Genomic DNA, 144,179 nt, shown 5'->3' on the forward strand with positions numbered 1-144,179 from the left:
CTTCGGTGCTGCGGGGGGGTTTTCCCTCCTCGCTGACAAGAAAAACTATACGACCGTAGCATGCGCAGGTTGCGGCCACATTACCTTCTTTTCTTACAAGATTCTTTGGCAATTTCTTTTACGTCGTCGTAGTTTCTCGGCTTCTTTCGGGTTTTCTTTTTTGAGCATGGGGGGTTTCGAAAGTAGGCCGCAACTTGGGCCCGTCTTATCCGCAAAAGATGTTCTAAAACTGCGACTCCGCCCACAAGACCCCACGCCCCTTCGCGAAAAAACCTAACCGCACGTCACCCCTACGTCGTCTTTACAGGGCAGAAAGAAGCGAAGAAAATCGCGCGACAAGCGTGGTTTTTTCCCCCGTTTTTCTCCCGCCGATTTCTTCTCGTCCTCGTCTATACGTCTTCGCTGCCTTCTTTCTTTTTGTTCGTCGCTCTGCATCTTGTAGATATACTACAGTCAGTTTTTCTCGAGCTTTTGGACCGCGGGCGCGAGGTAGACGTAGAGTAGCAAAATTTTCCGGCGTCGGCGTTACGTTTTTCCTTCTTTTTTTTCTTCTTCTGCGTTTTTTTCTTCTTTTTTTTACCAACAGTAGCAGATTCTCGTACACGGTACACTTGTCTTCTGCAGAGAGCCAGCCAGCCAGCTAGCGAGCGAAAGAGCGTGCGGCTATACGCATCGAGCACCGAAATACCACGTGTTGATAGGTCGTTTCGGGCACGGGCGCGGTGCGGTGGCGGTGGCGGTGACGGAATTTCTCGCGGGGAGAGCTTGCGGTACCCTGTGCGGTACCCCTTCATTTCGACGATCTTTCTAATAGCGGCGTTGGTTTTTCACCGTTTCTTTTCCCCTCCGCTGGTCGCCACTAATTGCTATTGTGACGGCGTACCACAATTTCCCCTAGAAATTTTTCCATCTCCCCACTCTCGCGTTTTGGCGCCTTTTTCCGCGGCTCAATATTTTTCCACGCCGCGATCCTCTCTCTTTTTTCCTCTTCGTTTTATTTCTTGTTGTTTTTTTTTTTCTTGCCTGCCTTTCTTTTTCCCAACATATACTTCGTCTTCTTCTTCTTCTTCGGCACCGCATACGCCAAAAATCATGACCGTGAGCTGTGAAATCGCGGTCGAACCGACGTCTGTAAGAGTTCACCATTGCATATGTTTTAATTCAACGTCGCGTACACTCGACCTGCTATCATATTGTGGCGACTTCGCGAAATCCTGCTGCAGTCATCGACGTCATCATCGGCATCATCAGCATCATCATCAACATCACCACAATAACCACAACAACCGTCATCTTCATCAAATCCATCACACTACTCGACTCGAATCCTACGTTTACTCGACGTCATCATCGCCATCGTGAACTATGTGACTTCTATTTTTTTTTCGCAATTTTTTTCCTGTCCTTTTCGAGTTCGCGTTATTTCATATTTTCTTCGATGTACTCGTATTTTGATCAACTTCTTTCGAATGCGGTGGTGATTTATTATTACCTATTCTTAGAATAAGTACACGAGATCGATTGTTTTGATATGTTAATGGGTTCGGATGCGATGAACAATTGCGACAATATGCTGCTAACGGCCGATATATTGGCCGAACGAACACTCGAAAGTTTACTAGCCGAGCATCCTGGCGAACTCGTTAGAACCGGGTGTCCGCATCTGGTCTGTACAATGTTACCATCTCATTGGAGATCGAATAAAACTTTACCGGTTGCTTTCAAAGTGGTCGCTTTGGGAGATGTGATGGATGGCACCGTGGTCACCATTAGGGCCGGAAATGATGAAAATTATTGCGCCGAGTTACGAAACAGTACCGCTATCATGAAGAATCAGGTGGCCAAATTCAACGATTTGAGATTCGTTGGAAGAAGCGGAAGAGGTAAATATTTGCCAGTAGTCGTATTTTTTAATCATTTTCAGTGGTTCGTGGAAATCCAAGTGGTTGGAATTTGATCACTTTTATAGAATTTTTTAGGTTTCAACTGGGTATAAAAAAATTTCACATAAATTAAGCACGATCCTGTCGAATTTATTTGGTTACATACCTCATCAAAAAATTTATAATGACATAGACATTTATTTATAAAGTGCTTACAACACAATAATATGACTGGATTTTTTTATTTGCGTTTCTCAACAGTATGTACTTTGAGATTTGATTTTTCCAAAACCTTTGACGAATTTTGATAAAAATATTGGAGGAACGGAAGAGGAAAGTTGGAGGATCCCATGAGGAGAATTTTTTAAAAATCAGATAGACGGTTTAAATTCTACTGTTGATCAAAAAATATCAAAAGCTTGAAAACTGATATCACCGAACTTTGGCAACAAATTTCGTGAAAACGAAGCTCTTCCCTCCCCTCCCCCCCAAAAATTCAATTCCTCATTCTTCGAGAATAGAATTCAACTCTCTGAAATTTCTTTTTCTGAGTTCGCACAGAAAACCTACTTTTATGAGAAAAAAACTGGAATGACAATTTTTCTTTTTTTATTTTGCTAGAGCCCATAATATTTCTCGAAGTAAGTTTTTCTTCACAACCAATGGAATTTCTTTTTGAAATTTCTAAATTTTGACTGAGCAACTGTAAAATTGACCCAACTGTTTTTCGTACAGAACTTCTTTCTGCTATATAAAAAGTAACCGGAGAAACGTTTTCCATTTTTTTCTCCCATCCTATTCTTTTTCAGTAAAAGTCTGAAGAATAAGATTATAATTTATTCGAAAAAATGATCCTAAGTCAATTGAAATGAAACTTTAGTCATCCCTTGTAAATGAAGAAATGACTTTCCTCTTCACAATTTGATTTTTCTGAAATTTGCCCAGTTGGTACCGCGAGCTGAAGATCGAAGCAATGGTCCCAAACCATTCCAAAAATTAAAATTTCTGAAATAAATTCAGATGTAACCTTTGAAATAAAATTTTTTCAATAAAATATCCCATCTTTAAAATTATTACAAGTGGGCCACGAATTCCAAAAACTGATATCGCTTGTATTTTTCAAATTCGAGAAATAAGTCAGTGCTCTGTTCGTTTTCAAAAGTAAAACTGGCGTGGAACCAATATTAAGGTAATACAAAAAAAAAAAAAAAAAAGTCAAAACTAATGCAGGGTGTCTAATAAAATTTCAAAATGAAAAAAAGGACTTAAAAAGGACTTTCAGCAGGTCATTTTTCGATCACTTGTGGAACTTTTTGAGGAGGGGGGGGGGTCAAAATTTTTTTCCAGGTAGGAGGTTCAAAATTTTCATTCAAGTTTTTAGCCAAGGGAATTTTAGCAGGACTTTTAACAGGGCAGTTTTTGAAAACTTAGGATTTTTTAAGAGGGGGAGGAGATATAAAAAATTATGTTATCTTGTGTGATGAGTTACTTAGTGGTTCGTAGATAGATATATTATTTTGCTTCAATATTTTGAAATTCAATTCAAATGATTTTTTTTTTGAAAAATTGAAAATGAAAAAAGAAAAGCTAACGGGCCCGAGTGAAGCGAGGGCAAAAGCTTTAGCAATCCAGTATTTTGAGAGGTATGAAAATGATGTTTTTTGTGTAATAAATTACCTATGTTTTGCTACGAAATCTCAAAATTTAAATGATGATTCAACACCCCAATTCAAAAAAAAAAAAGAAAAGAAAAAATTCAAACTTGAAAAAGAAAAGCAAACAAACCCGAGTGAAGCAAGGCAAAAAGTGTTCAAAATTTCATGTTTTGCTGAGAAGTAAAAAAAAATTGCAAGGAAGGAGGAGTTTATTTTTCTGATTCAAGCTTGGAACATTTCTTGAATTTGAACAATAAGTCACTTATGTGGAAAAGGAAGAGCAAATATCCCGAGCGAAGCGAGGGCAGAAGCTCACAAAAATGTGTGATTCAAGAGTACTAAAAAAGTCGACAAATGAGCCCTTTTCTACAAGTTCAAAATTCCGGAAAAAAGGGGGAAAATTGAAAATTTGAAAAAGTCATTTAGAAAAAAAAGGACTTTTGGATAAAATTGTTGAAAAAAAGGACACTAAAAGGACAAAAAGGTGTCATAGGCAAAAAAAAAGGATTTTGTAGGATAAATAGAATAAATAGGAGTGTTAGACACCCTGTAATGGACGAAATTTTTTTAAATTTTACATGGACGTTTGGATCATCGTCTAGGTAGATCAATGTTGTGACATTACTTTTTTGATAATTGATTTGATAAAGTTGTAGTCAGAGGTTGAAATGTTATCCTTAAGAGGACTTGAATAAAAATTTCCATGATAATTCAATATTCATCTATATTCAAGGGTACTTAGACTTATGTACAATAACTCGAAATATTTTGTTGACGAATTCTTGGCATTACTCGTATGTTAAACTTGTATGGACTTTTAAAAATAGAAGAACAGTTTATGAAATCTTTGCATCATGCCTGAATTTTAAGAACTGGACAAATTTTACGCTGATCTGTGAGACATTGATTGACATTTGAAAATGTAAAAACATCTGCAGATTTCCAGGTGCTTGGAGAAAATCTCCATCAATTCTTAACATTGTGCCAGTTTTTAAAAACTGAAAAAGTGTTCAAAAGTCAGATAAACATTACACATTGATTGAAGAGACAAAATATCAATTCATCAACATGTCACAAAGTAAACAATTTTTAAAACATCTTTTCAAGCTTGACTTTCACAAAAAGCACGTATTTATAAATACATAAAAATAAAAATTTGTTAGAAAAATTTCAAGAATATACTTCAGTTCCATGTTTTTATCACAGGCGTATAAAAAAACTGTTCATACCTTAGCCTACATAATTATTTTGCCTGACTTTTAAGAGCTTGGAGAAAATCACGATGAATTCTTGACACTATGTCAGATTTTAAAAACTGAAACAATCATCAATTTTTGACATTTATTTATAATTTTTCTTGACTTACAAACATCAAAAAAATTCCGTGAGATATATCGGCATTAGGTATGTTAGACTTGGAAAATTTGAAAAAATATCTGACTTTCAAGGTACTACAAAAAGGTTTAACACGTGCCTGGTTAATTTAATGTAGGTACAAAATTCACTAATTTTACAGGAAAAAATTGCAAAATTCCTCATCATTTCCTCAATTTTTCTAGATTTTTTCAAATCGAAGCTATTTACGACGAACCGAGTATGCAAATTATTCAACACCCAAGACACGTCCCTGCTGATTGACTGGAAAAAAGGGGTTTTTTGCTGGAATCCAACTAAAGTTTCCAATTTATCGAACGAGTACGTAGCTTGGGCAGTTGATGGACCATTATAGGAAAGCTAAAATTTCATTTTTGTCGAGATCATGAGTTCTCAAAATTGGAGTTTTTTCCTTCAAAATATGATAAGTAGATAATAATAAGTAACCGTGGTCATCAAGAGATCACCTGATCCAAAAAAAACTGAAAGCAAAGGAATTTCTAAATTTCCAAATTTTGAGTTTTCTCCAATGAGAATGATTGAACATGAAAATTAAAAAAAAATTGAAACATTGAAAATTTGGGAAATTTTCAAAATTTGAGCTCTAGTGTGAGGGGAGGTAAACACTGGCTCACAAATTTAATTTTTCAACGGTACTTCTCAATTTTAATACGTCTTCTCTTGAACAGTTGAGAGTAGAAAACAGGTGTTGAATGAATTGCATACTCGGTTCGCCGTAAATACATATACCTACGTACAAGCGTATTATTTACGGCGAACTGAGTATGCAATTCATTTAACACCGTCTGACTGTCTTCAAAATCTCCCGATTCGGCTCATATTTTCTTTCAAATTCCCTTCGATGGTCTCATTCACGAATTTTCGAACACTTTTGCCTTCGCTTCACTCGGCCAAATTTCTACTTTTTTCCTAAATTAAAATAATTTCACTTGTGAAACTTCCATAAATTCAAAAAGGAAAATAACAAGCTTTATTGTGAGTATTTGTATATCAATATCAATTGGTAAAATTGTTAGATAAGTATTTCATTTCCTATTTCATTTTAGAAACTCGTCATTTTATTCGGAAAAACTGATTAATTTTTTTCTCATGCCGATCGGCAAATTTTCAGTCACCCTCCCCCCCTTCTTTGGAAAACCTCTAGTTTTGTTTCCGTCAGTTAGACTTATTTTTTGCGAAATTGAATAAAAAAGCAAAAACAAAAATCAAATTGCACAACTACAAGTACTTAGCATTCAAGTATCCAAACCTGAGAAAAAACAGGAGGATGGATTCTGAAGAGGAGGGGATGAAATTTTGAGGTCCTATTCGGTGCATCTGCCAGTGGCCTAAAAAATGTAGCCCAGTCAATTGAAAAAATTATTTTTTTGTACGAAATCAGCACCTTTTAGAAATTTGAAATCGTTCGACATTTTTTTAAAATTTGCAATCGGAATTTTTCTCATCAACTTTCACTCTAAGAAAAAAAAATTGTTCAAACCATCTCTAATTATAGTTTTTCTTGCACCATTTCTGAATTTTTGATGTTTTGACAACTTTTAATGGCACCCTGTGGAGCTGGGGGAGTTTAATACGTTACCTACTTACGTACTTATGTACATCAAATCATTAGTTTAAGTATTGGGATATATGTACTTCACCTGCACGGTTACTTCTCAATACTTTTTCAACCCCATTTGTCTTGAGAGCCACAAGAAAACTCCCACTTTCAATTCCATTACACTCGAGGTAATACTCGTACTATGTGCACCTACTCGTGCATGAGGATGCACCCTATGCATTTGTCGGTTTCATTCATTAACCCTTTCTTCGCCCTTATTTTCGCAATAAATCGTTTCATTTTTCGAGAAATATCAAAGAAGGGTAAGCAAAGTAAACTTTCTCAAAACTCCAAACCTATACATTCTGCATAGACAGACAATTACAAAGAAGTAGGTAATTTTCTTGAAAATCTTGACCCTCTGAAAAAGTATCAATGGGCAAATCACCTATTGTTCGTCAGCTTCTCTTTTCTTCGGAGCTGAATTATGTAAAATGGGTTTCTCAATGCTGGCATTACTCGAGATGTGATTTGGAGTCACTTAAACTTTCGAAATATATTTTTAAATGAGACGTCATCGTCAACTACATCTCAAAATTTTTTTTTGAAAAATAATTTAGCAACTTTTTTCTGCGCTTTCAGTACTATCAAAAGAAGCAAAATTAAGCAGAAAAAAAACAACTTTCTGTTGTTTTTGGCAGTATGGGCTTTAAAGTATACAGTCCAACAGTAAAGTTTTGAAACCAGATTCTCTTAAGCAAATCGTATATCATCAGCATACAATAATCAACTTCATTATTACCTGTACTAATTTTAGGCCAAAGTTGCAAAAAGTCGAATGCCCTAAGTACCTGATACCCACTCGCTCAGTTTAGACCACTTTTTTGAAAAACACCAATACAAATAAAACATTCTCTTGAATTACTCTCTTTCCTCGATCAAAAGTTTACATTTTTTTTACTTTTCTTCCGCATCAAAGCATCCAGAAACTAGTTCCAAAAGATCAAAACCAAGACCAAAGAAGTTTTCTAAACCTAATATGAATATAAGAACGAAGCATTCTAAAGGTTGGTCCTCCTTCCCTAAAATTAACCCTTTGAAATTTTAAAAGATGCAAGGTAGGTACTTCTATTAGTCAAGATGAAATACAAATGAGATAGAAAAAAAACATTCTGTAAGAGTTGAAAGTATGTATAGCCCGGATAAACTTTTATCGAATCATTCTTGCAATCATTTTAACGTTTTTGGGCATTTTGATCATGTTCAATAAGGACACTGGCGAGGAAAGGGTATGAGGGTCATATCAAAAAAATAAGTCTATAACAAAGAAAATGAAAATGATCTTTGACTGTAATTCTTCAAAATTAGATGTTATTAAATGACAGATTCGAACATTTAGTCTTTTTCTCAAAAAGCTGAGCTTTTCACTCTGTAGGTAAAATTTGAGCTTTTCAAAATTTAATTACTGAATTTAAAACACTCATTAGTCATTATTCTTTTCAGAACAATTGAAAAGAATAATCTGCTCCAAGTTAACCAGTCTCGACTTAGGAGTTTTCAAAGTTTGGAAGCTCAGCAAGGAATCGCAAAAGCGTGCAAACAGCTTGGCTCATCACTTCCCTACCATTTGGAGATTTAAAACGTAAATTTATTTCAAGAGGCGAAAAACAACGTGTTAAAAAAAATTTCCATTTTTTTGGCTCCAAAATTTTAGAATTTGAATATCGAGTTTTTTTTTTAAATTTCAGTTTTGAAAATGAATAGCAAACAGACCTGAGCAAAACGAGAGCTAAAGCAGTGAAAAGTGTATTTTGTTTGGTTTAAACATTTTTTAAAATTTGAATGATAGATTTTTTTTTAAGTTCAATATGAAAAAAAACAACACAGAGGCCCAAGCCAAGCTAGAACAAAATTTTTTAAAAATTCGTATTTCGAGAAGTTAAAATAATGGTTTTTCGAGACCATGTACTTGTATTTTTCTGACTCCACAATTTTAGAATTTGAATACTTAAAATCTTCAATTTATAAAATAAAAGGCAAGCAAAAAAGCTAGCGAAAATGAGTTTATAGTTTTCCACTCATTTTCAAAGTGCAGGAGCTAGATTCGGTTCCACATTTATCAAGATTCAGACGAAGGTTCTGCACTCCTGAAATACCCACGATAGGCAACTCATTCGACACAATCCTACATATTTTCCCAATGAGGGAACGTTCATCGTATAAAAATCACGCTGTTTTTATTTACCGAGTAGACCGAAGAGTAATTTTTATAATCAAACGAAGCATCCAATAAGCACCTAATGTGCAATCACCGAACTCATACGAATCGAATTTCGAATCAAGCTGGCTTTTTGATAAATTACCTATATGCCTTGTGTACCTACTCGTAGTCGCATACGAAGCTAATGTATATACCTACAGGAAGAGGTAGAATTAGCGTGAAAGTTGATTAACAGAACATTATTTAGTGCGGTTTGATCTCGAATATAATGAAAAGGAGGGTTATATTCGCTGCATATGTCATTTTGTTAACGTGTCATCTCGTTTTATATGAACTTGTCGAACCTGTGCATGGGATTAGTTAATCAACTCGAATTAAAATACTCATAATCATCGTAGTACTACCTACAAACAGTACCTACCTATACGAATATTTTATAATATTGTTTCGTTGATTAAAAACCACAAGCTATTCAAATCGTGTACTAAAATGTTGTTCGTTATTTTATACCAAGAATTTATTTTATACTTTAAAATAACACCAAACCAGTACCTACCCTACGTCATTCGGGAGCTAGTTAATTAATAAAAATTGTAATCACTTTAATGGTAGAATTTTCAGTCGATTCGCATCGATTGTCATTTATTTGAAAAGTTTTCGCTAGGTAGGTATACAAAAAAGGCGTAAATTTTAATTATCCAACATTTAGCGATAAAAAATTCCAAAGAGGGTGCTACGTACTGCGTAAAGGTTCGCCACGCTTGTACTATACTATAAAATGATAAATTGCGAAGGGTGAAACAGTACCAACTACCAAGTTATCGACGAGGTCGAGTGCAAAGTTAAGTAATTTTGTCGATAGCTGATTATCAAATTTTTAAGACCCTTTTTATTAAAAGATACCAGCTCGGATTTTTTTCCTTCTCTCTTTCTCTTTGCCTTTTTGCCGTTTTGTATACACCGTTGTAATCTGATTTCATCCCTTGTTTCTTGTTTTAATCTTACCAGTCTCTTTCCCGCTCTTTACTTTTTTTTTCACCGCGTGTCGATGAATTCGTGTTTAAAAAAAAAAGAAAAAAAGTTGGGTAAATTAGAAAAAGATGAACGTTAAATGTTAGCGACTGTTTCTGGTATAGTCGACATCGTGTCGGTGGTGTTCTGTTCTAGAGTTATAATGAACTCGGATAAGATTGCTTGCAACGTGATTGAACATCGCTGCAGTGCTTGTTTGTATTCGTAAACGAGCTCGAGCTCGTCAATTGCTTATTGGTTGAGTAAATATGCATATCTCATGGTACCTCAAATATTTGATTTGAATTTGTTACAATAAATTTCGCGCCGTTGTCGGTTATATGAAAATTTTGCTAGAGTAGCTCTCTCGCTTCTGACTTTTGCCCTTTTTGATACCCCATATGTTGCAAATCTGCTGGCCGGGTACTTATATGTAGGTACCATACTTGTGTAGTTTACCTAGTCAATTTTCGCATTGTTATCGTATAATGTAATCTGTTATGGTGCGATTGACTCGATACATTTTCCTCGCCATTAACTCGCATACTATATTCGAATAAGTCGAGGCAATTTGAGAAATTTATTTTCCATGTGTGATTTAGTCGGTAGGTCGTAGGTGTAGCAGACCTGTACAGAATGTGTTTAGACGGGTAGGTACTTGTTACATACCTATTCGAAATGAGTAGGTTTTAGGCGAATGCTTGGAAAATGTTTGGGTAAATATTGAATTTAAAAAAAAAAAAAATTAATTGGGTGTTTTACCAAAATATTGAAGGATATCATTTGATATTTTGGCGTAATTCACGCATAATTTTCGAGAGGAAAAAAATATAATTTTCAAAATACGAATTTATCCAGAAGTAAGCGATTTGAAAATTTTCGAACACTTAGAATAACCCTAAAAATGGTCTTGGATTTTGACAGCAATAACTTTTAGGTCGACGTAAGATCTTGAATTATCATCTTTTGAAACTGAGCGATTTTTTTTCCAAAACAGGTTAGGCAGGGGTGAGAGTGAAAAAACAACAACTTTTTAGAAAACGACTTCTCTTTGACAGTCCATATCTTATATCTCCCCTTCAGGAACATCTTCGGAGTTCAATTTTTCTTTGAATAATTTTCAACCAAAAATGAACATCTTCGCCGAATTTGGGTTAAAATTTTTCGATATTTTTTTCGCGATCCCTCCTATGGCACATGGAGTTGAAAAATGGGCAGAAAATTGACGTACAACGAAGGTACCTATTTGGAAAAATTTTCGTATTTTTTTTCACAACCCATTTTAAACAAAAGCAAAATTTTTCAAATTTTTGGTAAAGAAATGTACCTATTGTGCTTCTGTTTTTTACCCCACATTCTCCTACTTTTTCAACGCAATTTCTGACTGAAATTTGAGGGTTTTTTTTGGTCTAAACAGTTGAAAATTTATTTTTAAAAAACTAGAATTGTATTTAGGTACAATGTTTTTTTTTTTTCATCTAAATGAGATTTTTTTTTAATTTCGATTCTTGAAAATAGTAACCTTTTGAAGTAGCATTCTCTGATTCGAACTTCGAACGAAACCAAACTAGATCGAAAGAGCATGTCTTAAAACCTTCGAAACCAAAATTTCAGGTACTAAAAGTTATTTTTAGATTTTTGGCGAATTTATGAAAAAAATTTTAAAAAATACAGTTTTAAGGACGATTTTTTTCAACTTTTTCATGAAATATAATTCCTTTTAAGCATACTAAACTAAATGTGATCTTGGTTTTTTAATTCAAATCCCACGCATCAATAACTATCAATCAATTTTGAGCCAATCTGGAGCCTCCAGAAAATTTTTCAATTTTTTCCAGACACTTCATAAGTTCAAATCAACATGGAAAGGCCATAAAAATTAACTTTGGCACCTGTAACTAAGATCGGTGTACCTACCAATTCAGAAGTAAATTTTTGACCAATTTGTAAATTACAAAAAAAAAAGTGAAAAAAATGAAATTTTCCAAAAAGATACGAGTATGCAGCAAATGGGATCTTCGGAAAGATATCGTCAAGTGTATCTGCACGATCACACAATTAAAAAAAAACGCAATTTAAACTTTTTTGGAGCCTCCAGCGAGTTTTCTAATTTCTTCAGAAATTCTAAATCGCTCTGGAAGTGATTATTTCGATCCATTTTTGATTCTTCAGCAGATTTTTAGAGTCTGGTTTCCAAAAATAAAAAAAAAAAACATAATAATGGAGTCAGTACAAAAATTTTATTCAGATATCTACATAATTTCAAAGCCGGGCAATTTTATTTTATGATGCACTTTTCAGAAAATTTTCCTTCTCTTTCATAAATAATCACAGGAGGAAATTCTGATCTTGGAATATGAACATGAAAACAAATAAACTTCGGAAATTGCTGGATTAATATTTTGGATTTAAATTAGGGCCAACGAATTTTGAAAATACGAGCATAAATCGATCAGAAGGGAACAAAGATGATAAATCCGTATTCATATACCTATTACCTACACTCTGGATTCAATTTTGAACCTATTATGGTATTTTTTGAAAACTGGAGAACCTAAACATCCGCAGGAGGCTCCACAACAACTGAAAATCATCATCAATTGACTCAGAAAAATTTGATCAAATTTTGATATATGTACCTATACGTGCACCTTGAAAATTTGAAAAAAATATTCTCATTTTCAGTGTGAGAATATTCTGAGAAATTCCCTAATATGCGGGAAAATTTTCACTTGAGGATATTCTCATTTCCAAAGCAATTTGAATTTCTGGAGAAAATTGGAAAATCACTGGCTGCTCCAGAATAGTCCAAAACTACTCGTAGTTGCAGGTACCTACATACCTAGTTGATGTACGTGGGAACTGAATTGAAAAAATTATTCACTTTGGTTCCTTTTTCTCAAAAAATTCTTTATTTCATAAAAAAAGTTCTAAAATCACGCATGAAATGGTTTTTTAAATTTTTTAAATTTTCAAAAATTCGGCAAAAATCCAAAAATGAACTTACTTGAAATTTTGGTTATGGGAGTTTTAGGTCATGCTCTTTCAATCTGGCTTGGTTTCATTCAAATTGGTGAATGTGATTTCGAAACGAAAAAAAAAGTAGAGAAAATCAAAACAAATGGGTAATTCTCAAAAAAAAGGTCAATTTTGATGTGCATAATTTTGAAAAACAAAAATCATTTTTTTGGAAAATTTCAAGTGGGAATCATTTGTATAGGTGTCCCAGATCCCTTTTCTAGAGTTGGCCTCAATTCAATCAGCCCCCTGTGGGCCCTGACCCCCCTAAAACGGCGATAATTAGGATTCGACCCTCATCGATGTGTAATATATCGATTGATATGTTTTCGAGGTCGTAGAATTCGAATCTGGAGTTATTTTTTATGTAGAGGTGGAGGGTGAGGCGTGGGGAGGGGGAAATGTCAAATTTTGCCTATATTATCGTGTAATATGTCGATTTATCTTTTTCTGGTCGTGGAGTTCGAATCTGGACTTATTTTTTTGATAGGGGTAGAGGTGAGGCGTGGGGAGGGAGAAAATGTCAAATTTTGCTTGTATCATCGTGTAATATGTCGACTAGCGCGATAAAAGTACAGCTGTCTGAAATTTGGCCAAGTCGAAGGACAAATGAGCGCTGGACAAGCCGAAGGACAATCTCAACGTTTTTTCGTTTCTAGCCTTACTTACTGGACATTATTCGATTTTTAACACGTAATAAATATGTACTTATCATGTAGAATAACTTCCCTTTCTCAATTATCGTTTTTGGCGGATTCATCAGGGTAAATAAAAAGGCAAGCCGAAGGACACAGATTTTGCGAAATATCAAAACTTCACAGATAAGTACGATCAGAACGATCTGTAATGTAGTTTTTTAAAAAAACTGTGCGGGGTAACATTTCTATGAGAACAGTCAACCAGTGCAGCCACTCACCAGAAAAAAATGTTGGATTGGGAAGCTAGCAAAAATAATTGAAAATTGCTTTAAAATTTGCGCAAAAAGTGTGTGACAGTTTTCAAATGTGAAATGTGAGCTTCCTATAGACTTATTGCAATTGCGATTTTCACAATAATGGACCTTCATGTTCTATGATAATGAGAATGTGTCAATTTTTCCCCAAAAAAATGAAGTTCATGAATGAAAGGAGGGGCTAAAAATCTCAATACCATATGTGAAATGTCTAGGGGATGATCCTTGAATGGACCAAAAAAAAAAAATTCATGCTAAAACCGTTGAGAAATTTGCCATGTACACGATTTTTACCTTTTTTTGAGAATTACCCAAATACGAATATACCTAACATACAAGTTTAGTAACATAATATACCTATGTATTGGGCTGGATCTCCAAAAAAAAGTCAAATTCAGGAAAAACTTCAATTTTAAATTGAAAGTTGACCACAAAAAATTTCAGCTCAGGAGATGCCCCGGGGGGGGGGGGTGAGATTTGAGCCCCGAAAGAGAGAGAATTTTTGAAAAAATCGTGGTTTTTTCCTCTCTTTGAGCTTCTGCTAATTTTTTGATCATTTTTTGCCAACTTCAAAACATCGAAAAAAATTCATAATTTTTTGGCCATTTTCAACTTTTTTCTGAGTTGGAAAAAATGATCAAAAAATTGGCACCACTAGTGCGCTCCAAAATATTTCGTCAGTTCTAGAAATTATATTTTTAAATATTTTCATTTTTGACATGAATAATGCGAAGTATCGTATTTGCCAAGAAATAATTTTCAAAACACGAACTTATGCAAAAATTAGCGATTTGTAAATTTTAATTCGCTCAATAGAACCATAAAAGTGGTCTTGGATTTTGACGGCAATAGTATAGATTGACGAAGAATCTCAAATACTTTACTTCGAGATCAGACCATTTTTCCCAAAACAGGTTGTGCATTTTTTCGAAAATGTCCCCTGTTTGGGGCCCAAATTTCCACTCGAGCCTCGAGGGGCACCTCCCGAGCTGAAATATTTTGTAAATAAAACTTTCAACTCGAAACGAAGATCTCTGCCGAATTTAGTCAAAATCTGCCAACTTTTTTTTTTAGCAATCCACCTCAATAATAGGTACATCAATTACACACCAAGACGTTAATTTTCGAATTTTTTTTCAATTTACAGGGAAAAGCTTCACGCTATCGATAATCGTGAACTCATGCCCTCCTCAAATCGCAACCTACAATAAAGCTATCAAAGTTACCGTCGACGGACCAAGAGAACCTAGATCAAAAACAAGTACGTATCAAACCGTTTCGGTACTCATCAGACATCACCTTGATTCTCATCGAAACTCACACATAATCGGACTAAAGCTTTGGAAAATTTTGCAGGGCATCATGGCATGCATCCGTTCCACTTTGGTCCACGACTATTCCCATTCGCCAATCCGCTGGATCTACATACCCAAAGGATGACCGAATCATTATCGTTTAAATTATCAGGTAAGAACGACCAAATTTTTCACCTAAAATATCTTGCACCCTCGTACAACGTACATAAGCCACATACGATAGACATATCTACCTATAGACTTACAGCTTCAGATACCAGATAGCCAGTTACTTCGTATAAAGTGATCTTTTTTCCCTGCTGCACACTTTGCGGTATTGGTTACGCGTTGCGGCGCCGATCTCGGTCTCGGTGTATGCGGTATTATGTATGGGAATTGTATCAGATAGTGTACTAACTTGATTAAATCCTTGTCACGTGAAATTCCTCACCCCTTTTTGATTCTGCATTAAGCTAACTTTCGCTTTAATTGAATGAAGTGAACTATTACTCGAGCGAAAGGCGGCAGTAACGCGAGAGGGTTTATGTTTGACGTGTCACACGGTATAGCACCTCTTGTACCCCCACCCCCTCCTCCACCACCCACTCGTGCTCATCCCCCGTTCGGCGTTCGGCGTTCACTTACTCTCAAATACCATTAAATGCTTTAATTCGGCTGCCATAGTTAATTTACAGAACGTTGATAATGAGATCAGTACACATAGAATCTGTTGCCGCGCTTATCCTTCGTTAACTAATTTAAATAATCAACCCTTTGACGAAAATTTTCTCCTGTGCTTTTGCTCGGCGTACCTACGCTGATGATTCTCATTGGTGTGGTGTCGTGTCGGTCTTCTAGCTGTCGTCGTTCAAAGTGAGCGCAATTTGTTAATATTTAGAGAGAGGTAGGTACTCGTACTACCTTCTGTACCGATTTATTGGTAAAAATATCGAAAATTTCATCTTACACTCGATACCTTATTAATTTCCTGTACCTTTGAAAGGTGTTTTGTGTGACGGAACGTCGATAAAATGCTACATTATCGAGAGAATCTTATCAAAAAAATGATTGAAAAGTACTCTAATATGTCATAATAGCAGATAGAGAACAGAATTTGGATGGGAGTTCCTCAAAATTTTTTTTCTTCCCCTTCTTCTCAAGCGAAAAAATCGTACGAGGGTATACGTATTATGTAATTTCTAACTCGTTGTATGCAATATGTGATTTTCAAGAGAGGAGAATCGACTCATTCTCTCTAGATAGCGTTACTAGATTCGTTAACCTAGTTTTACGAATTGGCTCTTCGGAGGTCAGTCAGCAATGAGAGTATTTTTTACATCAGTTAAAGAAATAAAATCTCATGGTACAAAATCCATCTGAGTATTTTAGTTTCTCTCATAAGAGGTGAAGTGTTTCATGTTCACCCACATTGAACCAATTATACACAATATTTTTTTTTTTAAAATATTGGGATGAGAAAATGCTCATCATATTTTAGATCAAGCTTGCATCAATTTGCTCGTATTAAGATACTTCGGTATGAAAATTTTTAAACAGTTCCTGGAACAAGTTTTCGATTAAGTAACCATAATAATATCAAAATGAGAAAATCCCTTTCATTATTCATTTGAGGGATTGTTATGAAAAGAGAAAGCTAACTACTTTTTTTCATGGAACTATCTGAAAGAAAGTTTTACTCGCGAAAAAAAGCCAGATCGTTTCTAGGAAAAAAAGGATACTGTCAATTTTTTTGTAGCTAAAACAATGATCCTGTAAATTTTTCAGCTGTGAAATTTTCGTTTTCCAGAAAAATTTTATTCAAAAATATTTTTAGCCAATACTCGACATAATTATTGTAGAAAAAAATGAATCATTTTTCAAAATTTTGAAGGTTTTAAAAAAACTCTTATTTGGTTCTTTTTTTCAAATTTGGTTTTTCTGAAGACATTTTTTTTTTAAATTGGGGGTGTTTATAATTACAAGATTAAGTATTACACCCGTGAAATGGGAGGTTTTTAGATTTGGTTTGTGAGGTTGGTGTCCTTTTTTTTTTTATTAGGGAGATGAATTTTTGTATTACTGAATTTTTGTATTAAGTACGAGGGATGATGGGGGGGGGGGGTCTTTTATCTGTATTGAAAGTCTGTTCTGTTTTAGTTGAGGACAGTCGAGTAGTGCATGTTGGATGGATGTGAATACATGTTTTTGAATCTACCTAATTCAATCCCAAAATCGCCCAAATCAACAGTTCTTTTTTTAGTAAAAAATCAAATTCTGATTTCAAAAATTAAATCCTATGAAAATTTGTCGAAATTTTTTTTTATTGTTTTTATCGTGTTAAATGCTTATCTAATTCTGAAAAAAAAATGTTAAAAATTTTAACTTGTAGGGAATATTTGAAAACTGAAAAATCAACCCCCCTCCCATTTCTTAAACTTAATAGGGGTCGAAAAAATTGAAGAGACATGACGTAAAGAGATATCCTCCATCTACAAATTGCATTTGAACCACTCAGCTTCCATACCTACATTTTATTGCACTTCAAATGCACTTTTTGTACAATTTTAACCATTTTTTTTGCCTTATTACGCCATAAATTTGCTATCAGAAGCCAGCAAGACCAAAAAACCATCAACTTAGATAGAGTGGTTCTCATTTTGAAGTTTCGTGGTTTCGTGCTCCCCCCCCTCCTTCAAGGTTCTTGGATTCTATGCGAAAATAATTTCATTTCGTACTTTTTTTCATTTTCTTCAAGGTCAAAAAAAAATAGAACATCTCTTCAATGTTTAAAAAAAAATTACAAGTACCTATTTAAACATTTCAATTGAAAATTCTCAATTTTTGCCTCAGAATTCTTTCAAATAGGTAGGTATGTCAGTTATCTTTTCAAAAAAAAAATCTCTTCAAGTAGTCCTGGTCCCACTATCAAAGCTGGTCTCCCTGTTTAGTGCTTCGATGTTTAAAAAGAAGAAAAAACAGAATATAGAAAAAGTGGATGGAGACTTTTCAAAAATTTTCTGTAGTAAAACAAAACGACTCACCATTTTTAAATAAAGTTCGTTTTTGGAAGAAGAAGTGTTATCCTGGGGAAGATTATCCCCCCTCCAAAAAGTGAATTTTGCCGAATTCTGACTCAGAATTTCAATTTTTTTCATGTTTCTTTACCTTTGACTTTGTTCATAAATCGTCAGGGAGGAAGGGAGAGCTCAGTTATGGGAAAACCAACATTATTAATTGGGGGGGGGGAGGGCTACAGAAGGTTATTTTTTCTGAAAATGGGGCCATTTAGAGGGATTCTGATGCAGAAACTGAAACATTAAAAGATTTCTATTATTTCGTCAACTTTTGATGTTAGTAGGTATTTTCTTTGCATTTTCTTCATTTTTAAAAAATGGGAAGGAGGAGTAAGGGATTTGTAAAGGGGAACCAAAATTGTTTGGAGAACAGGGAATGCTTTTTCCTTGAAGAATGGGTTAACTTATCAGAAAAATTTTGAAGCAATAAAATTTAGAATTTTCAATATATTTTGCCACTTTTCTACTTTAGAATGCTCTTAGAAGGACATAACTTTCAGTTGGGGTACTTGAAAATGTTGGCGATTTTTTTTCCATAAGAACCAATAAATAATTTAAGAGATTGCAAAAAAAAATCTCAAACAAAATTTTTACATGTACTCGTAGATATAAATGAGAGCCACCTTAATAAGTTACAGATCCAATAAACCCAGAAGTCTCATGGGCAACAAAAAATGATACTTCTATACTTTAAACGATCAATCAAAATTCAAAATGGGTTAAAAAAATTGAACTTGAAAGAAATTACAATGATTTCCCCTTCGGTTCCAAAATTGAAATTCTCACAATCAGCTTAAAAATAGGAAAACTTATGGAAAATGTCGTAATCTGCATATTATGAACAAAAAGTAGGCCTCAACCCATCGAACTCAACGTAAAATTTTACGTCGAACTCAAAAATAAATATCAAATTTTCATTTTTGCCAATTTCTCACAATCAGCTAGAGTATGTACCTAGAAATTTTTCGAAGAAATTCCTTCGATTCTAAAAAAATGCCAAGTAAAATTTGCTCATTTTTTCAGCAGATTAGCCAAAAACTGATAACAAAAATCTCTCTTATCTTCTCGCATTACACACAAATCGTTCTTTTCGAAGAAATTCTGTTCACATAATATAACAAATTTGAAAAAAAAAACAACAAAGTTGAAACTCAATTTTACTCACCATCATCCATAAGTTCACTGCTACCTTCAATCAGCCTTCTTCGGGAAATTCCAAGAATTGAAAATGGTATCTGAAAATCAATACAGCGGAAGATTAGATAAATAAATAAATCTAACCTTCGAACAAAGTAGATAGGTACCTATCTAAATGAAAATTAGCATAAATATGTATATGTAGGTATACAGGAATACAAAGTACATATCGTAATATTTCATACATTTTTTTCATCTATTTGAAAAGAATAAACCCTTCTTCCTTTCTCCAAATAATTTCGTAAGTCTGAAAAAAAAATTTCAGTCAACTCGAATTCACCCCTTGAAGATAAAAATTCAAAAAGCGACCTGATAACAACTAAGTTGAAAAAAATAGGTAAATTCATAACTTCCCTTCCAGATAAGTGCCTATTCTCACGTACACATTAAAAATTCAATACGAATAAACGCCGAAAAAATTCCTCTCAAATATAAGCCCAAGTATTCGTATCGAATTTCAAATTTTTATAAAAAAAATTCATCCTATCTCTTCCGAATAGAAAAAAAATTTTCAAAAAGCCTAAAACACGTAGGTATAAACTCTTCTCTGAGAAAAAAAATGAATATACGAGAACAAAAAAAAAAGAATTCAGACGAAGACAAAAAATAGGTGACGTGAGACTATAGGTACGGAAAATTATTAAAAAATTTCGAAATCGAAATATTTTGCCATATCGACTGACGACAAGACATCCCATCCGAATGAGCAGGGTAGATAAAAAAAAAACGAGAACACGTTTGCACAGATATTTATAAAACATTCACGTTTAAGAAATGCGAACATGTTAGCGAAAAGACTAGTTTGTGATACATTTGTCACATTTGATGTTCCGTGTGCGGAATTACGTTGCTATGTTGACATTTTGTCTGCTCCTTAGGGGGATAGAATCGTCTTCGTCGTTGTCTTACTAACACAATTATCTCGTTCCCCCAATATCTCCGTACGCAATCTTCCGACACCTTTTATTTTTTCTATACGCTTGTATCGTTTCATTGGGTAAATATCTGCGTTTTCTAACGCCATAAAAGATACGCTGATTGTTCGAGACAGAAAACAAAACCGATCGGAAGGAAATGAATTTTGATTAAATCAAAATAACCATCTATCTGCTTCTGCCCTTTTTACTGGCAAGCAAGCGTATCGTGGAAATTTTCGCGATGACGACGGGTAGGTACTATCGTCGTTATTGAAAAGGATTTCGCGTCCAATTTCAAAGAAATATTATTTTTCCGCCAAATTAATATCAAACTGGAACTTTCCACAACTACGGTAAACCATCGCATCGCCCAACAGTTTAAATTTTCTCATTTTGTACGAAATCTTTGCTCAGGTTGTTCTAGAAGATGAAATCGGAAAATTTCCCTTTGAAGCAAGTCGTAGTCTCGAGGTACAATAACGACGAGTGAAATTTTTTATGAAAACCTCGCCATTCATCGGTTCATATTGAGGTGTATTTTTGAAATGTTCAGCGTTTTCGTTCTTTTTAATGCTCATTTCGAAAATATAAACCTACACAATTATAATCTAGTTTCTAGTAAACTGAAAAAAAAAACTCAATCTCAAAGTCAAAAAGCAGAACAAAAATGCGAAAAAATCAAAATACCAAATTGACCTAGAAAAATGAGTATAATACTTAGGGTACTTCATTTTTTACCTTCCAAATCGTCAAATCGATTAGAAACGAATTCAAAATACATATTATTTTGAACTCTTCTGCAGCCTCCAGCATATTTTGTGAAAAATTTCACCAAATGAAGTTCAAAAAGTTTAACTTTACTCGGTTTTTTAGCTGCGTAAATTAATTTCTCACACTCTTTCGATCTGGCTTCCTCCAGTTCAAAAAATTTCGTACGAGTCCCATGTTGGGAAGTAAAATTTTCAATTTCGGCTGGTCGCCATTTTGACAGTGTGGCCAATTCAATGGCACTGGAAAAGTGAAAAATTTATGTATAGAATTTTAACACTTCTCTTCCCAAGTGTTTGCTGAATGCTTCGCTCATGAAAAATTGAAATTGTACATTCGAAAAACAAAAAATTGAGACAGTAAAAATATTGTCATCTCTCTTCTCCCACCCCCTCCTCCCTCACCATGAAATAATATTGGAAAACATAATCACACTATCAAATGAAAAGTTTAGATATTTTTTCTCTTAAAAGTGTTTGCAGAATGCTTCGATCTTGAAAAATTGAAATTGTAAAAGAGTTTTTGACACCCACTTCCGCCGAAAAAATCTTATCACGTTCGAATGACATTAAAAAAGCGAAAAATTGACCCCTCTTCAATTGAGAAGTTGTGAAGTGTTTGAAAAATTTCCTGCCAAAAATCCTTCTCGAGCCCAAGTCCTGCTTTTTCATTTTGAAAGGGTACTCGTATTTCCAGGTAAAATGAGTGAAATGGCCCTGTTCCCAGATTCGAAAAATTATGATGGATTATTGTTAGGTACCTCCAAAAAAAAAAATCGAGCGGGAATTCCGCCCCTCAACCCACCTCCCTTGGACAGTTTAGCCGAAAAACACGTTTTTAGCGGGAAAAATCCATATCCATGAGTAGTTGGGGCGGCGGGAGGGGATTCTGGTACCACGCAAAATGTTGTACAGAAGTTCCTTTTTTTTTAAAATTATAAAAAAATTCCAACTTTTGTCAACATTGCCAAATAAGTCTTGTTTGTTGCCAAAATCCTCAAAAAATACATTTTTTTGACGTTATCAAAAATTTTTCCTCTCACTGTCAAGCCAAATTTGGATTAAGTCACAAGACATTGACTTGGATTTTTCTATAATCGCGTAAATTACCTCTTGATTTTAGGACAATAACCTGATTTTGAACCAATCCATGATCTAGAACGAATTTAAGATGACTTTTTAGTACAATTTGGCGATTTTTTTCCAAGTATTTAAATTTTGGTAAGATATGTTGAACACGTGTGTACCTATGGCACTTTTTGGGGTTGGAAAAGATTTTGTTGAAATTTTTAAAAATTGAAATTGAAATAGATATTTGTATTTTCTGTAATTATTACTGATTTTCAGTTAGACTTCTGAACAATTTTTGGTGGAATTTGCCCATTCTTGGTAACTTTCTGTAAGATTGGCTTGCGATATCGAATATTTTCATTTTGAAGGATTTTTTTTCACCCAGCATTGTGGAAACGGGTTTAAATTGAAAAGAATGTGAGAATTGTAACTGAATTGCTCTGACCTTAATTTGAATTTTTTTGATATTTCTTTTATTCACAAAGCTCATGATTACAATCCTTGCTAACTTCAGTAGATGCGCATTTTGACAACCTTTTGAACACGTTTCTTTCCAGGGTAAAATTTGACGCTTATATATACAGTTTTCGCATATGTATATCACTTAATTTTGCAAAAAAAAACCAAATAATGTATTGTTCAAATTTTTTTGTTGCGAATATGAGCCTTTTGCAGACAAAATTTTGATTTTATGGATTTGTAGGAAGAAAGTACTTATAAAAAGATACATTTTAGCGAAAACAGTTTTTGTGCCCAACTCTAAGAGTTGTGGCGGTTCAAAGCAGGGTTGTGCTGTAGAATACACCATGTAAGTAGAATACATGGACATTCTACGCGTAGAATAGCCTGAAATCCAGGTAAAATGTGTAGAATGTGTAGAATAAGTGAGCAGGTGATATTTTTTTTGAAACAGTTTAATTTTTTGTCTCCATCATTTTATGTTGGAAAATTTGAAAAAGCGTTAAAAACTTGAATAATCAGGTGAAAAAAATATAAAAACTTGAACCACAAATAATTTATCGGATCTGATCAGTGACAGAAAACTGAAACATGAAATTGAAAAAAGCAAAACTGAAACTAAAAACTGAAAACTGAAACTGAAAAAAAAAATGATTTCTGGAAGTCAATTTTTTCCAATAAATTCCCAAAATATTACAAATTTGATGAGGAAAAAAGTGAAACTACGTAGAACTGAAACTGAAATTAAACATGTGAAAACTGAAACACAAAAGTTTTGCCATCACTGGATTTGATGACTATAATCATTTCAAAAAATGAAACAATGAGTAAAAAAGAGAAAAACAATGGAAAATAATCACTCGAAGCATCGTGATCCTTAATTTTTATTAGAGTATAACAAAAAAGGAATGGAGTAGTAGTTATTGTAGCATTCTACACATTTTATTGCCTATTTTATTCATTCTATGCTTTCTACTCATTTTATGTATTCTACCAAGGGCTTGAAAACCGGATAGATATCACTCCTGGTTTTGGTTTTGGTTTTGGTTTTATGTTTTTTGAAAAAGTAAAGGTTTTGGTTTTGGTTTTTTAAAATATTATCTCTCTCATTCCGGTTTTAATTAAAGGGTTTGATTTCAAAGGAATTGGTTTCGATTTCGGTTTTGGTTTTAGTTTTTTCCTTTTTCTCCATCTTTTAGAGGGAAGAAAGCCAAGAAAGTGATCACTTTTTCAAATATTTTGTGTATGTGACTAGAAATCGGCACTTTGGCAGTGCCAAATTTGTCAACTTTTTTAGTTTTCAGGCTTTTTCACCTTTAGCATCAGTTTTTAGTTAATTTTTACCAAAAATGCAGTATTAATTGGGCTAATTACCTGAAAAATTCCAAAACCAAAACCAATTCAGTTTTCAATCGGTTACGCTTTCGGTTTTGGTTTTGAATTTGAGAAAATAACGCTCCCGGTTTTGGTTTTGGTTTTGATTTTAGTTGTGGGAAAATAACGCTCCTGGTTTCGGTTTTGAGCAATTTTAATCGGTTTTTGGGGGTTTCGGTTTTGGTTTTGGTTTGAAAGCCCTGTATTCTACATCAAATTTTACATATTCTACACCAAAATGAATGTTGATATTCAAGAAGGTCCTATCGACTGATAGGCCCTTTTTGAGGAGTTCATGAAATTCAAATCTCTGACGTTTGCTAGGCACGATGGCGCAAACCTCAGCGCGCCATGTGGTGTTTTTCACAAACAGCAGCCATATGAAGGTGGTGAGGCTGGCCCATCCCATAGTGACTTGGATGGCAAAAAAAACGCGTGCATGCGGGGTTTTACAACAAAACTATGACCATATCAAGAGTTGGAAGTAGTGATTTTGTAGTAATTTTCAACGAGGAATTCGAATCTGATGTCCTTTCTTTTGCCCGACCCCTTGAGGGAGGGGGAGTGGGGTGCGACGGAAATCAAATTTTGTAAAATGAAAAAAATTGAGTGATATGTCAAAATATTGGTTTTTTGGGTCGAGAAACACGAATCTGAGGTCCGTTTTTCCCACATACCTCTTGGAGGCCCCTGGAGAGGTGCTGCCAGAATCAATAATTTTGTAAAATTTTAAAAAATCGAGTGATATGTCAAAATATAGGTTTTTCGGGTCAATTAAGAAACACGAATCCGAAGTCATTTTTTTACTCAGCCCCTAAGGTAGGTGCTACCGAAATCAAATTTTGAAAAAAATCACAAAAATTCGAGTAGTGTATCAAAATCCAGGTTTTTTTTGGTTGGGGGGTTTTATTTGTTTAAAATTCAGAAGGGTCACTTCTGAATTTAATTTTTCCTCAAGAGTTGGTGTTTTAAACTTGTAAATTACGTACTTAACAAGTTGTCTGAACTATTTCATGTTTTTAGTGGGCTTGAGAAGGAATGAAATCAATTTTTAGGTGAAATAACCGCAAGAAGGTCCTGTCATTTTAAGAAGGTCCTATCATGGTCTCTTTTGTAAAGCGCTCCTACGGAAATGTCGGTGGTCGAAAAAAAAATGACTGCGCGAGAAATAAATAGTGGAAAGATGCTTCTGTTCAATAAAACAAACCGGAGCTCGCGATATCATTGTAAACCAAAGTAGTGCAACACTGAAATATAAAAATGTGTTTTTCTCAAAACCGGTTTTTTGGCAATGGGTTCTTCTTGAATATCACCATTCAAATTTAGAATAGGCTATTTTACTCGTAGATGCCCAACCAGGGTTCAAAGTATTCTCCTGTCAATTTTACCCCTACCTTTATGATGAATTTTTTTGAAAAAAATCGTGTTGAATGGTCCAGGCTTCCCCTACACATTCCGTGTGGTATCAGAATTTTCTCCCCAGTACTCATGGATACAGAATTTTGCTCGCAAAAAACATGTTTTTTGGCTATGCTGTCCAAGGGGGTAAAGCGAGGGGCGGGCGGAAATTTAGTTCGAAAATTTTTTTTGGAGATACCCAATAATAATCCATCATAATTTTCCAAATCTGGGAATAGAACCATTTCGCCTATTTTATCTGGGAATACCCTTTTGTCAGACATCTTGGAGTAAATTAAAGCTCAGCTCAAAATTAATTTTTGGAGTACGAATGTTATACTAAAAGTCAAAGAATTATTGGTTAATTTTTAGAAATAATTATGCCGGAATATCTCCCCCCTCCCTCCTCATCATATTTTTCATCCCAAATAGTTCCACAAAACGTTTATAACATTTATAAAATCGCCGGAATAATGAAAAAACTCTGAAACGTTACAATAAAACGACTGAAACAGTTCCATCGCCGAGAAAATACGTCTAAAAAAGCGAACAACGAACACTGTACCAAGAAGTAAAAAGAAAAATGTAAGGTAACCTCTCGGCCTCGGCTCTCGACTGCATAGTTAGTAATCACTTCATCGCCACACGTGTCCCGGACAAGAACTAATGAGGTGCTTTTCTTCAGGCTAATAAATTGCCAGAACCTTTGTTGCGACCGCTACCGCCTACCTCGATGCTTAATGCGATTTCGTTTTAAAATTGTCGGCCTGGCTTGGTATTTTGCGCGCGTAGGGTTGAAGATTTGTTTAGGTTTTGAAAAATTTGCTCTGGATGGTGTACGAGCGCAGAGTGAGCACGAGAAGCACGATTTCAAAGGGATGACTTTCGGGCTGTGTAAACACGTTGCCAAGATTTTTTACTTAAGGGTGTCGCCCGTCGTACTGCCACACGACGAATGGCTGTACAAACTGCACGAATAAACCATTTTGTTGTATGCTATACTGTACATTATACTATGTATAGTTGATTACCAAAATGAAGGCGAACCAGCCCGAAGTCTACGATGTACCCTTTTGCATACGTGTGAAATTAAATTAAGTACCTCGTTCATTTGGAATATTTCCAGCCAAAGTTCGACTCTTCTTTTAAGATTTGCTGGGTACCAATAAATACGAGTAGGTAGTGCACCTCTTTGTACTTTTACTAATACCATTCGAATGAGATTAATTCGCTTAAAAGAACGATATCTATCACCACTACTACCACGTTTCTAACGACCTACGACGTGATAAATAAACGATAATCCATATTCGATGTTTCAACTCGAAATACGCCAATTCTAAACCTTCATGCTCGTCGTTTATTTAATAAACAGATACATTTTGTACATAATGGTATCCGATATACGAGGGAATACTAAGCAAAGGCATGGTTAAAGTTTCGGGAGGTGTCGCATCGTGTATTCCTCAAGTTTTCCTTTATACGCGTAAAAGTGTCGAGTGGGAATCAAATTTTACGCATAGTGCGTTGCAGTCACTCACTCTCTGCTGTGTCGTTCCGCCTATAAAAAGACACCCTTCTCAGACCATGTCTTTTGATATCGAGGTCTTTAATAATTCTTTCCGCGGTCGTGTTTCTTTGATTCTGCGTAAGTTACCAACATAAAAAGTTAGGTAACTGATACGAAGTCAATTTGCACTCCGACTCCCTTATTTTCAAAGTGAGCTGGAGCGAAAACAAACGGGTATGAGACGGATGAAAAATTCAAGAGATGATTTTTGTGATTTGGAATCGTTGAATATACGATGGGGTTTTGAGTAATGTTGATTTTATTACCTACTAACAAGAAAATTTCTCTAGGTGTGTGCCTTCGAATTGAACGGGATCTTGATTTTTGGAAATTGCACGATCTGAAACCCCCATAGCCGAAATTTCAGTCGCTGAAATTGTTTTTTTGATTTTTGGCGAATTTTTGAAAATTTAAAACTTTTTTTCTTCTTTGAAAAAATATATTTTTTATTCGATAAACGTGATGAAAATTAGTCCTGAAACTGATATCAACTCTCTGGAACAGAATTTCACCATTTCCGGTCATTCTGGAGCCTCCAGCGTAATTTTTAATTTCTCTAGAATTTAAAAACAATTTTCAGAAACCGAAAAAAATCATTTGGAAAGCTAAAAAATCGAGTTTTGGGTTATTCTCGACCTATTTAACGAGTTTATCCAAATTTTCCTCGATTTCGAGCCATACAGTATACTTCAAGTGGGATTTTTTTGTCAGAATGAAAAAAAGTTTAGAAAATCAAACATTTTCTGTTTGTAGGGGAAGTTTTGGAAATTTCACGAATGGCGTTGTTTCGTCTTTGAATTAGGTACTTAACTTATATGTATTATTTAGTTGTGAAGCAGCTGCCGAGCAATTTTCTGTTTCTCTAGATTTTCAAAATTTCTCCAAAAAAATCTGAAATTTTTGAATGAAAATTGCCTACACTGTTTTTGAAAAGAATGAAAAAAATTGTAGGTAATTTTTGAAAAACTTTTTATAAACATAATACCAACTCAGCCAAAGAAAAATCACCAATAATGACGATTTTTCACCCCACACTTTTATTTTTAAAAGACTTGGAAATTTTGAAAGAAATGCTGATATCTTTTTTTTTAATCAAAATTTTGCTTCAAATTTCAAAAAAATATATATACTTAGGGTAAGTAGGTAAAATTTAAAAAATGAGAAATTTTGAAAAAAAACAAAAAATTTTAAATATTTGTATTCGGGCTTGTTGTAAAAATTTTAAGCATAGGCGCCGCAACGGGGGGCGGAGGGGCCGTGCCCCCAACTCAAAATTGCCCCCCCCCAAGCAGAATCCATATTTATGTAAAAAAATCAGATTTTACAAAAAAACACTGTCGTCATCACATGCTTGAAAAAAATGAAAATCTTGAAAAGTCGAAAAGTCTGTTTTTTTAGGAAAATGCGAATCAGTTCAATATTTGAGTGACAAATTTTTCTGATTTTTCCCATCTTTCAAATACCAATTACATACAAAATAACAAAAGGGAAGGGGGTCAGATATTTCCACATCCACAGTCATCACCAGCAAGTCATATGAAATAAATCATCTCACAATCCTTTCCCCCGATGAAACCATAATCAGGAAAAGAAGAACTGGAGACTATGAAGACTGGAAAGCCTCTTTTTTTGAAAGTTCAAATTGTATCGCTCCAAACACATAAATTGTTTCATTTTCAAAAATTCATTCGACTAAAAAATTGATTGAATTACTACAATCGGATTGGGAGGGGGGAATGTCAGAATTTCGAGGCCAACTAAGGAGGGGAGAGAGGGGGTGAAATGGTCTGAGAATTTTGAAAATCAGTATTCCGATAATTAATTTAGATATGTATGTAATTTGAAATCGTATGAAATTCTTCAACTCCGAAATCGAAATAATTTTTACCTTGGGAATTTTTATAGACATTAAAATTTTTCAAATCAGTAAAAATTTGTCTATAACCATTTTGTCAACTAAAAAATTGAAATGGATAATCTGGAGGCAGCAGACATTTCAGAGAGGTTTGAAATATTCTAAACTGAGGTGGGAGAGAGTATCTATTAAAATAATTTTTAAATATCTTGTCGCTGCGTTGACTTGTTTTCACTCTGAAAAAATTATACAGCTCATGAAAAATGTCGAAAAAATTTTGGAGTGTTTATATTTCTTTCTCAAGCCCATTCCAAGTCTCCCATGCCCCCAATTAGAGTATCTGTTTCAATTTAAAAATTGAAGCTCATTGAATTAGAACGAATTTTTTTAGTCTTCAATAGTTTTAGAGGACACATTCTCCCATCCAGTTTTAGAGCTAACAAGGTTAACTTACGAAATTAAAAGAGCATCTCCGAAAACTACTCTAATCAAAATTTTCAAAAAGGAAATTCATTTTTGGATTTTTTTGATTTTTTGAAAATTTTAAAAACACGTTTTCAAGGCGATCACTTGAATTTTTCACGAAAAATTTCTACACAAAATAATGAAATTGAACCCCTTCCGATGTGGGCCAATTTTTTCTTAAAGGTGGTTCAGTCGTGATTAAAGTGAAAAAAACAACTTTTTATAGGACTCATGCATATAACAGCCCTCTGAAGACACCCTCGAGGCTAAAATTTTTTCGGGCCAACTAACATCTACATAGGTAGGTAATTGGTTAAAATTTTCCAACTTTTTTTGCAATGAACTTGTACTTCACCATGTAGGCGTTTACTAGCTTTACTGCTCAGATGACCCTTCCCTCCCTCATCCTCCCTCTATAACCCACGATGCAATGAAAATACGTATTACCTCAAAAAAACTAATCTACGCGGTAGAAGAAAACAAAGTACACACAAGGGTAGATTTTTTCGCAGCCCTAATGAGCTTGTACAATACGTACCTATATCTATACTTATAGAAATACCAGCATGCAATTTATCCAACCCTTTCTTTTTTCTCCTCTGTCTGCGTTTCTTGCTTTATTACCTATGTCGTTTTTTATAATACAAATTTTTTAAACTGGAGAATACGTACACGCAAAAAGTCAAAGAAAGGATATTTAAAGGTCAGGGAAAGCAATCGGAGATGCGGTGATATTTGCGCCCGAGAATGAGGAACTGGGGAGAAGAACCTGTATACAAAAGTGTAAATGCCGAAAATAACCCTTTATCATAATAAGTATTAGGGGTTGCTAGAGCCTTAACTGTAAAAGGCGTAAATTCTCTTCCAGATACTAATTACATGCAAAGTCTTAAAGCTTTAATTTCAACAAAGAGCTCTTTCCATTAGTATAATAACTTTTTCGCTACTTAAAATTATAAGCCTAATATTCGGGCGAGGCTGCGTTTTGCAGGCTTTGTCTTACGAAAAACTTTTCTCAATGTTCATTAACTTCTGTAACATTATTACGTTGGAAAATTTTACCCCACGGAGCCCGAAATGCGCGGAGGTGGGAAGAGGTTTTTTTCCAACCCTCTCCCTCTGCTTCTCCGACTCGATCTCGATTCTTATTCAAACGCCCAAAATATACAAAAAATATTGCTCCTTGCGTCTTTTACCTTTTCGTATAATACGCTATACTTACTTACGTAGATGGTATTTTTTTCTACGTAGGTATACATTATACCTGCGCTCTTCTTCTTACGTACGTAGGTCATCTATATTCGTTGTGAAATTTATTCGCTTATCGGCGTTTAAATTTTTCCCCCTTTTATAATTTTCGACGGTGGCGGAAACGCAATTTCCTACGCGTAAACTTTTCGCAACCTTAAATTGGTTAGTAAAAATTTATACATGAAGTACTAACCCGACGACTTGGCCCGGCCCGCCTTCTTTTTATACATCCCTGCGTCACGTCGTCGACCTCGTATTATACTCGTAGCTGCGGCATCGACAGTGCTGGCAGCGTCGTAAACTTGGTAAACTTTATTCGCCCTTAATGCGGCGAATTATGAGCGTTTTTGTTGATTTTACTCGTATATAGAAGACGCTCTACACGCCCAGACGCGAGACGGAGCAACCTACAAATATTTACGAATTTTATAGGCCTATTCGATAAGTATACAGAATAAGTTTTGGGCGATTTTTTCTCTCCATTAGTTTTCTTCTATGATGGTTTGACTAGAGTTGAGATTTTCTCATGAGAATTTTTCGCTGATAATTAAACCCAAAAGGTAGATGATATCTTTCGGTATTTTCTTCGGCACGTTTGAGAACACAGCAGAGGAGAAGGGGGGGGGGCTTAAAAAATCGGGTCGAAGAAATGAATCAAAATTAAACCAAAAATTTTCAAATTGGTAGCAATCAAGACATGATGTCAGACTCTTAAGAAACTCAAATTGGAGAACATGAGAACAAAACCAATGAATTACTCAATGTACCTAAATTATGCCCATAAAATTTCCGAAATAACTTCATGATATTTCCTTTTTTTAAATCTGGAATTCTAAACATCGAATTGAATTGAGCAAAAAAAATATCCATAATTCAAAATTTTTCTAAAAAGAGAAGAGACTTTGCACCCATTTTTTTTTTTTTTGAAATTTCATCAAAATTAGGGTCGTTGTCCTCACAAGAAGCAAAATAAGGGTTGAACTTTCATTTTGATGATTCGTCTGTTAAAAAGAAAAAAAATAGTACCTAATACCTACTTCTCTCCACACTTTTCAAAAAGTGTATGGTTTTCAACTTTTGAATTCATCATGAAATTCTGAGCTTTGACCAAAAAAAAACTCAATTTTGAGTATTTCAACATTCAATTGCTTACTTGGAATCTCAGTCAGTAATTTACTAAAAATTACCAATAAAACAATCAAACCAAGATTAAAAGCAAATTATGGAACTTTGCTCAACATTTTTAATAATTAGGTATCCGTAATTTACTTACCAAAAATGACTAGAAATTTGCCAAAAATGACCAGTAATTTACGAGAAATATATCAGTAATTCAAGAAAAATCATTAGTAATTTTCCACAAACCACCAGTTATTCACCAGAACCCACTACAGACCCTAGAAATTTACCAAAAATCAAGAAAAATTCATCAGAAATTACTGGTGCTAAGAACTGTCAGTTATTTACCAAAAATCGCCACAGATTTACATGAGCAGTAATTTACCAAAAATGACAATTGATAACACCAAAGATTACCCAATAATTTTAAAAGTTAAAAATTTTGAAAATACTAAAAATTACCGGTAATTCAGCGGCAATTACCAGTAATTTACCAAAAAATTAACAGTAATTTAATTTACCAAAAATTACCCGTAATACACCAAAAATTACCACAATTCACCAAAAATTCAATTTTTACAAAAAAATTACCGTAATTACCAAAAATTACAGTAATAACCAGAAATTACAGTAATTACCAAAAATTACAGTAATTACCAAAAATTACAGTAATTACCAAAAATTACAGTAATTACCAAAAATTACAGTAATTACCAAAAATTACAGTAATTACCAAAAATTACAGTAATTACCAAAAATTACAGTAATTACCAAAAATTACAGTAATTACCAAAAATTACAGTAAATACCAAAAAGCAGGGCTGTTTGCAACGTTTCGTTTCGTTTCGTTTCGTTCTTTCAACCAAGCTGTTTCGTTATACCGTTTCGTTCCATTTAGTAAAAGTTGTTATCGTTTCGTTTCGTTTCGTTTTGTTCCAGGAAAAAAGGCAAAAAAGTGAGGAAAAACAGACATTTTTATCAACAAATGCAGAAGAGAAAGCCTCATCTAGAGGCTCTAGAGTCTAGACGGATGAAATTTGAGTGAATTTGACAATATTTGGTCAAAATTTACAAAACAAATTGCCACAAAAAGCCAAAAATTGAAGAAGTTTGAAATGATTCGTTTCGTTATAACGTTTCGTTCCGTTCAATTTTTCTATTCGATTCGTTTCGTTTCGTTTCGTTTCGTTTCAACATTCCTGAAAATAATCGTTTTGTTTCGTTTCTTTCGTTTCGTTTCCACAGCCCTGCCAAAAATTACCATAATTACCAAAAATTACCGTAATTACCAAAATTTACCGTAATTACCAAAAATTACCGTAATTACCAAAAATTACCGTAGTTACCAAAAATTACCATAATTACTAAAAATTACCATAATTACCAAAAATTATCAACATTTACTTATAAAATTACCATATTTTACAAAAAATTACCGTAATTAGTAATTACTAAACATTATCGTAACTACCAAAAATTACCATAATTACCAAAAATTATCGTAATTACCAAAAATTATCGTAATTACCAAAAATTACTGTAATTACTAAGAATTACTAAAGTTACCAAAAAATACCTAAATTTAACAAAAATTAACATATTCTACAAAAAATTATTGTAAATACCAAACATTACCGTAATTAGGTACCAAAAATTACCAAAATTTTCCAAAAATTACCACACTTTATCAAAAATTAACAAGAATTTACCAAAAATCTTGAATAATTTACTAGAACTTTATCAGCAAATTTTCATAAATTACCAAAAATGTGCCAGAACATATGTACCAGAACTTACAAGACGTAATTTACCAACAATTACCAGCTCAAGTAAACTCGATGCTCATAATTTCAAATGAAAAGAAAAGTAATAGATATCGAATTATTATCAGCTGACAATAATTTTAACAGTTTGGTTGAATTTTTCCTCAATTTCTCAAAAGTCAAGAGCCAGGTTCAATGTTTAAAAGTGTACCACTTTAATGCATTAACTTGTCTCCAAATTTTCTAAAACTAGACATGAAATTAATTGTAATCAACGATCAATTTTTTCAAAGTTTTTATAAATTTGACATAGGTACTTAATGTCAAAAATTCATCACAATTTTTTCCCAGTTCTTAAAAGTCAGACAAAATATGGCCAAAAAAGTTTCACTACTCGTACTTACGTATTCTTAAGTCAACCTAAATGTCACTCAATTTTACATCCCCGTCGCTTTCTCTTTCTTACATTTTTCATACTATTCGTCAGAAACGAACATTTGAACTCGATATTAATCGCACAAATCATTGGACTCATACTTTCGCTTTCAGCTTTCAACAACAACACCATACGTAAATATTATCTCCCTAAGTTCATGAAAAATACCTCAAGGTCGTTCAAACGTCACCTTCAAGTCTGAATATCCAATACAATGACCCAGACAAGTATCCGATTGACTCTCTTACAGTAGTACCATTTCGAGCATTTCATCTCGTAGAAAAAATTCATCTACACGATAATACAAAAAAAAAACACCAAACGTAAGAGGGAAACGTATCCGCGAAGGCGAGGATTTTCACCCATCAAAATGTTCATTTAGCAAGTTTGCACGGCTGCGTGTGCGTTTGTTAAAACGCAACCGAGAGGAGAGGAGACGAGCGAAGAGAAATGTTTTGAAAACATCGTTAAAGATGCGGTATTGAAAAGGATGACGTCATGGTTTGCGGACTAGCACCGCCATGGTTTGTGGCGTACCCCAATGTGCCCCACAATCTTGCGGAACGCTATACCGCACAGTAGTTATTACAACGGAAAATCCTTCACGATTTTAGATAATTCCTTCACACACCGGTCCGCTATAACACCTTTACAATTTGACCCTTTGAAACTGATTACGCCGCAAAGTAGGGTATACGTATCTGGATACGAGTTTCAACATTTAATACACCGAATAGGTAACTGGATTGTTATTAGCGTTAAGCCGACATTGAAATCTAATTTTGATCTAATGTATAAGTTGCTTTGCTGTTTGGAGTTGGCAAGTGATAGGTTTTATAGCTATAAGGATATCACTGCGTTTATACAGGGTGTCCTATCAAATATCTGTCAAATATGTACTTCAGATAAAGAAGGGCTGAAATCAGAAACCAGAAACCCGATACCTACCTAAATAATATGAGTGAAAGAAGACGTCGAGTTGTTGAATAGAGAGTTTGCATTACTGAGAGAAGGATTTAAAAATTGCAAGGAAATTTTTTTTTGGCGTGCATTTTGGTTTAAATTAGGCAGCTAATTCACCAATGAAATTGAATGAACTGCAAAAAAACATTTTTTTCAAACGAAGTTTTTCAGAAATTCTACCCTCCCCCCCCATATTAATAGAATATTTTGAAAGAAAAATCGCCAAAAATCAAATAATGGAAATTTCATATCCTCAAAATCAAATTTCAGGGGTTTTCTGAAGTTGAGCATGATATCTTGGACGTGAGGTTTAAGTGTAAGATCGCAATAAAGTCGATTTCAAGTTTTTCTGTTTTATTTTTATTGTTGCAGGTTTAGCTCACCATCTAGGATTATCGAATAGCAACGATTATTCTTGGTGTGTGCCGTTCAATCGAGGTTATCCTTCATGTTTACCATTGGGCAGTAATACGCAATGCTCGACATTACCAACGATGCACCAGTCTCAGCATTTCTCAAATTTGCTGAATTTGACAAACACTGATCAGTTACCATCTGCAACAGCTGGTAAGTTGAATTTATCAATTACGAGTATTTAATATTGTTGGCTTAGTTTTTTCAATATTACGATGTTTCGCAATCGAAACTGAAAATCATACCCAAATATGGCAAACTCGTTCAGAATTGGGAATAAAAACTTCAAAATAAGGAAATTGTCAATGACCCATTTCAAGTCAACTCGAACCAAAAGTGAAAACGAGTCTTCTAATTTCACTCAATTTTTTCATGAGATCCTTTCGATGATCCAATAGAATTTATGCACATTTTAAAATTTGAATAAATAGTATATTACACAACGAGGGCCGAAAAAGTGATTTTTGACGAGGGTGAGGTTTGTGACCCGAACGAAGTGAGGGGAACAACTCACACGAGTTCAAAATCACTTTTTCTCCGAGTTTAGTGAAGTAATTTTTCCTGAACGAGGGTGGAAAGTACTTATTTTTACATCCGAGCGATTCTCGCGAGGTTGGAAAAGTAGTACTTTTCAGCCCTAGATAGGAAAATTATATAGTAAAAGTTTCTACTTTTCAGAATTTCTGAGGGAACAAGTCTCATGTGACCTCTCAATTTTAAGAAACTCGGTAACATCCCAGGAAAGTTCAATAATGAATAAATTTCAAAAATTTTCATATGAATGGTTTGACTGAAAAATTAAATTGTGATATTTGAGAAAAAAAAAATTGAATTTGAGTCATCACTCACTTTGAAAATTGAGAACTGCCTTAAAAAGAATTAAAAATAGCAGACATGAAAAAAAAAAACGTTTGGTCATTGAATAAAATCATTAGTTTAAAAACAAGGTCGTTGATAAAATTATTATTATTTTATTTAATGAGCCATATACAGTAACTTATCGGCTAGAGGCTCGTATTTACGAGTGAAAAGCTTGATATTAGGTTATACAGGTGCGATGAAATACTATCATTTGTAAATATTTTTAATTGGCTTCCTACTAAATTTTTTTTTACTCCAAACAAAAAAAAATCTGATGCTTAAAAACGCAGAATTTCATTCCTTTGAAAAAAAAAATTCGAAAGCTTAAGTAACAAAAAAATTTTCAACATCAGAAACAAGAATAAGTAAAATGGTGTTTTAAAAAAGTCAGAATTGGATTTTTTCTTTTGGGGGAGGGGAGGATGAAGTACAAAAATGTCAAATACAAATTCAAAAAATGCCGAGTGATCGAATACTTGGTTTAAAATGACCAAAAACAGAAACAAATTTCGATTTAAACATTCCCAAGAAGTAAAATATAATTTATCATGAGAGAAGTTTATCTCGATTTCAAAAACATTTTATTCTGAAAATTTGACATGAGAAAAAATTTGGTTGAAATCTAAAGTTTTCGAAAATGGATAAAAATGTGAATGCTTTACAATCTAGAAAAATTTCCAATTTGAAGGAAATGAGCAAAAATTGAAAAATTTTGTAAACTTATTGAAATTTTGTTTTGGAATTTGAAGGCAGAAATAAGATATTGGCATCATATTTCAGCAGATACAAAAATTTGCACCAAATTTTAGAAATCATTCCTACTCCAAAAAGCACTCGAAAATGTATAATTTTCGTACATTGCAAGTTCAGTTATTTTTCAAAATGATTTTTTTTTCACTGACAAAGCAACTACACGTATCTGAACTGGCACTGGCTGAGAAATTTCTAAATTGAACAAAACTAGATCGAAAAAACATACAGAAAAACCCAACGACAAGAATTTCAGGTCCTCGAAAGACATTTTTTGATTTTCCATGAATTTCTAAATGTCAAATTTGGGCCAAAAATGTGAAAAAACCCAAAATTTCACCAAACAGATCCAGAAAGTAAAAATTTGATATGTGCGCTATTTTTGACCCCTATTTTGAGCAATTTTGAAGCCTCTAGAAGATTTTAGAGAGTTGAAAAAATTGAATTTTCTGCTCCTCTTCCGTTCAAGAAAAGAAAAAAACTGAAATTCAGTTTGCATCCTATTTTTGAGATTTATGCTAAGTCAATGGAGGGGGGTTTCAAGCTGTTTTGGAGCTTCTAGCGATGTTTCAAAACTTAAATTATGATAGGTACTCGTATATCATTGAGGAAATTTACGATTTTGAACTGGCAGAACCCAATTTTGAAAAAATGATATGTAATTAGTGAAATTGGTTACTAAAGAGGACCACCAATTACGACCATACGAGCTAAAGTTGGTTTGAACGAATTTTATGGTGTTTTTTTTTTTTTGGAAAACTGGAATTTTATAAAATGTAGCTGGAAGCTCCAGAACAGCTTTTAGAATTAGAATATAGAGCGAATTTTAGCTTTCCAATTTTATTTGATAAAATATTGTAGACATTTCAACTTTCAAAAATTAGCTGAAAGCTCCAGAAGAGCTCCAGAGTCGAGACGGTTCGAAACTGTTTCTGATCGATTCAGGAGGTCGATTATAATAGTCCGGCATATGACAATAGGAGTAATTGCACCCCCCCCCCCGCCGATCCTCCGGGACAACATTTTTCTTAAAGGGGACATCCTAAGGAACATTTTAAAGCAAACTTGCCAAAAAAAAAGTTGGCCTTACTTACAAAATGGCGGCCATTTTGATTGACAGGTCAGCCGAAATCGCAAATTTTGCGTTTTAACATAGGACTTGCACGAACTTTTTCAAACTTTACAAAGGTAAATCGAAAGATCATGCAAAAATTTATCACCTGTCAAAATTTCAAGTGCTAAAGTGCGTTTTTTGATTTTTGGTGAATTTTTGAAAATCGAATTTAGGCCAAAATCAAACCAAGATGGAGAGTTGAAATTAATTCTGAAAACTAATTTCAATACGCTACGAAGTTGACTGCTGGTGAATTTCAAGTCGTTTTGGAGCCTCCAGCAACTTTTTGAAAGGTTGTATGACGGTTTTTTGGAAAATTGAAATTTCCTAAAAGTAGATGGAAGCTTCAAAACCATTTGAAACCACCATGTAGTCTGCGAAGTAAATTCCAGCTTGCCGACTCCATTTGATAAATTAATGTTGGGGAAATTTCAAGTTTCGAAAATCTACTGGAGGCTCCAGTAATTTTCAAAAAAGTCACTGGAGGCTCTAAAATGACTTGAACCCACCTAAAGTCGTCTTCAGATGGTGTTAAAATTGAAGTGTAGAATAAATTTCAGCTTTACATCTCCATTTGATGAAATTTTGTGAAAATTTAAAGTTTCAAAAATCTGCTGGAGGCTCCAGTAATTTTCAAAAAAAGTCGCTGGTGGCCCTAAAATTACTTGAACCCACCTGAAGTCGTCTTCAGAGGGTGTTAAAATTGGAGTATAGAGTAAATTTCAACTTTCCATTTCCATTATTGATGAAATTTTGTGAAAATTTAAAGTTTCAAAAATCTGCTGGAGGCATCAGGAATTTTCAAAAAGTCGCTGGAGGCTTCAAAACGACTTGAAATTCACTTGCAGTACTTCGTAGCGTATTGAAATTAGTTTTTAGAATAAATTTTAGCTTTACAACTCCAATTTGATGGAATTTTGTGGGAATTTCGAGTTTCAAAAATCTGCTGGAGGCTCCAGAACTGCTCAAAATGGATTGAAACCGTTTCCAATCGATTTGGCATGTCAAAAATAGGGTATATCCCAAATTTCAGCTTTCTTGGTCAATTTGGTAAAATTTTGATTTTTTTTCCCTCATTTTTGGCCTAAATTCGATTTTCAAAAATTCACCAAAAATCAAAAAACGCACTTGAGCACTTGAAATTTTGACAGGTGATAAATTTTTGCATGATCTTTCGATTTACCTTTGTAAAGTTTGAAAAAGTTCGTGCAAGTCCTATGTTAAAACGCAAAATTTGCGATTTCGGCTGACCTGTCAATCAAAATGGCCGCCATTTTGTAAGTAAGGCCAACTTTTTTTTTGGCAAGTTTGCTTTAAAATGTTCCTTAGGATGTCCCCTTTAAGAAAAAAGTTGTCCCGGAGGATCGGCGGGGGGGGGGTGCAATTACTCCTATTGTCATATGCCGGACTATAAAATGTTTGCCAAATTTCAGCTTTTTAGATCAATTTGATTAAATTTTGATTTTTCCTCATTTTTGACCCAAAGATTTCAAAAAATTTACAAAAAGTCGAAAAATGCTCTTTACAAAAAATTTGAAAAAATTCCAAGCTCCGTATTCAGTAAACTAAGAATTTTTTTCAATTTTCCAAAATTTCAGGAATTTGGACTGAGTTGTTAATCACATGAATCAGCCTAATGTAGTCATATGAGAGTTTTGTAATTTTAAGGTATCGAATTCCAAAATGACTTTTTTAAAATCGAAACGATGTCTTATCCCGTAAAAACAAAATATTTGAAAACAGAAATGAAAAGCTGTGTATAAATATCGGAGCATTAAATTCATTGCTATTCGCAGGTATGTTACCAGAATCTCTAACACCCAGTTCAATCCTCAGCAACAACGACCCAGTCCGATCAAAATCGCCACCCAGTAGTTTCACACCAGTATCATCAATCAGAAGGCATAAAAGATACAAACTCGACAGCAGCCGCCTTCCCAACGCCGACTTACCACCAGAAACCTCAGACCAACCAGCAGATAACAAATTACTGCAGCCACCTCTGCGCTACAATTCATTTCCTCATACCTCAACGTTGTTCAGTCTATTCCTCAATTCACCTTTGCTGCCTTCATCTACTCAATGGTTGTACACTCAACTTTATCCCAATCCGTACTCGGCGTTCCAGCTGAAAAATTCGTTCGAAGATGTTACTAATAAAGAAGACGACGAGAGAAAGGTTGACAGTGCTCCTAGTTCACCCGTACGTAAAAAGACTCCATCGCCGACCGAGTTTTGTAAAACTTCGATTAAAAATTCATCCAAGCATTCGGATGTTTGGAGACCTTATTAGATGATTGCTAAAAAAAAATACCTATACCTACTTATAATAAAATCACAACAGGGTGTCCTAATCTTCTACTATATACATCAATTACTGTGTGATAATTTTACTATCTTTGAACGTACATAAATGTAATACATAACTGTACCTATATGTGACGCAACGGGACAAAATCGACCTTCGGACCTAAAAAATTATTTTTCACTTTTTGACGGATTTTCGGTACTCGGACATTCAAAAATCATTTAAAACCACCCAGAAGTCCCTATGATTTGCATAGCTCCAAATACATGGTAATCCAGTCAGAAGTGTGCTCATTTTTTTGATTTTTTTGATTTTTTTTTTGATTTTTTCATTATTTCAACTTTTAAATCGATCTGGAGGCGAAACAAAGCGTTCTACGAGAAAAATACATCGATCAAAGTTGTAGAGAATTAAATTTCCAAAAACCTATAAGAGGTTTATTTTTCTCCTAAATGCATAGTTTTTCTGTTTTTCTCAAAAAACAAAAACCTCATGATGATTACCATAAAATTTCTGTTTTTTGAGAAAAACAGAAAAACTATGCATTTAGGAGAAAAATAAACCTCTTATAGGTTTTTGGAAATTTAATTCTCTACAACTTTGCTCGATGTATTTTTCTCGTAGAACGCTTTGTTTCGCCTCCAGATCGATTTCAAAATTGAAATAATGAAAAAATAAAATGAAAAATTGAAAAAATGAGCGCAATCACGACTGAGCCCCCTGTATCAATGTAAATAACCATTTTACCCAGTGATATTCACACAAAACAGGCAAGAAACGTTATCCAAGACTATGTTTAGCTCAGTTTAGCCGGAGAACCTGATTAGAACGCAAGCACTTCCGCTAAACGAGCAGAACTGGACTGAAAACTTTAACCCCCCATAACTCAAAAACTTGTTTTCGGCTCGAAGGTCGATTTTGTCGCGTTGCGTCACATATATGTAACCCAATCAATTTGTCAAAACAGGTGCATGATGCTTTGTAAATATAATGTAATAGGTGTACTTTTATTATTAAATGTCTCCGAAAGGATAAATTGTAAATGTATAAATATGAATTAAGTGTTATAATACGAGTATTACATGTTTCATTTTTTCTTTCTTTTCAAGATGTTTTCATTTCCTTACATTTTTTTTTTAGTTTTGACAACAAATTTTTTTTTTGGAAATATGAACATTTTACTACACGTACATTGAGAAGAAAAACATCAATTAATCTGAAGTGAACGGAACATGGAAATTTTCTGCTCAAATAATATTTATGTACTTAGTCGAATATTAATGCTCAAAATTTAAGTTGCCTTTTGCGATGCAAAACACAAAATTACGAAATGGTGGATACTCAAGTTTACTATTTTATGTCAAGCAGAAGCAGGTAAGTAAAAATCAGGTACCTAAGTAATTATTGAATAGATGAAGGATGCATTTTAGAAATATTTTCAAAAAATAAAATTGGAAATTTCTCCTGAAAAATCAAGCTAAATAAAAGTGCAATTTGGAGGAAAGTAATTTCCCTAAATACGAAATTAAGGTTTAAAAGATGGGTTTGTTGAGTGAAAATGTGAAAAAAATTGAGACTTTTCAGAATAATTGTTGGTAAGAAGCGACAACTTTCGGAAATTCTTGACGAAAAGGTGAACCTTTTTGACAAGTTTTGGCATTTTTAGGCTAAAAAGCGAGAATTTATTGTCAATGTTTGGCAAACAGCGAGACCTTTTGGAATTACTCTAGTACAGCCAAAAATAGTGATGGACGTACTTTCAGTGCCGGTTTTAAAGCCCCCCCCCCCCCGGAGACCTGTTTTTTTGGAAATAATTTTTTATGGTAAAAAGTGAAACCTAATACCTAATTTTCTAAACATTTTGGCGCTCTTGCTTCACTGAGATGGATGTCGATTATAAATCTTATGTTTTTAGCTAGTTCTAAAATTGTAGAAACAAACTGGGAAATTCTTCAAAATTTTGTGTCATAAGGTTGATTTTGCCCCTCTCTCCCTCACCCAAAAAAATGAGATTGCAAAATTTTTTGATTCGGACCCAATTATCCCCCTCCAAAGAAAAATCCTGGCACCGGCACTGCCTACTTTTTAACAACTTAATGGTAAAAAATGAGTTTTTCTGAAAAACGTTGAAAAAAACGAGACTTTGACAACTTCAGCAAAAAGAAAGTCTATGATTTTGGCAATTTTTGACAACAAAGCAAGATTATTGAGTAAATTTTGGAAGAGAAAGATAGACGTTTAGCATTTTCTACGAACAAACGAAAATTTCCAGCAACTTTTGGCACGAAACAACTTTTTTTGGCAATTTCTACAAAAGTCGAAACATTCTGCTATTTTTGGCAGAAAACAAGATCTCGAAAACTTCAGCCAAAGGCAAAGCTTTCTAACCGTAACGTTAAAAATGCAGTTTCTATACCAGTTCAAAAAGACTAAAAAAGTGAATGCTTTTGTAAATTATTCACCATTTTTTTCCCAAGAAATAAGTATAGAGTGAAAACTTGAAAGAATTGATTATTTGAAAATTTTAAAAAAAGTAACTTTAGTAATCAAAATTCTGAATGAGTACCTAACCGAATATGAGCTCGGACAGTATAGTGGGGGGGGGGCGGCATAAGGGTCTATTGCACCCCCTCCCCCCGCCAATCCACCGGGACAACTTCTTTCTTAGAGGTGGGGGGAGGGGTCTTAAGGAACATTTCTAGCCCTTGTCCTAAAAAAAAGTGGCCCTACTCACAAAATGGAAGGCATTTTGATTGACAGGTCAGCTAAAATCGCAGATTTTGCGTTCCAACTTTTTTTTTTTTTTTTTTTATTTGCACGAAATTTTTTAAATCGTACAAAGGTAGATCAAAAGAGCAGGCAAAAATTCATCATCTGTCAAAATTTCAAGTGCTTAAGTGCCTTTTTCGATTTTTGGTGAATTTTCGAAAATCAAATTTTGGCCAAAAATGTGGGAAAAAAATCAAAATTTTATACCAAATTGACCTAGAAAGCTGAAATTTGGGATATACCACATTTTTGACGTGCCAGATCGATTAGAAACTGTTTCAACCGGTTTTGAGCAATTCTGAAGCCTCCGGAAGATTTTTGAAAACTCCAAATTTCCACAAAATTTCATCAAATGGGGTTGGAATGGGAAAGCCGAAATTTATTCTGAAAACTAATTCCAATACGCTACGAAATCAACTGCAGGTGGATTTTAAGTCGTTTTGGAGCCTCCAACGACTTTTTGAAAATTACTGGAGCCTCTAGTAGATTTTTATTGAAGGGGAAAGTTCATCAAAATGGAGATAAAAAGCCAAAATTTACTCTACACTTCAATTTTAACACCTTCTGAAGACGACTTCAGGTGGGTTCAAGTCATTTTGGAGCCTTAAGCGACTTTGTGAAAGATTTCATGGAGTTTTTTTTAGGAAAATTGAAATTTCCAAAAAGTAGCTGGAAGCTTTAGTAACCATTTGAAACCGCCATGCAGTCGACTTCATAATATTGTATTGGAATTAGTTTGCGGAGTAAATTTCGGCTCGCTAGCTCTATTTGATGAAATGTTGTGAAAATTTCAAGCTTCATAAAATCTGGTGGAGACTTCCATAAATTTCAAAAAGTCACTGGAGGCTCCAAAAACAACTTAAACCCACCTGAAGTCGTCTTCAGAGAATGTTGAAATTGGTGTGCAGAGTAAATTTCGGCTATCTATCTCCATTTGATGAAATTTATTCCCCTTCAAAAATCTACTGGAGGCTCCAGCAATTTTTAAAAAGTTGCTGGAGGCTCCAGTAATTTTCAAAAAGTTGCTGGAGGCTCCAGTCATTTTCAAAAAGTTGCTGGAGGCTCCAGTCATTTTCAAAAAGTTGCTGGAGGCTCCAGTAATTTTCAAAAAGTTGCTGGAGGCTCCAAAACAACTTGAAATTCATCTGCAGTCGACTTCGTAGCGTATTGAAATTAATTTTCAGAATAAATTTCTGCTTTCCAGCCCAATTTGATGAAATTTTGTGGGAATTTCCCGTTTCAAAAATCTTTTGGAGGCTTCAGAACTGCTCACAACGGTTTGAAACAGTTTCCAATCAACCTGGCAGGTCGAAAATAGGGTATAACCCAAATTTCAGCTTTCTAGGTCAATTTGGTAAAATTTTGATTTTTCACACATTTTTGGGCAAAATTTGATTTTCGAAAATTCACCAAAAATCGAAAAAAACACTTCAGCACTTGAAATTTCGACTGGTGATGAATTTTTGCCTGCTCTTTCGATCTACCTTTGTACGGTTTTAAAAATTTTGTGCAAGTCCTATGTTGGAACGCAAAATCTGCGATTTCAGCTGACCTGTCAATCAAAATGGCCGCCATTTTGTAAGTAGGTCCACTTTTTTTGAGTACAAGGGCTAGAAATGTTCCATAGGACTCTCCCTTTAAGAAAAAAGTTGTAACGGAGGATCCGGAGGGTGAACAGATCCTTATGCGGGCCTCCCGACTGGTGAGGCCAATTTTTTTAAATAAATTATAGGTACCTAACTAATAGGTAGGTATAGCCGATTTAAAAAAATAAAAAAAAAAAAACGAGGAAAGTAGCAAAAAATTGGCACAGAAAGATTTCAGAGTCAAAACCAAGATTTCCGAATAAATTTGGCAATTTTCAGGGCTTCCAGCCAACGGTTTCAATCCAATTTTTTTTTTTTTAGAATAACCGACTGGCAGTCGTTTTGGTCCAGTTTTAAACGTTCAATTCTTGGGTATCATTTCTCTCATGAATGCTCTATAGCCTGGAAGCCTAAACTATACATACCACTGAAGAATCATAGCACATATTTCCACTTAGTGAATAATGGATTTTCCAAACATAACGAATAAATGTTTCCAGAATCTTAATTGCTTGCTTTAGTCATTCCATTTTAATGAATGCAGTTTATTCTACTCGTACATATTTGTAAAAGAGAGTTTGAAAATATTTATTTGGTAACACTGTCCGGTTTATGCTAGTTGGAACGTTGGAATCATCTTGGAAGTTGGAAGTAACAGAGCAGCAGGTGTTATGCTGTATACTCAAAGTCAAAAAAAGTTGAAACAATATTTATATTCGAGCATCGAGCGGGGGCCAGGGGCCTTGAAAATTTCGTGTTTGAAAAGTGTATTTAATTTTTTGTAACTTGGTTTCTTGTTCGTGTTTGTGTATTTTTTAAATATTGTAGGTATATACTCCAATTTAAACTCGATTTGATCAAATGTTAAGGTACCTAAGTACCTAGTTACACACCTACGTCAATTCAGAAGTCAAGGCTGGATGAAGGATTTTTCCAAGACCTACCTACCTACTCTTTGTATTGCTGAGTGAATCCCAAGCTCCAGTTTTTATTCTAGTATATTGAGAAAAAACTGTTCGCAATATTTGAAACGGAATTTTGTCATCGTTGAGCACTTTTATGAAAAGGTAAGTACATAGTCATGTCATCAGTCAAGTGTTGATCACGACACGCAAATAATGAAAATAGGTACAATTTTTACATATTTCTAATCATTTGTTTATTCAACAGACTTCTTACACGCTAAGATCCAGAAAGAAACTTCCTCTTCGTGGTCATCAAGTAGTCGCAGATCGAATCGTGATCATTTGTTTTTTCGACGGACTTCCTCCAATACCTACGTTCAGCTCCTGAAAAAAACTTCCTCTTTGGTCCTCGAGCAGTCGCAGATCGAATCGCGATCATTTGACAAACTTCCTCTTCGGTCATCCAAGTAGTCGCAGATCGAATAACGAAATGTCCGAAAACGTGTGTACAACTGATGTACGAATCGATGTTGCAAAATTCACATGGATCATTAATCATTTTTCTTTTCACGTGAAGAAAGCCAAAAAATTAAGATCGCCTAATTTTTCATCGGATACAAACGAGCATTTAGAATGGTTTATGGAGCTCGGATTTAATGAACTTGTAGCCGATGAAAAAGATGCTATATCCCTTTTTGTGGGATTAAATCGCAGAAGTAAAAAAGCTTTCGCGAGATCATATTTATCAGTGTATGGGGATAAAGGAAGAAGAATAAAAAGTAGACACCACGAAGTTCAAGAATATAATACCAAGCGTCCAAAATGGGGTTGGCCAAATTTCTTCAGGTACGACCAGAATCTCAAAAATTTTCTAACTCAGGATAAACTGACGATCGTTTGCGAAATAGAGTTTTCAGAGATGGAAAAAGTGAGCGATACTTTTGAGCATCGTAAAGCCAAGATTCCTAAAATCAAGACTCCTATCCGAAGATTTAGAATCGTTGATAGAAAACCAAGAGCTCGTTGACGTTCACCTTTCTGTCAACAATAAAGATTACCCAGCCCATAAATCCATTTTGGCTGCTCGAAGTCCGGTTTTCGCAGCCATGTTTAGACATAAAACGAAAGAAAACGCAGAAAATCGCGTAATTATTGAAGATATCGGCGAAGAAGTTATGGATAAAATGTTAAGATACATTTATACAGGAAAATGTGAGAATATCGATAAGATAGCGTACGAATTAATGGAAGCTGCCGATAAATACGCGTTGGATGGATTGAAAATAATTTGCAGCGAAGCGTTGTGCGAAACTTTGACGGTAGAAAATTCGTCCAATTTTTTGGTACTGGCAGATCTGCGAGGTGTGAAAAATCTAAAAGATAAAGCAATTGCATATATTAGCTGCAATTTCAGCGAAGTATTGCACACGGAAACCTGGAAGAATATGTTGTTGACGTATCCTGAATTGGTAAACGAAGTTTGTAAAAGTGTAGCTATTGCTAATCAATTGAACGTTAATGAGATCACATCGCCGTTTTCAACATGAAATTTTTCAATCCTTATCACCTCGTCAAAAGAGATGAACCGAAACGAATACGATGCTTTGTGAACATATTAGGTACATAAATAGGTACCTCTACCTACATCCTATGTAGCTGTACTTAATCAGTGTAAATACTAATAATTTTAATTAATTGCCTCCATGTAGCGATAAGATAAATTGTATAGGTACCTACATTGTAAGAATAGAAAATCTAAAGTGTTATTTACGAATATTACCTACGTGTTTCTGTTTTCCCCTTTCTAGCATAACCTTATAATATGTTTTGCTTTTATGAAATTTGACAAATTTTTCTAAAACATTATTTCGTGAGAAATGTCAAATGTGATACTTCAGAAGTTATAATCACTGAAAATCACTTCCAAAATTGTCAAGATGAACTCGATGTACTGTTTTTAAAAAAAGGAAAAGCAGAGCCAACGTAATAAATCTCAATTAGTTTTCCTTTTCAAGAATACCTAAACGATTCGTCAAGTATTACGTATTAGTTCAACGGTTCGACATCCCTAAACAGGATCCACAATGAATGAATTTCCAAAAATGGAACAAGAAGTTCATCTTTTTAAATTAGAATATAAGACTTACCTACTCATATTACCTATTGTCGGAGAGCCCGCTTAAGGATCTATTGCACCCCCCCCCCTCCGTCGATCCTCCGGGACACCTTTTTTCTTAATGTGGGAGTCCTAAGGAACATTTCTAGCCCTTCTACTAAAAAAAAAGTGGCCCTACTTACAAAATGGCGGCCATCATGATTGACAGGTCAGCTGAAATCGCAGATTTTGCGTTCCAACATAGGACTAGCACAAAATTTTTCAAACTCTACAAAGGTAGATCGAAAGATCAGGCACAAATTTATCACCTGTAAAAATTTCAAGTGCTAAAGTGCCTTTTTCCATTTTTGGTAATTTTTGAAAATCAAATTTAGGCCAAAAATGAGGGGAAAAAAATCAAAATTTTACCAAATTGACCAAGAATGCTGAAATTTGGGATATACCCTATTTTCGACCTGCCACATGGATTGGAAACTGTTTCAGACTGTTTTGAGCAGTTCTGGAGCCTCCATCAGATTTTTAAAACTCGAAATTCCCACAAAATTTCATCAAAATGGAGTTGGAAAGCTGAAATTTATCCTGCCAACTAATTTCAATGCGCTACGAAGTACTACAAGTGAATTTCAATTCGTTTTGGAGCCTCTAGCGACTTTTTGAAAATTCCTGGAGCCGCCAGCAGATTTTTGAAACTTTAGCTTTCAACAAAATTTCATCAAATGGAGATGTAAAGATGAAATTTACTCTACACTCCAATTTTAACACCCTCTGAAGACGATTTCAGGTGAGTTCAAGTCATTTTGGAGTCTCCAGCGGCTTTTTGAAAATTACTGGAGCCTCCAGTAGTTTTTGAAACTTGAAATTCCCGCAACATTCTACCAAATGGCGTTGGAAAGGTGAAATTTACTTCGCAAACTAATTTCAATACGATATGAAGTCGACTACTCGTCGTGGTTTCAAAATGGTTTTAAAGGTTCCAGCTATGTACTTTTTTTAAATTTCAATTTTTCAAAAAACGCCATACGACCTTTCAAAAAGTCGCTGGAGGCTCTAAAACGACTTAAAATCCACCAGTAGCCGACTTTGTAGCGTATTGAAATTAGTTTGCAGAATGAATTTTGACTTTCCATCTCAGTTTGATGAAATTTTGGAGAAATTTTGAGTTTCAAAAAACTACTGGAGGTTCCAGTAATTTTCAAAAAATCGTTGGAGGCTCCAAAACAACTTGAAATCCACCTGCAGTTGACTTCGTAGCGTATTAAAATTAGTTTGCAGAGTAAATTTCGGCTATCCAACTCCATTTGATGAAATTTTGTGGGAATTTCGAGTTTCAAAAATCTGCTGGAGGCTCCAGAACTGCTCAAATCGATTTGAAACCGTTTTCAATCGATTTGGCATGTCGAAAATAGGATGTATCCCAAATTTCAGCTTTCTTGGTCAATTTGGTAAAATTTTGATTTTTTTCTCACATTTTAGCTAACACTTGATTTTTGAAAATTCACCAAAAATGGAAAAAGGCACTTTAAAACTTGAAATTTTTACAGGTGATAAATTTGTGCCTGATCTTTCGATCTACCTTTGTAGGGTTTGAAAAATTTTGTGCAAGTCCTATGTTGGAACGCAAAATTTGCGATTTCAGCTGACCTGTCAATCATGATGGCCGCCATTTAGTAAGCAGGACCACTTTTTTTTTTAGTACAAGGGCTAGGAATGTTCCTTAGGACTCCCACTTCAAGAAAAAAGTTGTCCCGGAGGATCAACGGGCGGGGGGAGTGGTGCAATAGATTTTTAAGCGGGCTCCCCGACTACATAATAACCAAACAAATTTCGTTTTTCCCTTCAAATTAGGGGGGGATTATATCACAGTAATTTTGTGCCGAAATTTTTGTGCTACACACGGAAAAAATTCAAGTTGCCACCCCTGTCTTTACTGGTGGTTCATTTTGGTCAAGTTCAGCTCGTTGAATTGAAACATGTAATTAAAATCGAACACTTAGATATTTGAACAAAAATTGCAATCAATTTTTTCCCCAACACGTGAAAAATTTTTGATATTTTTAATACATATAATACATACGTGAATTTCTTTACAAATTTTTCAGCATTTTTGAAAGTTGAAATTTTGATAACTTGGATTAGCAAAATTTTTAATCGAACCTCGGAAAAATTGGGGGAAAGCTGAATTTCACATTATTTGTTCAGATTGGTCTCTAAAACAACCCATCAAACCTACAACTTGACCGCTACCCCCGCAAGAGGTCATTAACCTTTGCCGATACAGGTTTTTCGGCTATATCGCCGAAATGAAGGGTCCGAGAGGGAAAATGTTCGAACAAAAATTGTTCTACGCAAAATTTCCTATCAGAATGACCAGTTCAGCTTTTCTCAAAATGGCGATTTCACCCTTACTGAGGAGGGGAGTAAGGTTGTCAATTTTATGAAAATTGTTTTAAAATATGGAAATCGACAATTCAAAACGTGAATTCGATTCACAGTAGACTCGAAAATATTTTGACCAAAGTTGCACACCGCAACTTGTCTGCAACCCCAGCAAGAGGTCATTAACCTTTGTCAATCTACGTTTTCCGGCTATATCGCCGAAATGAAGGGTCGGAGGGAATATACTATTTCAATTTTTGGTAAATTTTTTAAAATCAAATTTAGGCCAAAAATGAGAAAGAAAAATCAAAATTTTACCAAATTGAGCTATGAAGCTGAAATTTTGTTATACTCTATTTTCGACCTGCCAAATCGATTGGAAACGATTTCAACCCGTTTTGAGCAGTTCTGGATCCTCCAGCACATTTTTGAAACTTGCAATTTTCACAAAATTTCATCAAATAAAGTTGAAAAGCGGAAATTCATCCTGTAAACTAATTTTAATACGCTATGAAGTCGACTGTAAGTAGATTTCAAGACGTTTTGTAGCCTTCAGCGAGTTTTTGGAAATTACTGGAGCCTCCAGTAAATTTTTGAAACTTGCAATTTCTACAAAATTTCATCAAATGGAGTTGAAAAGCCGAAAGTTGATTCGGATAGATTTTTGTGGCATTTTTTGACAAACAGAAGTTTTTAATAATCTGCTAGAGGCTCCAAAACGGATTGAAACTGCCTGCGATCTACATCAGAGTAATGTCAAAAATGGGGTTTATCTGTTCGGTAAAATTTTATGGAAATTTTGAGCATTGAAAAATCTGCTGGAGGCTCCGGTAATTTCCAAAAAGTCGCTGGAGGCTCCAAAACGACTTGAAATCTACGAGTAGTCGACTTCATAGCATATTGAAATTAGATTACGGAGTAAATTTTAGCTTTGCAACTGTTTTTTATGAAATATTAAAATTCTAAAATCTGTTGGAGGCTCTAGAAATTTTCAAAAAGTTGCTGGAGGTTCCAAAATGAGTTGAACAAACCTGCAGTCGACTTGATAGCGCATTGAAATTGGAGTACAGGGTGAACTTTGGATTTCCAACTCTGTTTGGTAAATTTTTATGGAAATTTCGAGAATTGAAATATCTGCTGGAGGCTCCAGTAGTTTCCAAAAAATCTCTGGAGTCTCCAAAACGACTTGAAATTTACTAACAGTCGACTTCATAGCGTATTAACATTAGTTTACAAAATGAATTTCCGCTTTACAACTGCTTTTGATGAAACTTTGTGGGAATTTCAAGTTTCAAAAATCTGCTGGAGGCTCCAGAACTGCTTAAAATGGTTTGAAATTGTTTCTAATCGATTTGACAGGTCAGAAATAGGATACGTATATTCACAAATTTCATCCTTCTAAATCAATTTGGTAAAATTTTGATTTTTTTCTCATGTTTGGCCTTTGATTTTCAAAAATTTACCAAAAATAGAAAAATACACTTTTGCACTTGAAATGTCGACTGCTGATGAATTTTTGCATGCTCTTTCGATCTAGCTTTGTCTTTTTCTAAAAATTTCGTTCGAGTTTTACGTTGGAAAGCAAAATCTGCGATTTTGGCGGACTTATCATTTAAAATAGCCGCCATTTTGTACATCAAAGTTTCTAAAATGAATTCTGAGAACGAGAGTGCGGATGACGGTGGCGGAACAGAAGACATGGAGTCCGTTGCTTAAGTGCTTGAGGTAACTTTTTTTCGCGCACATGGTTTGATATAGAATACATATTACTTTGAATTAAAAATAAGCCACCACCTCCCCCCCTCACCATAAAAGACTAAAATGGCAATTTCGCGAACAACTGAATTGGTCATGCTTATCGGAAATTTGGATTAGAATAATTTTAGTTCAATCACTTTTTTCCCTTCGACCCTTCATTTCGGCGATATAGCCGGAAAACGTAGATTGACAAAGGTTAATGACCTCTTGTGGGGGTTGCAGACAAGTTGCGGTGTGCAACTTTGGTCGAAATATTTTCGAGTCTACTGTGAATGGAATTCACGTTTTGAATTGTCGATTTTCATATTATTTTAAAACAATTTTCATAAAATTGACAACATTACCCCCTCCTTAGTAAGGGTGATCGCCATTTTGAGAAAAGCTGAACTGGTCATGCTGATAGGAAATTTTGCGTAGAACAATTTTTGTTCGAACATTTTCCCTCTCGGACCCTTCATTTCGGCGATATAGCCGAAAAACCTGTATCGACAAAGGTTAATGACCTCTTGCGGGGGTAGTGGTGAAGTTGTATGGTGCAACTTTTGATGAGTTGTTTTAGAGACCAATCTGAACAAATAATGTGAAATTCAGCTTTCCTCCAATTTTTCCGAAGTTCGACTAAAAATTTTACTAAAATGGCTGTACTATAAAGTCTGGTGTATGTTTCGAGAAAGTGAAAAATGTTAGGTATGAAGAGGTGGAGTAATGTTAACCTACCTACTTCGAAAAATGAAGAAATCAGAAACGAAATGTGATAGAAATCGTAAGTTACCAAGCTTAAAAACACCTAACTCTATTTATGAGAATGAGTGTGAGAAACATTGATCAATAATTTCAGAAGGTAAGTACCTACATATAATTTTTTGAAAAAAAAGAAGAAAAAAAATGATTTTAAAATAATCCAAAAATTTTTGTTGGCCGAATGAAATCGTAAGAAACAATTTATCCATCGAATGGCTTGTTTCGTGAGAAATGAAGAAGATACAGAAGAAATAATGAAATTCGTTTTAGAACCTTTGAAAATTGCTTCAGGTGGTCAAGATGGATTAAAATAATATGAAATTTTCCAACTTATTTGACTGAAAATTTCCAACTTATTAGACTGAAAATTCCCAAGTTGAGTAAAAAAAGAGGGTATTCAAGTTACAAGTGGTGAAGGGATTGTATCACGACATTTTATACAGTCAGAAAATTGGACCGTTGCCCACAGTAATCAAAATTTTAACGTGCTGAACACTGTGGTATCAAAAAATGTTGATAAAGTAGTTAATCTGTTCAGAAAAAAATGAAAAAAATTTGCATTTTTCATGTGCTTTGAGTATTATACTTAAGTATTTCTGGAATTTTTCTGTTAATTTTCATATTCTTGAAATTAGCATTTTGAATGGCCCCAGCGAAGCGAGGGCAAACGTTTTGAAAAATTTATGATTTGAAAAGTAGAATAACATCAATTTTAACGAAAGATTTCGGTTTTTTTTTTTTATCTCAACATTTTTCAAAAGTCATAGATTTCTTAAAATTGTACTGCGAGGGCAAAAACTTCGAAAAGTTTCGCAAAGTAGAACAACGTCAATTTCAATGTAAGAATTCGTTTTTTTCTAATCTCAACTTTTTACAAATTTTATCAATGGTTTCGTGAAATTATAAATGAGAAGCTTTCAAATTGGCTCGAGTGAAACTAGGGCAGAAGTTTTGGAAAATATGGGACTTGAAATTTAAAAGTACATAGAACATAAAGTTTAATAAAAAAAATCAGTTTTCTGATCTCAATTTTTTAAAAATTTTATCAATATGTAGTTTTTTTTGTTGAAATTTTAAGCTTGAAAAAGAGAACCACATTGGCCCGAGCGAAACGAGGGCAAAAGCTTTTCAAAATTTGTAATTTTAAGAAGCAAAACAGCAGTAGTTTTGATATGAAAAGTTACAACAATTTAGTCCGAGCAAAGCGAGAGGACAAAAACTTTTTAAGAAAATGAGAATTTTGGGAATAGATCGGTGATATTTTGCCGACGAAACTGGAATCTGGATAAAATTTCAGACATTCTTCCAGAGGCTATAGGTGGATAAGTATGGCGAATTTGCCCCCGAGAGCTTCAGGGTTGATAATTTCTTGGAAGGTGGGTACCCTTGAGCACCTTCCGTCACGAAAGTTTCAGACCCCCAGACCCCCCCCCCCGTTTTTGAGAAACCCCCCTTTTTCTGAAATTACAATAGAAATTTTTTTCTCAGCCCCATGTGAACCGATTCTTTTAATTTTTTGGTATGTTGTGAACATCCATAAGAGGTATCCCCACAAAAATTTTCACCCCCCTCCCGCCATATTTTCCCCTCAGAATGGCGTTTTTTAGCTTTGTTTGCCTGTTTTAGCGATGATCATGATTCTGCACAAAAATGCGAATGGCATTTTTAAATGTGTTTTTGACCCCTAAAAAGCATATATTCTTTTCAAAAAAAATTTTTTGGTGGGTCGTGGTCAAAAATTGAAAAAACTTATCTACAGAGGGGGTAAAAATGGATTCTGGTGTAAATTATTGTTTTTGGTAAACAAGGTGTCGTTTCCATATAAATAGAACCCCACCAACACAAATATGACGTCCAATTTCATGCTACCCTCAACCACACCCCCCCAGTAAATTTGGAGTTTAATTGCTCAGCCCGGCTACAACTCGGAGAACAGAGTTGCTTGCGACGTTTTCAAGGTAATTCGCAATAGTTTCAAAAATATTCCCTGAAAGTTTCAAAAGCTCAAAGTTGAGCTTTTTTGAAAGCTCAGATTTCAAACGCTAAAAATTACAAAAAAATTCAAGAAGCATAACTGCATAAGACCTGCATTTTCACGACACTTATTCAACAATAACGAACTTTTAGTGATGGGATTCGTAGAACCATGATGGGAGGGAGGAGGATGGAAGATTTACAAAGCTTCAAAATTTCAGTCAAACTACAAAAGAATGTAAATCAGCGTGTGATACATCGTTTCATTCGTTTCTGAGAGTACTGGATACCAATGACAACCATTTTTTTTTATTTCACCCCTCAAACGCCATCCAGTTGGCCCTCCAAAATTTAAGGAAATTTGAAAAATCGTGTGACGTGTGGTTTATTAGGTTTCCACTCTTTCCAGGAGCATTGAAAACGAAAATCAGCTTGTTTTTTCGATTCGATGCCTGTGACGTCCTCATTGGCTCCTCCCTCTGGGTTGTTGCCTCAGGGCCATTCCACGTCAATTTGACCAAGAAGTGGTAAGGTTGGTCGGCGATTTTTTTGAAATTTTTCCTGTGGAAAGACCTTCTGAAGGAATGACCAATGGCGCAAATCGCAGCTCTCTAGCCCTTTTTTAAAGGCTGCTAGGGGATGTCAAAGTTTTCAGTGAACTTGAAATCTCATCCATTTCAGCAGTGGATTACTCGATAACCGCGATACCCACCAAAATGGAACTTTTTCCTATACTTAAGGGTTTTGAAAGACTTTTTGGTGATATCATAAAAATCAGTGTAGCTATTTTTTTTCGTACGAAAAATTAGCTCGAAAAGTTTCAAAACGTAGTTTACATAGGTATTGTTCCGACTCTCAAAAATTCTGAAAAAAATATATTATGGACAACTTTTCATGCTGAACAACATATTAAAAAATTAGGATAGCGTTATTTCGTAAAGTCGATTTAAAAAAATTGAAAGTTTGCAAAAAAATGCGATTTTTTGATTTACGAAAACAAGTTTTGATTGGTCAAGTTGATACATTTGACCACTATTTTTACATATCCGTTGAAAAAATTGAAAACCCCCTTTCACTCGATGAAATTAACTTATTACAAAAAAATCAAAATTCTAAGTGAATTGAGAAAATAAACGAATTTCAATTTTTATGCCAAGAGTGTAATTTTATACCTTTTTTCATGAAATACGTCTAGGTGAGAAATACATAATAGTGTTTCAAGTACACCCAACAATAGGTAATTTATGTTCTTTTTGATTCGACAATTTTTGACAATTTTGGTCAAAATACTCAAAAATGGCGAGGTTTTGACAATTTTAGCAAAACAAACACTTTTGTTCGGCTATTTTCGTAAAAAAAGAGAGACTTTCTAGAATTGTATGCAGAAAAGCGACAATTTTCAGTAATTCTTGCCAAAAAAAGTGTAACTTTTTGGCAAGAAACGAGACGTAGTTAACTTTAGCAAAAATTCATCGCTTATTTTGACAATTTTGGTAATAAAGCAAGACTTTTGGGCAACTATTGGAAAAGAAAATGAGACAATAATTATAATTTTTACAAACAAAAGACAATTTTAAGAAACTTTTGGCAAGAAACAACACTTTTTGACAACGCCTACAAAAGTCAAAACTTCCTCCTATTTTTGGAAGAAAGGAAGACGCCAAAGGCAATATACTACCTGGTCCTGAGTCTATTCTGATACTTATATTTTCTAATACTTGTACCTACATTCTGATACTTGTCCTTTCTATAATATGTACTTGAGCTTTACTTTTCGACTTTTCTTTTCCTTACCTATTTAAAACAATTTTTCTCCAAACAAAGTGGGTTGGCAACAAAAATATTTTTCCCTTTTCCCCCTCTTTTTCTAAAACTTGACCATTCTAATACTTGTCCATTCTAACACACGAGGTGGTCTCAATGCGATGTACTTCTACATACGAGTAGGTTACTTTTTAAATTTGGCCACTTTTTTGATACGTGACATTTTAAAATTTTCACATTTGGTAACACTGCTACGCGACACGTGGTTGGAATGCTTTAGGTTGGAAGAGCATGCTCAAAGTAAAAAAAAAAAGTTTAAAAAATATCAATATTTGAGCATTGAGCGCGCCTAAAAATTAAAAAATTTTACGATCGAGAAATGTATCGAATTTTTAGTAAGTAACTTGGTTTCTTGTTCAGTTGTTTATGTGTTTTTATAAACTGCAACTCAATTTGATTAATGATTAACATATCGCTTCTAAAATCTGTTAAAGTAAGTAAGTAAGTAGATCAGTTCAGAAATGATAGCTACACGTGCGATTTTCTAAGATCATTGCATAGTGAATTCCAATACTTCAGTTTTTATTTTGAGCAGACGAAGAAACTGTTTGCACTTCATGAAACGGAATCTAATCATCGGTGAGCAATTTTATAAAAATATCTAACTAAGTACCTATACATATAAATGCGCCTCATGTTATCGGTCAAATTATGATCACGAAATACGCAAATACGCAAATACGTAATTAAAAAAACCTTGCCTACAATTTTTGCACATTTCTATAATAATTTGTTTTTTCAACAGATTTCCTACGTGCAGCTCTTGAAATAAATTTCATCTTTGCTCATCAAGTAGTCGCAGATCGAATCACGAAATGACTGATAATTTGTGTACCACTGATATTCGAGTCGAAGAAGTGAAATTCACATGGGTTATTAATCATTTTACTTTCCATGTGAGAAAAGCAAAAGTATTGAAATCATCGCCCTTTTCATCGGCTACGAACAAGGAATTTGAATGGATCCTGACGCTCGGACTTCATAAACTTGTACCCAATGAAAAAAAAGATATTTCAGTATCTTTGCATTCGAGAAGCAGCAGCAAAAAAGTATTTGCTAAATACTCCGTTACAGCTTACGGTGATCAACATAAAAAACTTAAAACTGTACGCGACACAGATGGTACAGAATATAACGGCTCGATCACACATTGGGGCTGGGACTGTTTTTTACAATACGATAAAAGTTTCAAAAATTCTCTAACTCAGGATAAACTGACTATCGTTTGCGAAATAGAGTTCTCTGAGATGAATGACGAGAGCGAAACTTTTCAGCGTTGTAAACTGCAACTTCCTAAGTGCAATACTCTTTCTGAAGATTTAGAATCGTTGATAAAAAACGAAGAGTTCGTAGACGTTAAGCTTTCTGTCAAGAATAAAGACTACCCAGCCCATAAATCCATTTTGGCTGCTCGAAGCCCGGTTTTCGCAGCCATGTTTAGACATAAAACGAAAGAAAACGAAGAAAATCGTGTAATTATCGAAGATATCGGCGAAGACGTTATGGATGAAATGTTGAGATACATTTATACAGGAAAATGTGAGAATGTCGATAACATGGCGTACGAATTAATGGAAGCTGCTGATAAATACGCGTTGGATGGATTGAAAATAATTTGCGGCGAAGCATTGTGCAAAACTTTGACCGTGGAAAATGCCTGTAATGTTTTAGTAATGGCAGATCTGCGTGGTATGAAATATTTAAAAACCGAAGTGATTACATTCATAAGTTCTAATTTCACCAAAGCATTGGACACGGAATCCTGGAAGAATATGATATTGAAGTATCCCGAATTGGCGACCGAAGTTTGTAAGGGCGTAGCTAATAGTCAATTGATCGTAAATGTGAGATCGCCAACGAATATTCTTTGAACATGAAATTAAAGATCTATCTTTATCGATTCGTCAAGAGATACCTAAACGATGATGTGATGTAGCTGTAGGTACCTACTTACTTATAAGTGTACATACTTAGGTACTAATAATTGTAATTAAATAATTGCGTCCATATTCCGTAACGATAAATTGTGCATAGTAAGAATAAAAATGAAGTGTAATTTGCGAATATTACCTACGTATTTCTCTTTTTCTTTTTCAGCAGGATTTGCTTTCATGATGTTTGGCAAATTTTTCTGAAGCACAACCTACGTTCAAAATTATGCAAATTAGCATCTTTCGTGAGAAATGAGATTCTTCAGAAATAATTATAATCACTGAAAATCACTTCCAAAATTGTCAAGATGAACTCGATATACTTACTGTCTTTAAAAAAAGGAAAAGCAGAGTCAATGTTATAAATCTCTTCCAGGTGGGCTTACCTATCTTTAAATTTGATAAAAATCAACGTGGGCAAAAGTTAAAGAATTTAATGCGACAGGATGACAAAAAAGTCTTGATTGGTGGTTCATTTTTATCAAGTTCAGTTCGTTAAGTATGAGTGACATCAGCTTAATTAAAATCCAACACATAGGTACACATTTAAACAAAAAAATAGAAACTTTGGAGGTATAGTCTCCAATTTGGTGTATGTTCTTGAGAAAGTACAAATGTTATCAGGAGGTGTAGTAAGATTACCTATCTTGGAAACTGAAGAAATTAGAAGCAAAATGTGATAGAAATCGCAAGTTACTAAGCCCATAGCACCTTCAATTTTAGAGATGGACTCAATGTACATAATAAAAATGAGTATGAGAAACATTGATCAATAATTTCAGTTTCGAAAATTTCGATACGTTTTCTCAAACAGAACTTTTTAGTTTTCATTTTGAAATTTTTACACAGTTCGTGAAGTAAAATTGTGAGATAGAGGAACGAAAAAAATGTATGATGAATAGTCATTGCTTATAAGTTTAGTACCTACACTTGGACCACCCGAAATAGGTAAGTTTATTTTGGTGAGAATTAGATGAAGCTATTTTACAAATATTTCTTGCATTATAACATCGAAGTCTCCTAAAATAGGTACCGAGTAATTAAAGCATTAAAAAAAAACAAAAAAAAAACGGTGTTGCCAAAATTTTTTGAAGGCAGATCAAAAATGTACCCACTTTAAATCCTTCAAAATCGCTAAAATCACAATTTTAGATATTTACGTATTTTTAATTTCAAGTCCATTTTTTCAAAATTCTCTCTAAAATTAGGCTCTTTTTGAACAGTTTTTTTTGAACAACTTTTTAAAAATAGGATTACTTTTGGAGGCAATTTAAGTACCTACTACCTACCAACGGAAAAAAAGTACTTTTTGGGTCAAGCAAAGCAATAAAAACTACAAGTAAGTTGTTTTTTTTTTTTGGTGAAAACCCACGTTTAAAAGACAAAATTAGACTATATTAAAATGAACAAATAATCTGAGATCTGCTTCTTTCGTGAATTTTTTAGGCAATAATTAGGTAGGTATATTGAAAAAATAATAATAACTAACAAGGGAACCATGGGTAGCCAGAAATCGAGTTGTGTGTTATACTCGACTTGTTCAACGTGTTCATCCACAATTGAGCCGATTTTGGGAGTGACATCTCAAGAGTGGTTTTTGACCAGATTTTTTCATATGTAGGTACCTAATAAAAATATCCAAAAACTCAAAAGTTTCCCGATAGCGAGGAAATTTTCGAAATTTGCGCGAATCGCTGTATTTCGTCCAGAACTAACCCCTCGAGGGCATGTTTCACCATTTCAACAAATTCAAAATTCTAGAGAAATTGAAAATCGCGCTGGAGGCTCTACAATGGCTGGCAATGGCGAAATATTCAACTGAGAATATAGGGTCATCTCACGTCAATTCAACCAAGAAGTCGTAAAGGGGGGAGGTCGGTGATTTTTTTGAAATTTTTTCTGTGGAAAGACTTTCCGAAAGGATGACCAATTGGCCAATGGCGCAAATCGCAACCCTCTAGCCCTTTTTTAAAGTCTACTAGAGGTTGTCAAAGGTTTCAGTGGCCTTACTAGAATATCATACATTTCAGCAGTGGATTACTCGATAACTGCGATACCTACCAAAATGAAACTTTTTCCAATAGTTAGGGATCTCAAAAGGCTTTTTGGTGATATCGTGAAAATCAGTGTTGTCACTTTTTCGTACAAAAAATTAGCTCGGAAAGTTTCAAAATGTAGTTTTCATATCGTTCAGTTATCGTTCCACATCTCAAAAATTCTGAAAAAAGTATATTATGGACAACTTTTCATGCATGAACAACATAAAAATTAAAAAATTGAGATGGCATTATTTGTAAAGTCGGTTTTAAAAAATTGAAAGTTTGCGAAAAAATGTGATTTTTTGATTTAAAACATGAAAAAAAGTTTTGATAGGTAAAGTTGACCCATTTGACCCTTATTTTTACGTATTCGATGAAAAAAATTGAAAAACCCCTTTCACTCAATGAAATGAACTCAACACAAAAAACAAACGAATTTAAATTTTTTTCTTAACGAGTGTAATTTATCAAATTTTTTATGAAATGTGCCAGAAGGTGGTCAAAAAAAGACAACTGAATAAATTCAAACTTTTTTGATGTTTGGAATTGAAAATAGATTTTTTTGTGATGAGTTCATTTCATCCAGAGAAAGGGGATTTTCAACTTTTTCGACGGACAAGAAAAATAGGGGTCAAATGGGACAAGTTCACCAATCAAAACTTTACGCTACAGCAAAGACTGAGAAGAATTTTTTTTTGAAAATGTAAAAAAAATGTGACTTTCATAGAGTACCTGTAATCAAAATTTTTAAAAATGGGATGATTTAAGAGCCAACCAAGTGGTTTGACTAAGTTTGGCAGTTTCAAGGGTTTTAGCACTTTGGCTCAAGCCAATGATTTCATCCAGTTTTTTTTTGTTTTTGTTTCAGAATTTTCATTTTTATCAAAACAATGTAAAAATTGAAAAGTGCAAGCCTGTGGATCCTTCAATATTGAAGATAGGCAAAAACTTCATAAGACAAAAATTCATCCGCAGGTGAATACAATGTGCTTCGTGCTTCTATGTATGTATGTATGTATGTATGTATGTATGTATACGAGTATACAGGTTACTTTTTTTGGTCACGTTTTTAATACGTGACATTTTCAAATTTTCACATTTGGTAACACTGCTATGCAAAACGTGCAAAGAAACGTGGTTGGAAGAGCATGCTCAAGTAAATAAAAAAGTTGAAAAATATCAGTATTCGAGTGCCTAAAAATTAAAAAATTTCATGATTGAGAAATGTATCAGATTTTTAGTAAGTAACTTGGTTTCTTGTTCAGTTGTTTATGTGTTTTTATAAACTGCAACTCAATTTGATTAACATAACGCTACTACATATTTGTTGAGGTAAGTAGATCAGTTCAGAAATAATAGCTACACGTGCGATTTTCTAGTTGGTACTTTCATTGCATAGTGAATTCCAATGCTTCAGTTTTTATTTTCAGCGGACGAAGAAACTGTTTGCAATTAACGAAACGAACGGAATCTGATCATCGGTGAGCAATTTTTAAAAAATATCCAAGTACATACATAGTCTCATGTCATCAGTCAAATTGTGATCACGAAATACTCAAATAATTAAAAATATACTTATGTACTCGTGCTTACCATTTTTGCACATTTCTGATCCTTTGTTTGTTCAACAGATTCCCTACGTGCAGCTCTTGAAACAAATTTCATCTTTGGTCATCAAGTAGTCGCAGATCGAATCACGAAATGACTGATAATTTGTGTACCACTGATATTCGAGTCGACAAAGTGAAATTCACATGGGTTATTAATCATTTTACTTTCCACGTGAGAAAAGCAAAAGCATTGAAATCATCGCCCTTTTCATCGGCTACGAACGCGGAATTTGAATGGATCCTGAAGCTCGGACTTGATAAACTTGTACCCAATGAAAAAAATGATATTTCAATATTTTTGAGTTTGAGTAACAGCAGTAAAAAAGTATTTGCTAGATACTTCGTTACAGCTTACGGTGATCAACATAAAAAACTTAAAACTATACGCGACATAGTTGGTACAGAATATAACGGCTCGGTCACAAGTTGGGGCTGGCATTGTTTTCTACAATACGATCAAAACTTCCAAAATTCTCTAACTGAGAATAAACTGACTATCGTTTGCGAAATAGAGTTCTCTGAGATGAACGCAGAGGCGTTGCTGATAGTCAATTGATCGTTGAACATGAAATTAAAGATCTAGGTATCTTTATCGATTCGTCAAGAGATACCTAAACGATGTTGTGATGTAGCTGTAGGTACTTATAACTGTAGATACATACTTAGGTACCTACTAATAGTTGATTGTAATTAATTGCGTACATATTCCATAACGATAAATTGTAAGTACATTGTATAAGAATAAAAATGAAGTGTTATTTACGAATATTACCTACGAATTTCTTTTTTTCTTTTCCAGCAGGTTTTGCTTTCATGATGTTCGACAAATTTTTCTGAAGCACTTCGTTCAAAATTATGCTAAATAGCGTCTTTCGTGAGAAATGAGATACTTCAGAAGTAATTATAACCACTAAAATTGACTCGATGTACAGTCTTCAAAAAAAGCAAAAGCAGAGTCAATGTGATAAATCTCTTCAGATGGGCTTACCTATCTTAAATGAAAATCAACGGTCGCAAAAGTTGAAGAATCTAATTCTACAGGATGACAAAAAAGTCTCGACTGGTGATTCATTTTTGTCAAGTTCAGCTCGTTAATACATATAGTCGATATCAGTAATTAAAATCGAACACATACATATAACATTTAAACAAAAAATACAACTTTGGAGGTAATAGTCTCCAATTTGGTGTAGGTATGTTCTTGAGGAAGTGAAAAATGTTATTAGGAGGTGTGGTAATACTGCCTATCTTAGAAACTGAAGAAATTAGAAGCAAAATGTGACAAAAATCGCAAGTTACCAAGCCCATAGCACCTTAAATTTTACAGATGGACTAGATGTATAAAAACGAATGTGAGAAACATTGATCAATAATTTCAGTTTCGAAAATTTCGAGGCATTTTCCCAATTTTTACACAGTTTGTGAAGTAAAATATGTTGTGAGAAAGAGGAACGAAAAAAATTGATCATGAATAGTCATTGCTTATAAGTTTAGTAAGGTACCTACACTTTGACCACCCGAAATAAGTTAAGTTTGTTTTGGTGAGAATTAGAAAAAGTTAATTTATTTCTTGCATTATAACATCGCAGTCTAATAAAATAGATACCGAGTAATTAAAGCATTAAAAAAAAAAAAAAAAAAAAAAAATAGTGTTGCCAAAATTTTTCGAAGGCAGATCAAAAATTTACCCACTTTGAATCCTTCAAAATCGCTAAAATCTTTAGGTACCTATTGATTTTTAATTTCAAGTTCATTTTTTCAAAATTCTCTCTAAAATTAGGCTCTTTTTGAACAGTTTCTTTCAACAACTTTTTAATAATAGGATTACTTTTAGAGGCAATTTAAGACTCAAAAATTCAGAAAAATATATTATAGACAATTTTTCTTGTTGAACAACATTTATTAAGAAATTGAAATGACATTACTTCGTAAAGTCGATTCAAAATAATTGAAAGTTTGCGAAAAAATGCGATTTTTTGATTTAAAATATGAAAAAAAGTTGGAAACTCTCTTTCACTCAATGAAATAAGCTCATCACAAAAAATTCAAAATTCCAAAAAATGAAAGAATTTTAATTTATTTTTTATGAGTGTAATTTTTATCAACTTTTTCATGAAATGTGCCAGAAAGAGGTCAAAATAACACAACAGAATAAATTCAAATTTTTTGCAATGTTTGGAATTGAAAATTGATTTTTTTGAATTATGATCTTTTGTGAAGAGTTCATTTCATCCAGTGAAAGGGGGTTTTTAACTCTTTTTCAGCGTACACGAAAAATATGAATCAAATAGGGAAAGTTCACCAATCAAAATTTTACGCTACAGCAAGGACTGAGAAGAATTTTTTTTTGAAAATGAAAAAAAATATATGTGATTTTCACAGAGTATAACTACCTATTAATCAAAATTTTTAAAAAGGGAATGATTTCAGAGCCAACCAAGTGGTTTGAATAAGTTTGGAAATTTTCAAGGGTTTTAGCACTTTAGCTTTATAGCCCAGTCAAATAGCAGAAAAAAATAGGTGAACCCAAACATTATTACGATCAACGGTTTTTTTGGTGAATATTGTCTAGGGTGGTATGCTGAACAACATACTAAAAGTCCCCGCCCCTACCCCACGAGCTAACCCCAGCCTTCCAAAATCAGTTTTTTGTCAAAAACTCCTGAAATATTGAATTTTGAGTAAAATAAGCTCAGTGATCATTTTATCTCCTCTCCAATATCTATCAAATGAGCTATCGACCAACTCACTAGCCTCAAGTGGGGTGGTGTTACGACCCTTCAAAGTGATGTGATTTTGATAATTTTACATTTTATGATTTGGGACTTGTAACCTGTTCTAATTGATAAAATGAAGTCAAACTTGGGGAATAGGATTCTTTTGGGAGCTAGAGTTGACCTCTGGAGTGGGGAGGGTCAAAGTTGAAAATTACAGAAAGATCATTTTTTTGGAGGGGCATAACATGATCCCAAAGTGATGAAAATGGTCCAAAATCATACCATCGGGCAGTATCCCATCTGTGATCAACATATCCAAATTTCAGGTTCCTAGATCATCCCCACCCCATTTAAGGCGGAATTAAGGTGGAAATTCCCTCATATTTTGTCCCTATTTTTGGTTTTTTCCATCTTGAAAGGAGTGGGGATGATCTAGGAAGCTGAAATTTGGATATGTTGATCACAATGGGGGTACTGTCCAATGGTATGATTTTGGACCATTTTCATCCATTTGAGGTCATGTTATGCCCCTCCAAAAAATGACCTTTCTATAATTTTCAACTTTGACCATCCCTACTCCAGAGGTCAACTCCAGCTCTTAAAAGAATCCCATTTTCCAAGTTTGACTTCATTTTATCAATTAGAACAGGTTCCAAGCCCCAAGTCATATTATCAAAATCACGTCACTTTGAGAGGTCGTAGCGCCACCCCCCTTGAGGCTAGGGAGTTGGTCGATAGATCATTTGATAGGTATTGAAGAAGAGATAAAATGATCACTGAGCTCATTTTACTCAAAATTCAATATTTCAGTAGTTTTTGACAAAAAACTGATTTTGGGGTGCTTCGATCCACCGTGAGGGGGTTAGCTCGTGGGGGTGGGGCCGGGGACTTTTAGTATGTTGTTCAGCATACCACCCTCGACAATATTCGCCAAAAAAAACCTTTGATCGCGATAATGTTTGGGTCAAATTGCATTTTGACTGTGCTATTAGCCAACAAAATGACAAATTCATCCAATTTTTATTTGTTTTTGTTTCAGAATTTTCAATGTTATCAAAATAAAAAGTGCAAGCCTGTAGGCCCTTCAAGATTGGAGATAGGCAAACACTTCATATGAGGAAAATTCATCCGGAGGCGTTCCGGAGGAGAATGTGAAAACAATGTGCGTCTATAAATAGGCTACGTTTTAAATTTGGTCACTTTTTTTGATACGTGACATTTTCAAATTTTCACATTTGGTAACACTGCTACGCGAAACGTGCAGTAAAACGTGGTTGGAAGAGCACGTTCGAAGTACAAAAAAAAGTTGAAAAACTATCAATATTCCAGCGCGCCTGAAAAGTGAAAATTGAAAAATTTCACGATCGAGGAATCTATCGAATTTCTAGTACATAACTTGGTTTCGTGTTCAGTTGTTTATGTGTTTTCATCTTTCATAAACTACAACTTAATTTGATTAACACAACGCGACTACATATTTGTTAAGGTAAGTAGATCAGTTCAGAAATGATAGCTACACGTGTGATTTTCTAGTAGGTATGTACTTTCATTGCATAGTGAATTCCAATGCTTCAGTTTTTATTTTGAGCGGACGATGAAACTGTTTTCAATTAATGAATCCAAGTACTTACATAATATCCTCAGTCAAATTGTGATCACGAAATACGCAAATAATTAAAATAAGTACTCGTGCTTACCATTTTTGCACATTTCTAATCCTTTTTTTTTCAACAGATTCCCTATACGTGCAGCTATTGAAATAAATTTCATCTTAGGTCATCAAGATAGTCGCAGATCGAATCACGAAATGACTGATAATTTGTGTACCACTGATATTCGAGTCGACAAAGTGAAATTCACATGGGTTATTAATCAATTTACTTTCCATGTGAGAAAAGCAAAAGTATTGAAATCATCGCCCTTTTCATCGGCTACGAACAAGGAATTTGAATGGATCCTGAAGCTCGGACTTGATAAACTTGTACCCAATGAAAAAAATGATATTTCACTATTTTTGAGTTTGAGTAGCAGTAGCAAAAAAGTATTTGCTAGATACTTCGTTACAGCTTACGGTGATCAACATAAAAAACTTAAAACTGTACGCGACACAGTTGGTACAGAATATAACGGCTCGATCACAAGTTGGGGCTGGAATTGTTTTCTACAATACGATCAAAACTTCAAAAATTCTCTAACTGAGAATAAACTGACGATCGTTTGCGAAATAGAGTTCTCTGAGATGAACAAAGAGAGCGAAACTTTTAAGCGTTGTAAGCCCGAAGATCCCAGGTGCGATACTCTTTCTGAAGGTTTCGAATCGTTGTTGAAAAACGAAGAGCTCGTAGATGTTAAGCTTTCTGTCAAGAATAAAGATTACCCAGCACATAAATCCATTTTGGCTGCTCGAAGCCCGGTTTTCGCAGCCATGTTTAGACATAAAACGATAGAAAACGAAGAAAATCGTGTAATTATCGAAGATATCGGCGAAGACATTATGGATAAAATGTTGACATACATTTACACAGGAGAATGTGAGAATGTCGATAACATGGCGCACGAATTAATCGAAGCTGCCGATAAATACGCGTTGGATGGATTGAAAATAATTTGCAGCGAAGCATTGTGCAAAACGTTGACCGTGGAAAACGCGTCCAATGTTCTGGTAATGGCAGATCTGCGTGGTATGAAAGATCTAAAAGATAAAGTGATTGCATTCGTAAGTTGTAATTTCGCTGAAGTATTGGACACGGAAACCTGGAGGAATATTTTACTGACGTATCCCGAATTAGTAAACGCAGTTTGTAAGGGAGTAGCTAATAGGCAAGGCTGTACAAAAATGTGTGTTTTGAAAATAAAACCAAAAAAAAGTCTTTTTTTTGTTTTAAAACAGTTTTTTTCGCTTGTTTATAACTATGTGTTCGCTTAAAATGTGTTTTAATAAACACAAATTGATTTGTTTTGGGTTCACCAGTTATCAATTTTCAAGATGTGACGTCATAAATGAGCCATAAGGATAAAGAAATATTTAAAAATTTAACTCAAAACACAAAATTTGTCTCTAAAAATACAGTTTATTCAATTCCACTTCTTTTTCAACAATTTCCCAAAAAAACGTGTTTTTTTTAGGAAATTGTTTTTGAAAAAAAACACGTTTAAAACAAAACAAGAATCTGTTTTAAACGGTTTTTTTTTTTTCTTTAAAACATCGGTTTGGTTTTTCATTTGTTTAGTCAACTGATCGTCAATGAGAGATCGCCACTTAATATTTTTTGAACATGAAATTGAATATCTATCTTTATCAATTCGTCAAAAGAGATAGGTACCTAAACGATGCTTTGTAAATATAAATACATTCTATGTTCTTAGCTGTACCTGATAAGTGTAGTGTACCTACATATTGATAATTTCAATTAATTGCCTCCATAAAGCTAACGATAAATTGTACCTACATTGTAAAAATAAAAATTTGAAGTGTTATTTACGAATATTACGTGTTTCTTTTTTGTGAGAAATGAGATAGGTACTCGTACTTCAAAAGTTATAATCACTAAATCAGTTCCAAAATTGTCATAATGAACTCGATATGTGATAAATCTCTCCAGATGGGCTTATATTGAATAAAAATCGACGTTGGCAAAAGTTAAAGAATTTGATGCTACAGGATGACAAAAAGGTCTTTACTGAGGGTTCATTTTTGTCAAGTTTAAGAGTTTTCAAATTTAAAATAATATGATAATTTTGAGATAACCTCGTTATATCGATAGAATGTGATTAAAATCGAACACTAAAAATTTTTTAATTTTTTTATAAGACGTGAATTTTTTTTACAAGTTTTTCAGCATTTCTGGAAGTTGAAATTTTGATAACTTTGGAGGTAAAGTCTCAGGTCGAGCAACTGCTTAATCTTGGAAACTGAAGAAATTAGAAGCGAAATGAGACAGAAATCGCAAGTTACCAAGCCCATCGCACCTTAAATTTTGGAGACGAACTCTAGGTACCTACATGATAATGAGTGTGAGAAACATTGATCAATACCTACTTTCAATTTTGAAAATTTCGATGTCTTACCAGACACAACTTTTCAGTTTCTATTTTGAAATTTTATACCCTGTTCATAAAGTAAAATTAAAATACATAATGAGAAAGAGGAACGAAGAAAATTGATGATGAATAGTCATTGCTTATAAGTTCAGTATAGTTTTACTTTGACCAAACTAGGAAATAAGTTAATTCTGGTGGGAATTAGATGAAGTTATTTTATTTCTTGCATTCGTAGCATCGCAGTCTCCCCAAAATAGGATATACAGAGTTATTAAAGCATTAAAAAATATATATATATAGATCAAAAATTTATCCAATTTGAATCCTCTAAAATCGCTATAACATCACAATTTTAGCATTTAATTTTCAAAAAACCTCTTTCACTCGATAAAATGAACTAAAAAAAAAAATCAAAATTCTGAGTGATTTGAAGAAATAAACGAATTTCAATTTTTTTGCTAAGAGTGTAATTTTTATAAAATTTTTCATGAAATACGTCACAAAGAGGTCAAAACAAGACCAAGGCCGGCACTTTTTCAATTTCTCGCCAGGTGCAAACTCTAAATTATTGTAATTTGGTGAAAAGTTTGAATAATTTTTTGCGGAGGGGGGGGGGGGGTAAATAAAAACCACAAAAATCTTGAATGAGCGGGGGGAGGGGTAAAAAAAGGTGGTGAGATTGCAGCAATCAGCACTGCATTGTCTATACAAACGCAGAGCTGGAAAGAAAACTGAAAATGTTTCAATTGAATTGATTTTTCAAATTGAAGTCCGGATTTTTTTTAGCTAAAAAAAACTATTGATCCCTTGATTTTTAGTGAGTTTTTGAAACATCTTAAAATGATTAGGTCTTTGGAGGTTGGAAATATTCAAATACATATTCTGAATCAATAATCAACTGCTTTAAAAAAAATCAGTTTTTCCCCCTTTGGAATTATTCAATACAAAATATAATTTCAAATTTTCTATCTTCCAAAAGGATAGGTTTTTGAGATCGACCTAATTTTTTCACAGCTTTTTCAAGTAGGTATGCATGAGGCACGTTCCAAAAATATAAAAAATTGCTCAATTAGATAAGATTTCATTCGATAGATTTTTCCTACAAGTTTGAGAAAATTCAATCGGCAGGGACGTGTAGGGTCAATTTTCAACAAGAATTGAATGATGTTTAAAACAATTCAATGACGAAAACTGGAACTCCGAAAAAAATAGTTTCATCTACCTCTCATCCATCACTTTAAAAGCGCCAAAATGTTTAAAATTTATTATTTTTGAGAAAAAAAATTGTTGAAAACAATACAACAATACAGGGATACCTATTTACGTAACCAAAAAAATATAATTCAATTCATCATATTCAGTCTTGGCCCTTTTTTTGAGAAGGGGTTTGTATAAAAACATAAGTATTTTTGTAACACTAAAGATCTGATTTTCTGAGTAATCTCCCTCTCAGTAAACTTCGTCGCCAATTTTTTGTCAAAATTCAGGATATTTTTTTTACTTTTTCCTTACATGACAGAGTGGTAGCTGCACAATCTATGTACTTGTATGCAACAGAAATAAAAATTCCATTTTTTTTTATTTATATAATTTTTAAATTCGAGAGATTTTGATTTGTTTTAAAATTTGTATACAAAAAATAAGCTTATTTTTTGAAATTTTCGCCAGGTGTGTTGCACCTGGGCTTCCGCCGGCCCTGAACAAGACAATAGAATTGAAGAGCTCTATTCCAAAGTGGGTTAAGTCATTTTTTCCTCCAAAAAATGCGTTCAAAGTTTTTGATACTGAAATTTGTTCTGTTTCCAAAGGTCGGTGCACCTTTCCTTTCTTTGGACATAGAACAATCACTTGCAGAAAAATTTACTTTGAAAAATTGATGACATAACCCACTTTTGAAGTAAAAATTTCCGTAAAACGTGCCTTTGGAATAGAGCTCTTCAATTTTAAACTTCTTTTTTTGATGTTTGGAATTGAAAATTGAATTTTTTCGAATTTTGATTTTTTGTGATGACCTGATGACTGATGAATCCAGTGATGAGGTATACTTGGCACTGTAAATGGCGGAGGCACCGCTTATCAACGGTTTTATTATCAATTTTCAGCATTTTTTAAAAAAATAAATCATAGTCGTTTGAAAAATTAAAAATTGATGTTCATAGAATTGTTCTTTTCAAAATATTACTAGGTGAGAAATCGTACACGGACATAGTTAGTTTCAAGTAGGTATACCCAACATTATGTTCTTATTGATTCGACAATTTCGGTCAAAATAGCGAGATTTTGACAATTTTATGCAGAATAAACACTTTTTTTCGGCAATTTTCGTAAAAAAAAATAGAAACTTCGGAATTGTGTGAAAAAAGCGAATATTAATATTTTCAGTAATAAGTGTAACTTTTTCAAGGGTTTTAGCCATCAACTTCATCCAGTTTTTTTTTTTTTTTTTTTTTTTTTTAATTTCAGAATTCTCAATTTTATCAAAATAGGTATGTAATGTGAAAATTAAAAAAAGCAAGCCTGTAGGCCCTTCAATATTGAAGATGGGTAAAAACTTCATATGAGAAAAATTCATCCGGAGGTGAAAACATTGTGCTTTTATGTACAGGTTACCTTTTTTTGGTGACTTTTTTGATATGTGACATTTTAAAATTTGCACATTTGGTAACACTGCTACGCGACACGTGCAAGGAAACGTGGTTGGAAGAGCATGCTCAAAGTAAAAAAAAAAAGTTGAAAGAATATCAATATTCGAGTAATTCGAGTGCGCCTAAAAATTAAAAAATTTCATGATCGAGAAATGTATCGAATTTTTAATAAATAACTTGGTTTCTAGTTCAGTTGTTTGTGTGTTTTTATAAACTGCAACTCAGTTTGATTAACATAACGCTACTATTTGTTAAGACAAGTACCTAATAGATCAGTTCAATTTTCTAAGTATTTTCATTGCATAGTGAATTCCAATGCTTCAGTATTCATTTTGAGCAGACGAAAAAACTGTTTGCAGTTCATGAAACGGAATCTCATCATCGGTGAGCAATTTTATAAAAAATATTTAAATACATAGTCTCATGTTATCAGTCAAATTATGATCACGAAAAAAGCAAATAATTGAAATACCTACCAACATTTTTGCACATTTCTAATAATTTGTTTTTTGAACAGGTTTCCTATACGTGCAGCTCTTGAAATAAATTTCATCTTTGGTCATCAAGTAGTCTCAGATCGAATCGCGAAATGTCTAATTCGTGTACCACTGATATTCGAGTCGACGAATTGGAATTCACGTGGATTATTAATCATTTTGCTTTCCACGTGATAAAAGCAAAAGCATTGCAATCATTGCCCTTTTCATCGGTTACAAACAAGGAATTTAAGTGGATTCTGACACTCGAACTTGATAAACTTGTACCGAATGAAAAAGATGATATTCCACTATATTTGTATTTAATTAGCCGCAGCAAAAAAGCAATCGCAAGACTCTCCTTTACAGCTTACGGTGATCAACATAAAAAACTAATTAGAACAGCGCGCGATATTATAGCATATGACGGCACGTCGGTCACAAATTGGGGTTGGAAACGTTTTTTAAAATACGATCAAAATATCAAAAATTCTCTAACTGAGGATAAACTGACAATTGTTTGCAAGGTAGAATTCTCCGAGATGAATGAAGTAAGCGAAACTTCTCAGCGTTGTGAACCCGAAGTTCCCAAGTGCAATACTCTTTCTGAAGATTTCGAATCGTTGTTAAAAAACCAAGAGCTCGTAGACGTTAAGCTTTATGTCATAAATAAAGATTATCCAGCCCATAAATCCATTTTGGCTGCTCGAAGCCCGGTTTTCGCAGCCATGTTCAGACACAAAACGACAGAAAACGAAGAAAATCGCGTAATTATTAAAGATATCGGCGAAGACGTTATGGATGAAATGTTGAGATACATTTATACGGGAAAATGCGAGAATGTTGATAACATGGCGTACGAATTAATGGAAGCTGCTGATAAATACGCGTTGGATGGATTAAAAATGATTTGCGGCGAAGCATTATGCAAAACGTTGACCGTGGAAAATGCGTCCAATATTTTAGTATTGGCAGATCTGCGTGGAATGAAAGATCTAAAAACTAAAGTGATTACATTCATAAGTTCTAATTTCGCCAAAGTATTGGACACGGAAACTTGGAAGAATATTTTAGCGGCGTATCCCGAATTAGTGAACGAAGTTTGTAAGGGAGTAGCTAGTAGGTAGACAATTGATCGTCAATGAGAGATCGCCATTTAATATTTATTTTAAACATAATTATAAAATTAAATATCTAGGTAGATATCTTTATCATTTTTCAAAAGAGATACCTACACGATGCTCTGTAAATAAGTATAAAAATATCGATGTAGCTGGGGTACTTGATATCTAAGTGTACATATACCTACTCATAATATTGTAATTAAATGATAAAAATGAAGTGTTATTTACGAATATTACGCGTTTCTTTTTCCCCTTTCTGGCATATTTTACTTTCATGAGATTTGATAAATTTTTCTGAAGCACTGCGTTGAAAATTATATAAGTATGAGATACTTTATAAAAATCGACGTAGACAAAACAAAAATTAAAGAATTTTATGCTAGTGGATGACAAAAAGGTCTCAACTGGTGTTTCATTTTGGTCGAGTTCTGCTCGTAAAATTGATGTACGTTATTAAAATCAAACACTTATTAATGCCCCAACACACGAAAAATTTTTGATTTTTTTTAGAAGTTGAAATTTTGATAACTTTGGAGGTAAAGTCTCAAGTCTGGTGTACGTTCTTGAGAAAGTGAAAAATGCTATAAGTAGGTAGAGTAATATTGCCTATCTTGGAAACTGAAGACTGGTGTACGTTTTTGAGAAAGTGAAAAATGCTATAAGTAGGTAGAGTAATATTGCCTATCTTGGAAACTGAAGAAATTAGAAGCGAAATGTGATAGAAATCGCAAGTTTCCAAGCCCATTGCACCTTGAATTTTAGAGACGAGCTCTATTATTATGAAAATTAGTGAGAGAAACATTGATCAATACTTTCAGTTTTGAAAACTTTGATATTTTTCCAGACAGAACTTCTTGTTAGTTTTTATTTTGAAATTTCTACCCTGTTCAAGAAGTAAAATAATTAATGAGAAAGATGATCAGAAATTCATTATTTTGTGATTCTTCCACAGCGATTGAAATTTTCTCAAGTTTGATTTTGAAAAAACCAATCACTGAACCTGCAAGAGAGTTATTTAAATTTTTTTCTCGGTAACACCAACTAACAATATTGGTACCTAACTCCATTAAAATTTAAAAAAAAAAATAAATGATGAGCGTTTATGTCGCAACAACAGCGCTATCTAAACGTCTTTGAGGTGAAACTAACTCTTACAAACATCAAAAATGCTCTGATCGGTTGGTTGGTTTAGTTTCACTCTACGTCGGGGAGGGGGGGGGGGGGGTGATCGCACACCATTTTTCGATGGAGTTGCCAGTATAATGGTAGCACAGCTTGGTTTTGTTTTAAGGGGTTTCATGATAACTGACCTACCTACCTACGTTGTTTATAAAAAGTTCAAAAAGCAGACCATAAGATAAGCAGTGTCCAAGTTCCCAAGTTCCAGAGACATTTAATGAGACTGCCATCATTATTGGTGTGAGGTCCTGAAGATAGTATTTTCCCCCTGAAGTCATAAACCGTTCGCGGTTCGTTCACTTGATTGTTTTGTGAACGATGTGTCCCTTGAGTGAATTTTTATTTTTGACATGTAACCTGGCGACGCAATAGTTCGATATTCTTTCATCATTTTTCGTAGTTGATACGTAATGTAGTCTGAAAACGAGAAATGTTCAAAAAAATTGAAAACATAAAGTCTTTACATTTCTGATGAGGAAGCTAAATACGTACCAAGTTATAAAAACCCAAAAATACACCTATCAGTTCAATGATCAGCGAATTTTTCATTTTCAAAAAAATTTTGGATTTGGACTGGTATACAGAAAGATTTTGAAGAGAAAAACTGGATAATCTAAGAATCAGCTGGAGACTTCAAAATGGCTCAAAATCATCACCAATCGATCAGTAAATAAGGTCGAAAATTAAAGTGAGTATAAATTAAATTTTATTAGCTATTCTCGTTAACGTGTTTGCAAACGATAAATTTCTTATTTTATTTTTTATTTTTTTCAAAAATAATCACTGGAGAAAATTTTGGATTTGAATTGCCACGAATGAATCTTGAATTTATGTAGGTGTCAAAAGCGTTCGAATGACTCAAGAAGATAGTTGATTCGAGTATTTTTATTCCATTTACTTATGACATTTTTTTCAAAAACTGGACACTTTGAAAAATCCGCTAAAGACTACAGAATGATTCGAAACCATTCTCAATCGACTCGCGGAAAATCAAGAATAAGTTACAAACCGCAAATTTAAGCCTTTCATGCCAATTTGAACTGGAATAATTTTGATTTTCGAAAATCATAAAATGAATTTCACCAAATGAAATTTGCATAGAATTTCTACATACAAAACCCATCAAGCTGATTTTTTAATTTTTGACAAATTCTTGAAAATGCCCGAAAACCCCGATAAAATTTGAAAATCCGTTTACATATCAAAGTCAACCTCCCCCCCCCCCTCATAGCCAATAACCACCATTTTCAAGCCGATATGAAGCCTACAGCAAAAGTTGATACTTTCCTCCAGTAATTTCAAATAGCTGTAGAAGGCGTTGTAAAATCTACTTCAGCAGCTGAAAATTAAATCTTGTCTAATAAGCATGACGTGTTATGAAAAAAATGGGGGTAAGTACAATGTACCTACAATGTACATAGGTAAGTAAAGGCTCCTATACAAAGGAAATCTTTAAATCATGGATAGGTATGTTTTTTGGTAATTCATCGACTTGATCAGACATGATCATCTGAAACAGGTCGGATGTCCTACTGCGTGGCCTCTTGAGGTCATTGACCTATCTGACAGGTTTTTCAAGGTCGTTTGTGTGACTGTCTGACCTCTTAAGGTCATTGACCAGTCTGTCTGGTTTCTCATCAAGGCCGTCTGGTCTGCCTTCCTGGCGTCTTTAGGACATTGACCCATCTATCTGACCTCTCGAGGTCGTCTGTCAACAGGTTTGTCTGACCTTTCAAGGTCATTGACCCATTGTGTTGGATTATCAAGGCCGTATGTTTACCTGTCTGGACTCTCGAAGTCATCGGTCCATCTATTTGACCTCTCAAGGTCGTCTGTTAACAGGGTTGGCTGGCATGTCAAGGCGATTGACCCCTCTCACCGGGCTCTCATGCTCGGCTGTATGACATCGTAAGGTCATTGACCCATTGTGTTGGATTCTCAAGGTCGCTGTTTACCAGTGTGGACTCTCGAGGTCGTTGGCCCATCTATTTGACCTCTCAAGGTCATTGACCCCTCTGACTGATATCTCAAGGTTGTCTGTAACACATCTTAAGATCATTGACCCATCTGTCTGCTTCTCGAGGTTGTCTGGCTGTTTGTCTGTCTGTCTGTCTGTCTGTCTGTCTGTCTGTCTGTCTGTCTGTCCGTCCGTCCGGCCTTCCAAGGTCATTGACCCTTCTCAAGGTTGTCTTTCTGCCTGTTTGGCCTCTCAAGGTTGTCCGAGTGTCTGTCTGACCTCTTGATGTCATTGACCCGTCAATATTGCTTATAGTATTAAAATGCAATTAAATATGTGACTGAATTTATTGCAGAATTTTTTCGTTTTTAAAAGTCAGACATAATCAAGAATTGTACAATTCTTTTCACGCTAAAATCCAAAATTGTCAATTTTTGCTAAAAATCACTCAACATTTTTGTAATCCCCCAAAGTATGACGCCCCGGAACCGGATTGATTTCTACCATTTTCAAATCAATCAGAAACCTCCAGCAAAAGTTTACTTTTTTCCAGCAATCTTAAATCACTCCAGAAGGTACTGTAATCAACTTCGTCCATTGAAAATCTAATCCAGTAATCTACATTTTGAACCCATTAAGAGAGGTCAATTGAATATCCAAAGTACCGAGTTGAAAAACTTTATTATTTTGCAAGTTGTAAATCTTAAATTGAAAAAAAAACAAAGTCGTTAATTTTTTCAGAAAATTGCTGTTTTCTAAATTTGAGATTTTCAACTTGTAAAAAAATGCACTTTTCATCCTGTAACCTTGGATTTGAGTTTCATCTGCTCTAATTATTGTAATGTCGAACTTTGTGATAGGATTAGATTTCCAGCAGTCATTTAAAATTACTGAGGAAAAGTCAGCGTTTCTTGGAGGCTCCATTCGCTAAACATCAATAAATAAACTTTGGCAACTTGAAATTTGGTTCTGAGGTCTGAGTGGTATGTTCTTTTGGCGAGTCAAATTTCACCTTCATCGGAGATGACAGGTTATTGCAAAAGTTCCCTTAATCCTCCAGCAAAGATAACACTCGTAGTAAAGCAATACATATATTTTAAATTACTCCAAATTCTTTAATTTTGAATGTGAAACTTTTTCATACAAAAACTCAACATTGTAATAACGCCACCATTTCTAAAAAAAATCGCTCAAAAAATTAATATAAATCCATTCGTTCACTCCAACTTCGTCATTAGCAAATTTAAAAAATCATAAAAACACCCATCTCAGAATTTCCAATCACTCCACCAGCTCAAGGAAAAAAAACCGTACCAAAAAAAGAAGCAAAAAATAGTATCTTCAACATTACCACACCGAGTCGTCTAAACAGGCCACCGCGCCCAGAAAAAAACTCCGGCGAAAATTTTAATATCCGTCGATGCTGACAATAAAAAATGGCTTATCTCGGGTTTAATCATTCGTTAAAGGGAACCTGATTGTTTTTGGGCGGAAGGGAAGTAAAAAAAAAAAAATGATGGAAAAATTCAAGGGTTGTGTAGCATCGAAGGAGCTAATATAATTTGAAAAGAAATCGATGCCGTCATGTTCACACTAAATATTCGTCGCCCAAGTTAAGCGTAGCGACGCCTTGTAAGACCCCACTACCGTCTCTTAAGAATTGGCTTGTCAATAAACATGACACCAACTCCAGTCAACTTTAAACTTCTCTCCGGGCTTGGTTGCTGCGCGAAAAGGGTAGCTGCTGATTTTGACACTTTGTATATACTATAGTATAGAGAGATTGGGGGAAAAGACCAACTTTTTTCCCTCGTGCTCTTTTTTTTTTCTCATCCACCTCTCTGCTGGTCTCTTGTCTGCGATATTTTTACACAAAAACTAAATTACCATTTCGTCGCGAAAGTATACCATATAGTTACACGGATATGTTTTCCAGTATACGTAGCAGGTACCTACGTATATCGTGAGTCTAGACAGTTTGTGATTGGCTCGGTGCGAAATCATTTCTGCTCAGGGTTTCGCTGTCGTGTCGTGTCGTCTGCTCGATGTTGTGCTAATGGAATTGTCAAGATTTTTCATATAATAATAAACGTGCAAATCATTCGACGAGAGGTTCAATTTCAACGTACACATCCTTATGGCCCGAGTATCGTAAATACATTCTTCATTTCGTATTTTCGTCGTTCAATTGACGTACATAGCACTCGTTTTGCTATGCTCTTCCTCCACCTCCCCCTCCCCCTCCATCAGACGATTCGGCGATCAAAACGGTAGTGGTTGTCAATTCATCGTCGATTGTTCTCTCCTGCTGCTAAGAATCTGGCCAACATACTTGAAAATTTGTCAAAGTTAACACGATACCCCGGACCGGCGGCGATCCGCCAACAAATCTGTACCTACGTAACACACCCAGTGTCAGGAAAACGTATGTCTATCTCACGATCACCATGTACAAAAATAAACGACCACTTAATTCCGCACCCGCACATCCAGGAAGTCGTGCTGCGATATTTAGAACAGATTGGGCCCATATACCACAGCAGGACACGCTCTCATCGACAGGTTTTTCGCGATTCTTTTCTTTCAATCGTCTCTCTTTCACGTAAAGCCAACTGTGGTCGAGATAAGTAAACGTGGTACTTATGAAATCTTCTCACACAAAGGATACCAATAGTACTTCGGCGTAAATACTTACAAATTGCCATACATATTGAGGGATATTTATGGTTTTATTTGTAAACAACGTGTGATCTATTATAATAAGAGGCAGATTCCGCCTTCTAAAATACAACATAACACGTTCAGCTGCTGTTGCAATTCAATATCGCGAACCATATACCAGTATGACGGATATAGGCTCAATTATGCCTATATTACCTCATCGTAGGTAAACAGAGCACCCAAACTCGATCATATCTCACTATAGAAATGAGATATCTATCGTAGGTACATTTAACTGCGACACTTTTTGTCACCTTTCGAATAGAGGTATAGGTACGTGACACAATGAGAGGCTTCCCTTCGATTTACAAACAATTTATGTATTACCCGCTCTATTCATCTTATCATCGATCACGTCGTCATATTTATAACACCAAAAGAATCAAGCTAACGATATAGGAGAATGTTTATATGAGAAGGATGTGCGATAATAATAACATAATACGTACTTTGATGTCATAATTTTAAAAAATTTTCGGATTCAATATAGCCATACCGTATAGAATAGGCTACCCTTTTCTATCCTCTCTTCTCTCCTGCCCTATTCACTTCATTTCGGTATCCACAGCAGCATACCAGAATCGAAACAACTAATAAATTTATACCACAGCAGCGTACTTAACCCATCGAATGCGAGTATAATTAGATTTTTCTATAGCAAGAAGGTATACCGATATCGATATCGAGTTTTAACTAAGTATTCGAACAAAGTTGTCTCATAACACAAATCTAACAGCATCTCGTACCAAACACCAATATCACTAAACACCAGTTGTTACTTATAATAACGGTGGATATTAATAAAGAGATATTATAGATTAACAACGTCGTCAAAAGATATAGGTACACGAAGGCTTGAACAATGATAATTGAGTTTTTCATTAAAAAGTCCAGAAGAAAAAAATGTGGCATCGCGTCGTGTGAACTGTGAAATGCCAAGTATGGTCGAATTTCCGAATGTAGATAAGTATTAAGTACCTACCTAGTATGTACATACTTGACAGATACTCACAATTTTCTACGTAAAACGTAAGATTTCCACAGAGTTTGTAATATGCTACGAAAGAATTAGAACACAATGAATTTATGCAAATGTCAACTTTACAGGCATATATTATCTTGTCCAGAATGACGGTGAAATTCAACATTGAAAACTGATTCAGAGACAGCAAAATTCCAATATTTTGATACACATAATTGAAGATCTAAAATTTTTTTAATTTGACTCCCTTCTTTTTGAGATTTAGCTTGGTTAGATTCTATAAAGTCAAATTCGCATTGAAAAAACCTTCCCTCCCTCTCTGGCTATTTTTACCTCTACCAAATAATTTAGAATTTTTTTGGCAAAAATGTGTAAGTATAGATTTATGTATCATATACTCGTAGTTCCTGATATGACAAAAAACGATAATTTTTCGCAAAATTATGACCCTTGGCGAAAAACTATAATTTTTGGTAATATATAAGTGACTAAAGACTGCTTTGACAAGAAAGTTGCTTATGGCAGAAGACGAATCTATTTTGACAAAAAATCAAAAATCATTGACAAAAAAATTGAGAATTTTTACAAAATATGTGTATTTTTTACCTTGATAGATGAATAACGCGAATTTCCGGAAAAAAATGTAATTGGGCAATAAAGTAAGTATTGAATGCTTTTGGAAGAAAACAATTCTATGTTGGCCGAAATCAAAATGCAAATATATTTAGAAAAAAAAACATATAAAAAAGGTAAATTTTTGGCAAATCATGAAAATTAGTGGCAAAAAAATAAAAATGAATTAAAAAAAAATTGGGCCAAAACCAGGAGTTTGAGATGAAAATTATCACTTTTGGGCAAAAATGACAGCTTTCAACAAAAAACGATTCTTCTAAGCAAGACATTTTTTTTTTGGAAAAAAAAATGCAATTACATATGTGGCAAACAATACCCAAAGTTTTGGTACTTAAAAATAATTTTTTGCTAAGAATGGCCAAAAATGTGATATCTTGGATGAAAATCAGCAATTTTGTCAGAATGCCTACGACTTGTATTTTTTTCCTTTTGAAAAACTGTGATTTACTTACTGGAAGAAAACGTAAATCTGCATGGCAAAAAAAATGCAATATGTATTTGGGGTAAATTTGTGCCAAAAATGTAAATTTTGGCAAAAAAAATTGAAAACTTTCGGTCAAAAATTTGTAGTTAGGCATTTTTGCAGATGACGATTTTTAGCTGAAACTGTCAATTTTGTAACTTTGGCAAAAAATGTAGACTACTTAGATCAAAAATGAGTCACTAGAATTTTTGGCAAAAAATGCAAATTGGGATGCTTACTTATGTACTTCGGCAATAAAAAAAATAGTGAATTTTTCACCAAAAATAAAAATTTTAGGCAGAAAAAGTAAACTTTTGGAAAAAATAATCCATTTTTGCAGAAAAGTGTAAACATTTGGCCAAAAATAAGTATTTCTGGTAAAAATGAGCACTTTTACTGGAAAACCACTGTTTTTGATAAAAACAAATGTATATTTTTGTCCAATAACTAGTGGTGTTGAAATGCGCGAAAATGTTACAAATGAATATTACTTGCTTATATTTGTAATTTTAAGCATGAAAATTTGTCCAACAAATGGAAAAACATGAAAAAAACATGACAAAAGCAAGTCAATTTCTAATATTTTGTTCAAAAGGAAGGTAGAGAGGTTCAATATTATTATACTATCAATTTTTTTCACTACTTTAGAAAACATTTTGATTTTTTTTCAATCTAAAATTTTCAAATGTTTAGATCTTATCCCAAAATTCATCATGACTTGAGAGAAAATTTTTAGAAATTAAAATTTTTAAAATAATGGAGTAATATAAGAAATCCAAAAATTTTTGATTTAAAATATGAAAAAACAAGCCATTTTCCCAAAAATACCTAATATTTTTTAGAAAGAGGAGTCCTAGAATTTTTGTTCCATGATTAAGAGATAGAAAAAAAGACAAAAGGAGGGCAATTTCTCTAGTTTTATTTGAATGGGAGGAGTGGTTCAATATTATTTTTCAACTACCTATGTACTTTAGAAAGTATTTAGATTTTTTCTTGTCTTCAAAATTTTCAGATGTTTAGATTCCCCCCCCCCATTTCATCATCACTTGAGAGAAAATTTTCAGAAATTCATTCCAAAAAATAAGGGAATAATAAGTGAGAAATTCAAACATTTTTGATTTTAAATATGAAAAATGAGTAATTTTTTTAAAAATAACTCAATATTTTTCAGAAGAAGAGAGTTTCAAAATTTTTGTTACATAGGTAATTTAAAAATAGAAAGTAGTGAGTGCAAAGTGTCAGACAAACATGACATCATGAAAAAAGGGGAAAAGCAGAACTTTCTGAGAAGGACTTTTTTCAAATATTTCACTCTTTGGAAATCGAATAAAACTAAAATTCATCACTCTTTACTAAGAAATTATTATGGAATAGAGTACATGAAAATGACTCAAATCATTTCATTTTCTGACTTTTGGGAAGGGTAGTTGAGTTGATAGTGTTTTTTTTTGTTTATTCATCAATAACGACCTCTGGTGTGTATTTTGATCTGAAGTATTTGACAAAAAATTCAAATTTTTGGCGAATATTTTGAATTGTAGAAAGAAAAAAAAATGTAAAAATGAGCTCTTTTGTCTGAAATTGCGTCTAACAGAAAATGGCTCTTTTTGGCAGGCAACGATTCTTTTTTGGCAAAAACTTGAAAATTTTCCACCAATATTGTAAATTATGTAAAACGTGAATTTTTGACAAAAAATGTAAGTTTAAGCTTTTGATAAATGTAAAATCTGAATTTTAGTCTGAAAATCTAAATTATGTACTTATTGTTATTAAAAAATTCAAGTTTTTGGTACGTTTTTGGTGAAAAAAACTTCATTTTTAGGAGAAAAATATAAATCATTGGCAAACATAATTAATTTTGGCAAAAAAATGCAACGTTTTGGCCAAAAATTAGTGTTTTTGATAAAAATGAATTCCTTTAAAATTTGTTCTAAAAAATTTTCAGCTTTTCAAGTCAATTTTCAGTCTTTAGAGATTTTTTGCGAAATTTTAGAAACCTCCAAAGTTAAGAAAACTAAATTATTGAAATAAATTTTACTTTTTCGCGATTTTTTTCACAATAAAACGAATCTTTGCAAATGATTACTTTTTTATTTCCAAAATACCTATTAAAAAGATATCACACGACAGCAAAAAACTCGATTTATTTTTTTCAAAATGCTGGAAAAAATTTAAAAACAAGCTCGATAAATAAATTTTACTTAAAAAAATTATTCCAACATTTTTCAATGAAGATCTCCAATTAGGCTACGTCTTTTTTTGTCCCTGGTCTTGAAAAATTTTTGTTGCAGCCGTGAGGTATGTACTAAATATAATTTTTTTCGGAATTCACATACGTACGTACAATTTAGAGCTTCAAAAACGTATTTTCACGTGAATTTTTCGAAATGAAATGTGTTTTTTTAGAATTCCTGACTTCAATCGATTTTTTTTTGTAAAACATTTTTTTCTGCTTTATTCATTCATAAACAAAATTGGTGTCTAAAGTCAAAATTTGAACCAAGTCATTAAAAAGTTTAATCAACGAGCATCGATATTTCATTTTAGAGCAACTTGATCCAGGATTCTCCACAGTTTCAAACTTAAGCTAAGAAATCTATAAAAATTCGAGTTTTAGTCATACTTTCAAAACTGAGGTTAGACCAATTTTGAATTAAAGTTCTCGTCATAATGGTTTTATGGACTCTCCTCTCCCATCTCTCGTTGATTTTTTTTCATTAGAAACACAAAGTTTTCGTTTTCGTATTTTTCAATTTCCATCGTTCGAAAATCTCAAAACCTTATCATTTTCTCTTCTAGCCTTACCCAGCAATAGCCTTTCCATCGGCGGAAAAAAATCCGTCTAAAACATTCCAGCACAACACTGCCGCGATTGAAAAACGTACCGACTTTTAAATCAATCGGTATCGTAAAACTAAATGATTTTTGTGGCAAGCAAAGGTATAAGGTTGTCATTTAGCTTATATCTAAGGTAATTTCAGATTCGGCCGTAATGGGACATCCAGCTAAGTTCTGTTTAATATTTGACCGCTGTATCGTGCTATAAAATAAATTCGACTTTAACTTTCCTCATTTTGATATACGTAAACGTAATGTCTTTTGGCGCCAAATTATACAAGAAGGAGGTGCACCGGTGACATCTTTACGACAAACGTTTACAACTGATAACCGCTGTCAGATGCGATCTGGAATTAGATCCCGCTGAGATAAACCACTAAATGCGAAGTTTATGTCCTGTTTTTAAAGACTACTTCGCGGTAGATCGCGTCCAATTGATTCGAGTACACAGTTTGTTAGGCACTCTAATAACAATAATACACGATGAGTATCATTTTCTCCTCATCATCTGTGCCAGGGCCAGGGCCAGGGGATGTCGCGCTACACATATCGATGTTCGACTAATTATAGCGGCTTTCGAATCACTTTTCGGTACTATAAAATTTGTTCAGCGGTATCTGTATCGTAAAAGAGATCAAATTTTATCTATCTTTTGGCATTTTTCCCCTCCGCTCGAGGAGGTGAGTCGGCGATATACTGCTTGTAGAAAGGAACACCTTAGTATCTAATTTAACAGCACCACGTGTATTTATTAATTTCAAACTCCAGTTGGGTACAGTACATCAAAATCGCTATCTAACCTTTTTCTTTGCTAAAATTCTTACGTATGTACGTAATATTATATACGTATCCTATACTATTGCTTTTCTCTTTTCAGAACATCGTGTCTGTGTGTGTGTAAATGCGCAGAGTATCTACCCGCGTAAGAAGAATATAACGAAAATCTTTCAAAACTTCTCAAGGGTATTCATGTTAATTTAATATTTCGTCTTTACGTTTTCGCACATCGTATCGTATCTACTGTAGTATCGTTCTTCCAAGTCTTTCTTCTTCTTTCTCTCTATTTATTTGCACCGTGTATAGAGTATAATGCTGTATGCTATGTATATGCTGCAGATATATGTATTTTCCCAACACACTATGGTATTCGTATTTTATAATAAGTATACGAGTTCGTTCCCCGAAGTTATAATACGAGTATAAATATCAATGAATAGAAACACACATAAGAAGTTTCATTATCACTAAATGTTTCACGTATATTCTTTCATCGATCCCCTTAGTATTTTGTAGTAAAACTTGTTTCGTTCGCCTTATATTCGTAGATAGAGTAAACTGATAAGATTTACAAAGTAATAATCGTTCGATTCATGAGTTAGCTGCAGATAATTGGGTAAGACTGGTGGTATCATCAACACATTCAGGAGAACAGGTTTAGGTACCTCTACCTATGTACAAAAAAAAAACAAGAAATTTTCTGAAATATTTTTCAGCGGATGTTTCATTTATTGACAAAGATAACGAGAAGACGAGAACCTTGAAACCAAATGTCTCATTCAATAAAAAGTTTTAAAAAAATATGTAACTTATTTAAAAATAAAATCAAATAAATAGGTACCCACATAACTAAAACCAAAACAAAAGGTCTTACAAAAAACATTTACTCCATATCTTAATTTCAACATGCTGAGTCGACTGAAGCTGGTTTAAAGTCGTTCTGGAGCCTCCAGCAACATTTTGGAAATTCCAGATTTCCAAAAAAAACCGCCACGAAATCTGTCAAAATCCACTTTGGCTCGTATTCTCGCGATTTTGTGTTCGTTAGTGACTCAATTGACTGATTACACACCATTTTCCCAAAATCAACGTCTGCCAGTTCGAAACCATATTTTTCTTCAGTGATTTCATAATTAGAAATTTGAAAAATTAACATTTTCCCTGCCGATTATCCAACCAAAAAGATGCTAAAATTCAGTTCACATCCCATTTTTTGCATAAAAAGTCGATTTCAAAATATAGAGCAATCGAATTTAAAGAGGAAATTACAACTACATAAAAATCTGGTGGAGACTCCAGAACTACGTATAGTCGTACCTAATCAAAAGATCCAAGACCATTTCCAATCGATATTGAAGGTGGAGGGGGAGGGGTCCTCAAAAATACGATACATAAAGTGTACGTACTGAATTTCAGCTTCATAAGTTATTTTGTAAGATGTTGATTCTCCCTCACCTATTTTTGGTCGAAATTTGATTTCAAAAATTCATCAAAAATTCAATAATGTTAGCACTCAAATTTTGGCCAGTGTTGAATCTACTAGTTGAAATATGTAGGTGCCTCTTTTGATAGATAAGGAGACAAGTTTGGAAATTGATGTATGACACAACGTTTTTTAGCGTCAAAAAAATTAAAAAACTTCCTCTTCTCCTAACTACTGAAAAACATCAATTTTTAGACAACTTTTACATGTTACTTACCTGTGATTTATTTTACATCGATGTCTGGTTGAATTTCTAGAATGATTTTGTCTATACTTTCTTGCCTCTTCCCAAATTGAAATCATTAAATCTAAAGAACTTATTTCCGAAATGCTCCGAAATACCCATTTTGACAAGGATATTTTTTGGGGTGGGGGGGGGGGGAGGAGGAGGGATGCACGATGCTGAATTTTTGAAAACTGAAAAAATCCTGCAAAATTTCTATACACATATCAGACTTTTAGAATTTGAAAAAAATTGATCAGTTCTCAATATTTTGAGATTTGGTTTCCGATTTGAACGAAATCACGATTCTTGGAAGGAGTAGGCATATTCTAAAAACGCTCCATCCAAAATTTCTGTGGTCCAAACTGATTTTTCAATGTTAGACTAATTTTTGAAAATTCAAAAACTAATACGTCAACTCCCCCAAAACCGAACGATTTCTACAGCATTTTTCAATTTTTCCAGAAGGCGCAGAAATTAATATGGGCAGCTAAAAATCGACTTAACTATAGGTAGCTCATTCTCAATCTGTTTACCGAGTTTACTCGGTTCACAGATGAAGAAAGTAAAGAAGAAGAGAGAGTGTCAGGAAAAGAAAACATGTGAGAGCGAACCGTACAAAATTATTTTATCAAAAATCAAAATGAAATTCGAGTTTTTAAAAACATTTTTTTCTTACCTTGTTTCAAAATTCTTCATTCAACAACTACCATTGGTTCAATAACGATTGGAAATTATTTCCATGGCCAACACCTGTAAAAATACGCAAAACAAAACCGACCCTATTAGCATCGTAATTAAATTTTAAAATACGTAATACTAATTTATACCTATAATTGATCTTAAAACCGGACTTTGAGGTAACGGAAATAAGTCATTTTCATTCCTATTAGTTCACACGCCAGATCGAAACAATGAGCAACCTGTAACCCTTTTGGATGCCAGAAAACCTGAGATAGGTTCTTGGGTTGCGAAAGAGGGAAAATGATAATTTTAAAATTATTTTAGATTGTACAATGTAAGGGAAAAGTCAAAAAGACCACAACTTGGTGCTGACAAAAAAAAATTAAACGAGGTTATTACCGAAGTGGTAATCCTCAAATCTCAAAAACATGCGCGAAAAGAAAAAATTAATTTCAACTATTTTACTCGTAAATAAGATGCCCTTGCGACCTATCAAAATGGGTTAGAATTTAGCGTTGAATTCGGAAATAACGATGATTTCAAACTGAAAGTTTTCACTTCGAAAAAAGTTTTTTTTTTCAACAAATTTTTGTGATCTGCAAAAACTATTCTTGTAACCTGTTGAGATGTACCTAACAATTAAAATTTTGCAGAGTTAAAAAATTGGCAATGATTTTGGAGTCAGCCTCAAAACTGAAATTTTCAACTTCAAAAATGAATTTTAAAAAAAATAAGTGTCTACAATGCGAAGAAAAACTTTTCTCGTGACATATTGAAATGAATTAAAATTTTGCACAAAGCTCAAAAATGGCAATAATTTTTCACCCTAAGAATTGAAAATTGATTTTGTAAATTTTCAAAAAAGTTTTTCGATGAATTTGAAGATGGGAATTCGTTTTAATGATTTTTGTATTCAAAATTTCAACTTTTTTTCTGCAGGTCGTAAGGGTGGTTTTTTCTTGTACATATGTACATCTCAAAAATTCGCCAAAAATGGTCAATTTCCCTTTTCGATACTAAAGCACGTTTCACCTTTAATGCAGATTAGACCTTAGTGTATTTGAATTAAAAGTGTGTTTGGAGTTTGAAAATTTCGAAAAATTGAGGCCACTGCACCTCTAACTTAAATTGTGGCTGTCACCACCACTAGCTTTAAACAGTGTCTGTCACTACCACTGGTTTCCTACTTGGATTTGAACTCTACTCCTGATTTAAATGGTGTTTGTCACTACCACAGGTTTTTTAATAGGTTTGAAAACTACCACTGATTTAAATGGTGTCTGTCACTACCACTGGTTTTGAACAGTGTCTATCACTACCACTGGTTTTAGACAGTGTCTGTCACTACCACTGATTTTTTAAAAGTTTTTAGAACTACCACTAATTTAAATGCTGTCTGTCACTACCATTGATTTTCTACTTGGATTTGAACGCTATCACTGATATAAATGGTGTTTGTCACTACCACTGGTTTTTTAATAGGTTTGAGAACTACCACTGATTTAAATGGTGTCTGTCACTACCACTAGCTTCAAACAGTGTCTGTCACTACCACCAGTTTTGAACAGTGTCTGTCACTACCACTGGTTTTGAACAGTGTCTGTCACTACCACTGGTTTTGAACAGTGTTTGTCACTACCACTGATTTTTAACAGTGTCTGTCACCACCACTGGTTTTAAACAGTATCTGTCACTGCCATGGTTTTAAACAGTGTTTGTCACTACCACTGGTTTTAAACAGTGTCTGTCACAAACACTGGTTTTGAACAGTGTCTGTCGCTACCACTGCTATTGAACAGTGTCTGTCACTACCACTGGTTTTATGCAGTGTCTGTCACTACCACTGGTTTTATGCAGTGTCTGTCACTATCACTGGTTTTTTAATAGGTTTGAGAAATACCACTGATGTAAATGGTGTTTGTCACTACCACTGGTTTTTTAATAGGTTTGAGAAATACCACTGATTTAAATTGTGTCTGTCACTACCACTGGTTTTAAACAGTGTCAGCCACTACCACTGGTTTTTTAAAAGTTTTTAGAACTACCACTAATTTAAATGCTGTCTGTCACTACCATTGATTTTCTACTTGGATTTGAACGCTATCACTGATGTAAATGGTGTTTGTCACTACCACTGGTTTTTTAATAGGTTTGAGAAATACCACTGATTTAAATTGTGTCTGTCACTACCACTACCTTCAAACATTGTCTGTCACTACCACCAGTTTTGAACAGTGTCTGTCACTACCACTGGTTTTAAACAGTGTCTGTCACTACCACTGGTTTTAAACAGTGTCTGTCACTACCACTGGTTTTAAACAGTGTCTGTCACTACCACTGGTTTTGAACAGTGTTTGTCACTACCACTGATTTTTAACAGTGTCTGTCACCACTACTGGTTTTAAACAGTAGGTATCTGTTACTGCCACTGGTTTCAAACAGTGTTTGTCACTACCACTGGTTTTTCAATAGGGTCTGTCACTACCACTGGTTTTAAACAGTGCCCTTCACAAACAGTGGTTTTGAACAGTGTCTGTCACTACCACGGCTTTTGAACAGTGTCTGTCACTACCACTGGTTTTAAACAGTATCTGTCACTGTCACTGGTTTTAAACAGTGTTTGTCACTACCACTGGTTTTTCAATAGGTTTCAGAACTACCACTGATTTAATGGTGTCTGTCCCTACCACTGGTTTTAAACAGTGTCTGTCACAAACACTGGTTTTGAACAGTGTCTGTCACTACCACTGGTTTTAAACAGTGTTTGTCACTACCACTGGTTTTTTAATAGGTTTGAGAACTACCACTGATTTAATGGTGTCTGTCACTACCACTGATTTTAAACAGTGTTTGTCATTACCACTGGTTTTTCAATAGGGTCTGTCACTACCACTGGTTTTAAACAGTGTCTGTCACAAACACTGGTTTTTGAACAGTGTCTGTCACTACTACTGGTTTTATGCAGTGTCTGTCACTACACCTGGTATTAAACAGTGTTTGTCACTACCACTGGTTTTTCAATAGGCTTGAGAACTACCACTGATTTAATGGTGTCTGTCACTGCCACTGGTTTTAATCAGTGTCTGTCACTACCACTGGTTTTGAACTGTGTCTGTCACTACCACTGGTTTTAAACAGTGTCTATTACTACCACTGGTTTTGAACAGTGTTTGTCACTGCCACTGGTATTAAACAGTGTTTGTCACTACCACTGGTTTTTCAATAGGTTTGAGAACTACCACTGATTTAATGGAGTCTGTCCCTACCACTGGTTTTAAACAGTGTCTGTCACAAACACTGGTTTTGAACAGTGTCTGTCACTACCACTGGTTTTAAACAGTGTCTGTCACTACCACTGATTTGAATGGTGTCTTTCACTACCACTAGCTCTAAACAGTGTATGTCACTACCACTGGTTTTGAACAGTGTCTGTCACTACCACTGGTTTTTTAAAAGTGTTTAGAACTGCCACTGATTTCAAAGATGTCTGTCACTACCACTGATTTTCTACTTGGATTTGAACGCTATCACTGATTTAAATGGTGTTTGTCACTACCACTGATTTTTTGATAGGTTTGGGAACTATATTCTCCTGTAAAATGCTCTAGATGGTTGGGTAGCTGAGTATTTGATGGCACTTTTGTATTTGGCTGAAGTTGGTTACTTTTTGATAATTTTTCCATCAAAAAAGAAACACATTAGATCAACAAACAAAAGTTTTTCACTAAAAATTCGACCATCATGTGGTATACAGCCCGCTGCGAAGGTTTTCTCCCTCACACTCGGTATCCTATTAGTCGTATGGCGCTTCATCATTGTAATATCCATAGCATAATCGTAGGATAGGTTGAGTAACTCTCATCATAACGATACATATATACGCGCATTTATATACAGGAAAATGTGTGTAGAGTTAAGATGTTATTGGAATTATGTGCGTGGAAGCAGCCAGCTATAGGGTAAAACCTATTACGAGGCGTCATTAAAGTTAACTAGATAGGTATTGAAAATGGCATGTCAATGGTTAAACTATGGTAATAGCGTACGACGTTCACATTATGGTAATTTTATTTCGACGACGTGTATTTAAAAAAAGAAAAATATTATTAAAGCGTACGAAAATTATATTTAAACGGTTCGAATAAAGAATAGAAGCTGAAAAATTAACGATCCATTTTTAATTTAAATTTCCCAACGGTATTATGTATATCGCTATACACAGTAGGTAAAAGTAGATAATATATATCTACCTCTTCCCCCCCTTTCCATCTTATTTTTTTTCGACTAGCCGAGCGTAAAAAAAAGTGAGAGGATGAAATCGATTATTAAATTCCAAACTCGAATAGTTCCTTATAGTAAATAAAATTTGGGTATCGATTTGATCTTTCTTTTTTTTTTTTTTCAGGAAAATGTGGAAAGAGACTCGTACGTCGTGTAAACGATATTGGTACCACAATCTATACGTACGTATTTGTAACAGATAAGAAAAGCAGTCTGTCGGGAAACCTAGCGTCTCCCCTTTTTGGGTTTTGGTACAGGCCACATAATAGATTTATAGCTTATTTGTAGAGTTAAAGGCTGTCTGCAGTGTTACCGCGGTTGATTGCATTCTCCATTGGAACATTAATCTCTTGTTTTGACAACCGCGCCTTGGCAAAAGCTTGCGAGCAATTTCTTAATTGAACAAAACCAATTGAGAAATCATCCGATCCACTTATCCAATTATAATCTATTTTTCTTCTACCCTTCCCTCGTACACGATTGTTTGACTTTTCCCTTCTTTATTTCGTTAATCAACCTTTCATAAAATTTTCCATTTTTCAAATCATACTATATTTTTCGAGGTACACGAATCAACGTACCCAGCTGAAGAGAGAAATACACGAGAGGTGGCTCTTTCCGCTTAATCAAACTTCACGCGCCAAAATTCACTATACAGCAGAGAGGTCAATTTGGTATCTTTGAAACGTGGGTAAAAATTCCAATTTACTCGACGAAAAACAATTCGTGTTTAAAAATTGAAAACTTATGTACAAGCAGGGGGCGTTAATGACTAAGGGAAAAAAACACGAAGAGAAGAAATCGTATTCTAACGACGATGAGGTACACACAGAATACCTACGCAGCAGCATCATCATCATCAGCATCACAGCAGCCTGGTTTGTTGTCAACGAGAGAAAAGGAAAAATCTTTAATTGTTACGATATTGAAGGATGCTTCAGTTTAAAGTCTAATGAGGGTAAAACACAAAAGAACGGTTGCTGAATTCAAATACACACAACTCAAGAAGCAAGTTAAACAGGCTGTCGTCTTTAACTTTTAGAGGTTTAGGGTGGGCTCGATTTTTAATGTAAATTGTCTGTGTTAGGCTTTTTTGGTGAAAAGGGTAAGCCAAACGAGTTCTCCCCCGCTTTATGCTCTTTTTATTCCCGACATCGAACTTTTTACGACGACCTCGTAAGAAATTAATTAATAAGACCTTATTTCGAGATATTTAATTAAATTTCTTCTGTTTTTTTCTTTCGTTTTTTTTTCTTTCTTTAGACTTGTTCTTCCGCTCGGCTTTACTTCTTCCGTATTTTTTTTATTTTTCTCTCCTCATCGCGGGCCATCGCTTATTAGAGGATAGTTTATCGTAGTATATACAAATGAGAGCCGGCGAGAAGGCCGCCATAACCAGACTTCGGTGTATTATTTTAATTAAAACGTCGAGCAATTGGTGAAAATTGCTGGTCGAGTTCGCGGCTGTGTTCGAATATTAGTGAGAGAGGAGAGAGATTATGGTGTTTGCTTTTTTTTTCGTTTATCTGTGTACACTTTTTTTTCCTTCTTCCTTCGTGTATAAGATGAATTTTGCGAGTTTTTTTTTATTAGGATTTGTGTACGATTTGATGTTTTTTTTTCGAGACATTTTTTTCCGCGTTACGATTTAACGTTCGTATGAGATTTCAGAACCACGATTTAACATATAGTGTCCAATAGAATAGGTCGTTTTTCATTTTTTCTTTTTTTGGATCGAAATTTGATGAAGCTTATAACAAGAAGTGGAAGAAATTTCAAATCTTTAGGTCCACATTTCACGCTTCCCCCCCCCCCAGAAACCGCCAAGTTTGAAACAATTCACGGATTGAACAATTTTTCAAACTTTTTTAGTCCAGTTGATCCCTTGTTGAGGTAATTTTTGACCATACATTTTTTTTTTACCAAACTCCAAAAAATTAAAAAAAAAAGGTTGAAAAACGACCCACTCTAATGTCCATGACTAGTCTCTCTTCAAGTAGGCTAATATCATAAATTTTGAGAATATTTTTCTCACTATTTTTGTTCACGTGACCGTAATAGAAAATGAACTGCGACAGGCCTATCTAAAAAATGAGATCATTCACCTATAAATATTTTCTGCTAAAATTTCAAAATTCGTGAGGTAAATACTAATTAGCAAACAGGGTTGGGTAAAAGTACGGAAAATATGACAAATCATTTCAGACTTGACATGTTTTGTTTTGTTTTGTTTTTTTTTTTTGTAGAATTTGATCAAATTCTTAAAACTGAATGAAAATATGTATATTTAAAATGCAGAGAGTATAATAAAAATTCCTAAACTGGCCATCCAGTGATCGAAAATTATTATTAAATGATCAACATAATTCATCAAAGTTTTGCAATAATTGTTGAATCATTTTTGTTGAAATGTCGCATCAAAAATACCTAGTTGAAATTACTTGAAACTTTGACGAAACCTTGCAAAAATTGAGCAAAATATCAACCAAAAAAAAACTCGTGCAAATGCGTGAGAAGACCAACTTTTCTTCAAATTATAATAATCTTTTACGAACGAATTCGCTTTTTTTTAAACATTTGCATAGCTATTGATCTGTTTACAATCGAATCGAATCATTTACGAACGATTGGTGATTGAATAAATTGATTGATTTCACGGTGAATCATTCGCAAACGGATCAATTATTTTGAAATTGATTCAGTTTTTGTGAAACTATTGTACCTATAGGAGTTGATAATTATGTTATCAAACGAAGTGAATCGAATCGAATCATTCACAACCGATCGGTGATTGAATAAATTGATTGATTTCTAGGTGAATCATTCGCGAACGAAATATTTAATTTTTAGTGAATCATTCACGAACAAATTGATTAATTGTTGGTGAATCGTTCGCGAACAAATTGATTAATTGTTGGTGAATCATTCGCGAACAAATTGAAAAATTCTTGGTAAATCATTCGCAAACCAATTGATTTGTATAAGTGAATCGTTCGCGAACGAATCGATTCATTTACCTAATTTTTGGCGAATCATTCACGAACGAAATAAATGATTTTTAGTGAATCATTCGCAAACGAATTTAACAATTTTATAGTGAATCATTCGCAAACGAATTGAAAAATTCTTGGTGAATCATTTGCAAACGAATTTATTTGTATAAGTGACTCGTTCGCGAACGAATCGATTCATTTACTCAATTTTTAGCGAATCATTCGTGAACGAATTGATTTTTATAAGTGACTCGTTTGCGAACGAATCGATTCATTTACTTGATTTTTGGTGAATCATTCACGAATGAACAAAATAATTTTAGTGAATCATTCTCGAACGAATTGAATTATTTTTAGTGAATCATTCGCGAACGAATTGAATTATTTTTAGTGAATCATTCGCGAACGAATTGAATAATTTTATAGTGAATCATTCGTGAATGATGAATAATTTTTGGTGAATCATTCGCGAACGAATTGATTTGTATAAGTGACTCGTTCACAAACGAATCGATTCATTTACTTGATTTTTGGTGAATCATTCGTGAACGAATTGAATAATTTTTGGTGAATCATTCGCGAACGAATTGAACAATTTTATGGTGAATCATTCCCGAACGAATTGATTTGTATAAGTGACTCGTTCACGAACGAATCGATTCATTTACTTGATTTTTGGTGAATCATTCACGAATGAACTGAATAATTTTTAGTGAATCATTCGCGAACGAATTGAATAATTTTTAGTGAATCATTCGTGAACGAATTGAATGATTTTTAGTGAATCATTCGCGAACAAATTGAATGGTTTTTAGTGAATCTTTCGCGAACGAATTGAATAAATTTATAGTGAATCATTCGTTAATGAATTGAATAATTTTTGGTGAATCATTCGCGAACGAATTGAAAAATTCTTGGTAAATCATTCGAAAACAAATTGATTTGTGTAAGTGCTCGGTCGCAAACGAATTGAATCATTGTATAGTGAATCATTCGCGAACGACTTGATTTGTATAAGTGACTCGTTCGCGAACGAATCGATTCATTTATTTGATTTTTGGTGAATCATTCGTGAATGAATTGAATAATTTTTAGTGAATCATTCGCGAACGAATTGATTAATTTTATTGTGAATCATTCGCGAACGAATTGAATAATTTTTGGCGACTCATTCGCGAACGAATTGATTCGTATGAGTGACTCGTTCGCAAACGAATCGATTCATTTACTCAATTTTTGGTGAATCATTCACGAACGAATTGATTCGTATAAGTGACTCCTTTGCAAACGAATCGATTCATAGACTTTGTGGCATTTTAAGTTTGATCGAAATCGGTTCAGCCGTTTTCTATGAACCTACATAGTAGGCTAGTACCTCTACCTACTTTAAAAATTTTGAAAAAAAATATTGTCCCTCGATAAACTTGGAAGCTTTGAGCTTTGTGGAACATGATGATGATGTCGAAAATGTCCGGCTATAGTAGTCTAGTTGTGTGAAGTGTCAAGTTTGATCAAAAACCACTGAACCGTTCCAGAGAAGTTCAATTTTTAATGAACTTTGAGCAAAGTCACCCCATGAAAGTTTTCAAATGCTCAATTTTGTTTGCGATTGTACTCGAAAGCTGTAGAGTTTTGGACTTTTGGATCATGGCGATAGTCGTCGTTTATGGGAACAGTGATGGACTTGTGAGATTTCAAGTTTCATAAGAATTGGTTCGGTCGTTTATCAAGTGAAAAATGTTGAAAAAAAAATTGTCGCCAGAAATTTCAATTTCGAAAAAAACGAGGGCAAAAGCTTTCGAAAATTCTTATTTTGAGAAGTAAAAAAAAAACCTCTCGACGGCCCTGTTTTTATTTCAGATAATTACAAGAAAACGTTCACGATGATTTTATGCAAAATGCATTTTCAAATACGAACACACATCGGTATGTTCTTTCGACTCACTCTCAGCTAATAACAAACGAGGCTTATAACGTTATACTGTAACTATACCTACTCGAATATTTGAATTTTAATTTCAAATTAGCCGATACTTTAATAAATTTACACAATATGATATCGCTTCTCCCATAAAATGTGTTTAAATTATGCATCTACATAATATTATGTACTTATTTCGATACCCTCTTTATAAACTTCCACTGGTTTTTCGTACATAATCAATAACAAAAACAGCAGGATTTTCCATTTAAAAACGAGCCGTTTAGCAATGATCCATATTCCAGAGCCCTCCCATGACCATTTTTTTCGGTCGAGCCTGTCTACGTTTCTTGCGACATTTCTGCTCGTCACAAATTTTCGATGCAATAAACAATTTAACGCGCAGCTGGTCTAAAACCAACCGCATACGTTGAATGTACCTGCGCCAATATTATTAGAAAACGTCAAACTTCGATTGGAGGAAAAAACCGGTCAAAAATTAGCTAGAAATTCTATCGTATCGACGCGATGCAGGTTAATATGTATACAATGTTGCAGCCAGGTAGGTCTAGTTATGAATTTTTACGACCACGGAGTAATTAAAATATCAAACAGGGATCGTTAAAAATCGTCCGCAACTGTGTAAATGCTAAATTATTAATACCCATTTCGAATCGCGACGAGTAGCAAATATTCGTATTAATTGGCCAATTTGTACGGCTAATAATTATTTAATGTAATGGTGGGTTTTATCGACACGATACCGATGCCTGTCGTTTAATAGCAGATTTAGATCGTGTTATGGCAAGCAGATCGTCTTGGGAGGTAAATTTTTCTACATCGTTATTGGATGTGGATTATTATTATGAATTTAACGAGTCTGATTTCTTCGGTTTTAAGTGTAATTTTCAAGGAAATAAGGAGGAAACTATAAATGACATTTTTCAGGGATCTTGTAATGAAATTGGCAATGGCGAGGTCGTAAAGTTGGGCAAAAAATCAGGTAAAAGAGAAAGAGGTACATGAGAATGCCAAGAGAACAGAAAAACAGGCAAAAAAAGAAACCAAATTGTACGAGGAGAAGGAATTCTAAATCAGGAAGAAAATACGTAATTTAGCAGTCTTTTCACAATTTCATTCCATTTTGGTTATATTTGATCAATTTTTAATCATTTTCAATTACCTACAAGTTTTTTTTTTTATATTTGAGTATTTTTGCGACATATTTTACGTACTCAAGCTTTTCAATGTTTCATCAATTTTTAGTAAGTATTTTCAAAAAAATTATAAAGCAATTTTTGCAAAACTTTTTGTTAGATTTTCTCCCAAATGGGGGACTTACTCTGTTGATAGTTGCTTGACCTTTTGTTCAAATTGAACGAGCTGAGAAGGAACTAGAAAAGAAAATCCAACACTCCAACTAGGGAAAGATAGAGACCAAATCAAATGGGATCTTCACCCTGGAGGAAATAGAGGATGATCTGATGAGACAATACCCGCAGTTTGCCTTGGCCCATTGTGTCAGCCGAGACTTCAGGATGTCCAAGGGAATTGGGCTTCTGTTCAAACAAGTCTTTGGTAACCAGGACACTCTGCGGTCAAGGAGTGGTAAGGTTGGTGAAGTAGTTGAGCTCAAAAAAGATGGAAATTACATCCTTTACGCCATCACCAAAAAACAGTACAATGATAAGCTATCAATCAAGGACTTTGTAACAACAACGATGAAAGTACTTGCTGCCAAATGCGACCAACTCAAGATCAAAAAAGATAGTGGTACCAAGACTAGGGTGTGGTCTGGATAAACTGGAATGGCCAAGAGTGAAGCAATCCATCATCAAATGCTTCAAGGACCACTCTGTTACTGTCAGAGTATGCACCCCAAAGGAGGAATAGCTTCAATCCTGATCTACCAACCAAACATTGTTCTGAAGAAGCCCTGTAAATAACCCATCAAGATCAAGATGCATTATCTCAAGCTGTAAATAACTATACTAATTATATTTTTCAAAACCTACGCATGCCCTACTTAAATATGTATAACTTTTTTCTCAAAACCATAAGCTTAAATAAATTTAGTGTGGGTTTCTTGTATTATAGGTAATATGGTACAGGGTGCCCAGAAATATCGAGTACCCCTAAAAAAGTTTTCTACTAAAATACTTTGGTTGGTTACAGTGAATGATAATAATGATAGCACATGATTGGTTGTTGGACTGGAGAGATAACATTCCACCAATCATATGCATCTATTTCACGTTGCCAACCTATATTTTTAATGGGAAACTTTCATTGGGGTACTTGATATTTCTGGGCACCCTGTACATATTTGCAAAATAGACCAATTTAACTTATCTTACCCATTTTCCTAAATTTTTCAGCTTAAATTAATTCAATGGCTTGGTATAAAAACCTTATAAGTCCACATTTTTTTGAAAATGCTTTTATTGTGGTTTCTTTAGTAAAAAAACAACGAGGAATCCGAATTTAAAAACCTCGTAAGTCTAAAACGCATCCTAGCGCTCTAATCTGCGAAAATCCAACATTAAAAACACGTAAGTCCGACTTACAAGGTAAGTACTAGTGGTCTGCACGGGCCTGTCCGAAAGCCCGCGGGCTGAGCCCGATAAAAGTTGGGTCGGGTCGGGTCGGGCTTCTCCGGTTTCAGTACTAACTGGTACTCAACGCATGCGCTGTAAATAAAGAAGTGTAGCACCATTGTCACGTCACAACAATGCCTATTGTTGGGAAAACCATCTCGTCGCATCACGCCAACGTTGCAACAAAATTTATCGGAAGTGTTGAAAAATTATTGTCGGGTCGGGCTCGGGCCCGTCAGGCTTGTTTCGGGCTTTTGGGTTGGGTCGGGCTTTTTGCCCGAGTACTCGGGCCGGGTCGGGTAAGCCAGCGGGCTTGCCCGACCCGCGCAGACCACCAGTAAGTACATGAATTTTATCAATTGTAAATTTGAAAACCTTGTAGGTCCTTGTTAATAACCATGTAAGTCGTATGTAAGTATGATGAACATCTCGTATGTCGTCTCTAGAAACCTCATATGTCCTTCCAAAGCGCTTTAATCAACTAATTATATTTTATCAACCTATAAAATATCATCAGGCCATACCATTAGGATCTCTAAAACATAATAATGCAATCTAAAACTGCAAATAACGAAATATGAATGTTTTAAACGTTTTTTGTGTTCTCCTGTAAAATTTAGGATTTTGGACTTGCATGGTATTTATACCAAGCCATCGAATTGAAGCATACGTTTCCAAAACACACTATAAGTCCATTTTCAATGATTCTGAGGTTGCAAGGCCATCTAGCATAAAGTTGCGGCCCAAAATGGCTGATTTTTTGATATGTTGTGCTCAGGGTCTTGGTTACAACATATCAAAAAATCAGCCAATTTGGGCCATTTCTATGTTTCCAAATTGTATCTACTAAGTACCATGAATTTCTTATCAATATTTTTTTGGACTTAGCGCGTTTTGGAAACGTATGCTTCAATTATTCATAACTAATTTATACCTCAAGTCCAATTTGAGAGACTAGCAAGTGTACCAGCCTCATCCCAAAAGTCCCCCCCCCCATATCTGAAACTCATGTAATACAAATGGGAGACTAACCTTGTTGACCCACCCCCTAGGCCCCAAATTCTCCTCCCTAAAATCCTTTTCCCAAGACGGGTTGATCCGGTTGGTGGACTCCGTCTACCTGATGGGCATGCGTGAATAACGAAGCCTGATTCGATGATTGGGCCCTTGGCAACCACCTAAGGGGTATGGGTCGTGGTGGACAACCTGTCTTTCCCCCTCCCCCCGCATCTTAGATCTAGGATTAGGGATAAATTAAGATATTACATTTTGTTTAGATTTAGTCTTATCTATGTTTTAAAAAAAAATCACTACTACTACTTTTACATTAATTTACAATTACATATTATTATTATTATTATGTCTAATTTTCAGTAACTGAGAAGTCAATTTGACAAATTTTATAATTTTTCCTAAAATGTTGACAAATTTTCAAGTGATTTTGTGAATTTACGTAATTAAGTAGGTACCTACTTTTCAATAATCTAGGTAACTTTTGTAAGACTTTACTCAAATTTTGAGACATTTCATCAAGTTCTGGTCATTTTTAGATAATGTTTTCATATTATTCTAATGGTAACAAGTTCTAATAGTAAATTAAGCAATTGTTGCAAAATTTTGAGCAATTTCAGGTAAATTCCACGAATTTTTGGTTAATTTTCAAATAATTTTCAAATTGAAAAAATAAACTTCTCGCTTCGCACTCGTGGTTATGCCTTTCGAAATACAAATTTTCAAGAGCGTCACCCTCACTTGGACCTGTTCTCTTTTCTTTTTAAAAATTAACACCCTAGAAAAATCTTTCAAATTCTAAAATTTTAAAAGCCAACAACTAAATTCCTTGTGTATAAAAACATCGTTTTTAGTTCTCTCAAAAAACAAATTTTCGACTGTTTTCTCCCTCGCTTCGTTCGGGCTTGTCTTCTTTTTTTTCAAAATCAATTTCTGAAAAAAAAAACATCTTTTTTAAGGCCTCAGGCTCTCGATATCTGTAATAAGGACTAACGCCTCCTCCTCCCAATTCCATTCTTGCTGCAATGCTCAAAATTGAAACAAACGTCCAATAATTTCCCTTTCATGATTTCAGTATTGACGTCGCCTCGTTTAGTCTCACGACGATTATTCCACGTTAAAAACAAGTCGAAAAACTTGAAAATTTTCGTTCGGTTTCTAAATTACGCAACATCGAAATACCAACCATCTTCTGTACAAAAACCCCTACTAATTGAAGGAACAGTCGAAGTCAGTCGAGAAGTATAGAATTAAAAATGCAACAAAAAAGAGCGAAAAAAAAATTAATTACACGCAAAAAACAATATTCGTGTAACCATCATCGCCTCGTCGGCTTCGGTCCCGTACACCGATGAGCGTATTAAAAAAATATACTAAAAAGAAAGCGAAACGAAAAGCGATGAAAAAAAAATAGCGAAAAAAACTACAACACAAAGACGAAGAGAAAATAAATAAATAAAAAGAAAAGAAGAAAGAGATTCCTCTATTAATATTAAGTGAGAGTCGCAGATAACGAGGCAAAAATAACGAGTTTTCTGTCATGGTGGTGCTACCATAGTGGCAAGGGATCCTTTTACCCGTTCTTTAAGCCCTCCTCCCCGGCAGCCCTTCGATCCAACGCCATCTCTTTTCGACTACTTATCAATCTGGTGCCGCTAACTCGCCTCCCAGTGCCCCCTGGCCCCAACCAGAACGGCGTTAATTGAAAATGTGATTGCGATTTCAGCTTTTCGCTCGACTCAAATTCTCGACTTAACCTGTGTAGTGTCTCTTTTTCCATCGATGTCACCGGATTCTTTTCTCCGCCGGTGTCTTTCTCTGAAAACCTTCGTGTTTTTTTTTCTTCTCTCTCCTTCAAATATTACCTTCGTTTTTACTGGTATACTTAATATTGCTGCGAAATTTAGTATTACGAGACATCAAGCGAATGATAACGACTACGCGATTCATGGCGAACGTTTAAATTAATCTGCGACCTTTCTCATTTTCAATATCGCCGAATTATTGTTTTAACGACTATAATGGCGACGACGAATCGCTGACCGAAGTAGTATTAAAATCTTTTTTACTCGTAATAGATGCATAATGTACTATTTGCAGTGTATTAGTTTTCTTTTGTCGAATTTTCGGATTCCTCGCGTCTTAAATGAGTATTTTTCCAAGCAGCTTACACATAAAATAGGTGACCCAGTTTTGAGAAGCGAGTAGAACAAACAACATTTTCTCGTATAGGCCTAGTGTGGTTTACAGCCTTGATAATTGTGTTGTTGTGCGATAGAGTAGCCTACTCTATTCCTTTAAGAGTCACCAAAATGTGCAATTTTTCACCAAGTATGACGACACTTCTACTTGAAGATGATTTATTTGAACGAACCTCAGAATCTTGCCCAAAAAATTAGCAAACGATAAATTCCCATTGTCTTTCAAACAGTACAAAATCAATCACACCAGGTAAAATTAATTTCTACGTAAGAATTTCCACCCAGTATTCAATTTCGATCTTTATTCGTATATACAGAAAATATTAAAGAATAAAATTTTATCACCCTTCGACAGGGATATACCTATATACACTATAAGAGTATACTATATTGAAATACACGTATATTTTTCTTAAACGCGAATCGGGCGGAAGGGCGGAAAAAAATCAAATAAAAAAAAGAAGTTTCTCTCGTTTCGTATTTCGATGACAGCATTTTATCGTTTTATTTACAGAGAAGGTAAAAAGAGAAGCGCGAAAGAGGGTCCTGTCACTATTAATTCGAAACGGTTTCTTTTGTGTAACCGAAATTCAAAGGTAATATCGAAGGTAACTGTTGAAAAAAAAGAGAATCTAAGAATAGGGGGTGTCACGTGACTCAAAATTGAATTATATCTCACCTTAAAACCGAACCCAAAGATTGTTACGGTATTGACTTTTTTCATTTATTTTTATTTCGTACATTAAACACTTCGCTGTTCGGTGTGCTTTATTTTTTGGACGGCGAGTGTTTTTTTTTCTTCTCCTCGCTTGCCGCAGCCCTCCCAGTTCTATTCACACCTTATTTCTTGTATGTACGAGTAGGTGCCTTGTACTTTTATTATGTACATAACCGCAAAACTGCTTGTAAAAAATCAACCCGAATAGAGGTTTTTTTCCCGCATTATTGTCGCGAAGAGGCGTGTTAATCGTGAAATATCGACTAAAGAAGAATTATGCTGCATAATACATACATATGTATGTACATATATTGCAGACTGTGTGAATTTACACGCACCTAATGGGGCGCGAAATTGTGATAGTGAGATGGGATTTTTTTTCTAATAGGTAAGTAAACATGTAGTAACAACAAGAGAGGACTAGGTAGGTATACACGTAAGAGGTTAATATGTGATTTGTTTTAATTATTTATTAACGATTTTTTTTCTTCATCGTTCGAGTGAAGGGTGGCTTTTGAGGCGGTTGTGGTTAAGGGATGAGATTACTAATGTGAGATGGGAGGATGTTTGTCATCCAAGTCTATATTTATGATGTACCTATATTCAAGTATTTCTCCTCGATGTATGTAATTTCAATTCTATAATATGCAATAATGATTATTCAATTCGAAGGGATGATTTTTTGCCATCTCCCTTCTCGCTTTATAAAGCGAAAAAAATGAAATAAATTGATGTTGTATTGCAATCTAATGCTTTAAATGTTTCTTTCTCACGTATCTCTATATTGACGTCCGCGCGGGCAAAAATTAATTTATAAAATAACCTAAATAAAAAAATCAAGTCAACTCATTGTCAAAGGAGAAGCAAAGAAAAAAAATTGAAAAAATACTGACGAAATTTTATAAATATGTAGGAAGAGGAGGAAATATTTTTTAAACGCATAAAAACAAGGAATTATTGTTGTTTTACTTCTAGATTTATTATCAGAGCCAATGGTCTCGAGGCAAATGGTATTTTGACCTTCTTCTCCAGGCGTGGACTGAGTCGGTTGGAGACGCCTTGCGAATGCACCGAATAGAGCCCTCAAAATCCCCCCTTCAGAATCTTACTCCTTCTGCTTTTTCTCTGATTCGATTGCTTGAATGCAAGTTGTATTTATTTTGTTCGCTATTTCGAGATACCAATCAAAAATTCGTCAAAAAGTCAAGATTTCAATTTTTTTTTTATTTAGGAAGTTTTTATAATTGCCAAAACCTCAACTTCGTCTGCTCAAAATTTGATTCTTTGATGTGGATGATGTATTTATACGTATTTTCAGTGATCCAAATTTCCAATCAATCAAAATGATCAAGTTGCAAAGATCGTCTCGTAAAAAAGACAAGTTCTAAAAATTAAAAAAAAATAATAATAAATCGACCAAAGACCTGTTACGACAAATTTGTGACTTTTTAAAGAGATTTTTTGAAAAAAATTGAACCAATTTGAACACTTACGAGTATTTTATACCGACTCTGTCAGCTCAAAGACAACCAACTTTTGAGCAGTTCTGCAACCTCCAGCAAGGCTTTGTTTTCATCTAAAAATGCCAAAGGCTGAGCTGTTCACATTCTGTCCTGTTTTTAACCCATCATCGTGAGATTTCAGGGTATCAGTTAAGAAATAAATTATTTCATTGATAATGTTTCGATCTAACTAGGCCTACCTAGGTATTTACGTATATTTATTGGGCAAAATTTAACTTCTCAACTGCCACATATGATCTCTACTTGGAATGATCCGGCAGATTTTTAAATGAGCGTCAACCAAAGTTGCAGACAGTAAAATTCGTTTCAGCCCCCCCCCCCAATTGAAAATTTTCGAGTAAATTGAAAAAATATCTGAAGACTATAAATTAGGATGGTCTAAAAATAGGATTTTCTCGCATCGAGCAATTTGAACATTACTATGATTCCTTAAAAAAGCATGGTTTGAAACCCCATAACTAAAATTTCAGCTGCCCGAATTTATTTTTCAATTTTTTGGTGAATTTTGGAAAAAGCAAAAGAGACAATTAAAAAACGTAGGTGCCTATTTATTTGATAAAAATGATTAAAATTAGTCCTGAAACTGATATCAACTCCCCAAACAGAATTAGTGCGTTTTTTGACAATAAGGAACATTTCTTAAAATTTGAACGATGGATTTTTTTAAAAGTTCAATTTGAAAAAAAGCACACAGAAGGGCCCATCAAGCGAAACGAGGGTAAGAGTTTTCAAAAATTCATGTTCAGAAAAAGTGAAAATCATTTTCCAAACGAATTAAAATTTTGTGAACCGCAGTAAAAACCAAATTCAAAGGAAATTCAGCACCCAAAAATTCGGATTAAGAAACTGCTCGCTTGGCCCCTTCGATAAATTTAGGAAAAAAATTTCAAAATTCATTTCTGCTGGTTCAAATTAACATTTTTGTTTCTCCATCAAATATGCATTTTCGAAAAAAATAGAAAAAAAAGAAAAAAAGAAATCAATCAAATGAGTCATGATACGTAATGGTTTTTGATGGAGTTTTCGGAAAATCTAAAAGTTGAAAAATTCGCTAGAAGCTTCACAATCAACTTATCGGAACGTAAACAACAGAACGTTAAATCAAATTTCAGCATTAAGTAATATGTATATCTCAATTTTTGACCTGAAAAATGAGCCAAAATTTGAATTTTCAATTTGAAAATGAAATCTTTGGTCTAAAATGTGTTCAGACTCCAGAGGTTTATTTTTTGATAGCTTTTCGGTTTTTCTTGATGAAAAATTCTCCTGCTAAATAACCCAATTATTATGACAAACTTGCCCTTCTTCAAAATTGAAGGGGCCAACTTTTGATTCGAAATTTACAAATTTGAAATGCTTCAAGTTTTGACGATTTAGATTTTCAAATTTTATTTGCGCCTTCAATTTCGAAGATAGGCAATTTGTCATAATAACATTTTTTTGCTCGTTTATTTGAGCTCTATGGGCCATTGAAGTCATTTTAATGATGCAAACATTTTTTCACTTCATATCATCTCTGAATTGAAAAAATTACGTGATTTTTTGGGTAAAAATTAGTGACTTTACTAACTCATAGTATTTGAGTGGACGAACAAAAAAAGTTATTATATGACAAATTGCCTATCTTCAAAATTAAAGGGGCTAACTCAATTTGAAAATTCCAAATTTTCTAAATCTAGGGTACAACAAATTTGGAAATTTTGAATTCCCCTTCAATTTTGAAGATGGGCAATTTGTGATAATCGGTAACATTTTTTGTTCGTTCACTTTGAAGGGGCGAAAAATCAAAAAAACATTGAGAAAAAGGATAAAATTCGTAGTAGCTGCAATTTCACCTACTTTTTTTTTTTGCAACACCCTAAATCTTCTCTCTCACTCACCAACTTTCAAAAAATAAAAAAATAAAAAAATAGGCCAACTCTTCGTACTTTCAACGAAAACAAGATACCTTCATCCAAAAGCCTCACTGCCTCAGTTACCTACAATAAAATATAAAATCCAACACATTCCACACTCGTTTAGTCGTTCATACGACAAATCTTGAACATCGTTGTATCGTCGACACGAAAATCTTCCCAAGTATAGGTGTAGGTAAGGTACCTACGTACGCATATCGTATCTTTCGTCTCCAGTTTTCGTAACACTACGTAAGATGGCAAAAATAATTAAACGTTACATATTTCTGCCCGAAGCGAAGCCGAATTTACTCAGACTGATATAAGGTTGGCTGCCATCACCGTATGCACGCTTCCGAAGACAAATTAACCTTGAGAGAGTGAACCTTTGCTCGCGTTGGTGCGTGGCGTAACGCTGCGAAAATAAAATAATAAAATTTAAAATTTAATATACCACCTCGAATGTTACCGTTTTCAACCGAAACATAATCAGACATTTACAAATTATTTCCACACTGTTTCCATCGTATATATGGTAAATAAAATGCGACGTTTTATCGGTTCCACGACAAAACTGTACGTACGTTCTCGTTTAAAATGAGATTAATAATGAAATTTCGCTGCAGAGTAGAAGATTCCTTTCATTAAAATTATGAGAATATTCAAGGAATTCGGTTTTAATTAATCTTGTTGTTCGCGAAACAAGCACAAACAACGAAAGGAATAAAAGGGATAGCACAGCCTAAGGGTGCTCGTATTACAGCAAAATTTAATAGGAACAGGAAGAGCAACAGGAACGTGAAGTAGCTGGCAGCGAGTAAACAAGTCATCTTTATTATGAATAGCGGATAATATAATTGAGTTTGGAATGCTGCTAGAGGACATTTTGATTTTTGTCCTTTTCTACTCGTCATCGCCGTCTCTTTCCACCGTCCTTACTCTTCGTCGTCCACTCGAAACGTAGCATTTTTCGTTGGAAAAGTTTCCCATTGTGAAATGAACGTATACGAAAAACTGGGTAGAATTTTTTTCCCTCCTTCTCCACCCTCCCTCTCTAAGTGTCTCGTTTTGTTTTTCTCCTTATCCTTTATCCAACAAAAATTGACTTGAAATTAGACAAACACGATACATATACGAAAGTAACACTTAATCACCCAATTTTTTTCCTATTTCAACTCAGAGGCAAGCCATAACAAAGCCTACAAGTATCGATCAGCATTTTCTTCTTTACTCTGGCAACCTCCGGTGTAGCGATTCTTCGGTCGGTATTAAAGTATTGTTGGATATTTATCTTGTTGTTCGTGTGTATACACAACAACAAACAACAACAGAGAAAGAGATGGAAAAGACAAGAGGATGAAGAAGGCATTGCATACTCGTACAATCCTACGGAGATGGTGAGGAAGAAGGCGCATTCGCAACATCCTACTTTTCTAATTTGAATAGCACGCAGCCGGCGATAGTCGTTTTTCCGAAATGGGCAAAATGTAATTTACTATACAGAAATCGAAGTGATGAGGAAACAAATCGTGCGGAGGCAATTCTGGCTTCGTAATAATGAATGTTGGCTACCCTATATCCGACTGGTGAAACGCACGCCATCTCACAACCCGTAAGCAACGTTTGGAATGTGCTAACATTTGTCAAATGGATTGCGCCTATGTTTTACACGTACTTTTGGAATTTCAATAGACTAATATATCTTAGCCCTGGGTCTCGTAGTTTTCCTTCAAGTTCAAGTTGTTCTTATATTTTTTTTTTTCGCGCTTTCTCTCACTCTCTATCTGTTTGTGCTGTTTGGTTCTCATTCGACTATAATATCCGAAATGGTTACAAAAATTTTTCGACGAATTAGTTTCAAGCCTTGAGTCAGTTGCTGATGTAGGTAGGTATTTTGAAGAAAAATTGAATTGGGCAGTAGCAAGAGGTGGAGAAAACGGGAAAATATTGTTCAGTTAAAGAAAAATGTGTTCAATGTGCTTTGCCTTTAAAAACGGTACATACGAATGCACAGATTAAGTGAGAGGTGGTTTTTGGAATTTGTAAATACCTATGTTATTGTAATTACCTACCAGATTTATTTTTTTTTTTAAATGATGACTTTTTCAATCAAATTGTTATTTTAAATCTTACTAGAGAGCTTCGTGAACTGTCATCAGCAGATTTTTTATTCAAAAAAATGGCCCAGGTGGCCGTCCCAGGGTCTTACACTGTGCCACAAAAATTCATTCATTAAATTAATTTTTTGAATAAGTATTTTTTTAATACATAATAATAAAATTTAGAGAAAAAATTGTGGAATGATTCCTAATTTTTATTGCTCATGTTTGGGAAAATAATAAATTGTGAAAGAAATTTATGAAAAATTAAAATCAAACTTTCAGGAGTCACTTTAAATATACCGACTTTGCCGTGAAACGGAAAAGTGAGGTATTGTATTTGTCATGATGGTTCAAGAATTGGGTGGGGGTGGATTTTCTTGACGTTTCGGAGTGTGCTGATCACGATAAGACGTATGGCGCAAAACGAGATAAGTTTATATATATATGTATGTATGTATGTATGTATGTATGTATATATCAATTTATGTATAAATTTGTGTCACGCTGAACTCAAAAGCTCCGAACTTTAAGTCGAAACTGATGATGGCAAAATATTGCTTTGATACTGAACTAGAGAAATTTTTAATTTGGTCGAAATCGATTCAGCCGTTTACGAGATATGAACGTTTAAGTGTGTTTCAACGTTATGGATAAGCAGAAATTTGTGTAAACCCTTATATCTCGCAAACGGCTCACCCCCAACAAACAGATGGGGTGGTTAGGGTGTGTAGGTTGCAGATTGGTGCGCCGGAGGTCGGGTGTTCGAATCCCGCGCGAGTCAAGAGGAGAAAATTTTTTGTTGATTTTTTTGTCAATTTTTTTGTTAATTTTATCCGTCCAAAATTTTTTTGCCATAAAAAATCAAAATTTTTCAAAAATTTCTAGTGTAATTTTTGTTTTAACAAAAAACATTAAGTTTTTGGTAAATAGCCAGTAAATTTTGATAATGTTGTTTTTTTTTTTTGGTGAATTAATAGTAATTTTTAGTGAATATAATGATTAGTTATTTTTGGTGAATTACTCGTAATTAAAGTTGGTCGAAAATTTTGGTAAATTGCTTAGGTAACTTTTGTTTTGGTAAATTAATGGCGTAATTTTTATTGGTAAATTGGTATTCCAATTGGTAAATTTTCGTAAATTGCTGGGGTTATTTTTGGTAAATTGGTAAAGTTTGGTAAATTAGTAAAAACCTTTGGCAGTAAATTACTGAGGTAATTTAAAAAAGTCGGTAAGAATTCGGTAAAAAATTGGTAAGTTAGTGATGAAATGTCTGGTAAATTACTGAGGTGAATGTTGGTAAATTGCTGGGGTAATTTTTGCTAAATTGGAAAATTGGTAAATTAGTGGGTAATGTTTGGTAAATTACGGAGGTAAATGTTGATAAATTGCTGGGGTGATTTTTGGTAAATTCGTAAATATTGGTAAATTGGTAAATTTTGGTAAATTGATAAATTTTGATAAATTGGTAAATTTCAGTAAATTGGTAAATTTTGGTAAATCGGTAAATTTTGGTAAATTGGTAATTTCAGTGACTTGGTAAATTTCGGTAAATTGGTAAATTTTGGTAAATTGGCAAATTTTGGTAAATCCGTAAATTTTGGTAAATCCGTAAATTTCAGTATTTGTTTTGTAAATTACACGCCTTAAATTGTTTATAAAACCAATTGTTTAATTGTTTGTTTATTTTCCAGTATAACAGAGCAAAGTCGGTTAATCTTGCCTACTGCGCAAGATGTTTTTTTTAATTGGATACTTTTCTCTCAAAATTAATGTACCTACACCGCCACCGACTTTTTTTAAGGTTTGAAAATTTATCAAAGTGATTTTTTTTTTTTTTTGAAAATTTGAGAAAAATACTTTCCAGTTTATGTTGATTGAGAAATATCAACGCTTGAAACTTTATATGTACTTGAAGGCCATCGCACACTTTTGTAGCTAAGCTCGCCTGAGTTTCTTGTAGTTTTCAAATATGATTAAAATACCTGAGTAGGTATCTATTTTCGGAAATTGTTTAGCCGTTTAGGTAGGTAAAAATTGTAAGATGATTTAGGTACAATCAATTTGGAAATTGAAACACTTTTAGCTTCTCCAGTTTTTATGATGAGCAACAAGTAGGTAGGTAAGTACAAATAGGAATCTGGATTTATTTCTTTGAAATGTATCATTAAAGCCCACATATGCTACCACGTAAATCCGTTGATTAATACGAGATAAATATTCTTACAAATTGGGTAGGTACTGAAATAGTAGGTAACAAATATTGTACAAAATGTAGAGAAATTGTCCAGTTAACAATAAAATTATTTGAAAAAATGTAAAAAATCCAAGAAAAAAAATTACCTGAAAAAAAGAAGATAAAGTAGGTGTACTCTGCAAAACAGTTTTAAATCATGAATACGTTTTTTGCCTTGAATTAATATTGATAATAAAATGTAATTGATTTACCAATTTGACAAAATACATGTGTACAAACAAACGTTTTTTGCAGATTGACTTGACAATTCATAAATTCCCCCTCCCAAGTCCTTAAAATTAGTATTTTTTCAGAATTTCAAAGTCTCAAATAGGTACCTAGACCTACATAGTAATGTGCCAAAAAAGACACTATGTAATTTCACCAACAATTACCAGCAACGTGAGAGTTTATCAGAAATTATTTGTAATTGGCCAAAAATTACCAGTAATTTACCATAAATTACCATTTATCAAAAATTTGCAAAAAAGTACCATTTATTAGAAATTTACCTAAAATTACCATTTATTGATAATTTACCAGAAATTACCAGAGATGTACCAATAATTTACCAGTAATTACCATTTTTCAGTAATTTACCAAGAATTAAGTATTATTTTTCAGTAATTTGCCAAAATTATTAAAAATTTACTGTTTACTAGTTGATAATTTACCAAAAATTAGCAGTAACTTACCAGAAATTACCAGAAATTACTAATAATTTATCAGAAATTACCAGAAATTATTTACTAGTAAATTACCAGAAATAAACTACCATTAATTTACCAGAAATTACCAGTAATTTACGAGAAATTACCAGTAATTTACGAGAAATTACCAGTAATTTACCAGAAATTACCAGTAATTTACCAGAAATTACCAGTAATTTACCAGAAATTACCAGAAATTACCAGAAATTACCAGTAATTTACCAGAAATAAACAAAAATTAACATGTTATAAACCAACAATTTTTTACTGGTAATTTACCAGCAGTATTTCATCAAATAACAACCAGATCATAGATTTTGCTTATTGATTTGCCTAAAATTATCAATAAATTAATTTCATTTACCTGCAATAAATCATCGAAAAGCTGATTCAGCCCATTTTTCAATAAATGATTTTCAGTTTTCCATAAACTATCCATTATTTTTGAAAAGTAACAAATTTTTTGCTAAAAATTATCAGCAACTCACTAAGAATTACCAGAAATTTCCCAAAAACACACTTTCCAAAATTACTATAATGTAGTCAACTGTTATCAAGGGTACCTAAGGATTCAATGAAAATTCTTATGAAATATGCCCAGGAATCAAACTAAGTACTCGTACTTCGAAAATGGAAATAATGATACTTGCGAATAGACATGAAAATCCGACGGTTTTATTCGATAATGGCTGACAAAAAATATTAGGTCCAAATTAAGGCAAAATCAATTTTAAAAAGTAAAATCGACAAAACTATTGCAAAAAAATTGTATAAAATGAGGAAAAAATAACTTCTGCTATGATGCATTTTTTTAGGGTGTTAATTTGTACAATAATATGTACCTATAGAGTATCGATACCTTTGATTAATTTTTTCGTAATTTGGAACCAATTTTCACTTCTAATCGCACTGTGATTTTGAATCAAACTCGTTCCTGATCGATTTCAAGCATTAAATTTGAGTTGTAGTGGTCACGATTTTCATAGAATTTTTGAACGATAAGGTAACTGCTGACCGATTATTCGATTTTCAATCAATTTTTGGACAATTTTGTAAGTACGATGTAGAACCAGTAAGAATCTGTTTCGCAGCCTAGACCTCATTCAACCAATTTGCATCTTCACTGCATCAAACGAAAATGAATTTGACTTGATAAAATTTCCAATTTTTCACGAAATTTCCAGTGATTTCAAATATATATTTTTTTTAAATAAAGAAAATTAGATTACAACCACGCACATTTTCAGTCCAAATCCACATTGAAATTCAACTCAAACAAATCACCCTATCGCCAAATTGCTACAACTTCAAACCGATTAATTTCCCCCACAGGTACTTTCTTTCACCCTATACTGCAAGAGAAATCATTCAACTTGGCAAATAAATGTACCAACTTAATTTTACCACCTTTAGGTTTTCTTCGTATTAATCATCCGCATTAAAAAAATTTCTTCGAGTTTTTCGCTGTCGCAGTCTTAACTTGTTCTCATTCCACATTGTTGTACCTGCCTACCTATTCACAGGCTCGAGCTCTAGTAAATTTCACCTAAGCAACGTCGAACATGGTAAAACGCAACAAAACCAGTCTATTTTGGCCTTTTGGGTAGAGGTATATACTAGAACGATACGATGAATTGAAAACCGCAAGAGGCCGAAATGGACAACATTAACTACCACGAGGTGAAAGACTGTAGGGAATTTCCCCCTTTAGTTTCGGCGAGCTGGGTAGGTACTGGGACTGGGCTGTACAGTGTAATATATTACACTAGGCGTATATATCGTTAATCTCCCAACTTATACTTTGTTAACGTCATTTTGTAAGATCGCGCCAACTTGTAGAAGTGTTGCATGTTAAACAGATCGTGAAAATCAAATTTCGTCCAAAAACAGACACGATGAAATATTCTGGCAAAATACTACATACGTTTTCAAATACCTGTTTAAATACGTGATAAAAATTTACGCTCGAATTCGTTTTTCCATGTTTGTCGCAGTATCTCAACAAAGAGGAGACATATCGTAAAAATTACGAAATGTGCTCAATTAAAGGTATCAATCATCTCAACCATAGTGTAAAATTTACGATTATCGACACGATAGTTACCACGAGCGATAAAAAAAAATACCAACCAGAAGGGTAACAATTTAGCTACCTAACGAAGAAAGTGTGGGGTAAAAATAAACGATCAAACAGAAACCCCATAAATTAGGAGAAAAAAAGAGACAAAAACTATTTAAAACGATGTAGTACCATCCATCCGAAGAAGCAAGAGGGACACTACAAGTACTACAATAAGAAGAAGAAGAAAAAAAAAAAAGACTCGCAATATAAACAACTTTGTTGCAGTTTTGTATTTTATAGTCCACTCGAGTTGATTAGGTATCGTGAGTTTGACTGGCCATAGATGATTGTAATAGCTATCATCCGTTATTACCCACCAAGACTTGGGTAAAAAGAAGACCATCGGGGAGCAAAAAAACTACCAACGTCTGGGACTGTGAGTTTTTTTCTACACTATCTCCCTTTACGCCCCCGTCGCAGTCTAGATCAATATCTTCACTTGTAAAAAGAGAGAGGGTGTGTCGTTAGTAGCAACCGGCGGCATCGGCATCGGTGATACCAACACATAGACACTTTACCCAAAGACACATGTTACCATACATAGTACGAGAGTATAAAACGTGTGATAGTTATTGAATTAGAAATGGAGCCCAGTTGGGCCCGGGGAACGAATCTAATTTGCTTTTCGAAGGCGTCATTTGTTCGAATTATATATTTCGAAGGGCGTATTGCTGCTCTAGCTTTCTATGTAGCTATCTCTGTCGCACTCTATGGCTTCGGTGTGTGTACGTATAGTATAGCAGCAGTAGCAGCGGATGGAAAGGACGCAGAATAGCCTTTTACTATACCATACCATACTACATACACTACAGAGGTAGACGTACAGATACGTACGTATAGCTAGGCGCGTATATAACAGAAAACCCATTCGCAAACTAAAGCCTATGCAATGTTGGAAGCCAGAATTTGCAATTTAGTGTTCCATTATCCGCTAGGATTAAAACTGTTATCATTAACAGGCGGCTACGAATTTCCAACGACCTCTTCGCTTTTGTATTAACTTACAACCGTTTTCCCAAACTTAATTAAATCGCGTGTTAAGGTTTTCCGGTACCCTTCGACGCCCTACCTAACTACACAGAGACCAACGTGTAGTTCAACTCCGACGTCCTTTTGCAATTTTTTTCTCAATTGAAGAGATCTACCTGCTACGTGGGTGGTGACTTGGGACAGATTTTTATCTAAAAAACTTATTCGATTATCTTTTGTAAACTAAAATCTTGAAGTTTTTCAGCGATTTTTCAAATATTTCGAACTTACCTAGCACCCCTCCCCCCAATAGCTCTTTCAATTTTTGGTTTGAAATGTTACTAGAAATGGACTCGAAGCAGACCAAACACTCCACACGTCTGTAATTTGAAAATCGTAATTTTCGCCATTTCTTCGAGACTCTTTTTTGGAGGTTTCATCACACTCGGCGCTTCCAAAATTCCACATTTTGGTATGAACTGTAATGAATAGTAAAATTTCAGTCCCCCCCCCCCGTTTTTCATCTATCAATACCCAGTCTGAAATAGAGTCGAAAATAAATTCAGTGGTTTCGAAACCCCATACTCGTAGTTTGATACCCAATACGACAAATTACGAAATTTTGAGCTTCCCTCTTCTTTCCCCTCCTTCCTATCGTGTTTCGATTTGAAATAATATCGAAAATGGATTTAGAACTTTCGAAAAATCACATTTTGATATTCCAACACATGTTTTACCTTTTATTTTTTTGGCTTTGAGGGTCATTATAATGTATAAGGGAACCAACATTATTTGGGAGACCGATGAAAGATTTTTCTGGAAAATGTGCTTATTTATAAAAATTCTGCCCATAAATTTAAAATTTTTATCAAATTTCTGCAGACATCAATTTTTTATATTTTTTAATTTTTATCAAATTTGGAGGGGGAGAGGGTGGGCTTCATACAAGAGAGCTAACGTCATTTGGGGATACAACGAAGGTTTTCACTTGAAAAGAGGGTTACATAAAGAACAATTTTCTGAAATAGAAATGAGATATTTTTAAAAATGTTGTCTGATTTTGATTAATCACCATTTTTTAATGAGTTTTTTTTTTAATTTGGGAGCTCCTTACTAGGAGGCCAATACAATTCGAAGAGCCGAGACTTTTTTTTTGAATTTTTTCACTAGGGAAAGGGGGACTGATATCACTTTTTTTTGCAGATGAGGGGAAAATATAAAATATGGAATTATTTTCTCACTCGAGTTAACAACTTTGGGGGAGGGGGAAGAGATTGAAAATTTCAACGGTTGAAAGACATTCTCCTGAAATATTTCTTCGGTCCCCATAATTGAAGGAACCACTCATTCGAACAAAAGTCGATTTTTCCTTCTCAAAAAGGTGCGTTCAAAAACACTCGTTGCCACAATTTCAACTGCTCTGGTTGTTTGATTATTTTATTGATTTTTAGTGAATTATTGAAAGTATAATGATACCAGGAGAAGTGCCGAGAAATAGAAGAACTGGAGAAAAGGCACAACTCTAGAGAAAAGCATACCAAAGTGAAGCAAATGATGGCCACCCACAAGAAAAGGAAAAGTGGAATAGCATATATGCGAAGAAAAGACGGAAAGTACTGTGTTAAAAATCAAGAAACAGAAGAAGTCTGGATCAGCTACATACAAGAACTGTATGGAGATGGCACATGTCTGGCTCAAATGGAAGTTTCATCCACGGAGGAGGCACCACAAATTGAAATATGGGAGTTGAGGAACGCGATGGAGAGCCAGAAACCACAAAGCAGTGGGAGAAGATCTCATACCAGTAGACTTGATTAAACATCTAACACCAGAGTATGAAAAGGAGCTGCTGAAGTTAATAAATGAAATATATGATGAAGGTACACTGCCTAAGGACTTTAAAGCGGTGAATTTCGTACTAATACCAAAGAACAACAACTCACAAAAATGCTCTGAATTTAGAACCATCACATTAATGAGCCACACACTGAAGCTACTACTCACTATCATAAATACCAGAATTGAAAAGAAGATGGATGAAAATCAATGCGAAACACAATATTGCTTTGTAGTGAAAAAAGGGACGAGAGACGCAATTGCCCTGCTGAAAGTGATCATTCAAAGAGCACTGAGTGCAAACAGGGAAATCATTGCATGCTTTGTGGATTATGAGAAAGCAACTGATCGTGTCAACCATGAGAGGATGTTGGAGATCCTGAAGAAATACAATATCGATGACAAAGACCTACGAATAATCAAAAAGAACCTGTACTGGGAGCAGAGTGCAAACATCAAGATTGGAACTGAGTACTCAGAGAACGGATGTGGTATAAAGAGAGGCGTGAAACAAGGATGCCCTCTCTCACCCAGGTTGTTCAATGTGTACCCAGAAGAAATAATGAGAGAAGTGTGAATCGAACAAATGGGATTCAAGATCCAAGCCAAGAGAATAAATGAAATAAGTTACGCAGATGACAAAGTGATCTTTGCTGGGCAGTAGTGCAGATGTAGAAAATGATCAACCAAATCAACAGTGCTGGATTAAAATATGGAATGAAAATAAACGTAGGCAAGAACAAGGTTATGAGATGTACAAAAGGAGATGATAAAGAGGTCAAAATCAACATCAGAACTCAAGAAATTGAAAATGTAAACCAATTCAGATACTTACCTCAGAGCGCTATTTCTGTGTTAGAACTTCGGAAGTCTCTTTTTCGAGAAACAACCGCCACCGGTTTACCAAGTTATCTTGGTCTTTCTATGAGGAGCCCCCCCTGGAAAAATTTTGTAAAAGACATAAATCAAAGTCGATAAAAAAGAACATCAACCGGGTAAAATAGGCAATTTGGCCCTCATCTCGGATTTTGAAACTATAACCAACAAGAGTTGTTCCTTATGGTCTAAAAACTCTGCTTAAAAATTTTTAGACCGCCAAATTAACTCTTAACTGCTTCAAAATGGGGTGAAATTGCAAAAATTTCCCACATTTGACAACTTTTATCTGTTTTTTCCGAAACTTGCAGTGATGGTAGACACTTGCACGAAGGACTATTTATGGATATTTTTTAAAACCGTAATTTAGAAGGGTAAGGGTACTAACCAGGAATGAAAAACAAATTTTAAATGTTCACAGATATCAAATAATCATTTTTTGTTGTTCTTTTTTCAATTTTCTAGACCTTTAGGTACCTAGGTATTTGAAGAGAATGGACATTTTTGGAGATATTTTCAATTTGATTTTTGAAGTAAAAAATGGAAACAATTCCATTGAATTCTGTGTACTCTCATCTCATTCTAAATTGTGAATTCTATTCCATTTGAATTGCCAAAAACAGCCCAAAAGTAAGCCAAAAATGCGAAATCTCAATACGTCGAAACCACATTTTTGTAATCAAGTGGTGCATCTCCAAAAAAATCTTCGGGATAACCCCTGCATTAAAATAGGCAACATCGATACCCAGATAGGTACAATGGCAATCACAATTGAATTATTCAATCAGTTACCTTTTAAAAATCAAAATCTATTTCTTCCATCCTGCCTCTCTTTCCTCATCCCATCATGTCATTCAACTCCTCCCACAGAAAAAATTTTCACCACCTTTCTGTAAATTCAATACATCATCGACCTTTGAAGGAGAAAAAATCGCTCAAACCTAATCAACTCGATGAAACGAAATTAATCCGAAAAACAGTCGTGAATCGGCAACACTTTCTTAATCGAGTAGCGTGCAATCAAAGAGCTACTTTAATCATCTCGCCTCCGTTTGACTTTTTAATTCGGCAGGTACAACAATGGTAATAATAAGCTAGCGAAGTAATTCCCTCGAATGGTAGGTAACTCGTTCCATCATCGGTAAAGTTTTTTCATTTAAATTAACACGGTAATTTTTTCCACTTTTAAAACTCGTTTTCTCAAATAAAAAAAAAATAAAAAACTTCGCTATATAACGCCGTTTACAAACGAATTCGACGATTAACTCGTAAAATTAATTTTTTTCCATTCGTCTCGAGAACGACTACGTATAAAAAGGAGAAAAAAAGATCAGGAAAAAAACACCTATAGCGAAAAACCCCCCGGTTCGTTGAAATCCGCCTAAATTTACTAAACTATTTTAATTATACATAAGTACGCATCCATTTTTCGGTGCAATTATCACTCTCCTCGATACTTGACAACGCCAGCAACGAACGCGTTTATAAAAAAAAGAAAAGACGCCGACGACCCGACCGACCGACCCTATTGTACAAGGGTATATTTTTAATAACGAGGAGTTGTTAACAAATTACCCCCTGTGCACAAAACGGCCACCATCTGAAATACAACATACCCCTTTTCGCGTATTACTCGTCAACATCCTACCCTCTAAAATAGCTGCCATCTTTGCATATATATGTACTACACTACACCACTGGTGCATCAAAACGTACCTATATATCTATCGTTTAAATTGCATAGACCACCCTGCATGGCCAATGCAACCTTATGGGCGCGTAAAATTTTCCAAATTGACGAGATTTTTGCACCCCCCCCCCTTCTCCCTTCCTTCTGCTGTCTGCACTGTAAGTTATTTCAACGCGTATACAAATGTACACGATTTGTATATTTAAACGTATACGCGACGAGGGTGGTGAAAATCAATTTATACGCAGGTCGTTGTGCAGTATATGTATGTAGTATATGTCTATGTATGGGTGTTCCTTATTAAACCAGCGGCGTGTACCGCGTACTATTTGGTAAGTCCGGGGTCACACAGAAGCAAATTCACGGTAAGCAGATAAACCCCTAACGAGATTCTGTTAGCTTTAAACGCTGCTTAAAATGCTAAACATGCTTCCGCGTTTATCTGCAAATAAAAACCGTACAAAATGTCATTCGTAATGAAGACAAACATACCGTGTTTAAATAAGACCGTGATAAAGTGTACGTTCCATCTTATACACAGCATAGTAGGTACATACACACGAAGCACATACGTTTACGAATTCTCTGTGTTTGTCGGGCGAGTGCGAGTGTGTGTTCCAATGTGAAGATATTCACACTATAGAGTATAATTCCAAAGTCCATGTACCGTGTACCTTTTACATATATTCATCCTTTACTCGAATCATATCTCTTCTACCTAAATGGTAAATTTAATTACACATTGCATGCCTTAGGTTGATATTCAGATACAGAATATGTATGATAATTTGTGCTATAACCATTTTGTAGTAGTTATTTGTAGTGACCAGTGGATAGCTGATGTGAAATTTTATCATACTGTGTGTTCTAATGAATCAAATATAAAGCTGATTTGGACGTTTTTTATGCCACTTTATTAAATCTGGGATTTCCAAAACATGCCTGGATGCTCCAGAATGGCTTTGAAACTACCTCCAATTGACTAAGCATGTTGAGATCAGAGTATAAAGTAAATTCAACTTTTCTAACTACGTTTGGTAAAAAGTTTGCGGAAATTTCAACTTTCAAATTTTTTTTGGAGGCTCCAGAGCTTTTTGAAATGGTTTGAAACTGTTTCCAGTAAATTCAAAAGAGGGGGGAAGGCGTTCATCAAAAATAAAATACCTAGCTACCGAATTTTAGTTTTCTATGTCAATTTGGCAAAATTTTGATTTCTTCCCATTTTTGGCCCATTTTTTAAAAAAATTTAGCAAATTTTTGAAAAAGCCGAAGTTTTCAAAAATTTATAATTCAAGAAGTGAATTATTGGGTATATTTTTTCACGAGAAGTCGAAATCTCTACATTTGACATTTTTGAAAATCAAGTAAGTGAGTAAATACTAGGGTGGGCCGACTTTGACTTTTTTTGCAAATTTGGTGGGGGGGTGCTAAGAAGTTGTGGGGGGACCTCAAAAGACTGTAGGAAAAGTTTGGGGCCCCAGACCTCACCCAGCATTTTGCGACCGGGGTTCAAAATTTTGAAATTTTCAAAAACAAAATTTTTTTTAAAAAAATATTTTTGATTTTTTTTATGGTTATTGGTGCAATTATGCCGATTGAGTAGTAAAAAGCCATTTTCAATCGGTTTCTCCACTTTATTGGCGATTTTATTTCACTTTTAAAGCAGGCAAAAACAGCTATTTTCAAGATATTTCGCGATTCGTTTTGATTATGTAATTTCTATAGATATTTTGGTGTTTCTTTTCGATTTCTCGTCAGTTTTATTGTGCTATTTTGAGGTACCATCAGAAATTCTATTTTAGATTTGTTCCCATTAGCTTTGAATACCCCTGTAAACGTCTTTTTTGACAGTATTCTGATTAAATTTTCAAATTTCTTCTCTCTTTACGATTTAGTAGATGTTTGAAAAAATTGAACTCAAAAGCAAAAAGAGAGAATTTAGACAATTTGATTGAAATGGCCGCACAAGGTGTAGTAATCGGGGTATTAAGTGAGAGAATCACAGGTATGTAGTTTTTAAGATTACTAATATCAATAACAATTTTTTATCAAAATTGTGCGCTAATTGAGAATCTCTGGAGGTGGAGGGAGGGAGGGGAGGGGTCATTTCAAGTCATATAGTGACAAAAGGCATCCTAGACTTCAAAATTGAATAACAAATTTGTAAAAATCAAAACGAATCGTGAAATATCTTGAAAATAGCTGTTTTTGCCTACTTAACAGTGAAATAAAATCGCCAATAAAGAGAAAACCCCGATTGAAAATGGCTTTTTACTACTCAATAGGCATAATTGCACCATAATAACCATCAAAAAAATCAAAAATATTTTTTAAAAAAAAATTTGTTTTTTTTTTGAAAATTTCAAAATTTTGAACCCCGGTTGCAAAATGCTGGGTGAGATCTGGGACCCCAAATTTTTCCTACAGTCTTTTGAGGTCCCCTCACAACTTTTTAGCATCCCCCTTCACCAAATTTCCAAAAAAGTCAAAGTCGGCCCACCCTATAGTAAGTACTTAGAACAGTCATTTTCCATGCGCAGAAATTCAGAAACAGAAAAGCTATATATTTATGTACGTAGCCTACGTACGAGTAGCTCAAGCAAAGCGAGGGGAAAAGCTTTCAAAAATGTGTAATTCAAGTTCCAAAAAAGTCAGCAAAATAGCTTCTTTGGTAAGTCTAAAAATTATTTAAATTTGCCGACTTTGTCAGAATTTGCCACCTTTACAAAATTTTCCTGACTATCTCCAAATCTAAAAGCTTGGGGGGGGGGAATGGAGCACCACCTCCTTAGTTTCGTCTCTGCTAAAAAAAAATCCAAAAACAGAATCTTTCATCAAAAATTTCCGTTCTGAAAAAATGTTGACGCGAACCCACGAAATAATTATGTAGATTTCTATAAAAATCGTTTCAAAAATCGGCCAAATGTGTGATACGAACGATCATTAGTTATACTTTTCAGGGGTACTCAGATCTCCAATTTAATTTGAGCGCATTTCATATATAATCTTCCGATGTTACATATTTTTTTTAAATTGCTATTGTCATACCTACATAATTAAATTGACGAACAGGAGGGAAGGGACTAGATTTCAATACTTATTCATAAATCAAACTAAAATTTACAAATTTTACAAATTCAAAAAAAAAATTGAAATTTGGCCCCTGAAATCTGACATCATTTTTGAGGTAATATTCGCTGAAAAAAATCTCGAAAATTGCTTTCAGAAAGATCAACGATTTTCTACAATCCATTTTTTCAAGATTTTGCCCTCATCAAAATTCAAATTTGAGAAAGTAATAGTGAAAAATTGCTCTGGATGATCTTGTCGAATTGAATTGCATCAGGCGAATTCCTTGTAAATCTACATATATTAAAATTTCTTTAGATTTTTTTTAATGTAAGGGAAATTTTTAAAAAAATCTACGATGTTTGTATCAATTTTTTTTTTGAAAGTTCTTAAGGGGAAAGAATTCAGACAGATATTCTTTTGAGGGAAGAAGGAGAAAATTTTCAGGCTGCCTAAGGGCGAGAAATAGCTAAATCTATCCTTGTCTGAAAGCTGAACACCGATTTTGTGGAGCTGAAAGTAAGGTTTCTATTGTTATTTTCAAACTTTCGTTTCTCTAAAAATTTCAAGTCCACAGTCAAAAAGTTGCACTTGAAGGGTCTAGCAGGAGTTTATTCGAAACAACGGTAAATGAGATTTAAAATTTTGAAACAATCAGTGTATCAAATTTTGGGCAATTTATGTAGATCAATTTTCATCCTTTAGAGTGTCGAAAAAAATATGTATGTAAATATCTGATTCAGAAAAAAAAATCTTGGTAAATACTTCAAAATGACTGAAAAACGTTGAAATTTAGCTTTGAGAAGTCCACATTACATTGAGAAAAAATCTCATCAGTTCTACGAGAGAGGCAGGTATTCTTTGAAAAATTAAGTCACCTTGAAAAAGTGACGTTTTTGAAGAAAAAGTAACTTGATATTTCCAAAATTTTCAAAAAACACAAAAATCAACTAGGGCTAGTACTAAAAATTTGGTTTCAGTTGTTTAGAAATATGCTCCGAAATTTCTCCCTATGTTGATTATACCCAACTAATGTTTAGATCAGAAGACGATCGAGGTCTGTAATAAGCAAAGCCACCCACATACCTGAAAAATTGTCTACCCTCTTCGAGTTTCATTTTTTTTCTGAAAGGAAACAGGACCCCACGAAAATTTAAATTTAAAAAACTATACATAAAAATAAAGTGACAAATTAAGTATCTAATTTATTCACTATAATTTGAAGGCTCCGAGTTCAAATATTGAGTGATTTGTTCAGTTAAGCTCCTGTGAGCCCCAGGTACCTAACAGCCTCAGAACTTGGTTCCAATATTCTTTCACTAATTCGCCTATATTAAAACGATCTGGAAAATCACATTATACGGAAGCTTACTGTATAGGTAAAGGTGTAATCACAACACACAATCAGAAAAAGAATCAGACAAAACCCGAACAGATACACCGTGTAGTTCGATACATCATTAACCCTTTTTTTTTTTCGTAAATCTACGCAACATATGACCCCTAAATTGAGATTTTTCAAAACCTTCGACCTCTATCGAGTATAATATACCCTTCCGGGTTGAGCTTTTTTTTTAAACCCTTCGATTATGTAAGTGAAAATAAAAAGAGAGACGGGGATAAAAAGAGAAGAAAAAAGGATAATCGGAACACGCCTTCCTTTTTAAATAGCGGATTGAACATCTTACGTGTATTATTTCGACGGTACAGCTTCATTTTATCAATCCCCCTATCCTGTTAGCTCGCTGGGCTTTCAACTCATTATTCATATTATCATCGAAACAGTACATATCAATCATCGATTGGAAAGCTGAGCGGTCGTTTGACGATGATATTTAGGGGATGGACAGAGAGATGAATGCCAAGTCGTATATAAAAGGATGGCTATGTTTTGATGTAGGAATACTGTATGAACAATGTATAAAATTGGTTCCAGCTTTTCAGATGTCAATTATTATTGAAAGTTCTCTGAAATTATTTCCTTTATTTTTGCAATGGTAAATTTTTTCCAGTGAAGGGGGAAGCAGTATGGGTTTGAAAAATACTTCACCGAAAGTTTCGAAAAAAAACCTCCATGACTTTGATGTTTCGATTCAAATTTGGAAATTTTTAGACACCCAAATCCAACAATTTCCCAAACCTAGACCTCTTTTCGATTCCAAATGACCCGAGGAAATTATAAGTACATATTTTTATAAAACGTCAAAAAAAAAATGAGCGAACTCGAAAACTCCACTTTTTTCCACTTCATCTCAAATATAGCCCGAAAATTAACTCATTTCCATCATTTAAAACAATGACGCCGCCATCTTCATCTCATTTCTATCAAAAATACAGTCCGAAAAAAAAATTAAGAAAAATGGCCTTCGAAAATAAGACATTTTCTGCGAGCTGAGCGTATTAAGAGAGAGCACAAAAGTCGAGTATACCCAACGAGAAGAGAAGGAAAAAAAATTAGACGAAGCGAAAACGCGCGACAAAATCTGAAAAAGATAATTTGCAATCTAGCATTTTGAATGGAACGCCAAACGAATGCAATTTAAAAAATTTTTATCCAGTAAAATTAAGAAGAGAAAAAAAAATCAAAGAAGGAGGAGAAGAAAAATAACAATCGTCGAAACAGTTTACGGTAATTGTTCACGTTTCTTCGTAATTTTTTCTCGACTCGAAGCGCGCAGTTTCCTTAACGTCTTTAAATTTATCAGCGTTGAAAGAAGATTGGTTGGAGTTGCACGCTGCGGATGCGGATGCGGATTTTCGCGCACATAGCACACAGCTCAGCTCTCAGCTCACCGAATCAACACGATAAATTATTTATCTGGTTATTACGAGAAAGCACAAAAAATTTCTGCTTGAATTCCTTCCCTCCTCTGTCGTCGTCTCCATCGCATCGGTTATACTCTATGGTACTTTTTGCCAACTGCCTTTCATTTTTTTGGCGACACTGAACGCCCAACGACGTCGTAGTCGTCGCCGCATTAACTACACGATATCGGGATACGCTCTACCCTATTTAAAAAACACACAAAAAAAACTTATTCGGAATAGAAATGACTTTTTAACCTGTACTTTTAATACATTATCTCGCGACCGCTGCCACCGCGCCTCGTCTCGACAACCCTTAAAACTGTGTTCGCCGTCGTAGTCGTCGTCTCCCTGCGAAAAAAACCATCCGATACAGGGATTTCCTTCTTCCTCCCTCCTCCTCGTCGCCCTCACCCTGCCTTTACAGCATACTTACTGGGAAAAAACCTTTGTAATTTCATTATGTTCGCTGAAATAAGAATTTTTTCTAAAGCCTTTTCTACTGGAAACGAAATATGTGCGATTTATGCGGTCTTTCAACCCTTTTATATTTAACACCCATAGCGCGCGAATAGATTAATGAACAGAGGAGCGAGAAGCGAGAAGCGTACGAAAAGAAAAAAACACGATAAAGCCTACCGAGTGAAAATAATACCGAATAAACAAAAGACCACACGCCGAATTACGTCGAATCTATTTGTTTTAAAACAATATTTTGCCAACTAATAAATAGCACCGTCGCGCTAATTTCAATGCCACACATGTCGTCGGCGGCGTTAACAAGAAGAGCCTTTGCTTTTTTTTCAATTTTAATTCATCGTCGAGTTTTTTGTCTTCTTTGATTAGTCAAATTACGACATAAAAACACGGTTCGGTGTAAGATTTTTTTTGATGAGCTTCGAGTACAGTAAGTAGGGTGTTTTTCTCCTCTTTCCTTTTCTACAATCATCGGATCGTTTCAAAAAATTATCCGAGTCGTGCTGAAAAGATATACTTTCTCCCCCCTACACTTCTTCCTCGGAGAAGGTTTCAGATAAATTTTTTTCATTATACATGCTACGAAAGTATAAGTTTTCCGCCCTCTGTGCATGCTACGAAAATGCTCTATGTTTACCCGGGTCGAAAATGAAAATCTTTCAACTTTTAAAGGGCTCTGGAGGCGGAAAAAAGCATTCTACGGAAAAATGAAGTCGAGGAAAATTGTAGAGAATTAAATTTCCAATCGACATAATGTCTTTAGTTTTTTTCTAGGAGGCTTAGTATTCGATATATTTACTATGCAAAAAAGGGGTCATACTCATCACTTTAACCAAAAACGGGCGTAAAACTTATTTTCGTAACATGAATAATGAAAAACATCTTACAATGCAAGAAGCGACGTGAAGAATGTTTGGTCTCGTGCTTTAACTCTCCTCGCCTTCGGCTCGGCGAGTCAAATTGCACTCGACCAAACATACTTCACTTTCGCTCCTTGTATTGTAATATACTATTAAATATTGTGATTTTCAGCACGTAAGGAAGGGATATAGAAAGGGTATTGATTGTGATGTAAATTAAGAGGAGAAGCGACATCGACACACAAATTGACACAAATATCAAGCATCAAGCTATCATAATGATTCATCATCGAGTCGAGTTCGAATATTATTAAGTACATTTTTTGACTTTCCAATGCCCCACAAGCTCAAAATTATGAGGAAGGTGAGAGGCTGAGAGACTGTTACGTCACTACCCTCCAATTTGTGGAAATCGACAATTTGACATTATTGCATTAAATTTTCACAACTTTTTGTGTGTTTTTTTTTTCAAAATTAATGGGGTTGAAGAGGTGGGGGTTACTGAGGAGGCCGATTCAAGCAATAAACAGATTTTCTAATTCAAAACCGTCAAAAACCTAGAAAACAATGTGTCATCAACTACTGTCAATTTTTTGGTAAGTATTATATTTTTATCACATTTTGAAAGCCGACAGGAAGGGGTGGGTCACAGGAGCTGAATTGGACAAATTACCCAATATTTAAACTTGAGACAGAGCATTCAAGTTACGGATGGGCTCAACTAATATCAGAGGCGTGACGAAGTGATGTGCCGTGAGAAGGTGAGACTGAAATTTTCTCAACTTTTTTCGTCAATTTTTCCAACTTTTTTACATCAGATCCCACCCTCCCAGATTTTTTCAGATAATTAGCCACATGTGGTTCGAACAAATTTTTAGAGGGAGAGATGGAAACAAAAATGTAGAATAATTCAAAATTTTCAAAAAATGATGCTTTTATACTACATACTACAAAAAAATTGAATTGTTCTATTGCAAGATTAGCACTGAAATAAACAATCAAAAATTTGCACTTTTTTTCTTACTTAATTTTCGTGTGTTTTTTTAAGCTTTTGGTTTTTGAAAATGAAATTTAAACATTGAAAAAAACATGATTTTTGGAAAATTTTTGATTTTAACCAAACGAGGCGAGGGCGAAACCTTTGGAATACGAGTACTTTTGTGAGGTACAGAGAAATAATTTTCAATACGAGTAGGTAAGAAGTTTCAACGCCAAAATTTCGTGCTTTTTGACATTTTTGAATAAATGTTCAGACCTGATCAGTAGATGATTTGATTATGTTTATTAAATTTCTGAAATTGATTTTTCATTCTCGAGAATTTTTGAAAAATTTTGCAGCGTGAATTTAAATCTGGTAATTCGAAAAGTAAAATAAGTAACTGTTGCAAAAATTAGATTTTCATAATTTCAACAATAATTTTCAGGAAATTACCTTTAAAAAGGAATAAACCACCAGAGCGAAGCCATGCCAAAAGCTTTCGAAAATTAATCATTATTTCAAAATAGAACATTAGTCTATTTTTGATGTGAGAAGTTGGTTATTTTACCCTCAAACTTTGGTTAGAGAAAAAAAATGGAAAATAACCTATTTCGAGCGAAGCAAGGGCGAAAGCTGTGAAAAATTGATAATTCGAAAATTGAAAAAAATCATTCTTGAATTCTTGATGATGCAAAAAACTGATTTTCATGGCTTTAACATTTTAAATTTAAAGGAAAATTATCACATTAAAAAAAATATGAATAAGGTCCGAGCGAAGCGAGGGCAGAAGCCCTCAAAAATTCATAATTCTTCATTTGTCAAGACATAATTTTTACATTTTTAAAAAGAACTAAAATCGAGGATTTATCGATATTTTAGGAAAAATTTACACCTTTCGGGCAGTTTTGAATTTTTTGTATTTCAAGTAAAACAACATTATTTTTGATGTGAGAAGTCGATTTTTCTTCTCTCGAACCTTGAAATAGAAAAATGATCTGGTCCGAGCGAAGCGAAGGCGAAAGCTTTTGAAAATTTGCAATTCAAGAAGTAAAACCCCATGGTTTTTGGTAATTATTGAATTTTTCCAACTTACACAGAACTTCTTTCCAACATTACCAAAATTTTCCTACTTTTTCAACTTACCCAACTTTTCTCAAAACTTCCCTAGTTTTTGCCAAAATTTTTCTGTCATGAAGGAAGGGTGGATTTGAACCATCCCTCTACCCTCTCTCCCCTTCGGAACACCTATGACTAATAAATCGCTTTGCTTGCAGGATTTTTTTTGAATTTCAACTCAAGTACATAGATTGTCATCTATCAATTTTTTTTATTTTTTTTTTCAAAAGGGTACCCCCGGATAAGATAGGCAAAATGCCCTTAACCTCGGATTTCGATGAAACTCACAGGGTATGCTTAGTACCCCCAAAAAATAATTTTGGGCCCATAGCCCGCTCCCCACCCCACCCCCCTCAGCCAGGGGGGCCAAAAAACGCGTTTTTCAGGGGAAAAATTCTGTATCAGCGCGTAATTAAGATAAATTTATTCTGTAAACGAATATAGTTAGAGGGTACATGGGGGTACCTCCCTGAATTTTTTCAGAATTTTTCATCGCATGGGGGGAGAAGGGGAGACAAAAGAAAACTTTAAATCGACATTACTCCGGAACGAAAAAACATACCAAAACGATTTTTTCGTCAAATATGTATCTTTAGGTCTACTTTCTATAGAAGTCATCACTCGGTCATTTGGAGTGGTGGGTCAAGCTCAAAAGCTCAAAAAACTCTCAAAAAACACGTTTTTTTACGTTTTTCTCCAAAAATATGGACAAATGGCGGAAATCGAAGGGAACCAAGTTGTTCAGCGTGAAATTTTAACTAAGAATTGTGTGATTGAAAATTCATATATACCGCGTGATCGTAAAACTACACACACAGAAGTATTTGTGCTTATATCAAGATAGCTGAAAGAGGGTATTCCTGGGTAAAATAGGTGAAATGCCCCTGTCCTCGGATTTCTGAAATTTTTATGAAACATTGTTGGGTACTATTGAAAAAAATGTCGGAGCCGAAAAATCCCCCCACCCCACCTCCCTTGCTCACAATAGCGAAAAAACGCCTTTTCCGGGGGGGGGGGAATCATGCTTCAACGAGTTTTGAAAAAAAATCTGTATTCACTCAAAATACTTGAAGAAGATATGATCCTAGCAACGTGAATTTTTTTCAAAAATTATTGGCCCCCCAGGGGAGAGATATTGACAAAACAAAATTTGAAACCGCCGTATCTCCGAACTAATTCAATCACATGAAAATTTTTTTCAAAAATATACCTATCTGCATGAGTACCTACTATAATTGGTATTATTTTCAAATTTTTCCTCCAAGTGGGCCATCTTCAAAAACTCACAAAGCAGTCAAAATTGTTTTTTTTTTGTGTCACGGCACCACCAAATAAAAGCGATCCGTGATTTTGCATGCAGGCCTCCAAAAACAATAGAAAACCAACTAACTTCTCTAAACTCCAATTTTTTGGCCATAGGCACCCCCTCTCCAAATTTTAGGGCGAAAGTAGATTGACAATCGGTATGGGTATCCTTGTCATATGAATCGAACTCGCTGAACACGAATATGAAGTTCGATTTGCAGTTGGACCCTCTTAACAGTCACATTGGGGAGAGGGGTTGCCCAAAAATTAGTTTTTTTGTGAAAACTGCTTCATTACAGCGCTATTTACGCCATGCAACTTCTTAATCAAGGTTTTCTTGAATTACAAGTAGCCTACTTTTCAAGTATATGGTATTTAACTCAAGACTATCAGGAAGGTTTCTTTTTGTTGTCGATGATTAAATTTTTATGTGAGTTACCAAGTACATTGAAAACATCATAGGTATACCTAACTACGTACTGTGTAGTAGATTGGGTAGATCACGAAAAAAAAAAGAAAAAAAAACTGTGGATTTGTACCAATTTCAGCAACAATCGTCATTTTGAGTTGAAAGTTGTACAGAAAAATTCTAGCTCCAGAAGTGCCCCTAAAGGGAAAACATGTGCCCTCAAAGTTGGGGTATTTTCGAAAAAACCGTGTTTTTTTTTCACTGTAGCCCCTGTACCCAATTTGTTTTGAGAAAAATGACGACCCAGTCCTAAATGAATATATTTGAGATTCTGCGTCCATTCTATGCTATTACTTTTTAATTGTTATATTCAATTTTGAAAAATCACCAAAAATTCAGGTATTTTTGTCAATCTTTCTCGATTCTTTGAAACCTAAAATATTAGCATCACTGCTTTCCAAAATATTTCCTCAGTTTCAGAAATATATTATCTTGAAACTTTTGCAAAGAAAATAATTCAAAACACCAACTACTAATACCTCCCCCCCCCCAAAAAAAAAGATTGACAAATTTTCAATCGCTCAGTAGAACCTTAACAGTGCCTTGGATTTTGATGGCAATAGCATAGATCGACGCAGAATCTTAAATACTTATGTATGTACTTTCATTATACAGTCTCCTCCATATATTTTGAGTGAATACAGATTTTTTTTCAAAACTCGTTGAAGCATGATTCCCCCCCCCCCGGAAAAGGCGTTTTTTCGCTATTGTGAGCAAGGGAGGTGGGGTGGGGGGATTTTTCGGCTCCGACATTTTTTTCAATAGTACCCAACAATGTTTCATAAAAATTTCAGAAATCCGAGGACAGGGGCATTTCACCTATTTTACCCAGGAATACCCTCTTTCAGCTATCTTGATATAAGCACAAATACTTCTGTGTGTGTAGTTTTACGATCACGCGGTATATATGAATTTTCAATCACACAATTCTTAGTTAAAATTTCACGCTGAACAACTTGGTTCCCTTCGATTTCCGCCATTTGTCCATATTTTTGGAGAAAAACGTAAAAAACGTGTTTTTTTGAGAGTTTTTTGAGCTTTTGAGCTTGACCCACCACTCCAAATGACCGAGTGATGACTTCTATAGAAAGTAGACCTAAAGATACATATTTGACGAAAAAATCGTTTTGGTATGTTTTTTCGTTCCGGAGTAATGTCGATTTAAAGTTTTCTTTTGTCTCCCCTTCTCCCCCCATGCGATGAAAAATTCTGAAAAAATTCAGGGAGGTACCCCCATGTACCCTCTAACTATATTCGTTTACAGAATAAATTTATCTTAATTACGCGCTGATACAGAATTTTTCCCCTGAAAAACGCGTTTTTTGGCCCCCCTGGCTGAGGGGGGTGGGGTGGGGAGCGGGCTATGGGCCCAAAATTATTTTTTGGGGGTACTAAGCATACCCTGTGAGTTTCATCGAAATCCGAGGTTAAGGGCATTTTGCCTATCTTATCCGGGGGTACCCTTTGATTAAAAATCTCTCCAAAGTATCGAAGTCTCAGATCAAAACATAGATTTTTTTGTTAATGTAAGAAAATGGGCATTCTGATTTTTTCAAATTTTAAATGGCAGTTCCCGGATTCAATACTAATTATGCATCCAATAATTCACATTTTGCGAAAAAGTTCAACTTTGAGCTTTCGAAATTTTCAAAAGGATGATTTTGAAGCTCTTTTCTCATTTTATTTCAAATAAGCACAAAATAATAGCGTTCTTGGCAATATTTTTTTCGATAAAATGCGAATTGGCAACATGTAAAATGTATTTTTATTTAGGTAGGTACATTTCATATCTCTGAATGCAGCCAACTTATATTTTTTCGCGAGAATTTCCGCAAAAGGAACAATAATTCTATAACCGTCATCTAAGCCTGAATAATAATAAGTATAGAAGTGTTGCCAGTCTTCTAATTGTAAATTCAAAATTCAGTCAACAATATTTTTATTTTATAACAACGAACACAAATGACCAATTTTAAGAACCAAGGTCTCCAGATTTGAAAAAAATGAAGTATTCGGTAAAATTAATTTTGATTTTCATACGTGTGCATGAATAAAAACATTGGAAACGCTGTTAGTGGGAGTCATCTTGGACTTCCAAGTTCAAAATTCAGAGTGATAGATATTCTAATTTTAGGGCAGAAAGTCAAAATTTTTGACTTTGAAAATACCTATTTATCCTTATGAAACTGGTTCAGAATTTCAACCGAAATAGAAGAACTAGAATTGAAACTGGAACTCGAACAGGAACAATTATTTTTTCGGTGCTTTCAAAGATCTCTTTTTCTAATTAGACGCATCACCCTAACAGATAAGGATATACCTACGTCCTACACGGATGTAAAAATAAATTGCTTTAAAACTAGAATTTTAAAAAAACACCCACACAGCTGAAACTGGAAGTGAAACTAAATGATGAAGGATGCAATTTTTCAGTTTTATCAAACTTTCTCGTTGGTTTATCAAGTTTAGTTCCTGCTAGGAAAAATGCACCATCCCTTCCCCTCCTCCCTCCCACAAAAAAATACCAGCAATATTCCAGCTGCTCAATCGAGTTCAACAATTTAATGATTTTTTAAATTACATACCTACCTATAGCTTGAAAATCCTCATTCTGAGAATCTCAGTGATTCCAAGGACTCTGAAATCTAGGTTTGGATCTTTCCCATTAAAAAAATTATATCAAACTTGAAAATGAAGGTTGAAGGGGTGCAAATAAACAGACAAATATTTCAGTGATTTTGGGAGTCAAATAATATCTGAAGATTTTTATCATCAATACAATAGCGTACTTTTTCAGAATTTTAATCAATTTTTCATAATTTACTGGATCAAAAGTTTTTTCATAGATAAGGTACCTTATAAGTATGTAGCAATTTTTAATTGCGTCTCTGCCTCGCTGGTTCCTATTTGGCTCATAATATGGAGATAGTATGGAGGCCTTTTAGAGCATGTAGGAGATTTTAGAATTTTCTCGTGCTGAAAAAATTCAGGATTTCGTTATTGGCTTTTTTTATCATCATTTTTCCAAAACTGGAAAAAAATATAAAAATCTGCTAAAGCTGATTCTTATTTCTTGGCCAATCAAGTATTTTCTACGCTACAATTTTTGCATCAGGGTTACTCCAACTTCTTTTTTTTCAAACGAACTGGTTTTCATTCTATCCTAATTCATGCAAAAAGTATCGAATGCGCATCTATACTCACCCTCATATTTTAAATCTTGGTCAAAAGAAACGTGTTATTTCAGAAAATTCGCTCAAATTGTTCGCTTCACCAAGCACAGCTTTCTTAATCTCTGAAACAGAAAAAATGTGAACTATCATTAATATTTGTACTTCAATTTTTCTTACATTGACATTGACATTTATTTTTAAAGTGCTTAAGTACAACACAATAATATTTTGGTTTTAAAAGCACGATTTCATTAGAATGAGATTCAATTGAATATCATTAATTTCTTTGTAACTAGGTCATTGTAGGCATGAAATTCAAAACATGAGACGAAGATTTTCATTTTAGTTTCTCTGCTCTCCTATTCACTTCTCCCAAATGGGTCAAAAATTAAGAACGTGAAAAATTCATACTTTTTCAAAAATCAGATGATGTGAGTATTCTTCAACTTGGCTCGCAAATTATGTGAAAATTAAATTTTAAGCATTGCAAAAAAATATTTCCCTCGACCTAAAATGTCACGAGAAGTCTCGAAAAATCAAATAGGTAAACGCTTTCTGAATCAGTCTCCTATCATCCGAACGACGCTCGAATTTTTTTTTAAAATTCAACCCATTTTTGAGAGCTTCACTATCAAAATATCTCTCAAATTTCATCTTTCAGAATCACCACATTCAACCAGCCCCAAGCCGATATATGTATGTACTTCCACTCTACGGAAATCATTCAGCACAAAACAAACTCGACAAAATTTTCCGACAAATTTTCTATTGTCGGTCGTTGGTAAAACAATACCCGTACCCGCCGAAGTTCTTATCGATTAGAAAACTGTATATACGGTTAAAACATGATGCGGACGGTATCGGCAGCACCAGCACCAGCAACGCCAACGCCAGCACAGAAAATAGCGAAATGGAAGCGCGCAAAGAGCGAAACAGAGCACTAAAGAGAGCCGAGAGAGAGGCGGCGATAAAGAAAGTTAACCCTTTATAGTAACAACTAGCTTATAACGTGGAGTTTCTGACACCAACACCAAAACCAGCAGTAGGTCACCCGCAACCCACTACCAGATATATGAGGTACCCCAAGACCCTCGCCAACAACCCTTTCGCGTATTTTACCAGTCCTTTGTCTTTAGAGGCTTTTTATAAAACGTTTCCGCTTTCCGTTTAATTACTTTTCAGCTATTTTAAACGATGAGAAAAAACTTAATTAAAAATTATTCCTCGCGTAATGAAAATTAGTTTAGCATATGATGCTGCTGTCGTTGTTGTGGCTCCTCCTCCTCCTCCTCATTGCTATGTGGTGTTGGTGTATAATTTTACCCGCCACACAGTGGGCTGTGAGCACCCTCAAAACGGGCGTAATTCAAAAACTTACAATGAACCCTAAAAAAATGGTATAATGATACCCTCCCTTATGTTTTTGGGGTCGCAGAATACGAATTTGACAATATTTTTTTTGTAGGGGTGGGGGGTGAGGGGGTTAGGGGAGCGAAAAATTCAAAATTTGACTATAATGATGTGTGATATGTCGAAATGTATGTTTTTGAGGGTGTAGATCACGAATCTGACAATATTTTTTTCATAGGGGTCAATGGTGGGGGCTGAAGGGGGTGAAAACGGTGAAAAATTCAAAATTTGACTATAATGATGTGTGATATGTCGAAATGTACCGAATATGAATAATTCAACTAAAAGTGAGTAATTTTCATCAATTTACTCGATTTTAGTTGTTATAAAGTAATTATAGAGGTATAATTTACGTTGAAACTCCGTTTTTTGCCTACTCTGCTGCATAAATATCAATAGAAAAAATTTTTGCACGTAGATGCACGGGAAATTCCAGTGGCTGGTAATACTTAAGATAGTGTATTACAAGATGTTAATTGCCATTTTTGCCCTAAAGTGCCCCCGCGACCTCCACAGTCGATTATAGTGAAAAATCTTGGTGAATTTCGTTGAAATGTGACAAATTTTTTCTTCCAGGGACTTTGACGGCTCCCCAATAGAAAATTCTTCATCCCCCACCCTTCACCCCTTCTACACCCTCGAAAACGTACATTTTGACATATCACACGTTATTATGGTCAAATTTTGAATGTTTCACCATTTTTACCCCCTTCATCCCCCACCATTCACCCCTACGAAAAAAATATTGTCAAATTCGTGATCTACACCCTCAAAAACATACAATTCGATATATCACACATCATTATGGTCAAAATTTGAATTTTTCACCCCCTTCATCCCCCACCATTAACCCCTACGAAAAAAATATTGTCAAATTCGTGATCTACAACCTCGAAAACATACATTTCGACATATCACACATTATTATAGTCAAATTTTGAATTTTTAAACATTTTCACCCCCTCAGCCCCCACCATTGACCCCTACGAAAAAAACACTGTCAGATTCGTGATCTACACCCTCAAAAACATACATTTCGACATATCACACATCATTATAGTCAAATTTTGAATTTTTCGCTCCCCTAACCCCCTCACCCCCCACCCCTACAAAAAAAATATTGTCAAATTCGTATTCTGCGACCCCAAAAACATAAGGGAGGGTATCATTATACCATTTTTTTAGGGTTCATTATAAGTTTTTGAATTACGCCCGTTTTGAGGGTGCTCACAGCCCACTGTGCGCCATGGCGGTTTACTTCTTCGGCGCCAAAAATTTTCACGCCGGAATTTTTCCTCTTTTTAAGGAATGACGACGTTTGTTAACGTTTAATCGGTTTCCTCGCCGGTTTTTTTTTCGCCAAGTATTTGTTTTTGTTCTCGGTTTTTTTTTCTCTCACTTTCCACTGGTAACTGGAAAAATACGCGGTCTAAGGGGTTACACGGCGGTGTGATTTGAATTTAAATCGCGGAATTAACACTTCAAAGACGCCATCGTAGTATTTATCAGCTCGTTAAAAACATTATACTTTGGTGTTTTCTACGTTACGCAAAACTGTCGCAACTGAATGCCAAATGTACCATAAGCGATGATTGCGCGACGATAATAACCGAAGCCTATTTTTTTCGTGCACGAGAGAAAATTTGACTTTTTTGTAACAAAATTAATGGGTACGTTTTGAAATTACCGTTTTTTTGCTGCATGGCTGGAAAATATTATGAAATGGTAAAAACGTGTAATAAATTATAAGTGAAAAAAAATTGAGAATTTGACAGACAAAATTGTATAAACGCCCAAACCCAAAAATATTAAAATTTCACGAAAAAAATAAGCGACGAACGAAGGTTTGCAATATCTAATTTGGAACATTTTTTGTGCAAGAAGAAAAAACATTTTGATGAAAAAAAATCACGAAATGAAAATATATTTCTAGTATCCTTTCAAATACATAGGTATTAAAAAATTTCGAGGTGGAAGGGAGTCACATAAAATTTAAGGGAAAAAAGTGGAAATTTTACGAAATTAAATTTTCAAAAAAATTGATAAGTAAGTACTTACTTAATAATAGAACACCGATGGTAAAATATTTTCGAAAAAAAATCATCGTAATTTAAAATTATTCATACACATTATTAATAAGGCATCGAAGTAGTCACAAAAAAAAACTGTACCTACATCAGAATTATTTCAACTCATGAGAAAAATCCAATTATTCAACTTGAAAAAATTAAAGCAACCGTGGGAAGGAAAGAGATGTTTCAGAATGGTCATCTTTTGCGCAATTTTTTTTTCTTTTTCTGAAGACTGTAACTTTTACAAGGGAACGATCTAAATTGACACTCTTCTATTCAAACGAAACCAAGCTAGATTGAGAGATCACATTTTTAATCCCTCGTAATCAAGATTTTAAATGCCCAAGTTTACAGAAATATTATCTAGCAATTAAATACAGTCTCAAAAAAATTAATTTTTGAAAATTAAAAGCATTTTTAAAAAGCTCTTCTTCTGGCAATTTTTGAACCGTTCTCATTTTTTCAAACAAAATGAACCAGTTCGAATAATTAGATACTTCATTTTAACGCCCTCTCTGCCCTAACACTGAAAAAAATGTCAACTTTTTGATTTCGGAAATTCTGGAGCCTCGAGTAAATTTTCTCCAGAAATGTCGAATTGCTCTGGAAATTATTCAAACAAACTGTAGCATTGTATGTACTATAGGGTCATTCCACGTCAATTGGACCAAGAAGTGGTAGGTGGGTTCGGAGATTTTTTTGAAATTTTTCCTGTGGAAAGACCTTCTGAAGGGATGACCAATGGCGCAAATCGCAGCCGTCCAGCCCATTTTTAACGGCAGCCAGGGGGTGTCAAAGTTTTCAGTGAACCTAAAATATCATCCATTTTAGCAGTGGATTGCTCGATAACCGCGATACCTACCAAAATGAAACTTTTTCCCATAGTTAGAGGTTTTGAAAGGCTTTTTGGTGATATCATAAAAATCAGTGTTGCCACTTTTTTTTCGTACTAAAAATTAGCTCAAAAAGTTTCAAAACGTAGTTTTCATATCGTTCCGACTCTCAAAAATTCTGAAAAAAATATATTACGGACAACTTTTCATGCTGAACAACATATTAAAAAATTGGGATGGTAACTTGTCGTAAAGTCGATTTTAAAAAATTTAAAGTTTGCGAAAAAGTGCGATTTTTTTATTTAAAACATGAAAAAAAGTTTTGATTGGTAAAGTTGACCCATTTGACCCTTATTTTCACGTATCTGTTGAAAAAGTTGAAAACCCCCTTTCACTCGATAAAATGAACTCATCACAAAAAACTTAAAATTCGAAAAAATTCAGTTTTCAATTCCAAACATAAAAAAATGTTTAAATTTATTCAGTTGTCTTATTTTGACCTCTTTCTGACGTATTTCATGAAAAAGTTGATAAAAATCACACTCACAGCAAAAAAATTAAAATTTGTTCATTTTTAGAATTTTTTTTGATTTTTTTGTGATGAGTTAATTTCACGGAGTGAAGGGTTTTTTTCAACTTTTTCAACGGGTTAAAAAACTCAACAAAATTGTTTTTTGGGTGGTTTTTTCAACGTTTTCTTAAGTACATAATTATTAATATTTTTTTTCTAACCAGTGAAGGTAAATAAAATATCTATTCGAACCCCTCCCCCCTATTTTAGGAAAAACAATATTTTTAAGACAATCTATAGACCCTCCAGAAATTTTCAATTTTCCACAAAATTTTCAAATTGCTGTGTAAAGGCTTAAAATGAACCTTACAAGGGAACCTCTCGAAGTGTCAAGTCACCCTCCAATCTGAACGGGACCGCGATTTTTGGAAAGAGAATAGTCTAAAACCCCCAAACCCAAATTTTCAGCTGCACAACTTCATTTTTCGATTTTTGGCGAACGTTTGAAAATTCAAAATTGACTGTTTTTGGTGATTTGATCAGTAAAAATGATCAAAATACATAAGTCCTAAAGATAATATCAATTCCCCAAATCCAAATTTCACCATTTCGAGACATTCTGGAGCCTCCAGAGCGATTTTTCAATTTCTCCTGAGTTTTGAATACGCTCCATAAACTGTGAATATGAAGTTGGGCAACTAAAAATCGAGCTAAGTGTAATGAACTGACTCCCTGATGGTGAATTTTGACATTTCCAGCCATTCTGGAGCCTCCAGCTGGAGACTTTTGATTTTTTGAATATTTTTATTATGAAAAAAGCTCATCAAAAAACCACTCATGAGGTGTCATTTCCAAAATCGGCTCAAATGTGGATAAACTCGATAAACAGGTCGAGTATAACACACAACTCGACTTTTAAGCACATAGTTGCCCAATTTCATATTCACGCTTTATGGAGCATATTCAAAATTCTGGAGAAATTGAAAAATCACTCTGGAGGCTCCAGAATGTCTGGAAATGGTGAAATTTGGATTTTTGGGGAATTAATATCATCTTTAGGATTTATTTTGATCATTTTTACTGATCAAATTCGTACTTTTTAAAATAAAAGCATAAATCACCGAAAATTGTCAATTTTGAATTTTCAAACGTTCGCCAAAAATCGAAAAATTAAGTTGGCAGCTACAAATTTGGTTGGGGGGGGGGTTTATACTATGCTCTTTCCAAAAATCGCGGTCCCATTCAAATCGGAGGGTGGCACCCTCAGAAATAAAGAAATTATCTAAAACTCCCACCTCTTTTCAAAAAAAGAAAAAAAAGAGAGAAATTATTCAAAATGTTTAAAAAATGCGTTGCCAACAGAAACTTGAAATAATGAAGGTATTTTTTGGCACCTCTCCCCCCCCCAAAAAAAATCCTGGAATATTCGTAGACGATGAATGTAGAATTTTGGCATTTCTTTCAAAAAAAAAAAGTGAAAAGTTGGAAAAAAATCTGCCAAAAGTGTTAAAAAAGTCTTGCATTGTTGAAAACTCAAAGTTCCAACCAATGTTATAGGATGTCTAAGGTCATTTTAGGCCTTTTCAGAGCGACTTGAAATTTCTGGTGAAAATCTTCAAGTTGGAGAAAGGAGAAAAGGTCTTGAATAATTATTCAAACAGATTCTTTGAATTTTTTGAGTTTTCAAAAATGCAAGACTTTTTTAACACTTTTGGCAGAATTTTTTCAAACTTTTCACAATTTTTTTTGTTGAGAAATTAATGCCAAAATTCTACATTTGACGTCTACGAATATTCCAGGATTTTTTGGGAGGAAGGGGGAGAGGTGCCAAAAAATTTTTTCAATACTTTCAATAATTTTTTTCTCTTTTTGAAAAAAGTTCATTTTGGGGGGGGAAGAGGAGATAGGGTGTGAAAAATATCTACTTCTATCATTTCAGTTTTTCGTCTTCTCAATCAAATTGTTTATGAAAGGCTTTTGGTGAAAATTCGTCAAAAAAAACAATGGTAAGTACCAATTTGTCGGTCATTATTTCCATTTTTTTCAAAAAGCGAAAAACGAAAAAAATTGCCAAAAATTTAAGTAATGGGCACATACTTATCCTCAAAATACGAAACAACTCGAAAAATTGACGTTTTTTTTTTCAAAAAATGGCTGCTCTTCGAGAGTTTATTTTTTCTCAAAAGACACTTTTGAGTTTGAAGTTTTTTTGAAAATGTAAGTCTGTGTAAGATTTGATTAAAATTATTCCTACTAAATTTTTTTTTCAATATTACATTGCTTGTACATGTATTTTTTCTTTCATCAATTTTTTCGTGAATGAATACTCATAACACAATTGATTAGGAAAATATTTCTCAGGTATTGCTTTTCAGTTGCTCTTGAGTAGACTGATTATGAACGTTCGTTTGAGATAAAAATTGCTCACTTCTACTAAATTTTTAATCTGTCCTTTACGCTTTTGTTAATACAAGTGAACTTTGCGAGCGACATTTTTTCGTTTCTTTTCAAAGTTGGATTGAAATGTAGCTTCATCAAGCCATAGAATAGAACACTTCAGGCCGAAATTCTTTGAACGTGCACAAATTAAGGAAAAACTGACCATCAGTTTGAGAAGGGATCAGAGTGCGAGAATACATAAGAGGAGTAAATGCATAATAAATCGTACTCCGCATACCACACCTGCCCCTGTACAATTATTTATACATGCAGAAGCGAAGATTAAAATCACAGAATCAAAGAAACGTTTGATGCGTTTAATTCGGTTACACTACGTAACGTAGGAAATGTAGAAATTCGACGAGGGAAGAAAGAGGCGTACGACTTGAGAGAGAGTGAAAAATCCGGTGAAAACGATACACAGGACACCAGGAGTACACCGTAGCATTATAGTAGTGGACCCAGCATCACGAGCAGGACAAAATATCGAGACGTTTGGTACGACGTAGTTGTACGTAGTAGAAACGCTACAACGATTTAAAATTCTGGACGACTAACGAAGTAAAACGAAATTGGAAGAAGAGATTATTCAAATGGGGAAGTTGTAGACACGACATTAAGGGTTAATAGGGATAAGTAGTAAAAGTACCTAAAAGTGTAAGGCAAAGTGGCACTGGTGGCGTGGGTATGGTCACATCTGGGTATCGACCCGTGTCTTAAACTTCTTCCACTATTCTGCGCTTACAGCCTCTGACGGTCATTTGAATGGACTAGCAAATGTAATCCTATGGGAGTTGTCTTTCGCTATACAGTATACACCGAGTCGACACGGGACAGTTAGCCTCAATTTCGACCCCCTCGAATAATTTACCGTATACTTTTGCATAAGGTACGCCGTTCTCTCGTTGGCTGTTATACATATATACTATAAAGTAGAAAGAAGTTTGCGTCCTCATTCGTCTAAAGTAAATTTATGTCCTCGGTAAAGGTTACCAGGATACAAAAACGCGTATCTAGTTTGACTGCTGTGTAGAGCTTTTTTTTTTAGGTAGGTACTCATTTTGGCTTCCTTTGCTCGGGTCTTCGTTTATTTTTGTGCTAGAAAATGCAAATTAGATTTTAGTTTTAAGAGTTGAGCGTAAAATGCTTCGTCTTCCTGTAGTTAATGGTTTTGTATTTACGATTATAAAATACCTGCTCGTATGTATGCCAAGTCCAGAATTTTTCCAAAAATTACTTCTAAGGTACAAAATAAGGTGTCGAATTCGACGAATTTTGAAAATATTTCAATTTTTTCCGAGTATGTAATTTATAGGGCTAGGATTTTTATGCGCTGAAAAAACAGTTTTAAGCGCTTATAAAAAGCAGTTAAAATGGCCAAAAAAAGCAAAATTATGCGCTAAAAAATCGAAAAAAGCGAGAATAAGTGGTTTGTAAGTGCATCATGCGCCATATCAAAATGCAGGTATTTTTAAGCAGAATGCAGAAATCATATTGAGTTTCCTATCAAGTTTAAACTGAATTATTTAAATCAGAAAAATATCGAAAATCATTTATTTTGAATTTAATTTTTTAATAAAAATATTAAATGTATGTACTTACAAGTGACAGATTACAAAATCTGTGTAAATAAAAGCTGGATAATTCAAAATTCAAACGTTCGTTTACGAAATCATACTTAGATCAAAATGTTTAATTTTTTTTTAGAACTAAAATAGTTTGAAATTTTTTTTTTGAAAAAACCACCAAAATTTGAGTTTTTAGAACGATTTTTTGCCGTTTTCTTTGAAATATGCGCTAAAGTACTTGAAAAAGCGCTAAAAAAGCGGTTATCGGCCGTTTTTTGCTGAAAATAAGCAGTTTTATGCGTTTATGGTCTAAAAAAGCAAAATTATGCGCTAAAAAATTTTGCAAATCGGCTTAAAAACGCATGAATCGCAAAAGAAACATTGTTATGCGGTATCTGCTACAGCGCATTCAGACAAGCATTTGCATAAAAATCCTAGCCCTAGTAATTTAATTTCATAAAACTACAAAAATTTTTTTTAATTTTAAATCCAGTGCAATTTTGGTCGTGAGGAAGGGTGAAGGATGCTGAATTATTTTTTCAGAGTCATAATTCAGAGCAGTCTTCCTGAGCGGAGGACGAAGAAGGAGCAAGCTTGAAATCTTCGAAATTTTCGTATTTATACTCCGTTCCAAAAATTAAAAAGAGCTTCCAAGGGTAGGGATAAAACTCAAAAGATCGAAAGTTTTTGTATGTATTAATCTCTACGAAGTTGAAATTTCAAGAAACCTATGATTGAATTAGAAAAATGTTTATCTTGTACATCGTGTATTAATTCTATTTTAGGTAGCGTGTATTTTCGCCTTGCGCTAGTCAAGATTAAAATATTTAGGTAATACATTAAACCTAGTATATTTTTTACGACTACTCATAGTTGTAGGTATAAAAATACAATGTAGGTAAGGTAGGTACCTATATCACAGGGGAAAAAAGCATGAAACAGTTTCACTTTCTGAAATTTTGGGCATTTTTCTACTCAAATCATCAAATTATGCGATACAGAGTAAAAATTTCCTATTAAATGTAGTATCGTCGATTGAAGGATAACGTGTTTTTTAAAATGCTTTTTTACTTCTGTTTACATATCTAGAAGAGATTTCAAAGTAATTATGATGCTAATTTTGCCAAGTATTCATTTTCAAGTTTTACTGCGATTTTAGGTATTTCTTTTTTTCTTTTCGCCGATTTGTAATCTCGAAAGTCTCACGATTTGACAGTTGAAAAAATCATAAAAAGGGGATGGGCCCGGCAACTGTATCCAAATTTACCAACCGTTTTCAAAGTCGAATTTCACCGGATACACATAGACTTTTGACAAATTCACCAATTTTTCTTTCAAGTCGAAAATTCATCGCATGGAAGTCTAGTAGGTAATACATAAAACAGTAGAGATTAAAACGAGGATTGATAAACGTACGTAGTCGTGTATACGTATAGTGTCGGAGATTTTAAAACCGCGAATTCGATAATATATGCATCTGATTAAAATATACACTTAACAACTAATTTAAAAAAAAACTCTTGTATAATAAAGAGGCAACCGTCTATAAAACAAGTTCACTGGCTGTCTCTCTCACTCCCTCATGAAAGGTGTCTTTACAACGAAGTTGCCAAGTCGACTAATAATTTATGCGTAGATCACCAATACCTCATGATGAAAATTTCAGTTGATTATTTTATCATCAAGTGTTGTGAAGTGATGTGAAGTGAAAAAGTATCCAGCTGTCATGGAGGCTAAGAACTATTACAATTATCGCGGGTGATCTGGAAATGTAAGTACTACCTACTTCAAATAGATACTTGACTTATAAATAAAATGATGGAATAACAATATATTTTGTCGGTCTTTATACATACCTAAGTATGTATCATCAAAATCTACATAACATAGAGTGTTACTGTAATTTTAAACCTTTTAAGCTTTCTACGTAGTACAAGATATTCATCTGGAGTAAAATCTTGGATTTGCTTCAAAATGACTTCTTTAAATAAATTAAAGTCATCAATGACATGTTTTGGAAGGCATAAGCAGGCTTCCCAATGGGTGCTTTTACTTGGGGGAAGAATTTTTTAGTAAAATGTACCCCATAAAAAGAAATTTAACGAAAAACTTCAAAAATGTACATTTCGCCATAATAACAATGCGTTTTCTGGGCCTGATAATCGTAAAAATGCGGCGTTGCCGTTAGCAGCGGTTCCAGCCTGTTAAATGAAGAGGGTCGTGTCAATACTCATAAGACCTCTAATGGATTATCACCATTGGGGGCAAGTGTTACTTTTTACCTAAGTTTCACGCACTGCGCATGTCCAAATCTGTGAATGTTTACCTGACATAGCAGAAAGGTAAATGGTAAACATTCACAGATTTGGAAACCTTGCCTCAAGGGTCATAATCATAATCCATTTCCATACCATGTTCAGGTGCTTCAGTCAGATTCAGCTACAAATGAAGTTGGTTTCACCCTACGCATGCACACACAGCCCCTAGCAGGCTAGCACCTGCACTATTGAGGGAAAAGAGGAACATTGCATTTTTAGACTGATCATGAAGCTAGCTTTAAGGAATGTCTTTAGCGCATTCGCTAGGATTTCACCATGACAGGGCTGTTAAATTACTGTAATTTATTCACATGGTAAAATATGGTATTTTACAGTATTTATGGTATTTTACTAATTTGAATATGAAGATTTATTTTTTGTAGTTTGACTTCGAAGTTCTGAACTTCTGACCTGCCTCTGAAGTAAATT

General features: G+C 34.2%; 3 protein-coding genes and 1 long non-coding RNA gene across 5 annotated transcripts in view; all 4 read left to right on the forward strand.

Annotated features, from left to right (window-relative positions):
- The first annotated feature begins 482 nt into the window (after positions 1–482).
- LOC135840485 (runt-related transcription factor 3-like) lies at positions 483–41,204 on the forward strand. 2 transcript variants are annotated; one of them, XM_065357063.1, is made up of 5 exons: positions 483–1,883; positions 14,823–14,936; positions 15,014–15,142; positions 35,022–35,216; positions 39,585–41,204. In XM_065357063.1, the coding sequence occupies exons 1-5, from the start codon at positions 1,532–1,534 to the stop codon at positions 40,079–40,081; spliced, it is 1,287 nt and encodes a 428-aa protein (XP_065213135.1). In that variant the 5' UTR covers positions 483–1,531; the 3' UTR covers positions 40,082–41,204. The 2 variants fall into 2 exon arrangements, with proteins under 2 accessions (XP_065213135.1, XP_065213136.1); XM_065357064.1 differs by having other exon boundaries at positions 15,032–15,142.
- A 24,555-nt stretch (positions 41,205–65,759) lies between these two features.
- LOC135840364 (speckle-type POZ protein B-like) lies at positions 65,760–67,916 on the forward strand. Its single transcript, XM_065356857.1, has 2 exons — positions 65,760–65,928; positions 66,177–67,916. The coding sequence occupies exon 2, from the start codon at positions 66,250–66,252 to the stop codon at positions 67,366–67,368; it is 1,119 nt and encodes a 372-aa protein (XP_065212929.1). The 5' UTR covers positions 65,760–65,928; positions 66,177–66,249; the 3' UTR covers positions 67,369–67,916.
- Positions 67,917–71,222: 3,306 nt separating this feature from the next.
- LOC135840354 (speckle-type POZ protein B-like) lies at positions 71,223–72,927 on the forward strand. The gene is made up of 2 exons (XM_065356840.1): positions 71,223–71,512; positions 71,646–72,927. The coding sequence occupies exon 2, from the start codon at positions 71,718–71,720 to the stop codon at positions 72,729–72,731; it is 1,014 nt and encodes a 337-aa protein (XP_065212912.1). The 5' UTR covers positions 71,223–71,512; positions 71,646–71,717; the 3' UTR covers positions 72,732–72,927.
- A 70,185-nt stretch (positions 72,928–143,112) lies between these two features.
- LOC135840916 (uncharacterized) overlaps positions 143,113–144,179 on the forward strand; it is a 14,725-nt gene continuing 13,658 nt past the window's right edge. The window contains exon 1 of the long non-coding RNA XR_010557806.1: positions 143,113–143,203. This is a non-coding gene — a long non-coding RNA (uncharacterized LOC135840916). The remainder of the gene's footprint in view (positions 143,204–144,179) is intronic.

Source organism: Planococcus citri, chromosome 3 (assembly GCF_950023065.1).
Source record: "Planococcus citri chromosome 3, ihPlaCitr1.1, whole genome shotgun sequence".
Lineage (NCBI taxonomy): Eukaryota > Metazoa > Arthropoda > Insecta > Hemiptera > Pseudococcidae > Planococcus > Planococcus citri.

Excerpts from the sequence above, each read along its gene's own strand:
- LOC135840485 (XM_065357063.1), top strand. The coding sequence starts at position 1,532 with ATGTTAATGGGTTCGGATGCGATGAACAATTGCGACAATATGCTGCTA. Across the intron at positions 15,143-35,021 it reads ATTATCGTTTAAATTATCAG|GTTTAGCTCACCATCTAGGA; the intron begins GTAAGAACGACC and ends TTATTGTTGCAG. Across the intron at positions 35,217-39,584 it reads GTTACCATCTGCAACAGCTG|GTATGTTACCAGAATCTCTA; the intron begins GTAAGTTGAATT and ends TGCTATTCGCAG.
- LOC135840364 (XM_065356857.1), top strand. The coding sequence starts at position 66,250 with ATGACTGATAATTTGTGTACCACTGATATTCGAGTCGACAAAGTGAAA.
- LOC135840354 (XM_065356840.1), top strand. The coding sequence starts at position 71,718 with ATGTCTAATTCGTGTACCACTGATATTCGAGTCGACGAATTGGAATTC.